At 39.0% G+C, this 121,896-nt stretch overlaps 1 protein-coding gene across 9 annotated transcripts; it reads left to right on the top strand.

Moving 5' to 3' along the window:
- Positions 1 to 1,556: 1,556 nt before the first annotated feature.
- Positions 1,557 to 91,984, top strand: KTN1 (kinectin 1). 9 transcript variants are annotated; one of them, XM_081934533.1, is made up of 43 exons: positions 1,558 to 1,838; positions 15,296 to 15,373; positions 25,931 to 26,483; positions 29,441 to 29,578; positions 33,232 to 33,408; positions 35,060 to 35,190; positions 35,826 to 35,942; positions 36,757 to 36,897; positions 38,740 to 38,846; positions 41,643 to 41,775; positions 43,912 to 43,999; positions 44,805 to 44,971; positions 45,810 to 45,878; positions 46,480 to 46,517; positions 48,115 to 48,205; positions 49,402 to 49,470; positions 51,333 to 51,370; positions 51,504 to 51,594; positions 52,733 to 52,801; positions 59,740 to 59,774; positions 60,416 to 60,506; positions 61,377 to 61,445; positions 62,854 to 62,891; positions 65,504 to 65,594; positions 65,755 to 65,823; positions 67,702 to 67,739; positions 69,586 to 69,676; positions 69,760 to 69,797; positions 70,221 to 70,311; positions 70,393 to 70,461; positions 71,842 to 71,879; positions 74,545 to 74,635; positions 77,537 to 77,623; positions 80,931 to 81,020; positions 81,326 to 81,406; positions 82,728 to 82,817; positions 82,916 to 83,008; positions 85,089 to 85,172; positions 85,415 to 85,498; positions 87,854 to 87,937; positions 89,259 to 89,351; positions 90,593 to 90,701; positions 91,582 to 91,984. In XM_081934533.1, exons 3-43 carry the CDS (start codon positions 25,961 to 25,963, stop codon positions 91,587 to 91,589), a joined length of 3,939 nt encoding a protein of 1,312 aa, XP_081790659.1. In that variant the 5' UTR covers positions 1,558 to 1,838; positions 15,296 to 15,373; positions 25,931 to 25,960; the 3' UTR covers positions 91,590 to 91,984. The 9 variants fall into 9 exon arrangements, with proteins under 9 accessions (XP_081790664.1, XP_081790659.1, XP_081790660.1 ...); XM_081934534.1 differs by having other exon boundaries at positions 15,292 to 15,373; XM_081934537.1 differs by lacking the exon at positions 15,296 to 15,373 and having other exon boundaries at positions 33,298 to 33,408.
- The last annotated feature ends 29,912 nt before the right edge of the window (positions 91,985 to 121,896 follow it).

Genomic DNA, 121,896 nt, shown 5'->3' with positions numbered 1-121,896 from the left:
CTGGAGAAATTCATAATGTTTTCCTGGCAACAATAGAAAAATGGTTTACCATTTCCTTCCTGGAAGTTTTTTAAAAATTTGGTTTAGTACATAAAACTGAATTTGTGGTGGGCTCCCATTGAAATACAGATTAAATATTTAGCATTTTTTCAAGTATAGGCAAAATATTTAAACTAATATAAGCCATAAAACATATAATTTACAAGACATTAAAACATTTAATGTAAAATATTCATAGGATTTAAGATCAGGACCATATTAGTTGGAAACATGCAGAAGAGGAATTCATTCTGCACTGGATAGACTGGCTAAAATGATGATTCATAGGATTTAAAATGAACTCAAGTCAAGTTTCATTTGAAACAAAGGCTTTTGAGTTTATTGACTACAAACTTATAACAACAATTAACAATCCTTTATGAGGAAAAAGTACAATAAATCAGTCAATTAGCAAATTAAGAATGTCAAATTAATTCTATGGAAAACAAAGGTTTAACAAATAATACAGAATGTGTGGGAAATGGATAGGGAGACATTTATCTTTTTTTGAAAAAACAGACTGAAGCTGAATCATAAGAATTCAATAGATGAAGAATTTGCACTGGGCCTTTTGTTGACAACATAATAAATCCCAAATCCTGGTTAATGTGTAGGATGTGATGATATGCATATACTTGTTAACTTTGATTGTGGGTTTGTTTTGTGAACACACCCGCTGGACATGGCTATTAGTTAACAGTAGCATTGTATTCTCCCTATGCCCAGGCATGATATTCTTGCATGCCAGCTGCATAGGAGCAGTTACAAAACACCACTGTCCTTTTGTCTTGCTTGTGCACAGCCACTCTGAAAAGCAAAATGCTTCGTTATTTGAGCCCTTAGTTTGCTTTATCTGGGCCTTCCTTATTTCTGATGGAGGAAGTGGGGATTTCATGCAACTATTTAATTATAAACCGCCCAGTGTCACAACGGTGAGATCGGGGCGGAGGGGCTGTATAAATCGAATAAATAAAAAGCTTCCACGTGTTCATATATCCGAAAAATGCACACGTTATGCGGCTACCTTATACAAAGGCGGGATTCTCGCCCTGCGATAGGTACCCTGAAAAAAAACATAAGTACTTGGCCACATGAAGAAACCGCCGCGGGCTGGTTTGACTGACAAGTCAGAGGGACGGAAAGATTGCCTGAGAAATGTCAACGTGATAGAGACACAAATGCCCGAGTTTAACTGCAAGCGCGGAGGCTGCAAGGGCAGCGATAAGCAGTTGACTACAAATCTTGGTTCCCCTTCGTTTCTATCGCGCGGAGAAGCCGAGCAATGGAAAGCGGGCACTTTGCACATTCTCAGAGGCACCCTCTCCTTCACCATCTCCACAGACGGCCAAGATCTGGGCTGGAGATCGCGGGAAGGACATGTGTGTCGTTGAGGATGTACAGAGACACCCCCCCACCCCCTCCGCAAAGAGGGCTCTTCTAGTCAGTCGCAGGCTGCGGGAATAAGAATGCCAACAGCCGCCGGTTTTGCTCCAGGGAAGGAGGGAGGGAGGGAGGGCGAGAGCCGCTCGCCCCTTTAACAGGCGGCGGGGCGGGGAGAGGAAGCGATGGATGACTGTCTGGATGTATGAAGGGCCGGGTCGGGCCGACGCCGCGGACGTGTCGGTACCGCCTCTCCCCCTCCCTCCCCGGCTCCTCTCCGCCTCGAAAGGCCCGTCGTGTGAGGAGGAGCCGTCGCCGCCTGTTCGTTGCTGGCTTCACTGCCGCCGCCACAGCTCCTTCTTCTCCTCCTCCTCCTCCGACCAGCTTTTCTTCCCTTTTCCGCCGGCTGCCCTCCTCAGGTATGTCGCTCCAGGCGGCCGGCCGCCATCTCCTCCTCTTCGGATTCCTTTTTCGGGGACTTGTGAGGGCAGCCGCCTCGTAAGCAGCAGCGTCGGCGGCGCCCGGGCGTGGAGGTGGGAGCGCTTAAGCGGAGCTGCTTCCGTGGCACTGGGCCGCTGCTCGGGATTCCTGGGCCCGCTAGGCCTGGGAGGGGGACGCGGGGAGTGGCTGACGGGGCCATCCGGCCACGGGTTTCAGAGTGGCCGCGTGGAAGGAGTCTCCTCAGGTTCTCTGCAGGCCCTGTTTGCGGGGCGGGTGAGGGCAGGGGAAGGGGCGCCGAAGCCCCCACCTCCCGACCTGGGAGGGGGTTTCTCTGGCGCTCCCCAGAAAGAGAACGGCCTTTGTGGAGGAAGGAAGTGAACCGGGAGAGTAAGTAACTCTTTACAGCCTTGCAGTAGTATCCTAAAATATACTACTTTGGGGTCTTTGGAGCGCTCTTTTCCTCCCCCCCACCCCCAGAAATAGGGAGAAACGGCCCCTTCCCTACCGCTACCTCTCTAAAAGGCCCCTTTTATTCTGTGGAAAGTGTGAAGGTGGGGTGAATAATGAGGACTTGCATTCCTTTCTCTCTAGGGACCACCTTTCTCTCCTTCCCATTTATTTTGTTAATAAATTTAGTTTGTGCGTGATTTTAATCAAAGTTAATGATTGCCCTTGTATATAGATATAGATGTAGGGGCCAAAGTAGAGTCTACCTCTGTCAAAATGTGCCCCAAGGGACTGGGTGCAGGGGACTGAGCTGGAAGGGGAAAAGGAGGGGAGGCAATCTTTGGGAAGGGGTCCGAATTGCAGTTCGGGATGTATATATCTGGGGTTGAGTCAGCCTCCTTTCCCAGTTGACGTATTTTAAGTGTGGCATGGGTGGAGAGCAAGAAGACCTCTGTATTGCATATCCAACTGGGAAAAAAATGCTAGTCCATTCAGCACAAAACCTAGGTGCATTCACTTCTCTACTTCTCCTCTTTCCAAGTCTGAGCTGCTTTTTTGGGAAATCTAACAACTGTCATTCAGCATATATATTATAAATGAGGATATTTAACCCAACACTTAGTGTTAAGTTTTTAAAAACCTATTAAGGCATTCCTTTTGGCTGGTTACAGATAAGGAAACAAAGGGCTAGTTGAAGCAACATTGAACTCTTACATAGTATTAATAGAATAAGTTAGAATGAGCCCCTGGTTAGGGTCTCTCTGATTTCTACTATGAAAGGAAAATCAGGAGCATCTAAAACTGATCATGGTTTTCTGGATTGTCCAAGTACAAACTGGTTTGTGTTCTTTGATTGTGAAGCAGGAATTTTAATTTTGTATGTGCAAGATTAGAACTTGTATGAAACTGGTTTACACAGAGTCAGATGGTTAATCCGTGTATAGTAGTTAAAACTGACTACATTACTTTAAATGAAAACTGATCTCCAAGGCTTCAGATAGGAAGATAGGGTTTTTTATAGCCTTCCTTGGAAATGCGAGGAATGGAAACCAAGGTATTCTTTGCTATTGAACTATGACCCCTTACTGAGTATTGTGTCAGCTTGATTTTAGAACCCTAAGCTGACCCACAATTATTGTGTTTGAACTGTACTAAGTCCTTTCTTTTAAAATTCATAGTTTGGAATGATTCTAGCAGTGCATTGGGCTGAGATTGATTTTCTTTAATGCTGTGGTTCATTGTTTCTTGCACTGTTACACTGAATGCCTGAACAGCTTGAGAGTTGTTCAGACAAAATCAGATAATGAAATAGATTGAATGTTACTACAATTCTAAGACATTCTTTGACAAGTCTCCCTGTGATATGGATGAAATATGTTAAGTTTGTTCAACGCATTAGGATTTAATGTCAATATAGTAAATGTGAGGGAAAAGAATAGTATTTTAGTAATTCCTTTAAAAAATGTAATTGTGTATACATACATGCACACATATATTCAATATTCTCTGGCCTTTTAAATTATAAAGTGTCAGTACAGGGACATTGTCATTGGACTTTGGAGATGACTGTAAATAGAGAAAAGTTATAGAATAATTTTGTCGTTTTAGTACATTTCCCCCATTTTTCATTATTTTAGTTTATTGACAACATTTAGGACTGCAGTATACAAAGGAAAACTGTCTTTTCATTGCACCAGCACCACTTGTCCTTTTTAAAAGTATTGCATGTGTTCTTTAAAGGCAGATGAGAAGAAAAGGACTATATTCATTTTATATTCTGAGTGTAACTGTTTTTCTAACAGTGCATCTCTTTAAGCCTGCCTATGATGAAAGTCATACAGTATTTGTCATGTTTTAATCATCATAATTCAGCATAATAAATTGGTTTTCTGTGATCTTTAATGATTGTTTGCTGAGAATGTTCTAAGCCTAGGATTTGTTTGCTTACATATCCTTAAAAGAAACTGCTTCAAATGTTACTGAATTAAGGAAAAAGTGTTATGTTAATAGAATAGCAAATGAAGCAGTCTCAAATATTTTGTTGTTGTTTATACAATAGATTTCAATGGAACCACAAATTAAGTATTTGCTTAGTTTTGTAGCTGTATGCCAGATTGTGTAGCCCTATTACCTAAATACGCAAAGTTCACAATAATGTTCTTTGTCTCCTTTCCCGTACCCCACCCCACATCTATTCAGAAAATGAAGTTTAGACAGGATCTCTGAAATGCCTATGTAAAAAATGCAAGATTTTCAAGTCACAAGGGCAACTAACCTGAGTTTGGAACTGAGATTGTGCTAATGTAAATTGATTACTGCCTATGATGGGTAATGTATACATTTAATAAATAAACTCTCCTCTCAGTATTTAAATTATTTTGTTGGTATTTGTTACTGTTATGAAATATAGCACCAATGCACATTGATTCATGATTCCTTTGTCAGGTATATGGAGTAGCAAATTAAATTAATGTAGGACTTAGCTATTCCATGCATTTGATGGTGAGCTATAATTTACAAAAGTAATATGGTTCTCCTTCCTTTGTGATTGTCCTGCAATATGGATCTTACAAATATTCTGTAATGCCCTTCTCCATTCCAAAATATAAGGCCTTTTGGTGAAGAAAGTCTGAATGAGTTTTTATTAGTTGTATTTCAGATTCGCATTTTTCAAACTGATGTTTCCATATACATTAGTTAAAACTTCTGTTATGAAGTAGTATGGTCTATAGCAGGAATCATAGTCCAATCTTTCTTTTAGAGAATACTTATTGGGGAAGGCTGAATTATTTCTATCTACCTGTTGTATCATGAGAATATTTTTCATTAAGCTGTCTATAATACAAGATGTTATGTACTGTAATAAATAACACCTCTGTATCTATTAGTAGTTTGGCAATACTTGAGGGACAGAAATGCTTAGCGGTCTCCTTGCAATGACAGTTGTACCTGAATAATGTGCAGTGCAATCCCTTGTGTTCAGAAAAATGTGCAGTGTTATACATATTGTCTATATGCTTTCTGAATAAAATTCTGTAGTGTTTATTCCTAAATATGCTGATGGATTGTGCTCTAAACTTTGCAAAGATTAATGGCAGGAAATTCCATATGAAGTATGCATGAGATTTCTGTCTTCTGAGTGGAATTTTGGATCTGCTGAAAAGTTTAGCCTGATAATAGGCTGAAAACTTGAGGATTTTGATTTTCTTCAGCAGGATCTTCATTTATTTATTTGTAAAATTTATTAGCCATGGATCTTACCTCAGAATAATTTTTAAATTAAAATATATTTAATTGAATTATAAAAATATTAAAGAACCATTTAAAGTTACTATGCAAACAACTGACATTTCAGCCTTTTTGTCTAAGTAGTTTGACTTTTTAATATCCAGAAATGTAATGTAAGGCTCAAGGGGTAAAATCTCACACGGAATAGAGGTAGACTTTAAAAAGCTGTGAAAGTATTCTTGACAGAGCTTTTATATGTAAGATGTGTCCAGACCGGTGGATTCTTAGATGTGGACTTGAAAATGTCTGATTCTTCATAGGAACAAGTTGTAAGCTTCACTTATAGCAATTTCAGCTTGGTATAATCATCTTTTTATCAAATCAAGTGCTGAGAGTAGTATTTATTTGAAGAATGCCTACAAAATAACTATTGAAGCATGTACTAGTTATTTCTAATAGGTTAGTGTTTGTCTTGATTGCAATATTTGATTAGCCAAATTGTTAAATGAGATCATTGATTAGTGTGAGTTGGTAAGAACAGTCAACAAGACTTTGGTTCTTATGAGGATTGTGTGGTCTGATTTAACCCCTGTCCCACATTTGTCATTCTACATCTCCCCACAGATATGGAAGAACCCTGATCAGCCTGTTGTTCCCGAATTGCATTTTGCAGTAGCCCTCATTATTAGCAGGCTGCTGGGATTGCTACTAGTAGTAGTTCAACTCTCTTGGGACAATTACTATTATATACACATGTGCGCCCGCACATAAAATTCTCTTATTTCTACTGCATATATTCTGGGTAGAAACACAGATACAGGTAGTTCTTGACTTAGACCACAGTTGAGCCCAAAATTTCTGTTGCGAAATGAGACAGTTGTTAAGGGGTTTTGTCCTATTTTTTTCCCCTTTCTTGCATCAGTGGTTAAGTGAGTCACTGCAGTTAAGTTAGTACCAGTAACATAATTGTTAAATGAATTTGGCTTCCCCATTGACTTTGCTTGCCGGAAGGTTGCAAAAAGGAATTACATGACCCCAGGACACTGCAACCGTCATAAATATGAGTCAGTTGCCAAGTGTCTGAATTTTGATCACGTGACCATCAAGATGTTGCAACTATTGTGTGAAAAACAGTCAGTTATAAATCACTTTTTTTCAGTGGCATTTTCAATTTTGGTCACTAAACAAAATTTAAGTCAGCTGAAGACTGCTTGTATTGAAATAGATACAGGGGGGAGTATTTGTTAATTATACTTGTTTCATTTAGGCTAGTGGTTCCCAAAGTGGGCGGTACCGCCCTCTGCGGGGCAGTGGGATGACTTAGGGGGGTGCTAAGAGGCAAGGGGGGTGACAGGGAGATGCTAAGGGGACAACCCGAAGGGGACATTCTCCCAGTGTTGTCTCAGGCACCTTTCTTGCCGCGCAAGGAAGTGAAGCCAAATTTGTTTATTTAACCTCCCGTTCCAGCCTCCCCTGCCCTACTACATTAAGATCCCCATGCTTCCCATTTCTGCTGGAAGCACGCAGTCCATGTGAGCGAGCAGGTACGCGAGGCCCCTCGATGATCTGAGGGGAGTCGGGAGGTGCCAAACTGCACCCAGCCGTCCTCACTCCCTCACGGCTAAGGGTGGGAGCGCCTGAGATGATGCTGGGAGAATGTCCCCTTCGGGTTGCTGGGACAGCAAATTTCAAGGGAAAACGCAGCTGCTGGAATCGGTGCGCCCGTAACGTAATGCTGTCCAAGAAGCCTGCATTACCGGGAGCAGCAGAAGAGCAGCAGCGGGGCCACTGCCACCCCTGGTGTCCAGCATCCTCCTCAGGAGCCTCGAGTTGTGGCTGTTTGCATGTCTCTCCCGAACTTCTCTCGGGAGGTGAAATGGCAGGCACCCTGCTAGCAGAGCCTCCGGGTGAAAGGTGAGTGAAGGGTGCAGTGACAGGAGAGGCTGGCCGTCCCCTGAAGCCAACTCTCGAGGAAGGAGGCAGAGATGAGGCCCGGGGTTCGCTTCCCTTCATCCTTCCTCCAAGAGCTGCAGGTGGCAGGGAAAATGAGGCTTCTTTGCCAGTTTCCTAGCTGGCAAAATAGAAATTCTCGCCAACTGGAAGGTATGTGTGTGTGAGAGAGAGAGTGGGGGTGAGAGAGAGAGAGAGAGAGAGAGAGAATAAAAGGAAGGAAGAGGGAGAGAGAGAGAAAAAAGAGGGACAAAAAGAGAAAGAAAGAGAAAGATGGAAAGAGAAAGTAAGTGGGGGAGACAGAGACAAGAAAGAAGGAAGGAACAAAGGAAGGGAGGAAGGAAGAGAAAGGAAGAAAAGGAAGAAAAGGAAGAAAAGGAAGAAAGAGAAACACACAAGAAAGAAAGAATGGACGGAAGGAAGAAAAAGAAAGGAAAGAAAGAAAGAGGGAAAGAGAGATATAAGAAAGAAGGAAGAAAGAAAGAAAGAAAAAGAAAGAGAACTTATGATCACAATTGAGCCCAAAATTTTGGTTGCTAAGCAAGAGCATTGTTAAATGAGTTTCACCATATTTTACAAGTTGGCCACTCCAACCCGGTCACATGACTGCCAAGCCATGCCCACAAAACAGGCCACACCTACAGAATAGGTTCTAAAAAATTTTGAAACCCACCACTGGTATATGTGTATGTTTGTGAGGGAGAGAAAGAATAATGAAGATCATTGATCTAAAGATGAAAAACTTTAGATAAAAGACAAAAGTGTTTATTATCCATTTTGGGTTTCTTACAAGAACATCTTTTTGTGTAAGTTTGTGATATCTTAGATATCTGTTGCAGTTTTGTGCTTTGTGATAATACCTTACTGAGATTACTTCTTTCAATATCTACACAGGAATTATCATCTACTAAGAACAATGAAGTTGTTACTAAATTTTACTGAGTTTACTAAGTTACTAGTTACTAAAGTTCTTGATAAATGACTATCAGACTTTGGAAACCTGGTATCACTGGATCATATTCAACACTTTTGTTGAATTAACATTAACTAAAAAGGTTTTAAATTGGATTTTGAATAAATGTGCAATTAATTGTTAGTTTTGAATTTTACTGTTACTATCTTCCTTCTGTCGTGCAAACTGCCCAGTCACATGACCCCCCCAGCCATGCCCACCAAGCCACACCCACAGAACCGGTAGTAAAAAAAATTGAATTCCACCACTGGGTGGGGGGCACTGAGGATCAGTTTGTAGCACCAAGGGGGCGGTGGACTGAAAAAGTTTGGGAACCACTGATTTAGGCCATGGTTCTGATGGTTCTGTTGTTTGCTTAAATTGAATGAGCTTTTCGTAGTTCTTACTGAAAGCATCAGAAAATACTTCCTCCAGAAGAGGTTTAATGGCTTATGACTCCATACAAACATACAATTATTAAACATCCAGAACAAAGCAGTTTGTATCCTACCCAGAAGACTACATTTTACCTTAACAGTTATTGTCCTTTCCACATTGTAATATATGAATAATAATTATTGGTCTGCTAGGAAGATGAATAAAAGTTACCATATTCACTGTGATTTGAAAGAGATGGTGGGATCCAGAAAGAATGTATATTCCTCTTAGTAAAAGTAATTTAATCAAAGTTTTGTTGGAAGGAGTCCCTTTAATTTTCTCTTCCCATTATACCCTTATATTTGGTATAATTTTGTCTTTATTTTGGACATTTCCTAGCAGAGTGCTAATGCTAAATTAAAATAAAAACCAGTGGCATTTATTCTGAAGTTTGCTTTGCAGGTACCTTTGCTGCAGTTTTACAGTTGTGTACAATTTTCATAATTAAAATATGTTTTCTACACCAAATATGTTTTCTACACCAACATGAAGATTAGTATATAAAATATAAAAGTGTGGGAATCTTATTTCTGTTCTTTTGATAAATTCTAGATTTTAATTTTGCCTTTCAAAACTTGTAATAATATACATACTGTAAAATATGTAGTATTGTCTGCCAGTAACTCAGTTCTGTGTGAAGCCCATAACACACGGGATTTTAAAGCACATTTACTCTTTCTTTCTGAGAATAATATTGAGAGTTGTATTGTGTCTCATGCCATATTTAAAAAAAACCCTAGACTTGTTCAAGCTTGTGCAGGGTGGTGTGATGATGCAACTAGCTATGAAACATTTTTCTCTTTCCTGTCCCCACAGTCATTCTGTGCTCCACCTATTTCTGCTTTGCAGAATTGAGGGTGAAGTGCATTTAGCTGCAGTTTGAACCAGATTATGAGCTTTGTCATTGTGAGAACTAATGAACTTTAGTCATTGTAGGAAGTGTTCTTCATTGTCTCCCACTGTGAAATGTAGAATGCAATTTTGGGAGGAGCTGGAAGGCAAAGAAGAATTCTGTCATTGGGGAAGTGGACATATAAAAGGATTACTGAGGCATTTCCCCCTCTGGAAATCTGAAAAAACTGCGACCTTTTAATATTGTGATTTCAGTTCAGATAAGATTAACAAGTCAAAAAAGGAGAATTGACTGAAATCTTAGCCATTAGTGCTGTTTAACAAACTGAATATTGTTCATTTTCTTTGCTTTCATTCTCTTATTCTAAAACCAGAAAATTAAGTTCCAAAAAAGGATTGTCAGAATTGAGCAATATTTATGCAGGGACATGAATGAAATTACAGTTAAATTTCTAAATACCAAAATAACATTTCAGGAACTTTCAATCACTAAAGATTTTTCCATCCTTATATAATTTAATTTATCCTGTGCACACAGGCAAGATAACAGTTAAAAATTAACCCTCAGTGATGACATGATTGAGAGTTAATTTTTAACTGATAATTTTCTTGCATATATGACCTTTAATTAACATTTCCAAGTTTGCGCATTGGTTTAATTGTTAGTTCTAGATGTCAAAATATGCACTAAAATGTAAGAATATACAGTACATGAAGCCTTTTTGAAGCAGACCACTGTGGTTTGTTCAGCAAGTTATTACATAATCTCAAAGATGATATTTGGATCTAGGCAAAATAGAGGAAGAATGAGAAGTATCCTAATGAGGAGTGTCCTATTATTTAACAAGTAGACTTTCTCCAAGGCCAGATTACATTTTGGAAGTTATTTAGAGAAAAAAATGCTACTGGATTTAGTTTGTTCAATTCTTATATTCACATTCTGAGAACAACACATTGATGCATTTATTCACAAACGTTTGTGAAACTGAAATTTTGGATGTTTAACATGCTCTGTCGTAGTTACTATTTCTGTGTACTAGGACAGAAATGTACAAATAAGTATTTGAACAGTTACAGATAAAAATTGTAGATTGTACCATCAAAAGATATTTCTACTGAAGCTTTACCACCCGAAAATTAAGATTGTGGCACCAATAAAATCAGATATTGGCATGTAAATAAATGGAATTCCAGTAAGAGTCATTGCAGTAAGTGAGTATGAAATAAGTAAGCCAAGACTAGGATTGAATAGAAAAAAAAGCAGTGAAAAAGTGGGATTCAAAAAACAGAGAACCTGTGAAGTAAGGCTGGAATTGAAGGACTTGGCATTATGCAGTGGGAAGAAAGTGATTCGAAGCTCCTTGTCTCCATCCATTTTTGTAAATACATCCATGTAACGTACACATCTAAACACAGTAATCCATAAGGAAAGACCATTTGGGAACATTCACTAGGAATATATGTTGTACATGCGTTTGTGTAAAAGCAATCAATTTTCAGCGTTTTTTTCCTTGTATCAAAGATAGAAAACCCCTCAGAAAGAGCTGAGCCATTTAGTTAGTTTTTTAATTCTAACTTCAAGATATATGTTATTTTCTGAAGTGGTTTAATATATATTTCTCCTTCAAAATGTTGTTTTTATTTCTTTCCCTTTGTTTCATACTCAAAACCTGAAGTTTATTATTATTAAGAACACTAAATTTCTTGCATTTCAGAACAATGTTAACATATTTACTGCTTATTTCTAATAATAATTTTCCCAAGCTGAACATTAAGTGTTTATGGAGCTGTAGATGATTGATTCTGGAATGACTATTTTTATTTATTTATTTATTTATTTATTTTTATTTTATTTTATTGTTTTTATTGTTTTTATTTATTTTATTATTTCTTGTTTTTTATATGTTTAAATGCATCCAGAAGTTGTATACCAATATTGGAGGTTTTTAAGAAGAGATTGGACAACTATTTGTCTGAAATACTGTAGTAGTCTCCTGGTTGAGTGGGGGGTTGACTAGATGACCTCCAAGGTTCCTTCCAATTCTATTATTCTGACTAGATGCCAGTAGTAAATTGAGTTCATCTTGGAGACCAACAAAATAATATTTTCTTCCTGAAATGTTTTTCTTCATAAATTTTACATTTATTTTATTTATTGAATATATACTTTGCTTTTTCAGAAAAGAAAAATATTCAAAATAGTAAGCAGAAGGAATATTTTAAAAGAGCAGACAAAAATGTTCCAAAATTGAGAAACCGAGAAACGTAGAAGGTTAAAAGTACTTACATCCTGGAAGCATACTTGAATAAATAATGTTTTTGCCTATCCCTTTGAAAGGATAATAAAGAGCTCTGGAGTTCTTGGTGCTCCCTGAGCTTGGTTATTTGCTTAATAAAGAGAGAAGTAGTTTGACCTAGGATGAGGGGCCATTCCCCCTTGAAGCAGATTCAGTTATCATAAATGAAAACTTTAAAGAACAAAAACAAAATTTTTCTCAAAGCTCTTTTGATTTGTTAAGTAGTATTGCAGATAATTTCTATTGATCAGGAGTGACCAAATATAATTAATTTAGAACCCATAACATGGCAGAAGTTTTTGGCATATGGCAAGGCACAACTATCGTGTTTCCCTGAAAATAAGACCTGCTCTTATTTTCTTTTGACCCCTGAAAAAACTCCTTTCAGGGGGTCTAATTACTGATTCACCTTGCAGCAGCAGCACCGAGAGCCCCGCCCAGCAGGAGCCTGGTGCTGCCCACTTCTTTTGCCACTTGCATGCATTGCCACTGGCCTCCATTTGGCCATCAGAGTTTTCCGGAAAGCCCTCTGGAGCCGATAACAGAGCTCCGGATCGATCAGGAGCTCTGTTATCGGCTGTAGAGGGCTTTCCAGAAAGCCCTGACGGTGAAACGGAGGCTAGGGGTAATGTGCGTGTCAATCTGGACTTTGTTTCTTGATTGCAGAGGGCTTTTCAGAAGGCCTCTGATGGCAAAACGGAGGCCGGGGGCAATATGCACAAGCGGCTGCAAGCAGCCATAGAATAAATTGGCCTGCAAGGCAGGGGTCGGGTGTGCAAGGCCTGATAAGTAGGGCAGCTCCACCCACCCATCCCCCCTAGCTTAATTTTAATCTGTGTGCCTTTCCCCACCCCCTGAACCTGCAATGGGTGGGATCTTAATTAGAGCTCAATTTGGGAGTAGGGCTTGTCTTGGGCACGTGTAAAAATCAAGCTAGGACTTACTTTCGGGGTAGGTCATGTTTTCGGGGAAACACAGTATCTATTCATTCTGGTTTTGCTTCTCTTTTTCATGCGCAAGCACACTATGGGCTAACTAAGACAAAGTGGGAGTGAATTTTGAGCATGTTCTCACTTTGCCTGATTGGATATTAAAAAATATGATAGTCCTATAAGGAAGTCATGCATCTCTGCACTAAGATACTAAACTTTTTTATATGCCAAATTTTATGAAACATCAAAGATAGAAAGTTAAAATGCAAAATTACAACAAAAAGGAACAAGGAACAACAGGGAAAAATTAAAAAGTGACATAAAACAATAACAGAAAAGGTACTTACAATTATCTTCAATATGGATCCAGTTATAAGATAAAACATTCTCTTATTTTACTTTAACAAAAACAGATACAAAATGAAAATTTAAAAGCTATATCAATAAAAAATAACTGTATAATACATCTTAATCTAAATAGAACAGATAAACTATAATCATAATAGCTTCACAACTACACATATCCAATGTATAAAACTATAAAATGACATAAAATAAAATGTATATCTATTGAACAATATACAGTATACAATGTTGCTATAATCAAAACATATCCAATCTTCAAATCTCAAAGTCAAAACTTCATTTTTATCTTTATTGAACAGAAAATCCAAAAAGGGGTTTCCATGCAGGGGGGAAAAAAGCAGTCAAAATGTTATCTTTAATCAAAGTAATCAGTTTTTCCATCTTCACCCGTTCCATTACCTTCAGGATCCATTTGTGAGAATTTGCATATCCTTCTGCCTTTGTTTATATAGCAGCCTTGCAGCAGTTGTCATATATAAGAACAAAGTCCGGTATTTACTTTCATTCTGTTTATCCATGAACCCATAAAAGGAAAAAAATCTGGTTTCAAATGTACATCAACTTTAAGAATCTTCTGGATCAGCAAACCTATCTAATCCCAATATTTCTTAGCACTTTTACAGGTCCACCATAAATGGTAAAAGGTACCCTCACATTGGTTACATTTCCAACATTTGTTTGACATGCCAGTATACACCTTTGACAATTATTCAGGTGTTAAATATCAATGCTACATCATTTTATTTTAAAAAAACTTTTTAGATTATAATTTAGTGTAAATTTCAGATCATTTGTCCACATTTTCCTATTGGAAAATAAGATTAAACATTAAGATACTGAATCTTTTCTGGCAGTTGGAGAAATCTGTTAACTAGTTATAACATTCTGCATTCTCATATACTTATTTTGTGCTTTTAAATTTAAATTGTTCAAACTTTCCCCCCTTATTGCTTTCCACATACTCCTCCCCTTCTCACTTTAAAACTTTACGTAGATGCTGTGGCTTATTTTGTAAAGGAAGGAATTGCCTGTCTTGAATTAAGAGAAAATGAGTTTTAAACAAAACAAGTGGGCATAGATTCCTCTGTCCTCTCTATTATGAATGCAACAGGGTCTTTTTCTAGTTTCATGTCTCACAGATATGCTGGGTTGCGGTGAACTTGCTCTCCACAAGGATAAGACTAAGTAAATATTTTATAATTGCCATTGGCCAGGTTATTATACTCTTGACATGAAAATTGCAAAAATGCAGCAATTAACTGTTTTCTCTTCCCTGCCCCATTCCAAGTCCTTGAAACTTTGCCAAGTTACATTTTTTTACCTACATGTTTGAGAGAAGAATGCTGTGCCTTCCAGTTTTCATGTTGATTATGTCCAAATCGATGCAAAAGAGACATCAACTCTGCTCTGTTTTCAGAACCTTGTAATGCCTTGATGGTTGATCCTGGATATGGGGCATAGTGAATTGGTTCCTTTTTTTTTGTTTATATCACCATCTTGCTTCATATAATATTTCCAATATAAATTATTTTCAAATTTTGCTGGCATTTCATATTTAACTACAATGATTATTTTCCTTCTTATAGCATTTAGACAACTTTGTGGAGGAGAGTTTTCTTCCTTCACTTGCTTGGAAATGTGGTTAGGAAAGAATGATAAAAGAAGAATGTGTTTTTCTTTTTAATTCCTGAGAGAAGTAAGTTGAGTCCTGTCTTTATAATTTTTTTGACAATAATGCAGAAAATATTTTCCATTACTATCTTTTGGGTTTTTTAAGCTTTTCACTATAATTTATCACTCTTGATATTTCCAGTTGGTCTCTGTGCAAGAAATTAGAAAGAGTTGCGTAGCACTTTTTCCGGCTTAAAGCTTTTATGAAAAGGCATAAGCTTTTGTGAACTGCTGCTCATTTCATCAGATGCATTTTTGCCAACATGGACTAATGTAGCTCTTCTTCTATTATACTTAGCCAGATACCAGCTCAGCTTGACTTTTTGTATCTTCCAAGCTAGCTGCTGCGACCTGCTGAAATTTCTTTTTCAAGTTGAAATGTGAGTGAGAACCTCTCTGAAGTTTTTGCTTGTCCTTTTTGTAGGGATAAATTGTACATGTCCCTAATGAACTGTTGAGCGAAATCTTCAAAATCTACATTCCACACATGCTAATATTATCTCTCTATCATTACACAGTCTGATGACCCGTGAACCAGTGGTGGGTTGCAGGTGGTATGCCCCGGCACGGGCGTACCGGAACCAGCCCGGAGCACTGGATACTGTTCCGTTCCGGTGCTCTGGAGGGCCCACCCACCCGTCTGAGCTCCTTACTTGTCTTTTAATGCTTCCATGCTTCCGTGCACGCGCATGGTGCACACAGTGCCTGCGTGACGCTCCGCTGAGCAGCTGAAGCATCGCGGAGGCTTGCGGAAGCCTTGCTGACAGGTAGGACGAATGCACGCATCACATGCATGCGTGTGTGCATGTGGGTGACGCCGGGGCCGTTCCAACCGTACCGGTTGGAACGGAATCCAGAACACACCACTGCCTTGAACCAACCATAATCATATGAAACATGATTCAGTGGGTACACCCCACTAATTTTTTTAAACTTTTTCTATACATTTCAAAAGTAGATATGTGACATTCGTTTCAACAGTATTGATCTATGGGAATATGATATAATAAATACCATGCACCATTTATCTTAATTTAAATAAACATATATGAAGTTTCACATGTATGAAAAGTATATACACCTCAACATTTTATCACTAGCTCAAAAACCTAAAATTAGAATCAGTTTCCTCACATCAGGTACAACTGATTAGAACATCATTAGACAGGATCTGGGAGGAACCAGTCTTATTGAAACCTAAGACATTAATTTGATTTGCTCTTTGTTGTTGAAGTGTGTATGGTATCACCTTGCCGAGCTCAAAAACCATTCTGAAGCCTTCAGATATAGGGCTATATACGCCTGCAAATCCAGGAAGGGATTTAAAAAGATAGCCAAATAATTACCCATCAATCATTCCACCGTAGAGGATCTTCAACAAGTGGAGAAGATTTTAGACAACTGCCAATTTGGATAGGCTGCCCCAACATTCAATCTGAGGCAGAATGCAAAATGCTGAAAGACGTCTTTAAGAACCCTAGACTTTCATCACATGGCCTACAGTAACTCTCACCACTATTGATGTCAAAGTGTATGCATCTACTATTCAAAAGAAGCTGCACCAATTGGATCTATTTGGAAGATGGCCAGACGAAAACATTTGCTGCCCAGAAATAACACCAGGACAAGACTAAAGTTTGCTCATAACACTTAGGCAATGAGCAGGAGTTCTAGAATAATGTGCTCTGGACCAATGAGCTAAGGGTAGAGTTATTTCACCACAGTACCAGAAAATCAAATATAGCATTTCACCCAAAAAATCCTGATACCAACTGTAAAGTAGAGTGGTGGAAATATTATAGCTTGGGACTGCTTGGTTGCAACAGGCTTGGGCAGCTCACCACTATGAATTCCTCATTGTACCAAGGGTGCTTGAGGATAATGTGTGAGTCCATCTGTTAATTAAAGTTCAACGTGTCAGTGAGCCAACTATTCCAACCAAACCATCAAGGAATGCCTGAAAAAGAAAAGAAAAGAAAAAAAAAGAAATGGAGGCTCTGGAGTTACCATGTCACAACCCATATCTAAATTCCATTGAGGTGCTGTGGGGTGACTTGCAATGGCCAATGCAAGCGAGAAACCCCTCAAAATTTGCATAGCTGAAAACATTCTGCATGGACAAGTGGGAAAATTCCTTCCAGTCAGTGTCAGAGACTGTTAGAAAGTTATAAGAAATATAAATCCTTCCATTCACCAGCATTCAGTCTGAACTGAGGATGCTTCTTGGATGAGAAGCAAAACACCTTCAAGAAAAATAAAGTCCAGTTGCATTTTGGAAAAGCACCTTTGGGACACATACTTGAGATTGTTTCTGGCAAAAGAAATAATACTAAGTATTAGTACCAAAGATACTTAGTTTTTCCACAGAAGGAAATATCATTATTTTAAATATTATTATTTATTTACCCAAAAATATATATTATTTGGGGGTAAATAAAGGTTAGCAAAATGGTTTTTTATAGTACGTCAGTTACATCACATTTATCTTTATGTACTAAATAATAATAATAATAATAATAATAATAATAATAATAATAATAGTAGTAGTAGTAGTAGTAGTAGTAGTAAAATAATTTAAATTGCCTGACGCCTAATGACTCTGGCCAAGTCACAAACAAAAAATGCCATCAAATCATAAAAGATAAAAGACAAAAATGGGCAAATGTGATTGAGTGAAGGGTCTTTGTTTCCCATTGAGGAAGAACTGGGTGAAGAGCCAATTCTTGCAGCTTTTATTAATATTGATTTCTCTTACAATTATTTAAAAAGGGGGACAAACTTTGCATAAGGTCTTGTTTTTCACATGGCTATACCTCCCTGGGAGAGCATTTCATAGCCCATAGGAAAAAAGTCCTCTCCTTGCCAGATAATCAACTCTGAGGAATAAGTGGAGTTTTAAAAGTTCCTCTCCTGCTGATCTAAGTAACTGGACAGGCTCAGGGTAGGAGAAAAAGTCTTCAAATAATGATGCCCTAAGCTATTTAGGGCTTTAAAATTCATCCCCAGCAGTTCAAATTGTTCCCAATAGGTGACTAACACGCCATGGAGGCCTTTCAGAATCAACATCATGTAGTTTGTTCTGATTAATAGTCTACCCACTATATTTTGTACCAATTAAAATATGCAGAAACATTTTTAAGAATAGTCAGGCACTAGACAAGGTATAGAATAGAAGAACAGACTTGGAGGTCTTCTAGTCCAACCCCCAAGGTCTGGATACCTGTTGAATCCAGCCAACTCAGGAGTAGTAATTTTTGGCACAAATATACTCCGTAATATAGCTACTACCTACAAATCCAGTAATAGCTGGAATTCAGGGAATGCTCTTTTGGGGAGAATGTAATCATGTTTAAAACTTTTGTCTAATGCTGGCATTGTTTACATATTAGCAAACTCTTGGTTTAAATCCATTAATATAGTATTAATTTTAAACTACTTAAAATATTTTTCTTGTAAAGATGTTTTGAATATGATTAAAACCAAATACTTCTGGAGGGTATATACTCCCAGGTTTTTTTTAAGCAAAATAACGTCACTTAGATCTTTTCTTTTTCAAAGGACTATACGTTTGACTTGATGTGTCTCTATTATAGATGGAATGTAAAGCATTTACCCAGAGGATATTTGGAAGTCTGAGTTTGTGCTCAACAAAAGGCTTAATTGGATCAGTTTAATCAAGAGAAGAGTTGCATGATTTAAAAGATTTTGGATTTTGATTTAAAAATAGATCAAATTGGTTTTATTATAACTTTATTAACAAAAATAATAAAGTTGGCTAAGAAAATAGAAAATGAAAATAGAAGTGAATCAGTGCTTCCTTAAATAATATAAATATGCATTTCTTTTATTTTATCAGTTTTATAATGATACCTTACAAGTAATAATTTAGTCGCTTGGCTTTTGTATTTATATTCTTCCAGAAATTCAAAGTGGCAATCCCTTCCAATTTAACCTCCCGTGTGCTAGGTTAGCTGTCCTCAATTAACCATTTCTGTATAGTTTTCTTTAAGGTCATCTCAATAGTTCTTTACATTTAGGGGAAATTTGAATCTGTGTCTCCTCCTAATCCAGGTTATGGCTGAGCAATGTATGACTTTCAGATGATGCTGAACTTCATGAGCACTCGTGTTTGACTATATTAATAAAGTCTGATGTGTTGCCTGTCTCACTGTTTAGCCTTTACTGACTGACAGAGATATATTCAGTACTTGTGGGGTTCTGTGTTTCATTATGCAGGAGATATTGTACAAAGAGGATTCACTCTCTCTTTTAATTTCTTTCAGATTTGTTATAACCTATTCTAAACCAAGGTTTTCAGTATTGCAAACATTTCAATCATACTACATATTAAAATAGTTTTAACTTTTCAAATGCTCTTGAGAGCTGGCTAGCTCTCTGCTTAACTCCCTGATTCCACTTGCTCAATGCAATATTCAGTTTGTAGCTGTACCATTCCCCAACTGTGATCTGGCATGCTTACATAGCACTTACACAGTACTTAGTCATCTGTTCAAAGGATAGGAGAAATGGGAAGACTTGACTATTATTTGACTGAAAGTTGCACCCCATTCAGTAATTTAAAAATTGTATAATGGCCTAATTATTAGATGGCACAAATAGTTGATTAGCTTTCTCTATCTGAGATTTATATAAATTGTAATCCAGCACATCTAGGAGGCATTAGATTGGAATAGGTTTGGTTTAACCCATTTAGTCTGAATTCTTTTGGCTCTCGGAAACACTTTAGCTACAGAATAATTAATGGAATGCATGTTCTGTTCTGAATATAAAAAGATTTTAAGAAGGTTCATTGCTCTAATTAACACAGACTTTTGATAGTTTTGTGAGGCTAAAGTTTTTATAGACTCAAAGTAGCAAACACTATTATTTAATGATGACTATGCTATTTATCAGATCAGAGAAAAGTAATTTAGAACAAGAATGTTGATACTTGGAATTCAGAATATAGGTCGTTCTTAGCTTACAACAGTTCATTTAGTGACTCTGCGAAATTAATATACAACAGGACTGAAAAAATTTACATGTCTGTTTTTCACACTTCTGACAGTTGCAGCATGTTGGAACCCTTGACAACTGACCCTGATTTATGGTAGTTGCAATGTCCTGGGATCATGTGATATTTTGTGACCTTCTGCCAAGGAAAGTCATGGGGAAGCCAGATTGACTTAATTACTGTGATACTAATTTAACAACTGCAGTGATGCACAAGACAACTATGGCAAGAAAGGTTGTAAAATGGGGCAAAATTCACTTAACTATTTTGCTTAGCAACAGAAATGTTGGGCTCAATTGTCATAGGTTGAGGGCTACCGGTACACATTTAGTATTTATATTTTTATTATTTAAGGTTTTTTAATCCCATTAATAACTCAGGATGGCAAACATAACTAATATTCTTTCCTCCTCCTATTTTAGCCCTTCTATTTTGCTCTCTTTTACTATATTCTACAGCAGGGGTGTCTAACTTGATTTCACTGAGGGCTGCATCAGGGTTGTGTTTGACCTTGGAGGAGCTGGGTGGGCGTGGCCAAGGTGGGTGTGGCCAGCTCATCATCACTCATGTCGGGGGTTCCTGTGGTGGCCCAAGCGCTCTGCCAGCAAAGATGGCCTCCTGAGCACCATTTTTGGCTGCAACGGCCTCCTGCAATCTTCTACCAGTGAAAATGGAGCTCCAGAGGTCTACTAGTAGCCCTCCCAAGCTCCGTTTTTGCTGGCAGAGACACCGTGGGCTGCTCCTTTGCTGTTTCCATGGCAGCCTTGCAGGCCAGATCTAAGCACCCTGCAGGCCAGATCCGGCACTCGAGCCTTGAGTTTGACACCCCTGTTCTAGAGAATGCAATCAGCAGTAGAGTCCTTCATGTTTTGGGGTTCTATAATCTGCCTGGACTTGAAATGGACACTTCTTATTAGAACTATCATTAAAAGTTAAAGCAAAAAATGTTGTTCTTGAGCAACTCAGGAAATTCAGACTGTCCCAGGAGCTGCTGATATGGTTTTACAGAGGAATTATTAAGTCTGTAATGTGTACTTCTATAACTCTGCTTTGGTACAGCAACCAAACAGGACAGATACAGAGTCCAACAGATAGTCAAGATTGCAGAAAAAAAACAATTGTAACCGTCTTGCCTTCCATAGAATACTTGTCTATTGCACAGGCCATTAGGAGGGCTAGAAAATATCAACAGACCACTCACACCCTGGACATAAACTGTTTCAACTCCTTGCGTTGGGACGGTGCAATAGGGCATTAAATGCAAAGACAACTAGAAACAGAGTTTTTTTCCTCGTGCCATCTCTATGAACACCTAATTCTTAGAATTCTGTCTAATGTGTATGCATATTAACCCATATAGTCAGGTTGTATTATTATTATTATTTATCCTTTTTATTATTACCTTTGCCCTTTTATTAGCATTATAATGATGATGATGATTTGTTGCACACAGCCAGCTGTTTTATTGTTGTTGTCGTCATCTCTGTTGCTTGCAAGTACACTGAGTGCTTTTGTACTGGAAACTGATTCCTTGGGGTCTAAGCATATTTGGCCAAATAAAGTATTCCAATTCCAATTTTTATGCACAACAACCCTGTGAGGTAGGTTGGGATGAGAGAGTGATTAAAGTCATCTAGATGGCTTTCATGATATTCAGAGTACATTATTTGGTTTTATCCATATATGTCTTTTAGACCACAGGAAAAAGATTAATGTTCGTTGAACAGATAATAGTATATTTTTTCCTGAGAGTTTAAAGTTAGAAAGTTTTGTTGTTTAATGTAATGTGAATTATTAATATCATATAATTATTCCTTGGCACACAGCCTATCCTATATTATTTAACTTTGGCTACTCACAAGCATACAGCTTTTTTTTTTTTTTTACAATTTAGCTAGAATAAATGTAGATGTATAAAAATTCTGTTGGGTTCCCCAAAGAGATCTGTTATAATTTTCTTTGGCTTGTGAATATCATATAACAGTTCTTTGAGCATTTTCAGAAAAGATCATTGTGTAGAGCACTTAGTACGCTGGAGATTTGCACTTCCTTCCTGACTCCAGTGAAATGTAATGACTGATGCACAATAGTAATATAGTGCCCTTCTCATTCTATAAGGTCAGTTAGCATGCCAGGCTAAACCATAAGCCTGGGTTAGTGATAAAAATGCTCATATTCTCCTGCAATCCGTCTGCAAAGATGATTATGTGAGCATAATATGACACATGAATGGTGGGGATCGTCTAGCTTAGAAATTAAAGAACAAGTCAGGCTGTGTATTATAGATGCACACAAAATCTACATCCAATGTTTTCATGTCATGCTTGACTAAGCAAGCCAAGTCTTATCCACTTGTTCTCACTGCTTATGCTTAACTTCAGAGGCAAACATAATTTCAGTGGTTCCACGAAGCAGTTCAGGAAGCCCATAAGCACCCAATAAAGATAGTTCTGACATTAAGGTATAATTATTTTATGTTTTGTTCTCTCTAGGACTGGAGACTGATTTTTATATTCTGGGTTCTTAGAAGGAAGTAGTGGGAATTGTGCTGCTATTAACCATTGATATTCCACAACACAGTCATAAATTGCATTGTATAGCCATGGAATAGAGTACAGTATAACTCTCCATTAAATACTTCCAGTGGAAAAGAATCTACTATCTCCTGAGACATATCAGTTTCATTGTTGAACTACTTGTGGCATTAGGAATTTTTCCAAGTTCCCCATCAAAAATTTACTTTCCTGTGATTGAGACATATTGCTTCTTGACCTCTGGAACAATGCTGAACAATTCTGCCCTGCCTTCTACATGACAGCCCTTTAGATACCCGAAGCTAGCTAAATTGCCTCCCTGCATCTTCTCTTATCTTGGTAAATATTCCAAACTCTGTCATCTTGATTGCTCCAGATATTCTCTAGTTTGTCAGAGTCTTTCTAAAACACATCCAAAACTGGATGCAGTATTCCAAGTCTAGTCTGACCAATGCAACATAAAGAGAAGTAATGTTTGTTCTTGATCTTGGCTCTAAACCTCTGGTGTTGCAGTTGCATCAGAATCTTGGCTTAGGTTTAGCTTGTGATCCACCAAGACATAGCTTCATATGTGCCATTCTTTGGAACTTTTTGTCAGCCATTTGAAGTAGGCCTATTGCCCAAGCCATCTTATACAATAGCAGAGTTGGAAAGGACCTTGGAGGTCTTCTAGTCCAACCCCCTGCCTAGTCAGGAAACCCTATACCGTTTCAGACAAATAGCTATCCAACATCTGCTTAAAGACTTCCAGTGTTGGGGCATTCACAACTTCTGGAGGCAAGCTGTTCCACTGATTAATTGTTCTAACTGTCAGGAAGTTTCTCCTCAGTTCTAAGTTGCTTCTCTCCTTGATTAGTTTCCACCCATTGCTTCTTGTTCTGCCCTCAGGTGCTTTGGAGAATAGTTTGACTCCCTCTTCTTTGTGGCAACCCCTGGGATATTGGAACACTGCTATCATGTCTCCCCTAGTCCTTATTTTAATTAAACTAGACATACCCAGTTCCTGCAACCGTTCTTCATATGTTTTAGTCTCCAGTCCCCTAATCATCTTTGTTGCTCTTCTCTGCACTCTTTCTAGAATCTCCACGTCTTTTTTACATCGTGGCAACCAAAACTGAATGCAGAATTCCAAGTGTGGCCTTACCAAGGCATTATAAAGTGGTATTAACACTTCACGTGATCTTGATTCTATCCCTCTATTTATGCAGCCTAGAACCATGTTGGCTTTTTTGGCAGCTGCTGCACACTGCTGGCTCATATTTAAGTGGTTGTCCACTAGGACTCCAGGATCCCTCTCACAGTTACTACTGTTGAGCAAGGTACCACCTATACTGTACCTGTGCATTTAGTTTTTCTTGCCTAAATGTGGAACCTTACTCTTTTCACCATTGAATTTCATTTTATTAGATAGTGCCCAATGTTCTTCCATCTCTTGGTTGTGTGATTTATTGCCCATCTAACTTCTTAGTAGCGTGTTCTTTCTTTATAATGACTATAACATCTAATATGTAGAATGTGGGAGCAGGACGGGGGGAAGACTAGCAGAGCACATTATTGGACATCAAGTAGAGTCAGTCAGAAGGAAGAAAGTAAAGTAAAGGGAGGCTGGCTAGGCTGAGCAAAATGCATCATTAATTGTCTATTACCTTAGAAGGGGCAGTAATTCATCCTTCCTCAAGAAAAACATTGGTTAACAAGCATAGATGCATAATTTTGTGGTGGTGGACAAGATAGAACAACTGCCACTTGTTTAAATATAAGCTCTGAAAATTAAGAATTGAAGAAATATATTAATTAAATTGCCTGAATGGTTTGACACATTGGTTAAATTTGAAGCCATAGATGCAGAAGTAATGTTTGCTTAGCAAACACCAATTGGTCTTACTAGAGTTCACTTCACCCTATTTTTCCCATCCATGCCCTCCCAGCACCTTCCAAATATGAGATCACGATTTCCATAGTATTGCTTGCTTAGCTTGGCATTTTGATTTCCTACCTCTCTGGTAAAGATCTAATGCTGGGAAAGGAGGAAGGAAAGAGAAGAGGAAGACAACGAGCATCAAGAAGGCTGGAATCTGTTCCAAAGGTGATGGGTTTAGCTGTTGGGCATCCTGAAAGAATAGGTTAGGGATAGATGTTTCTGGAGAAAACCTATCTATATGGGTGCTAGGACTTGTAGTGTAATCTTTCAGATGTCCCCCATCCCTTTCATTTAGGAAATTTGAAGATTGTCTATTTTGCTAAATTTTAAATGACTGGTTGAAGGACTGATTTTTAAAGCTATGTACTAGTATTGTAGTTATTACTAACTATCTCTTGTACTTTGAGTAAAATACAGAATTTAAATAGAATAGGATAGAATAACAAAGCTGGAAGGGACCTTGGAGGCATTCTAGTCCAACCCCCTGCTCAGGCAGGAAACCCTATACCATTTCAGACAAATGGTTGTCCAATTTCTTCTTTAAAACTTCCAGTGTTGGAGCATTCACAAATCAAATAAATAGCTTTGTTTTATCTTTAACTTGGGTTGTAGTCATTTCACCTTAGAGGAATTTTATTGACTAAAGTTCTCTGTAGGGGAGGTTGCAAATCTTTTTCATAAACTAAGGATTTCTTACTTTTCCTAAGGCAAATTAAAAATTCAAATTTTGTCTTGCTGCTTTCTTTTGAAGATAGTTGATCTTGCCATTAATTTTCTGGCATAAAAATTGATTTTATAGTTTTACAGAATATCTTATGTATCTTTAATAGTTTTATAGAATATCTTATGTATCATTAGACTCATCAACTTCTTTAATTTTATAGTTTAAAAGGCAGTGCCTACAAGAAGCAGGAATGGGGAGGAAAGGAAGAGGAAGAAAAAACAATCTTAGGCATCATTATTTAAAGTTATAATTCTTATCTTGGAATGGCTGCTGGTAAATTACAACTAAGAGAAGCAAATCAAAGCAGAATTCTCTCTAATCAGGCATTATGGAATCTGGAGCTGAAGTGAGGAGACTGGCTAGCCTTGAATTGCTGATAGGAAGAAGCCTCTGAAAGCAGATTCTCTCTAAACTTTGCAGTGCTTATCTAGTAGTTTCAGTAGTGAGTGCATTAGTCTGTTAAGATTCCTGGCAATAGCAATAAACTACTCTGATCAACACTTTGTGTTGTTCCTGATTCTTTGCTCCTGACGAGCACAGTGAAAAATGGTATTGCTCCTTTTCTCTCCTTTTGCTTATTCTAAACATTATAATCTCATTATTGATATTTTTATTTTATTGATTTTTTTAAATCAATGACAATCCATTTGGAAATATCATTGCTTCAGTTATATAGCTGTAAAAACACTGCATTTAAGCTTTCTTAATCCTTTTTATTCTCATTTGCCCTTATTTTCTTTGCAGATTTGTTCTTGTAGTTAAGAAAAAAGCACAATGGAATTCTACGAGTCTCCCTATTTTATCATCCTAGTACCTTCCGTTGTGATTGCTGTCATCTTCCTCTTTTTCTGGCTTTTTATGAAAGAAACGCTATACGATGAAGCCCTCGCCAAACAAAAGAGGGACCAAAAGCTTCTGCCTAGTAAGACTGATAAAAAGAAAGCCGAGAAGAAGAAGAGCAAGAAAAAAGAGGCCCAGAATGGGAACCTCCATGAGTCTGACTCGGAGAGTACTCCTCGGGACTTCCGACTGACAGATGCTTTGGGGTCAGAGGAGGAGCACATTGTCCCTCTTCCATTGAATGTGACAGAGGCCCCCAGCACTCTCCGGGAGCGCAAGAAGAAGGAGAAGAAACACAAGGGCAACTCAGAGGAACTTGTGCCAAAAGAGTTGGAGAGTTCTAAGCCTGCAGGAAAAAAAGTGGAGCCCGTCCCTGTAACAAAACAGCCCACCCCACCTTCGGATTCAGCTGGGTCCAAAAAAAAGTCTGGACAAAAAAAGCAGAAAAACGGAATAGGTATGACTGTGTTACTAGTTGGGTTTTTTGGGGGGGTGGGGGAGGGATGGCAATATATTAGTTAATTGTGTGAAAGAGCAAGTCACACCGCTACTACAGAATAAGAGTCATTAGCTGCAGGCTTACAGTTTAAATGACACGGCTCCAAAGGTAAGAGAATGGGAAAGCAACAGTGAAATTAAGCAAGTTCAAGCACCAGTTTCTAATGTTATCTATGATGATGATGATGATGATCAACTGGAATCAAAGTGAGGTGTGCCTAGTTCAAAAACAAGTCTTGACAGTCTTTCAATGCACGGCCTGGCAATTATGGATGTGGCTCTGATTTGTCTTGAAGTTGCTAGCCTTGAAAATAAGGCGCTGCTCTGCTCTGCTGGCAGCTCTCTGTTCTTGATAAGTAGATCTGGAATTGGCTGTAAGTAACATTTCATACCTGCTTGGTTTAATATATTAAGCCAATCCAGCATATTTCCTATATACCTCATAAAGTGGCCTGGATTTCAGAGGATTATAAAGAACCTTTTTTTAACCATTGCTGGATCCTTAAGTCAGATTTAGCATGATTTGTTTCATTATCTTTGTGTTTGATAAGCAATATGCATACTACCATCTAATTACAGTAAACCAAAGAAGTAGTTAGCAAAAACGATTGGATAGGATTTTTTTTGCTATTAAAGGGAAAGGGGAAAAAAAGAAATATTAAAAAACAACAAAAATTCAAAAAGAAAAAAAAGATTGTATTGTATATAAAAAAAATTACACGGCCAGTTTTATATTTTGCCAACGGGGGATAACATGACCTAGTTTTCCAAAAGAAACCCAAGAGGTATTGTAGTTTCAAGATGAGAAAGATGGTACAACCCTAGATTTACAGTATTGAAGAATAGTTTTTTTCCTGTTTCTTCATACAATGATAATATAGTATAGCCTTTATTGTCATTGTACAAAATAAATACAACAAAATTGGTTGTATTCAACCAAATATAAAATCCAGATTGTTAGCATTTAATTAAAAATACATTCAAATTGGGTACTGTGTGATCTTTGTTTTGACATACTTAAGATTACTATTAAACTAAATTATTGGGGCACGCTTAGTGTTCATAAAGTGTGCATGTCTCCTTATCCCAGGGGTGTCCAAACTTGGGAACTTTAAGACTTGTGGACTTCAACTCCCAGAATTCCCCAGCCAGCCATGCTGGCTGGGGAATTCTGGGAGTTGAAGTCCACAAATCTTAAAGTTCCCAAGTTTGGACACCCCTGCCTTATCCTCTTTTTAGACCATGGTGTAGCATAAAATATTATTCCCCCATAGACAAGATCTTATATTTTTTGTGCCAAGCATTTTAGCAAGAAAACTTTATGCCACTGTGAGAGGGACAGGCAGATGAATCCTAAGACTTAAGCACTATATAGGCCATACAAATGAGGAAGAATGCATTATTTCTTTTAATGAACTATTTCTTTTAATAAAGAAATAATTTCCAAATAGAATGTTACGCATGAATTAAAGAGTTCCTACCTAATAATAACTTTATATGTAAAGTTTAGCCTTGCCACACAAAATTTCATTCATTGTTTTCTATCAGCACTTTAAACTTTAGGTTCTTTTGATCTTGCTAGAATGGAGCTTGATCTATGGAATGAAGCTTTGAAAAGAGAAATATTTTCTGACCTACATAAACTTTCCAGCTATACAAAAAATGTCTTAGATTCAGATATTCAGATATTTTTTTAAAAAAAGTTTTCCTATAGCTAATCTACTATGCATTCTTAATGATATATTTATGGCTTTCTCAGTATTTAAAACTCTTTAGCCAAATACTTTCTGAGATATGATAATTGTTTTACATATTACCGTAGTATAATGTCTATTACTATAATGGGGGCAAGATGTATATGCAGCAAATATCATATTTTAGTGTGGGGTTATGATTGCATATTGTGTTATGCCACATTTTGTTTTAATTATAAATTTTTAAAACAAGTCCTAGTGGCCTGCTTTACACCAAAATATCAATCAAAGTTTTCAGATTATAGTGGCTAGGATTTCACAATATGCTGAGCAAAAAATGAACTGCTTCATGGCTTAATAAGATTAATAAAGGGATCTAATATTTATGGTTTGTAATTCTAACATTTATTATAGCTAATAATACTATATAGCTATAATACTATAGTTTATAGTCTAATAAACTCTAAGATTTATTATAGTTATTATAGCTAACTATTCAACTATTCAATAGTTGTTGATGTTTCATATTTAGGATCATTGCATTGTCCCGGGATTATGTAATCACATTTTGCGACCTTTTAACAAACAAAGTCAATGGGGAGGCTAGATTCATGTAACAATTGTGTTATTAATTTAACAGCTACAGCAATTCACTTAACAAATTTGGCCAGAAAAACCATAAAATGGAGCAAAACACATTTCTCAATTAGCAACATAAATTTTGGGCTCAATTGTGGTCATAAGTCAAGGACTACTTGTATCACCTATAATATGATATTATATGAATTCAAGTGTTCCATGCAACTTGTACATGACTATACTTATGTATAGCATACAGTGGTGGGTTCCGGATCCCGGTGCAACTGGGCCCGGTGTCCACCACATGAATGCATGCAGCACGCGCGCACACACACGCAGCGCGCGCATGTGTCCTTACCTCCTGCTCGGCGGAGTGTCATGCAGGCACCGTATGCCCCATGTGTGGAAGCGCCGAAGAGCTCAAATACAGGTAAGGAGAGTGGGCGAGTGGGTGGGCCCTCTGGAGCACCGTACCGGAACGGTACCCAGTGCTCCCGGCAGGCACCGGTACACCCATACTGGGGTGTACCGCCTGCAACCCACCACTGATAGGATATGTGCATACCTACAAACATGTACAACATGTATAGATTAATGTGTACAGTATAAAGCCTGATATAGCTTCTTCCCCCCCTTTTTACAGATGACCAGGATGCCAAGAGTGATTCACTTCTGTCCACCTCCAGAAAACAAGATCCTCTCATATTGCATCCTGAGATAAAGCAAGAAAGTAGCTCTGGGAAGAAGAAAGTGTCTGCAAAAAAACAAAAGACAGATAATGGTAATAAAGTGCATTTTATATCTGATGTTTTAATAGCCACCTTTAGTGGGTGATCTTTTTTGGATTAAGTAATTTCTGGGTCCAGAGCCTCAAATTCAATCACAAAATTACTCCCAAATCAGATGAGCATTTGTGCATTTGTGAAAATGAGGATGTAATTTTGGTGTTAATCCTCAGAGGCTTCCTTCCTTTTCAAATGCACGAGGGAAAATGGCTAGCAATATCCTTCTCATGAATCAGATATACTTCGAGGAGACTGAAGTTGGAACATTCTCTTCCCTCCAGTTGTCCCATAAAATGGAAGACAAAACTGGCAGATCTGGCTTGTATGCATGTAGATACTTGGCTTGGGGAATCTGTGCTTGTTAAATTACATTAATAGAATGCAATCAATTTAGTTTAGAATTTTCCTATTTTACTAATTGTGATAAATGACAATCCCTTTTCACTTAAGGAATGTAAACCAATTGCATTCTGGCATAGACTTTCATAGTCTGGAATCCACTTAATTTACACGAAAGATGAATCATTTAACTTTATGAATTGTAAATATTTAATCCATATTCTTGAACTGGGCTACAGATTATAGACATTAAGAATAACAGTATTCAGAGTTCTATGAGTCTATAGTTTTCTGTGACCATTTGTTTCTAGAACTAAGGAAGTCCTGCCTGACAACAAAAAGAATGTTAGGGCAGAAATAGCATGCTGAAAATTGGTGTCAATTCATAGGCATTCAATAATTTCTGTACTCTTAATGAAGATCTGAATTAACTAAGACATGAATGACAGTTGTTACCTTTTGGTAGAAGAAAAATAAGTGCTTGAGAACTACATGTAGTAAGATTTGTGGGCTATCCATTCCCATAAAAGTAGCACTTTATATACATTAAGTCAAACCCATGGTTGTCCACGTTTGGAGATTCATATTTCTTACAACTTTGCTCATTGTTCTTAGGGTCACTGGACTTTCTCATGTTGTTGAAAGTAAATACTGTATTTAAGATGGTTGTAGTGCCATCTACTGGAAAGATAGCTTCAACAAGAATTCTTCTGGTAGCTGACCTTAGATTTTGGCCAATATAGCACAGCTTAGTCAAATCCAGAGTATGATGATGTGTATGTACTGTTACATATGTGTTAATAGGCAGGGCATAGATTAGTATATAACTTTCTAGATTGTAGTGAGACATTTCATTCTAAACTTTCCTTATGGCAAACAAATTAGGGAAAGCCTGCAGAACATGGCTTCTGGATTTTTTTCTCAATTTCTTTACTACCAGTACACATAAGGGGGACCAGAATTTTCTACTGTATAATGAAATAGCATGTGTGTGTGTTTGTTTCATACACCTGTATTCATTTACAGGAGTACACTGGGTACCAGAGGGTATACTTTAGTTCACATAACCAGGAGGGCTTGAGATTGAACAGTTGAAAGTTTCAGAATAACTGAAAATTAATATGTCATACATTGAGTGTGACAGTTGAACACATTTGCTCATTAGAGAGTAATAAAAATACAGTTGCTGTGAAAAAGGAAAATTTCATGTTGAGAATTAATATTACGTTAAAAATATGTATCACTATACTTCAGTGCTATTTTCACGGTGTCAGCACTTAAGCAGAGTCAATATCTAATGAGCTTGAGTGCGGGCAGATTTAGGACAGGCAAGAGAACAACCTGTTTCACATAGTTACACTGTGTAATTCACTGCCACAAGTGATTGTGGCCAATTTGCACAGTTTGAAAGAGAGATAAACAGGTTGAAGAAGAATAAGGGAAACAGTGGCTACCATATATAATCTGGTCTCTTATCTAAAATAGAGATAAAGCAGATATGTTCTCTGGCTTTTTTAGATTTCCATTTCTATCTGTACCAGCCAATGTAGCCAATAGTAAAGCTTTTGGCAGTTGTAGTCCAAAGGAATTGGAAGCATCCTATTAAGTACTATATAGACTTAAAATATTATAGGGTTGTGGAATACAAATAGGGGCATGATGCAGGTAGTCCTCAACTTAAACAGTTTGCTTAGTGACTATTCAGAGTTTCAGTGACGGTGAAAAAAGTGACAGGATCATTTTTACACCGATGACTGTTATAGCATCCCCCATGGTCATGTGATCAAAATTCAGACACCTGTCAACTGACATATTTATAATGATTGCTGTGTTCCCGGGTCATGTGATCATCTTTTGTGATCTTCTGACTAGCAAAGTCAATGGGGAAGCCAGATTTATTGAACAACTCTGTTACTAATTTAACCACTGCAGTGATTCACTTAACAATTGTGGCAACAAAGGTCATAAAATGGGGCAAAACTCAGCAACTGTCTTGCTTAGCATCAAAAATTTTGACTCAATTGTGGCCATAAATTGAGGACTGCCTGTACTATATTTGGGTCCTGATTTCCCACTTTGTGTTTCCATCTGAGGAATTGCATGTTGAATAAGAAGAGATTTCTTCTGATTGAGCAACTCTTCTTACTTCTCCACCCACCTTTACCTATTAAAGCCACAAATTAAAGACACAAAACTCTATGCCACTGAAGTATGTACAATGTCATTAGGGCCCTGGGCTCTTTCTTGTTCTTCATATAAAATTAAAATCATCTGCAATCTTGCATATTAAAGAGAGTGTGCTCTGTTTAGTGTGCTCAATTTAGCAAGATGGCATTTTGAGTATTAAAAGTTTTCAAGTTAGCCTGTAATTTTTGATTTCAGCATGGCAAGTTTGAACCAGTTTTAAAGGCGCATTTGATATTTGGTTAAAAAGAGCAAACCCCTCTCCTCACCAGCATTGATGATGTTATCTAGTTTGGGTAATGAAACGTCTGCAAGAAAAAAACCAAGCTCAGACAGCACCAGGGACTCCTCATTGATTAAAAACAATTCTTCTGAATTTGATTTTAATACAGTGTATAATGAATTAAGTGCATAGTACTGGCTACCATCTGAAGAGCACCAACTTAACAAATAATCTAGTGTAGGTTTTTAGGATTTTGCTCTCAGTATCCTGCAAACTATAGCATATAAGGTAAGATTCTCAAGTGTGACTTTGTTCTCTATGACATCTAGGTTTGGCTTAAGCTGAGAATCCTGAAAATTATCATCAGTCTTGATTTGTGCATGGTGCTACTCTTAACCATCACAATAGATTACAAATACTGATATATAATCTAAGACTTAATCAGTAATGGTGAATTATTGGAGAAAGTGAGGAAAGATGAGTTTAACAACCCTAATGTAAAAGCAGTTCTGCAGCACTTTCCATGTGTTCAAAATATTTCATATGCATATTTTTAAAATTCTTATAAAAACTCTTTGTAAATAGACGGTATTATTCTTATATTATAGATGTGGAAGACTAAGACTTGGGAAAACGTTGGCTTAAAATTGTGTAGTCAGTTCATGCCAGAGGTTATATTTTATTTGAATATATTCAAATATTACATTGGCTGAAACCCCAAACCATCAAAAGTGAACAATAAACAAGTAATAGAAAAATAATTTTATCAGGTACTATGTACCTGTTTAAGAAATAACCAAAGTGCCAGTGCATATGTAGCTTGAATTGGAAGAAACCAAGTGCAGCTACTTTTTAAATGCAGGTTATCATGTATTATTGTCAGTATGTTTCCTAAATTTCCAGTTATGACTTTAGTGGATGAACCTTTGATTCGTGCAACAACATATATTCCTCTGATGGATAATGCAGACTCAGGCGTAACAGAGGGAAAGAGAGAAGCAGCTGATTTGGTGAGGCATGATGGTCTTGAAGGACTGCAGAAAACCAGTGTGAAGAAATTGAAGAATGAAACTGATAAAGGTATTGGTGCAAAAGAGAAGGCATGGCCAGGAAAACTAGTTGGTTGTGTTATGATGCATGGATATATATAGTCATTGCCAGAATATTCTTAAGAATTTGAGGGTTTTGATTTTTTAAGACTGTGGGCAGATGCAGAATGTATGATAAATGAATTGAAATCAAATGGTAAATGGAAGGGAGAGGCTGGACAAGTTGCATCAGAAATCAAAGGGAATGGAATGGAAAGGAAGGAAGAAAATTGGGAGGAGATAAGGCAAGAAGAGGCAACAGGAAAGACAAGGGGGAAGAGGTCCTGTTCAGGTGATACAAAAAGATTTAAAATTCTTTCTGTACTGCATTTTGAGAGTTTGTTGGCTTGGCCTTCTGATAAAGGCTTGATATTGGCGCTTGTGGCTGGTTTGCCTATTCCAGAAATGACTAACTTTAGTATTTTAAATAAGGTGGTACTGTATATTTCCGAGACAAGGATCAGAGAACTTGCTGATGGCCTCACCAACTAAAATGCCTGAACTCTGATGTTAATTTTCAAGTAGAGGAATACACTAAGTTCCTGAAATATGTTTTTCAGAGGATGATAGCAGAGTTCTGAGATGAATATGAGCACAAACATGAAAGTAATGACTCTACTGCATCTCGAATGCCTATGGTGTTTGAAGAGTAATCAGAACAGTATCTTTTATTTTAAGTTTCATAAAAGGAAGATAAGGAGCTTTGAAGTAACCTGCCAATAATCAGCCTTTATTTGACATATGAAAAAAACCTGTCTTTTGGTGGGAAATCCATTTTTTATTTTGGGTGGGAAATAATCTGAATATTGGATGTTCTTATTTCTGTTTATTTTTAAGCGAAAAATGTAAAATTATTATTTATGATAAGGTAAGCCTTAGATGGAATGACTCCAGTACACTTTCCAATAAAGCTACTCTCTGTGCTTAGGGAGAATCTGACTCTAGATTGCCACTAATCCATTCTTTCTTTTTAATTGTGCCTTAAACTCAAATATACTAGAGATCGTACAACTATAATTTGGAGTTTTGTCTTGCAAACATTTCCTAGGAATGGGCAAAAAAATTATTTGCCAATACAAGTAGTCCTTTCTTACTGACTGCAATTGGGACCAGCAATTCTGATGCTGATATAGTTGTTAAATGAAACATCATATGATTGTGCCAATCTTACAATGTCACTTCCGGTTGTGGTTGTGAAGCAAATCACCTACAGTCATTAAGTGCAATGTCATGTGACCACTGTGACTTCCTACCAGTTCTCCCATTGATTTTGTTTGTCGGAAGCTAGCTGTGAAGGTCACAAATGGCGATCACATGACCATAGGAAGCTGCAACTCTTGTAAATGCAATGCCAGTTGTGAAACACCTGAATCACATTCACCTGATCAGGGGGATGCTATGAAGGCCACAACTTTGAGGACCAATTGTAAATCTCCCTTTTCAGCCCTGTCAAAATTTCTAGTGGTCACTGAATAAGCAGTTGGTAAGCAAAGACTACTGCATTTATTTTATATTTATAGCTTGCTGGCTCCTATAAAAAAGCCTGCTGAAAAGTTGTCTTCCATGTATTACAGAATAATAGTTTTCCTTCTACTCTTACTGTAAAAATATGCTGCTTTCTTCTTCTGTTGACTTCATTATAGAAAATGCAGATGTGAAATTTAAGGATTTTATCTTGGTTATGAAGAACATGATATTCACAGAAGAGGAGGCCATGAATGTGGTGGAGTTATTGAAGGAGAAATCTAATGCCATGCAGGAAATTCTGCAGAAGGTAACTGGTGCTTTGAGGCTGGCATTGGTATTGCATTTGCTTACCATCCAGATAAATAACCTGCATTTTCTTTTTTTGGAAAACAAACAAACAAACAAATCTGGATTTTCTTTCTTTGGACAATAGATCAGAACATTTTTTGAGGAAACCTTTAAAATCCTCTAAATACAAATAATGTCACTTATTTTGTTCCTGTACCACATATGATACATTTCCAGGTTGCTGGTTGTTAGAGATTCTGTTCTTGAGCAGAAACATATGCCACAAATGGATTGTTCTGCTCCTTATTTATTGCAACCCTAAAATATTTCACATGCATACTAGTGAATTTAATAGTATTTACCACGTGCCTGGCTGGTTCAGAACTTCTTTGGCTATCCAAGCTGATGAGTTATTGATTATCTTAGATCAAGGGTTCTGAAACTGCTGCTGCATATAATCGTTAATATGAATGAATTGAGGACTTAAGTATAACAGCGACTTACTGTATGTCAGGAAATAAGCCAGAGGAGGAAAATGGGTGGCAGGAAAATGATTCTGATTTGCTGCGGCTTCCAATTGAGTTAAACTGATTTATTGTGACATGTGATCTGGACTGAGTTCCTTCTTAAGTTCATTTTGTGTTCTTCATGCAGGCAAGTAAAGGAGATCCAGCTGCAGTGCTCCATCAGCTGCAAGAAAAAGATAAATTGCTTATGGCAGCAAAAGAAGAAGGTGCTGTTGCAAAGGAACAATGCAAACAGCTTTCCCAGGTACAGTGAATCCCAGAATAAGTAAATGTGTCATTACTGGTATAGTCAGATGTAAAGGGAGGAACTATCATTCATGGAAAGCGCAGCTCAGTGTGTCATTTATACCACTGATAAAAACAGTTATGTTGGGAGATTTGATATTAGGCTTTAAAAAAAATCTTTTCAGTAGGAAACACTTCAGGTGTGACGACAAGAGGGGGAAAATTCATCGGAGGAAGCATACATAACAGTCTCTGTTCTCCCTACTCTTTCCAGCAACTTCTTGTTACTTTTATACACAATTCGGTGCCCCCTCCCTACACTCTGCTCAGCTATCTTTTCAACTTTTTAACTCTTTCTGTTTTCCTATTGTGAGCTGTGTACAAGTCTTTAAAATCTGCGAATCTATTAAAGCAGGGGTGTCAAACTGGTGGCGGATGCGTCATGCACAGGCCATGCTAACCCCAGCTCCGCAAAGGGGAAAAACGTCGTGATACGTCACTTGACGGCAATGTGATGTGGTGAATTTGACACCCGTGTACTAAAGCATCTAATGGCAGCATTGTGTCTTATCAGTTCCTATGTCCTATTGATTTTATTTTTTAAGATTCTTTTAATTAAAAGGAAATAAAAAAGTTGCTTGAATGCTGTAGAGCAAAATGTAATCCTTAAGTATATTTTTTGTTTCCAGGAATGCTTTTTGAGCCTCACAGATGCTCTGAGACATACCTAGAAAAATGTTAGGGAACTGCAATTCTGTGTTTTGTGTAAACTGGCCATGGGCCTCAGAATGAGGTGGACTATTGAAAAGAGATACTCTCTGATTTGGTCCTAGGAACTGATGACAGAGAAAGAAAGAAGCAATTTGGTTATGGCGAAAATGAGAGAGCGAGTTAACACTTTAGAAAAAGAGCATGGGGTTTTCCAAAACAAAATCCATGGGAGCTACCAAGAAAGCCAGCAGATGAAAATGAAGGTAAAGTCAATATCTATAATAAAAATGAAAAATGTTCATTTTGACTTGAGTATCTAGATGCTTAGGGTGGAAACATGCATTATATTTCTTAAGTGCATATTAGATTTCTCTGTATTTATTGATAACTTCTTTTCTGTCCCATGTAATGTGAATAAGCTAGGTTTTTTAAAAAAAGAATTCACCTTCACATAATTTTAAATTGCTTTTGTCCCATAGGATACTAATTTCTTTGGTATATTTGTATTGTGTTTTCTTTGGTGGCTAAGAAACAGATTTTTTTTTAAAAAAATTAAATAGTCAGCACCTATACCAAATTATAAGTAATCGTAGGTTCTTTATTTCTCTAGTAGGAGTGAATCAAATTTGTTCTTTTAAAAATGTAGACTGAACAAAATCCTTTAACATCCCCTAGCTAAATGGTTTCTCTAAACCATCTGCTCAGTCTCTACGCAAGCAGACTTTCCTTCTTCCATACCAAGATATTGCAGTCCTGTGGCTAAATAAACATTTTAAGCAAACTGGAATTATTGTGTAATTGTTCTTCTGTACAGTGTTGAACAGAGAAAATGAACTGTAAAGAACACCGAGTCTCGCATCAATTTCTTTCCCATGACTTGATTTCATTAGTCATGATTGTTAAATGTATATACCTCCTAATTATCAGAATGAGTTTTATATGGAGACCCTAAGGCTGTGATGGCGAACCTATGGCACGCATGCCACAGGTGGCACGCAGAGCCATTTCTTAGGGCATGCAAGGCGTTGCCCTGTCAGCTCCAGCGTGCATGCGCGTACTGTCCAGCTGATTTCGGCCTTCATTTGCAGCCATTTTTTGCCCTCAGGAGGCTTCCATGAAGCTTCTGGTGGGTGAAAAACAACCCAACGCACAAACCAGAATTTAAGAAACAGACTTCCGGTTTGTGCGTTGGGCCGCTTTTCTCCCTCTGGAGGCTTCAGGAGGCTCCCCTGAAGCCTCCAGACAGCAAAAAACGGCCCTACAGGCAACCTGGAAGTCCATTACCGAACTTCCAGGTTGCCTGTAGGGCCATTTTTCGCCCTCTGGAGGCTTCAGGAGGCCTGGGGGATGCACTGGGGAGGGGATGTGCATAGAATTATGGGTGTGGGCACAGGCGCGCAGGACCTCCCCGCTTTTGGCACGCATTGGGAAAAGGTTAGCCATCACTGCCCTAAGGCTAGAAGATTAGCAGTCACTGCATGTTTAAATATGACCTTTGTTCCTGAAGCATTGATAGGACTACTGTAAGGACATGAAAAAGCAAGATAGTGCTCATGTTTGGAAAACTGCTCATACAATTTCAAGTTTGACAAGATTTAGGTTACACATCTTTTTCAGTTTATACTAATATTTCAGTTATAGTTTCATTGAAGAGTTTGAAGATTTAAAATAGAATGTTTCCTAAAGTTTCCCTTCCTTTATAGTAACAGTACCAAAACCAGAATATTAATTTAAATTACAGTTAAAAACAACCAGTGGAACATAATAAGGAAACACTAATTAAATTACAATGCAAAAAAATAAATAAAGGAAGTGCATTAAAACCTAGGCAAACCTTAGTGTTTAATTACATTGCAGGAGCTAAAATTGGGGAAGTGTCAGTGTGATGCAACAATTATTAGGTTCAAAGTTCCTAGATTTGTTATTGAGAAATAATATTGGGAGCCAATCTGGTGATAGCTTTTTCTTCATTTCTTGAAGAAATAAAGCTGAAAGTAGATCACAGTTTGGATTTGTAAACAATAAGAGCCTATGTTTTGTATGAAACTACATAAATTATAAAGCGGTTATCTTAAATGAATACAGTAATGTTTTCCTGGTCACAGTTTCAACAGCTTCGTGAACAGATGGAAGCAGAAATCAATCGTCTGAAGCAGGAGAATGGTATTTTGAGAGATGCTGTCAGTACTTCCACAAATCAAATGGAAAGCAAGTACGCCATTGTGGTCATTTTGTTAGAACATCTTATTTTGTGGTCTTGAACTTCAAACTGTTTATTATCATTATCATTATCATTATCATTATCATTATCATTATCATTATCATTATCATTATCATTATCATTATCATTATCATTATCATTATCATTATCATTATCATTATCATTATTATTATTATTATTATTATTAAGCTCTTATAATCATGTTGTATTCTGGACAAACATAATGTGATTTTTTAAAGTTAGGTAAACCGGTGTGCACTGTCGCCAAGAAATTATTGTTGTTAGTTGCAAATCATGTCCAACCCATCGCGACCCCAAGGACAACGTTCCTCCAGACCTTCCTGTCCTCTACCATCCTCTGGAGTCCATTGAAGCTCACGCCTACTGCTTCAATGACTCCATCCAGCCACCTCATTCTATTTCGTCCCATTCTTCTTTTCCCCTCAATCTTTCCAAGCATTAGGCTCTTCTCCAGTGAGTCTTTTCTTCTTATTAGGTGGCCAAAGTATTTAATTTTCAACTTCAGGGTCTGGCTTTCTAAAGAGCAGTCAGGGTTGATCTTCTCTAGGATTGACTGATTTGATCGCCTTGCAGTCCAAGGGACTAGCAGAAGTCTTCTCCAGCACCATAGTTCAAAGGCCTCAATTCTTTGGCCAAGAAATTACCTGGAGCCAAGCTGGAAGGAGACTCTTATCTTTTTTATCTTAGTTGCATAGTTTTGTTAGATCCATTGCAGTGCATTTAGGGATTCAGAGGGGTCAAGAAAAAGGTAGTGTTCATATAATTTTGTATCCTGTAAAATGGATATTATTCTATTTCACTTACAGAAAGTAAATTCTTTTATTTTTTATTGGGGGGGGGGTTATTGCTTTTTATTTGCTTTTAAAAATAAGTGTTATCAATTTGAGTATTCTTCATATTACTGTCAAAATGTAGGGCAGATCAGTCTGATAAGAGGTTTGCTGATAATAAAAAGAAAGCTCAGTATTAATTGTCATTAATTTTAGTTTTTCAGCTGTAGGAGATAGCATGGAAATTTATTCCAATCTGTTCTGCCATTTAGTGTCAAACTAAATTTAGAAGAATTTCTGCCTCTGAGTAGCACAAGGGAGAATGCTTAATAAATTCATAACCTATCTTATGTTTTGCTCAACTCTTCTCATTATTTTTACCCTAATAATTATTTTCCCAGTGTCCCTGTAAAATTCAAGCATTGGATTTTCAAGGCAGTACTTACCGTATTTTTCAGAGTATAAGACGCATCGGAGTATAAGATGCATCAACGTTTTGAAGAGGCAATTTTTTTTAAAAAAGTAGGTAGGTAGATAGAGGGATAGAGAGGGAGAGAAAGAGATAGAAATATAGTAGGTAGGTAGGGAGAGAGAAGGAGAGTAGTTAGGTAGGTAGGTAGGTAGGTAGGTAGGTAGATAAAGAGAGAGAGAGAGAGCGATAGAGAAATACAGTAGGTAGGTAGGGAGAGAGTGTAGGTAGGTAGGTAGGTAGGTAGAGGGATAGAGAGAGAAATAGAGAGAGAAATACAGTAGATAGGTAGGGGGAGAGAGAGAGTGGTAGGTAGATAGATAGATAGATAGATAGATAGATAGATAGATAGATAGATAGATAGATAGATAGAGAGAAATACAGTAGGTAGGTAGGGAGAGAGAGAGAGAGAGTAGGTAGGTAGGTAGATGTTTCCAGGTATATTTATCCATATGCTGGAGAAGGAAATCGCTGACAATCTGCAGCACCTAAGACTTTGTTTCTGCTAGCACAGCACTTCATCAATGTAATTCTCATCAATCAGTTAAAGAGCTTTCCAAATGGGGGAAAAAAAGTTTTTGCATTCTGCAAACCTCCCCAAAACGGCCCGTTTTTTGCAAAAATGGGCCTGTTTTTTTTTAAAGGTATGAATAGCCTTGGGGGGCCTTGCAGAGTGCTCCTGGGGGGTTGGGGGGCCAAAAGCAAGCAAAAAACAGCCGTTTTTTTGCAAAACCGGGCCCGTTTTTTGTCAAAAAATTGCATGCATAGCCTTCTGGAGGCTTATAGAGTGCTGCTGGGGGGGGGGGCAAAAAAGGCCCGTGTTATGCTCATTACTGCCCTCCCCGGCCCCCAGGAGCTCTCTGAAAGCCTCCATAAGGCTATGCATGGCCATTTTGGTGAAGGGGCGGGGCTTCGGGAGGCAAAAAATGCTGTATTCGATGTATAAGACACACCCAGATTTTCAGCCTCTTTTTTGAGGAAAAAGGGTGCGTCTTATACTCTGAAAAATACGATATATTTGACTGAGTAGAACCAATATACCTAGTTATAGTTAACTGTACAGTTGTTGCTGTGACTGAATGATTTCTCTTGCAATTTTGCATTGAAATTATTTGTGTAGGGTCTTCTTTGTTCAAATTGTATATTCATCACCTTGGTGAATTTTGTGTGATGATTTGGAGGTTTTCTTTACAATAGACATTTGGAGGCAGAAGTAAATTTTTATTAGTTGCTTTAGCATTTCAGAATCTCAACATGTGAGAGGAGCAAAATGTAATCAAGCTTTTCTTCCTTTGATTCTTTGCTCTTTAACTTGGAAACTGACTTTCATTTTTGATAGAACATATAGTGGTACCAGTTAAATTAACTGGCCTGTCCCAGTAACATAGCCATATTTTTAATAGTTGTCATATGTGTTTAAATATTACCATACCTTCACTCGTGGTGACTGCAGCTTGATCTTCTGTCCAAATGTTCTTCATTGACATTGTCAACATGGTGAAAACAACCAATTGTTTTTGTATCTAGGCAGTCTTCAGAGCTCAGCAAATTGCGTCAAGATTGTGCTAGACTAGTGAATGAGCTGACAGAAAAGAATAACAAACTGCAGCAAGAGGAGCTTCTAAAGAAAAATGCAGAACAAGCCATCAATCAGTTAAAGGTGAGTATTAACTTGTCTTCATATTTGTGGCAAATCCGGTGTTCGCAAACATGCAAATCAAATGGTTCAGAGCCGCCAAGAGGAAATGTGACTTTGCAATCTCTCCCGTGTGAAGATTGCCAATAGAAGTGTGCAGTATTTGGATCCAAAATGAGAAAGTACTTTGGAATCATCTATCCTTTTCCGAAGCGCTTTAATGAAATTTTGTCTTTTCTTGGTTGTTGAGATCCAACGAAGGTATGGCTTCTCTATAATACTACTGCCAGATATGGTAAGCATACTCACGCCAGATCAAATGACATGCCTCCTGAAGTTGTGGGTACTCCAACACTGGAGGTTTTTAAGAAGAGATTGGACAACTATTTGTCTGAAATTGTATAGGGTTTCCTGCTTGAGCAGGGGGTTGGACTAGGAGACCTCCAGGATCCCTTCCAACTCTGTTATTCTGTTATATGTATAGTAAGAAGACGTAAACTATATGTCACAAAATTACTAATGGCTGCAGGAAGAGGAGATGCATCTGAAATCCCTCCTTTACCAGTTGGTTTGTGTGATTTTACACCAATGTGAAATTAAAATAATTACGATTGTTTTTTCCTCTTTCCTCTTTCTAATGCCCATTATATCTCTGAAAAATCCTCCTGAATGTTAGAGAAACCTTGAAATCACTTTTTAGGAAAGGTGAAAGTGGCAGTTCTATTATAGTATTGATTTGCCATGCTTACAAACTGTATTTTCTGCAAGTTTTTCATCATTGCAATGCTGTACTTCATGATCATGCAAAAATTCTGCAAAGGGCAGTTTGACCCTCTGCAAAGGAGATGCATAGGCAAGCAATATGTTACTAGTTCAAATAGAATACACAATAATTGTGAACTCTTCTTTTAATGAATTACCAGCTACAGAAACATGACCTGTATATAAATCAGTGCCAACAAGTTATAAACTCCTCTTTTATTGCCAGAGAATGTGTTAAAGCATTCTATAAAAATGCCTGATAATTTCATTTGATTGTGTATAGAGATGGCACCCAACCATAATTTTATTAGACCACATTACGTAAGTGACTTGTGTTTTCTAATTGGTACTTGTCAGGTTATAAGTATTACTTTATATGTTATTTAAAAATGTGTATTACATCTCTTCTGTACTGGTTCTTAAATTGGTTCATAATACATGTATAAAAACAATGTAAAAATACCACAATAAAGTTGCTTTTAAGCTGCTTGTAGCCTCTTCTTGTAGCAGATACAAGATAATTTAAAGATTGTATTTTAATGATCTATTTCTGATAGAGTAAGGCATTCATTACAGCAATAAGATTCCCTGGAAACAGCCGGCATGGATAAAAATCACCCTAACACCCTGTATTATGTATGAACTTGCATAGTTCCTCTTCTGAGATAATTTCATATTCATCATGTCCATATGCATACAGATATGCAGATTGATGGTAAAGGTATTCTGGATGACTGACTGGTTACACTATAAAAATGGAATAGTTATCTCAGTAAATTACTTCAACTGATTTAGGAGTATGGGCTCTATAGCTTTGTTCTTATTTTATTGTGATGATAACAGTGGATCAGTTCCTGTCCTGACTATAGGTAGTAGTGCTTGATTTGTAGGCTTGTAAAACAATTCTTAATTTGCTCCTGCCATATTTTTTTAGACTCTGAATTTTGTGGAATTGCAAGCATGGTGCCAATCTAGTTCACATTAAAATGTGTTTGTTGTATAGGGATATGTCAGTTTCTCAACCTCAGCAATTTTAAGATGTCTGGATTTCAATACCCAGAATTCCCAAGCCAGCATGCTCTGTAGGGAATTCTGGGAGTTGAAGAAACTTTAAAATTCCGAGGTTGAGAAACATTGGAATATATTCATATCTTTATTATTATAAGCATTATAATTATTCAATTTTTAGCCCACCTTTTTTTAGGATCAGACTTGAATTATTTATTCTACTCCATGTCACTTAGATATTTGACTAATCTGCTTTTTAATATGTTTGCATTAGTGCATGACTCAAAATTATTAAGAACAAGAAATATTTGACCTTTCTTTTATGTTTTGTGAGTGATGTAGCAATACAGGCAGTCATGTATATTCTTTTCCTTTCCTTTAAACATGAAGGCACAACAACAGGAAGCTGAACGAAGATGGGAGGAAATGCAAAGTTATCTCAGGAAACGGACAGCAGAACACGAGGCTGCTCAGCAAGGTGCATTCAGAGTGTCTTCCTTGCTGCCGAATATGATCCCTCCTTTTTTATCACTGGGATAAAACTGGTTTCTTTAAAGTTCTTTTTGTGTTGTTGGGAGCATGGGATTTCCGATACAATTCCTACATTGTTCAAAGCAAGGCATCTAATTTTTGCTGGTTTCCCTTCTACCTACTATAGTTTTCCTGTCTCTTCATTGAAGGGAAGGGAAGGGAAGGGAAAGGGGACTGCAAAATTCAGCTATCTTTGCATGCATAACTGCCTTCTGGCAGAATAGAACCACCATTGGTTACATCCCCTAATGTTAGAGTGAAGGTTCGTTCTCCAAGCTTGTGGGTTGATTTCTGTATATTTCCTTACCAGGCTAGGTAACATCTTGTGAAGTTTAGGGGTCCCCTAAACTCTGCTGAAGATGTTACTTAGCCTGGTAAGGAAATGTTCGGAAACCAATCCACAAGCTTGAAGAACGAAACTTCACCCTCATCCTACACATGAGCTACAGATATTCATCACTATTGCAATCCCTTAGTGTGTAATAGCTTGTTCTTAGTAGTGTGAGAGAGTGATGCACTTTCTGTCTCTATTCTCCAGAGTGGTGATCTCATGCTGAGATTCAGCTGCTTATGTTCTGAGCCAGATCATTCCTACATCAGTCTCTCTTTTTCTGTATGTCTAAAATATTTATGCCCTACACTTCCATAAAATTCAGTGTGACCACTCACACTCATATAGTTCACATATCTGATAATGGTAAGATTCTCCCACCAACTAATTAGTAGCAGTAATTTTTTGCTTCTTGTAATAGATGTGCAGAATAAACTTGTGGCCAAAGATAATGAAATCCAGAGTCTGCACAGCAAGCTAACTGATACAATGGTCTCAAAACAACAGCTGGAACAAAGGATGATGCAATTAATGGAAGCAGAACAAAAGAGGGTCACAACTGAGGATTCTATCCAGAGACAGGTGCAGGTATGACATTCTGCTGGGATCATGTTTAGCTTTTAACGTTTTGATTTTTTTTTCTTTACAACATCAGCGTTACGGGATATGTTGCATATTAAGATTGTTAATTTGATAACAACCAATTTATCCCGAGTCAGAATGCTAAAATGTGAAAAAATGAATTTTAGTTCCCTGGGGTGGTTTTTGGCAAGCTGTCACCTTGGTTTTGTTACATATAGTACAATCTGCATGGTTGGGCAAATCCTGTTTTACACTGACTTTGTGCTCCTATTGTGATTGCAGTCTATTTTGGAAATTGCTCTGGGGACCTTAGAAAATGATTCCAAAGGCACTGTAATGGAGTGTGTGGATGCTGTCGAAGTGGGGTGTGGGGTGCAAGCGATGCTGACTAGGAAACAATCAGTCAAGATAGGCAAGAGCCCCCGGTGACTTTTAACGGTCAAGGAAAGAAATTTAGGAAGTTTCCAGCCTATTGGATCAAGCAGTTAAGAGTGCAGGCAGTAATATTATGCCTTAGAGATTCTGCTAAGGTAGCCTTACTATAAAGCTGAATTAGTTCACGTAATCCTGTTTTCTCTCTGTTTTGCCTGGGAGGGCTAACAGACAGTATTGAATAACCCTGATGTGTTTGAGTTTTTCTTGAGTGAATTAAGACTTCCCATGATATCCTCAGCTTTGTTGATGTTTCTGTAATTTCCATATGATACAGCATGGGGAAACTTTTACGATTTTTCCCAGAGTGAATAATTTTAGTAGCACAGCTATATAAAAATATTATTGTATTTATGCACATTGTTGGTTTAGAATAGAGTATTTCACTGTTTGTATTTTCTTTTTTGTAAAGGAGCTGATGGAACAGAATGAGGCTTTGAAAGCTCAGCTTCAGAAGTTCCATTCACAGATGGCAGTCCAGGTATATGTGACAAGCCCTACTGTTACATGCATTGGGCATCAGACTAGAACAGGTGGCCACAATTACTTAGGAGCCAGTCTCTTCCATCTTCTCCGTGCTGCTCTTTCCTAGTGCTTCAGGTGTGCAGCTTGCTAGAGCAGGTTACTGCTCTGCCTGCATCTTTCCATGAGAATTCTGTGAAACACATATTATATCACGGCCATACTGTGCACTTGAACAGAAAGCTGCAGTAGCTATCTTCTACCTCATTTTCAGAATTCTTACAGAGAGATAACTATTACTGTAGTTATCTAACTTGACAGCTGGAGGATAAGAGGCAAAGCCATTGCTACTAGAGAAAGAGAGTGCAGATTAATTTGATGGAAGCGATAGGTTTACATTGGTATGTTTTATTGATTTATTTAGGTATTTATTAGATATCTAATATCCTTTTCTCCAGGATCTTGAACCTGAATCTCCTTTACCGTAGTGCAACACCTTAAATACTAATAAAACACAATCCTTAACACTGAGAAAGAATTAGTCTTCTTCTAATTTAGTAGCACTTTAAACCTTTCATTCGTTCATACATTCATTTCCCATTGTTGCTTCTCTTTTTCAGAATTCAGCTTCAGCCCTTGCTGAAGAATTGCACAAAGTGTAAGTATTTTCCACATGTACAGCCAGACCTTCTGTTGCTTCTGTGCTAATTACTTCCTTGTACATGTAAGGAGTATGAGGGCATATGAAAGAGGTTTTGTTGAAGGAAATATAGTAATTGTCAATATTTTTACCCTCTATTGTAACAAATTCTTCTTAGAAGTTACAGGCATCTTCCTAAGGATTTCCCTTTTAGGTTGAATGTTTTCTGGGCATTGTATGTTATGTTGTTTTAGGAGAAGAATTACCTTTGTCCCCTTCTTGTTTTTCATACATTACATTGAAATAGCATTGTGTATGATTCAGTGTGTAGCTGGGGGGCTTTGTGTATGAGATAAAGGAAGAGAAGCTTCTCCTACATTTTTAAAAATAAACATTTCTAATAGCTTTAGTTTCTGTGACTATTTTTGTATGCCTGCACCCTAACGCAGCAGGTGAGGACTTCTCAGTTCTGTGATGAGATTTGCAATTGATTCTGAAACTTTCTGTATGGAGGGAAATTTTACAAACTGTCCTGGAAACTGTCTTGGAAGGCAATGTAACAATATTTTGAATGAAATTAAAAATAAAGTATGTAAGCTATTTTCTGTCATTCCAAATCACAGTTCTTCAACAGTTTCTCTTCACCATCCCCCTATCAGTTCTCCTCTTTGGTGGTTTTTTTGGGGGGGTGGGGGAGGGCAGGTGGAATGTAATGCTACTATCTGCCTTAGTATAATAGTTAACATTACATTGATAAGGCTGTGGTTAGGCAATGTAGTGGCCCTGATTTAGCATTGCTAAAGTCAGACAGATCTAAAGAGGTTTAAGTCATATAGGACTAAATGATGCAACTGACTTGATTTTTGGCCTCTATATCAGAGCAAACCAAAGGTCAAAAGCAGAGAGAAGAATAAAACCAACATCCTGAATTCTGTAATATATATTGAACTTCAGGCTCTCTTATCCGCAACTCCGTATAAGGAAATAAAACATATACTGGTTGGAAACTGAATGAAATCCTCAATAATGGCATACTTTCTGTCTTGAACCCAATAGTGAAAGTATTCTTTTCTTTTTTTCTATCTTAAATCGTATGTTATTGCTAGATGACTAAAGAAATGATCACCAAACTTTCCAGCTTGGTGGACTGGTAGGGGGGTGGGGATGGTTGTGTGTGAGTGGCAGCCATGTGTAAGCATGTGCAACTCCATTTGCGTAAGCGGAGCTGTGCACATGTGCACGCTCACCTGCCACTTGCACAGCCCGGTTCTGAGTAGGCCGTGGCCTGGGGATTTGGGGACCCCTGCTCTAAAGCCTCTTTAAATGACTATGTCTTGAAATTAAGTGCTGATGTTACTTTATGGAAAACATACTGTTACATACATTGCTGCTAGATATTATATTACATTTTTCTGTTCACTCCAAGTTGATCTGCAGAATTATGAATAGAATAGAATAGAAACCTTAAAAACTGTGTTTCATCAAGAGAGCACAGTGTCTGCTTATATTCTAAAACACTAATAGAACAATCCACTGCAACAACTTTAAAGAATACTGTGACTACCTTTTATGAAGGCCACTATAGATCACTATTGATTTTTTTTAATGCTTACAGAATTGCAGAAAAAGACCAGCAAATAAATCAGTCTGAGGAGTCCTTAGCCAACGAACGACTCAAACTAACCAGCAAGGAAGAAGATCTAATGGTAAAGTGAAATATTATTTGTGAAAAGGTGGAATGAGTTATCTTTCAGTTGTGGAAATAATTAATAGTAGCAGCCAAGTTGTCTTAGGTGGTTGTATCTACTGCTGTTGGTGTAGTTCATCTTTTGTGTAAACAAAAAGTGGACTAATTATTTCTTCTTTCTTGTCTAATTTCAATGATAGCCGTTGCCTTGATTTTGTCTTCCCATGCTTGTATTTATCAGTGGGGCACTGCTCATCAAATCATTGATAAACACTATCTCTGCTTGCTCTAGTTCAGTTCTGTGACTTCAGTACTCTCTATTTTCTTGCCTTCAAAGGAAGGGATGTGCCTACGCAAGCATGAAGGCACCTATAATGAAAGTGGTAAAAACTTCAGCAGTTTAAGAGAGACAGTAGATCTTAGAAAGTGCCCAGTCAACTTCCAATCAATTCCCAGTTTACAAATTACTCTAAAGCTACAGGAGTTTCTCTTCCTAATCCTTTGAAAGGTAGATTATGTTGCATGGATGGGAAGGAAAATGCGTAACATTTAGATTTAAGAGAATGTTTTTATAGAGAATGGTAATTATTAAATTGTTCCTTTATATGGATTATTCCTTTATATGAGTACAAATTGGCAAGATAGACTCTGAAACAAGATTACATGAACAGAGAGTGAGAACTGATACCAGCATAATCCATCAGCCACTTTTCTTCAGAAACCTTTTGAGCCTGCAACAGGCCAGTTCAAACCTCACGAACATTTTTCTTTTCATCCCATCATGCTATAAATGCCTCACTCTTGGATCTTATCCAAATTCAGAAATGAAATACCATTCTTTGTTCTCCAAAATGCAAAGCAGTTCTCTGCAAATTCAGTAGCGCAAATAGATCCAACAAAATTCAAATGTGTTGCCTGAAAGTCTAGCTTTGTAGCTACGAAGTGTCTGAGGCATTTTTTATTTCATGGCAACTGTAGCTTGAGGTGACCGTCCATTCTTCCATTTCATCCTTCTGCATTTGTACATCTGACCTCAGAATGGATAAAGTCAGCTTTACAGTCGGTAGTGCAAACTGCCCAGGTGGTCTGTTCTGCTGATTTCCATCTTTGTTAGCCTTTTTGAAATTGCACAGGAAAGTTTTTTTAATATTAATTCAGTGTGCCAAATAGTAGATTGAATAGAAGAGCTAAGTATGTTCATTCTCTCCTCTGCAGGTTGTCCAGAATATCAACATGTCTCTGAAAGCAGAAGTACAAAAGTTGCAGGCACTCACAAATGATCAGGTAAGTAGTCTTCTTCTGGGCAGTCAGGATGATGACTAATCCATGAATAATGCTAAATATTGTTTATTCGGTAGCAGAAGGATTTTGGAAAAATCACCATCCTGTTGGCTCAACGAAATAAATTAGGATTATTCTGGCAGCTGCACAATTAGACTAATATTAAAGTACTGGCATACGCTCAGAAACAATAAGCATTTTCCAAAATTAGAATTAAGGTACTGAACTTAGTGTCCTTTAAAAGGTACTGGCGCTCAGACTCACTGTGTAGACTGTTACCCTTGTGAGGAGCAGCTGTCTGGAATACATAGGGGCAATCTGTCATCTTTTCCTTACCGAGTCTACTCAATAGTTCTTCAGTCTTTTTTCACAGTTTTCTCCACACTCCACAGAGACATGTTTACTATGCCTTCCCTAGACGTTCCACTTCTGTGGGTTTTCTAATAAATTAAAAAGGGAAACAGAGAATCTGCTTCAATACCACTAACCCATATGGATAGGGAAATCAGCGCCTTCTTCGGTGTCCCATTTGGAGAGATAGTCTTATCTCAAAAGAAATAAATGGAATCAAACTTAATTTTAAAAAGGAAAAGGGAAAATGAAACAAAAATCCCTTTTAACTTTTAAGTGTTATCATGAGAAAACATTCAGCAATGGAGGAAACAAGAATACAGAGTAACAGAAGACAAAGTAAAGTATTAGGTTCTATGCAGACAAAACAATATTGCTCTATTCCTACTCAGAGGAACTTCTGATTTAAGAAAATTCCAAGTGACTTGAAAACATACAGTACAGTATTGCATACAAATATGAACCCACCACAAAATGAAGAATACTGTATAACATTGTTTTCTGCCTAGACTTGTTTACTTATTTGGTACACAAAAAATGGATTCCTGAAGCAATAGCCGCCTGTTGCTTCTCTGGATTTTTCTCCAGTCTCTTTTTGCTTTGATTACAGGTAGTCCTCGACTTTACAACAGTTGTTCATAGTGGCGAACATATATAATACTCTTTCCTCCTCCTATTTTAGCCCTTCTATTTTATTCCCTTTAGCAAATGTCTCACTTAACAACAGAAATTTTGGGCTCAGTTGTGGTCGTAAGCCGAGGACTACCTGTACTTTTCTTGTACACAACTTTCCCCTCTAATTTGAAACAACAAAAAAAATTATATGTGAGCTAGTACATCTAGATCAGAATTCCCCAATCATTCTGGGTTGGTGGCCCAGAGTGGGGAAAGAGGAGACGATTTTGTGTGAGGGGCCATGAGTGCCCACAACAATGCTCATGCGAGTAGTTGCACAAGCGCCTACTATGACGTAGCATGAGTGGATCCGCAAGCAATAAGGCTTGTGTGAGTGGGGCCATGTGTGCACACAGAGGCCAAACGCTCAGGCAGCCCAGTGGCAATTAGCCCACGGACTGGCAGTGAGCCACAGACAAGAAGTTGGGGACCCCTGATCTAGATGCATTTGCCCTCATTAAGATCAAGAATCCACATCTTGAGTTGAGTGAACATGGATTTAAACATACCTGACTTGCCAATCTCATTCCTACCAATCTATTCATGTACAATTGTAAATAAAATTTATAAATGGCCATTTCTCCTAGAGTGTTCCCACTTGTTAAGATATTACCTAAAAGTTAATATTTTATTTTCTGTTAGATCAGGATGCTTTGAAAATATCATAGCCTTTCAAACAACATGTCCTTTCTCAGAGCCAAACGAAGGATATATGTGGTCTTTTTTCTTGTCATAGAATGAAAAGCAGATCCAAAAACTAAATGTGACCTTTAAAAAAATTGGATGTGAGTAAAATGTGATGTGACATTAAAAACTGTACTAATCTTTTTACGTTCTAGGTGGTTACCATTCGTGAGTTGGAGCGGATACAGAAAAGGTAAAACCAATGAAGGCTGCTTCTTGAGAAACCAATGCTGGAATTATTATGCATTAGTTCGGAACAAGGAGAGTTTCATGCAAGGTCTTCTGAGCAAGGAGGAAACTTATTTTAATCTTTTTCTCCCCTCCAGTGTGCATGTCAAAGATGACAAAATCAGAACACTGGAAGATCAGCTGCAAGGACATTACTCCAAAGCTTCAGATGCAAAGGAGGAACTTCAGGTATTACATTTTACGAAGCTGTTTTATAGTGGAATAAAAGACAGTGACCCCTTGACAGTAGAAATAGGAAACAATGAAACAGGAAAGCCAACATTAAATTATTTATGCATTGATTGGCTCTCAGAGTCTAAATCAGTGTTTCTCAAACTTGGCGACTTTAAGTCCTGTGGACTTCAACTCCCAGAATCCCCCAGCCAGCATAGCTGGCTGGGGAATTCTGGGAGTTGAAGTCCACAGGACTTAAAGTCGCCAAGTTTGAGAAACACTGGTCTAAATTGTGGAGAATATTACATATTTCATCAAAATACTAAAGAGTCCATTCTGAAATCTGGTCTCAGCTCGGATTATTATCTATGGCCTGAGAGTTTATGATTGTGGCAATGTTATTAAATGCTGGCTTTTCTTCAGCATTACTTTTCTTTATTTCTTCTCTGTCCCTGAACCAGGAGCAGGCATTCTGATGCCTTTACTCTATGCTTCCTGGTTACAATATTTTAAATTATTTATTTCATATTTTGTATTTTTATCTCTTGTGTTTTTTTTATCAAGATGTGATGTGAATGTGCCACACAATAAATGTTCTGTGCTTCTCAAAACCCTGTATATTAACCAAATTTGGGGTTTATGGGAATTAAAATATCTAGAAAAGTCCAGGTTGTCTGTCCTTGCCCTTTTGAAACAGTTTGGATCTTATTTTGTCCCTTTCCTGTTTTCATTATTTATTTATTCTCCTTATCTCCCCAATATTTTGGCAGTATTCCATTTTGTTCATTAAGTTCTGCTTAATTGCAGTTACTATGTTCATTGTCTTTTAAATAATCTCACTTTGAAATTATTTGCCAATGACCATTCCATCTGGAATTTTTGAAACTTTCCAAATCCTAAAACCATCATTAAGGATAAATTAAACCATGTTTAGAGATTGAAATAGGGAAGATATTGCATATAAAGAGCTGTGTCTCTGGGTTTGTCTTTCCTCCAAATTTACCTTTTCAAGGCAGTAATTGAAGCCAGTTCTAGTAGGAATCACTTAACATTTCTTCATATGTTCTTGCTATTCTTCTTCAAGAAAATGATAATAACCATCCCCAAGTTTGTAATTCTAGATTAACAGTATGATCTGACAATTACATTCTAGGATCTAGAGGATCAAAACAAAACTTTTCAGTTGGAAATTCAGAAACTGCAGGCTGTCCTCTCTGAGCAGGTATGGTACACTTTGCTGCAGATAATAGTAATTTAGGATGTTCAGTCTCTGTTTAATGAAAATAAATAGGCTATGTTTACTAAGGTTTAATTTGATGCAGAACAATATTACATGGGCTGGATAGGGCAATACAATACCAGGCTGAGCAGTTTACTTTTATTATTGGTGGCCACATAACTTTTGTATTTCTGGATTGACCTTCTTTGTTATTATTACTGGCCATGGTTCAGTCAAAATTAATTTAACTTCTGTATTTGTTGAACTGTCCCGTGGCAAGTTATATTGTGGCAAGTTGGCCATGGCGAGTTGTCCCAGTCGGTTGCCATTGAACTTACGTCCTTAGCAGACTCGCAACAGGTCTTCCAGGTATGCTATCTGCACCTTCAGTACTCCCTCCCAAAACATATGGATGCAAAAGCAAAAATGATGGTACAGTTTGGAATCCCATGATGCCAATCCTCGTTCATTCATTTACGTTTTTCTCCTTTTATTTCTTCCACCACTGGCTTGTCACTTGAGTGGAACTTGAATAAAAAAAGATGCATTGAATTTAGTACCTGGCCACAGAGACAGTAACTTGTGGATAGCCAAGGTTGATGAGACACACAACCTCTTCCTTCTCCTCCTCCTTTTCTTCGTTTGGCATGGAAGTACATACTAGGATTGAACCAGGAGACAAAAGGCTTGTTTAGTTCAGCTGTAAGAAAGGCTGCTCTGGGACTCTCATGGGGGTGACCACTTTTATTTACCTTTGCGATTGTAGCTCTGGAATGTTGAGTTTTGAGGGGCATGCAGAGCTCTTGCCTTCTGATAAAATCACTTTTGTAATTCCTTTATACAAAGAACTCCAATGTAAGATAAAGAGAGTTTAGCAGGAACTTAAAGTGTTCCCCATATAGGTTTTCCATATTGCTGTTTCTGTTACCAATTTTCTGAATGAGATGAACAGAAGTATGGACTTCTGAGGCTGCGAATATCATTGTAAGATCTTGCAGCGTTGCTGCAAAAGCAAACAGAATAGGTACCTGGGTCATTTTGATTTTGTTTTAATTTTATTTGTGGATGTGTGAGAGAGACAAGAGAGGGATGGAGAAAGTGTGTTGTTCAATGAATGTTTTAGGCTCGCTAGTGTTTATAAGGAGCTCAGGCTTGTAAAATGCTTTATTATCTTACTCATGCTTCCTTTTAAACACTTTATCCTAAATAAAAAACATAGGATTGGAAAGCATTCAGATGGCACCATTAATTCATTCCCGGAACATTATTTGTGTAATATAACTTTCCATGTCGTCAACTATTAGTTTTTATATGCATGGTTGGTAGATGGGTTGAGAGATTAAACAAAGCATGCCTACTAGAATGAACTTACTGAGTGACCTTGCTAAAACATTAGATTTTGAGTTTTTCTTCCCTATTGTTAACCAAGCCTACGCTGGCATTTTTAGATGCAGAAGAGCCTTTAGTGGTATATCTGTTGAAACCAGTCTTCAAGGAGAAATAAATGTATTTCCCTTTTTAATGAAGAATAATATTTCCTTTTTGAATAAAGGATTTGAAACAACTGTTCTTCAAAATTCAAACTTTTCTCACGTGTGCAATATACTTCTAAAGAAAATGTTAGCAAGTGATACATAGGTTAATAACAATAAGGACAAAAATGCAACATGTTAAGAAAAATTGTTTGTAAAATCTATACATTCAGCAGCTATATGGTGATATATATATATATACTGTATATGTATATGTTTTCCTATATATATGCTGGTCTTGTTGTATTCGGGTCTTTTCCCGTGTAAGATTGAGATCGTCCTGCCAACGTTTCGGTGAGGTCGAGTGAGACCTCGCCGAAACTTTGCCAAGATAATCTCAATCGTACACGGGAAAAGACCCGAATACAACAAAACCAGCATATACATACATACATACATACATACATACATACATACATACATACATACAAAACACCATATGAGGAATTCTCCAATAATGATGGTAACTAGAACCAGAATTTCCACTGCCAAGCAGTTATAATGCAAGATGTCACCTGACTGCATTGATTAGAGACAGCACCTTAGCAGTCCCCTCTGATCATTTGGTGAGAACACGCCCCAATCCAAATAACTCCTGGATAGATTTCCCCAGCCCCGAGTCTTTGTAAAACTGCCTCTTCTTGAACTCCCTCCCCAACCTACCTATGTCTCCTCCCCCCCTCAAATCTCTGCCATTTTGCCCATCCTGTACAGTGGCACTCCTTAGCAGCAATGGTGACCTTGACAGCACTGAGATTGAAGTAGTGGCCTTTAGCAGTCCCCGTTGCCTTCTGATTCTGTCCACACCCTTCTTTAAATGGTGCATGGCTTTTTCACAAGGCTGCTTTGCAAGAAGGCTGCATGTGGCCAGCAGCTCCTTCAGAAAGGCCAGGCATGCCTCATCTGCAGTGGGGGGGGGGCAAGAAGATGAAGGTCAGCTGCAGGATTGGCAGGGCTGTAGGAGCAGAGGGCAGCAAAAGTGACAGAGTGCAGAGTAGCCAAGAGGGCAGTGATGGGTGGAGATGGACAGAGAAAGGCACGTACCTTTTGCCTTTCAATGGGAAAAAGATTTAGACTTGTTTTGACACAAAGAGGCTTGGAGTAGAGGCAGATATCTTGAGCCATAATATTTCCTCATAACAGGCTATTTTATACAGGCTATCTTCTAAGAACTGATCTAAAAGCAGTGCCACTATCTAATTTGAAAGGAACTTTTATGGAAGCTTTTGACTTCTTTTGCTAATTGACTTTACTCGGATAGAGTAAAAATCAACATTATTGCATACCATAATTTTGGTTCCTATTATGGCTGAGAGTGTCCTTGGATGCTTCTTCTCTTGTTTCAATGGGAGGCCAAAGAAACTTTGTAACCCTGTAATAACCTCCCAGCCACTTCCTTGGTCCTGCCTGCTATAGTAAGCAGCTCATTACAAGAGCTTTATCCTATAGCACTTGACTTCATTGTTTTCTACTTTTTTCAATTTCTTCCTTTTTTTCCTTTATTACATTTTCTGATAGCCCAGGAAAATGTCCATCACTTTTCTTGGACATATCAGGAGAGATTTCAGTGGTTAGGGATCACCATTCTCAGGGACTGACCCTCCAAACTATGACCTCTTCAGGTGACCTGATGGCCTTTCCAGGTAGGTCTCCTTCTGTCTTGCCCAAAGTAGTTTTTAACAACTATGCAGAGATGGTAGTTTGCTCACCCCACTTAAGGGAGTGGTATATTTTCAATCTCTTAGGGGAATTGAGACCCCCCCAAACAAATTGGCTAGAAAATCAAGCACATGGCAACAACCATCTTTGAAGACATCCAGAAGAGGAAGGCATATCTTAAATCCCAGGAAAGAAGAATTCTTTCAAAACAGATCAGCAGAGCTGCCCGTGTGGGCTACTGTAATTTAGGGATTTCACTTTTTCATCCCTAAGAAGCTTTCAAAGAGACCAGAAGTCTCGCAGCCAATGGAAAAGGAAGCATTTCCAAAGAATGTGGGCACAGATTTCCTGGATGGTCTACTTTTAGTTCCAAGGTGGCTGAAGTATTTCCTGTAGCCTCAAACCCTGCAGCAAATATTTCCTCTGCAGTTGTTGTGTTGAGCAGGGTCACAAAGGCAGACTAGATCTCTGGTTATTAATCTGCCTGGTAATTAAGATCAGTAGAGAGGCCGTCTTGAAGAGACACATCTTTTTGGCACACAGTATAACAGCACTTTGATTTATTAGATGATTTTGTTATTTATTTCATTGTTTTCTGAACCAGTTTGTTAAATTTCTATATTCTGTTTTTGTTTTAACTTTTGTTAGCTGCCTTAAGTGCTTTCCACAGGACAAAGACAAGGTGTAAATCAAATAAAAAATAATAAATCCAAGTTGCTATTAACTTTGAGCATTTTTGGTGAAAACACTTTTGAAAACCATGAGATGACTTCTTGGCTGAAAACCAAAGTTACACAAGGATCCATAACTTATTGGCATGAGTCATATTACCAGCTGAAGCACCAGGAATCTAAGGGTCATTCTTCAAAAATGAGCACCATGTATCAAGATCATCAATGAGCTGGGATGGGCGGGCTTTGCTTAGTTGCCTAGTGCTAGTGTTCTAATATTCAGGCACCTGGGTGTTTCGTGCAGTGACATAGCTAATGAAGTTCTTCCCTGAAATTCCAGAAAGCAAAGCACCTACTTCAAGCCATCAACCATCTGTTTGCTATCAAAGTCATAGAATCATTCCCACTGGCAATAAGTTTCATGTGGCAATTCGAAATTCCATTCTTTTGGCTAGCCTTTCTTTATTTCCAAGAACCTTGTTTGTCTGTTCATTCCCCCATCTACTGGAGGTTTTTTGAGATTTGAACTGGGCCATCATTCTCAATACACTACTCTCCCTTTTGACATGGCAACATAAAGATCCTTGTAGCACCTGTAGTGTCCTCTTAGGACCAAATTCATACCTACTGCTATTTAGATTACCTTCTCCTCTGTTTCATTCTTTAACAGAGTGAGCAAGATAGTCTGTTGCCTATCATACCTTGGCTTCTGCATCAACTGGGAGAAGAGGCAGATGCCCCCGCTTAATTCCTGCAGCTTCTGGAAACAAAGCTGAACTATTCTGGCAGGCTTGGCCTTCCTCCCTTACAGGAATTAATCAGGTCAGTGATGCATGCCAAATGGTTGAAATTCAGCAGCCCTAGGTCATCTCTAAGGCTCAGTTCCATGGACCAGGGCTCACTCATACTCCCAACAGTAGATATCATTTCTCTTCTTGAGAGGAGAAGCAACAGGGGACCAAGTCATTTATTCCACTGAGACCACATTTGAAAGTCTTTCATATGCTGGATGTCTTAAAGCCCTTGAAAAGAGTGTATTCCTTTGGAAATTCTTTTTCACCCATCCTAGTTGCCAATGCCTGCCTTCGGGGCTTAGGAGACTTCTCCAGTGGATGTTGTTGGATTCACTAAAATCTTAAAGTAATTAGGCTAGCACTCTGCAATTCTGAGTTCAACTCGTGAGGGAGACCTCAACAATGTTAGAATAATCAGAGTCACATCTTTCATCGCTCAATAAAACATGTCAAGGCCTCCTTCAACATGTTCATTGATTAGCCGAGTACAAGGAAGCCTACAGTTATATTGCCTGGTTCATCTAATCTTCAGTACATCTTGCTAGCAGTTTGGCCACCTTCTCTACTAATGTCCCCTTAGTGTTATATGCAGGGGAGCAACATGGTCCTCAGACTAGGCTGAGCTTTGTGAGGTAAGTACGTGGTGCCTTACAAAGGAAGAATAGTACAACTCTTTTAATTCACAAATCAAAGTTGACATTTCTTTCAGGAGAAGAGCTTTGCGAGTAGGAAAATGGTACATCAACTTTATTATGAAATTCCTTTTTCTATTAGGAATGAGAGGTACCTGCTCCATTTCTTTCAATTATGGGATTTTTCCTAAGAAGGAGTGTCTTCTGTAAAACTTGTTTTTACATCTGTTTTTATTTAACCTCACGTTTACAGAACTATTTTTAATAATGTTTGTCATCTCTCAACTGCTGGAAGCTTGGCTTTTACTGCCATCTTAGGTCTACAGAAAGCTCTTTGGTCTTCCTTACTGGAATAAAAATTAGAGCCCTTCATGCTCTTCGTACATGATAGAAAAAGTGATCCATTCCATTATATGTTGAATCTTATTCCACAATTGTTCCATAAAAATAGTAGTATGCATTTTTCTTATAGTTTCTTGAACAAGTCTCAGTGGTTAAGTTACAGTGCCAAGATATAAAGTACTTTGCTATTATAGAGATGCAAACATACCTGAGGAGGGATATTGGAGTTGTAGTTCATAATATCTGGAGTGCCCACCCATGTTAAAGGATCTGTGGTGATTCAATTTTAAAAGATTGTTGACTGAAAATAACTGAGATTGAAATGGACCAAAGATCTAGGTGCTTATTGGTTGCTTCTTATGCAGAACATGTAGGCTTTTTAGTCACAATGGAATGAATGGGTGCCCTTCTGAAAGATCTCAAGGCCAGGTTGGTGATAGGTCATCCTAGAGAAAATCTGTCTACAGGCTTGTTAAAGAATTAATACTGATTTGATGGCATGCAATTAGTTATTGTTGGTTTTGTATAAATAGTATAGGGCACTTGGTACACACCAAATATGTAGCAGTAGATGTTATAAAATCCTTCGCATTTCTTTGATCAAGAAAAATGTGACGTTAAATAATTTAGTATGTTAACAATAGGATTCTATTTACTAGGGATAACATCAATTTATGAAGCAAATTGCTACTACTTGGAATAATTTTCATTATTCGTTTTATCAAAACTGGGGTTGATAAAAGATTGATAAAATTTAGCATTGCAGTCATAAAAGATGGCGAGATAATGTAGAGAGCAGTGCCAAGGAAAGATTCGCTCACAATGTTAGAAGAGTTAGAAGAACTAAGTCAGATACCACAAAGTTTGCAACTCAAGTCTTGTGTATGGGCAGGAGTATAGTTGAGGAAGACCCAAAAAAGGACAAATTTGTACAGTTACCAGTGGCATATAATTTCTGCATTATTATGTTATCTGGTTGGTAGTGAAACATAGTGCAAGCAAACAGTCAAATTCTGAGAGCACCAAGAACTTCACTTTCATCTCTCATCTCAACTAACTTGGTTCCAAACATCAGAAAACAGAAAGTGAAAGAAACAGACTATATTTGTTTTCCCCCTCTGCTCTGCCACCTCTTCTTAACAAATCAATGACATACTCCATTTGAACGCTTAGGTAATGATATTGAAATATCTGGGGTGGATTTTGTGCCATGACTTTAAGTGAATGTAAACATTTAGATTCCAAGCAGCTGAATATTTTAGGATGAAGGTTGTAGACTTAACATGTATTGCTTTGTTTCTTACTTGTTAGGCTAACAAAGAATTGCTGGAGCAACTGGAAAGAAGGTAAGGAATGGGGGAAATAATCATTTTTCAAGTTTACCTTGCTGTAAATCTGTATAGCCTAGAGTGGGATGGGCCTGCCACAGATTTCTGAAAAATATGGCTTGACATAGAGATGTTCTCAAGTTCCATCCTTGACATTTCTATGCAAAGCTGAAATTGGTAAATTGTGGCTACTGAAACTTTAGCATGCATTCTCCCAATTTTATACTGATAATGTTTCCAAAATTCCAGCGGTGCAATTTTTCCCTAAACAACCCCATGTATATCGAAAGAAGGCTTAAGATAATTGGTGAAAAAAATAAAATAAAATCCCATTCTCTCCCCCTCCCCACAATTAACAAGAAAGAAGGACATCAAAAAGAAAGGCAACATCATTAGCTTCCATCCACCTTCACAAAGTTAAGTGTGGCGTCTGAGCCACCAAAAGAATACCTTCCCTGTAGTAAAAGAAATTGAGGAAGTAGGATGGAAAGGAGCTTTCTGGATGAATTGATATTCTGAGGAATTAAGGCTGTGTTACAGCTGGTCCTGTGAAGACTATTCAGTGGTAAGCATCCCTTGAGGAAATGTGCATAAAGTTGCCATCCTGATTATTTCAACCAGTTTTGAATAGTTGTCAATGTACATGTTCTTGGCTTCAGTATTACAGATAAGGATGACAAAATAAAGACGGTTGAAGAACTCCTTGAAACTGGGCTCATAGAAATGGCAAATAAGGAGGAAGAATTAAAGGTAATGACTTTATGAATGTTACATGACTTACTTCTCAGTGGTGCAGGAGTGTGTAAGATTTCATAGTACCTCAGCTAGCCATGCCAAGTTGTACAGTATAGATGGAGGATTTTGTAGGGTTTGGGATGAGCTTCTGTGTGGACACACAGCTCACATATAAGTATCCACAGATGACTACTCAAAGAACTGCACTTACAGACAACTAATTGCTTCTTTTACTCCCACCCACCCACCCTTCTGCTGAGAGAATTAAGACGTGTTACTGTTCTTTATGCTGGAATAAGATTAGGCCTTCGGAGATTTTTGTGCTGAGGACATCAGTGTGTCATTTGATACTGTGTCATTGAATGCACTTTAGACTGTCAAGCTGGAATGCCTAAATATGAAGATGTCATTCATCATCCCTTTGATATGTGTGCCAGGTTCTGGTATATCTTGAAGTGTCCAGGGAAAAATTGTAAAGCATTCTTCTATATTAAGATATTATTCCATTGATAATAATAATAAAAGGTGGTCAAATCTGTACTGAGGAGTTACATTTAATTTAATATACAAATTGCATTTTTTTTGAGGGACTATCTATGTTGCATTGTACATGTTTGGGCAATTCAGTCTGGCAGGATTGGTGTGCTTAAATAACACTCTGTGAGGACTGAAGAAGAACCCCTTGTCTGTCACAATGCCTGTCCTTTGGAATGAGGTTCCCCCCAAGATGGCCCCCAAAATAGTTTATAAATTACATAATGTATAAATTATAGTCACTGGGATTTGGGCAGCATATAAATTTAATCAATAGCAACAGTTATTATTATTTAAAGATCAGTAGCAGTGTTGCAACTCTTCAATATTGAAACTCTTTTGTTTGTAAAGGCATTGAGAAAAGACAACTTATCCCTGAAAAGTGAAGTTGAAAGTCTTCGGAAAGTACAGACTGAGCAGGTATATCTTATCAAAACTTTTTTTAAAAAAAAAATATTCAAATGGATTGCTGGTAATTATAACTATAACATTTTCCATCTATTAGTATCCTGCTAATTATAACAGTATCCCACTGGAGAATTGCGGTGCTGTGACAATGTTTTCTTTTAAATTAGCTTTGAAGAGCTGGCTTTCCCCCCAGATGCTAGGTTAGGAAATGAGTCCCCTCTGGGAATACCAGTTTCCTTTGTTTTACATTGTTTTGATTGTTCTTATCTTGTACACTACCCAAAGTTACTATTAGTTAAGTAGCCTACATATTTGATTTATAAATATATTTTTTGTATGTCTTGAGAATTTTACTTGAAACTTTTGGATTGTAACTGTTGCTACTCTGATTTGATGTCTGTTGTCACATCTTGTTTTACTACATCCTGTAAGTTCTTTACAACCAAAATCCAGCTAGAGTCTGCACCAGTGGTGGGTTGCAGGCGGTATGCCCCGGTACGGGCGTACTGGAGCCTGCCTGGAGCACCGGATACCGTTCTGGTATCGTGCTCCGGAGGGCCCGCCCGCCCACCTGAGCTCCTTACCAGTCTTTTAAGTCTTCGGCACTTATGCGCATACAGCACCTGCACGACGCTCCGCTGAACAGCTGGAGCGTTGTGGAGGCTCATGGAGGCAGTAAGACGCATGCGTGCACTGCGTACGTATGAGCACTGCGTGCGTCCATATGGATGACGCCGGGCCCGTTCCAACCATATTGGTTGGAACGGGATCCGGAACCCACCACTGGTCTGCACTATATCTTTTATGTAGGAGATAACATGGTACAGATTTTACTGCAGTTCTAAAATATTATTGACATTTTCAGGAAGGCAAAATTCTCTGGTTGCTAGTTAATGTTACCAGGCAGAGAATTTGTATTGTAAGCTAAGCTGTGCTTAAGGGTTACTCTTGGCATGTAAGTGGATATATGCCCATCATTTCTAATATTCTGCTTCCAGGGACCCATGTTCCAAAAATCACAGAGAAGGGAAAACTGTATTCCAGTGGGAGGCCACTAGAGTGAAAATGAGACATACAGAATATTTTTCACAAAGAATCTGGAGAGCTAAACTGTGCTTGCCAACTGTGTTTAGGATTAAATTACTAGTAGTTGCCAAATACTATTGTTTAATTGATTAAATAATAGAACTAATTTGTTTTCTAATTTGTAATTATAATTACAATGCTACAAATACTGTTGTAATTCTATTACTAATTTCTCTTAGTAGATAAATATAACAATTCATTTATTAATTTAATAATTAATAAAAACTAGTATCATTTGTGCCAGGTAATCATTATTATCCTTTGAAGCATCCAATCAGAGTGATTTGAGTCTCTCCTATTAAATGCCGATATATTTTCATCTTTTTCCCCAAAGGTATCATTTGCATCCTTGGTAGAAGACCTGCAGAGGGTGTAAGTAGCAGCATGACTTCCATTTTAATATGCTCTTAATGTTTACATTTTGTTACTATTTGAAATTAAGTGGATAAATATTGTCTTAAAAATTCTGAACCACAACATATCTAAAATGAAATGGTGAATGTTGCATTTGGTATCTCAATATTTACCTCTCTCCAAAAAAGTATACCTTTTTATATTTTAAAAAATCCCCAATCACCAAAATATTTGATGTGTGAACTCTTCTGTGAGCAAAGGATTTTTGATTTTTGTCTCTGCCCCCAAGCCCACACCCTGCATTAATCCTACTGTCCATTGTAGATTGAAGGAATAATAACTGATTCAGCTCACTGTATCTGTTCATACTTGAGGGGGATCGGAAGCTTTTTAACAAATAGGTGAAGCTAGGAAAATTACATCTAGTACCTGGGCAACTACTGCAGGCGCCCTTCAGGGCTATATGCTCTTTCAGTTGCCCTTCTCTCTGTATACCAATGACTACAACCCTCTGTTAAAGTACTGAAATTTCCAGATGATACAACAGATGATTCAAGACAGTGATGAGTCTGCGTATGGATGGGACGTTAAACAACTGGCCATCAATGTTTCCTCTAAGCTGTGCGGCCGTGCACGTGACAAGAAAACGCCGCACAGCAGTTTCCAACTGCCGCGCACTGATTTTTAATGTCACAGTGTGATGTAACACCCCCCCTCGCCCGCTCCACACACCCCTCGGCTCCTTCCGGCCTCCAGCTCTGCCCCGACCCGGGAGGAAGGAGAATTTCTTTCACCGACCTACCGCTTCGGCTGCTGCAACTGCGCTAGGGCCAAGCCATACGGGTTGAAGGGTGATTGGTGGAGGGGGGTCAGAGAAACTCGTCTCCCTGTGCGTGTGAATTTGTGGACTTGTGTGAGTCACGGAGATATGATTTCAAAACCGGAGAACCGTTTTCGGCCAACTGTCTCTGCATCTCTCCCAGCCCTGTAAATGGCCCGCTTGATCCGAGCACAAGGGCCATTGCGTTGGGCATTGAGACCGGCCCAGTCACACACAGACACACAAATACCCCCCCCCCCGGTAGGACAGAAATAACATAACAACCAGCCGAGGCGGAGGGGACAAAAGGATCATTGGCGGCGGCAGTGGCATTTTGCCACGCAACATTCTGCTTGAAAGGCAGTCTGCCTAAGCTGTCGGAGCCTATAAGGGTCCCCGAGGTGGGCAAACGAGAGAGACAGAGGGAAGTGTTATCCTGATTGATGTCATCCCGAGAAATATTCCACATGAAGAGGCGCACCTGGTTGAGAACCTGAGCCTTTCCTGCTGGCGAAGTGGAGAGGCAGGAAAGATCTAAGCAAAGTGGGGGGAGGGGGAGTTTCATTTTGCCTACCTGCTTTAAAACTGTAGAGTGAATTTCAGGAGGAGCCCTTATTTTCTACCAGTACTATATTACTATACCACCTCTTGTGGTATAGTACTATATTCGACAGCCCACTATCAGCAGCGGAGTCCATCAAGTTTTTGGGTTCTGTAATCTCCCAGTATTTGAAATGCACAGTTAATATTAGAACCATCATTAGAAAGGCACAACAAATAATATTCTTCCATCAACTCAGGAGATTCAGATTGCCCCAGGGGCTGTTGATAAAGTTTTACAGAGAAATTATTGAGTCTGTTATTTATACTTCTATAACTGTCTGGTTTGGTACTGCAATCAAACAGGACAGGTACAGACTCCAATGGATAATTAAGATTGCAGAAAGAGTAATTGCAACCAGCCTGTCTTCCATAGAAGATCTATATGTTGTGCAGGTTAGAAGGAGGGCTGAGAAGATATCTACAGACTCCTCATATCCTGGACATAAAATGTTCCAACTCCTCCTCTCACGACGGCATTTCAGGCCGTTGCATGCCAAAGCGACTAGAGACAGGGACAGTTTCCCCCCTCTTATTATCACTTTGCTGAACACATAATTCTCACATTGCTGTCTAATGTCTGTGTGTGTTTACCCATGTTCTATGTCTGTAGTATTATCACTTATCCTTATTATCTACTTTACTCCCTTTACCTTTTATTGGCATGATGATGATGATTCTATTCCTTTGCATATTGACTGAGAGCTTCTGCACAGGAGACAAATTCCTTGTGTGTCTAATCATACTTGGCCAAATAAAGTATTCTGTTCTGTTCTGTTCTAATTTGAAATTTAGTATTGGAACAATTTAAAAATGCTCTAAAATTGCTATGGATGAGCTTTAAGTACTCTTTCAGTAAATATGAATAGTTCCTATATGTACATTTTGAAATTGATTTTCCATACATTGTCTGCTACTGTATACAAAAGCACACAGATACATATCAAAATAAATGTTTTTTTTAATGGAATAAACCAGATATTTCTTTACTATCAAGCATTATTAGTTCTTCCATATCTAGGTTTTGGTTTGCTATTGTATTTATTAACATCCAATTACTGGTGTAGAAATATTGCTTGCTTTCCACCATCTGGCAATCTACTTCCTGATTAAGCTCTTTCTCACCTTGTACAAGAACATATATATTTAAAGTTTATTTTCTAAAATACACTCTTTATATCTGCATTTACAATTTTATGCCTTTCCAAAGAATTAGTGAAAAAGATGGAAAGATCAAATCTGTGGAGGAACTGCTTCAAGCTGAAGTCCTTAAAGTTGCAACCAAGGAGAAAACTCTTGGGGTAAGTATTGGATCATTTGGATGTTGATGCTCCATTATTTGTGGCATTAACTTGTGAGTGTGTTTACCTCTGCACTGTATTTTAGTCAAATTTGTTTTTGTAACATTCTCATTTGGTGTCGTCTCCATTGTACGATTTTGTGTGTTTTGTCATTGAAAAGGCTTTGGAACAGGAAATAGAGGCTGTGAAAGAAGAACTAAGAAAGGCCCAGCTTGAGAAGGATACTCAGGTAAAGCCATTATGAGCTAGCAGCTGGGTGCATTTTACTTGGCATTATTCCTCCTTCCACATCTAAGAGCTTCTTTCCTAATTCTCAGTAGAGGCTTAAAAACAATGAATCATATAGGATTGCAGTATTTAATTGATAATTCAATTTGATTAGGAGTACGTTGTGAATTTTAAAAAAGAACATGGCCTCCACTAATGTTAAGCAATTTCTATATTTCAAAAAAATCTATCTTAGAAAAGGCTTATCAGTATGTATGCAATAGGAGGAAGGCATTTCTTAAGATAATATGTCTTGTCTACATCTACATTATGTAATCGTTATGAAAACATCATGTAAAGAAATGATAGTTCTAAAGAACAATCATTTTTTGCCATATACACATTTAATTCATCAACTCAAGCTCCTAATATCATTGTCATCGTTGTTGTTATTGTTGACCAACACAGTCAAGGTGACTATATAGTAGTTATAATAGTGACTATAACATTGAACTTGGACTGGGAGGTCTCAAAAATCACTGACTATAAGTCAGTCAATCTTTCTCAGCCTAGCCTCCCACACTATCTTTATTGCAGCATAAAATGGAGATTCCATGAAAGCTACCTTGAGCTCCTAGAAAAACAGAGAAATATAAGAAAGTATTTTTTTAAAATTTAAAATGATACTTCTGAAGATTCACAGAAATGCTAGAGTTGCCATCCAAGAAGAATTTTAAGAAAACAGCTACTCTCAATGGTATTTAGGGATGTAATATTATAATACATACATACATACATACACACGCACACACATACACATATATATAGAGAGATCAATTGTGCCACTGCATCAGGAATATCGTGTGCAATTTTGGTGATCACAAAAAGAATATAATAGAGCTAGAGAAAGTTTAGAAGAAGGCAGTTAAGATAATCAAGGGCTAGAATAGCTTCTCAATGACGAAAAGTTGTGATATCGCTGGCTTTCTAGTCGAACAAGAAGGCAACTAAGAGGGGACAGAATTGAGGTGTACAGGATTATGCATTTATCGATAAAGTCGGCAAGGAAAAACTATTTCCGCCTTCCCAAAATACAGGAAATGGGGATCACTCAATAAATCACTCAAGAATAAAGATTCTTTTTTATATAACATGTAGTTCAATTTTGGAATTCAGTGCCATGAGGCGTGGTGCTGGCTACCAGTTTGGCTGGTTTCAGAAAAAGCTTAAGTTTGATTTCTGGAAGTCAAGGGACATATTGTTTCAAGATTTTCATTATTGCCCATTATTTCTTTTATCTTCCAGAACACGACATTTTTAGTCCTAAAAAATGCTCTTTTTCTAAAATAGTCTGACTGCATTTAATTAAATTCCTAAGAGTAACATTTTACAGAAGTGACCAAGACAACTGCATATGTTTGATATTAGCACTGCATTATGGCCTGCTATAAAAGGGACGCGGTGGCTCAGTGGCTAAGCCTCTGAGTTTGTCGATCAGAAAGGTTGGCAGTTCGGCGGTTCAAATCTAGCGCTGTGTTACGGAGTGAGCTCCTGTTACTTGTCCCAGCTTCTGCCAACCTAGCAGTTTGAAAGTACGTAAAAAATGCAAGTAGAAAAATAGAAACCACCTTTGGTGGGAAGCTAATAGCGTTCTGTGTGCCTTCACCAATGAGTCATGCCAGCCACATGCCCACTGAGACATCTTCGGGTAGCGCTGCCTCTTCAGTTTTGAAATGGAGATGAGCACTGCCTCCTAGAGTTGGGAACGACTAGCACATATGTGTGAGGGGAACCTTTACCTTTATGGCTTGCTATCTTATCTTCCCCCCTTGGACTTATAGTTTATCATCATTCTGCACATTTCTTTGACTACCTATATGTGTATTTTTTTTTCTGTTAGGTGACATTTGTTCAGGAAATTGAAGATCTTCAAAAACAGTAAGTGTTTCTGATAACAAGAATTTAGGTGTTTTTTAGCAGTCTTTTTTGATAGAATGTTAATAGAATATAGTTCTAATTCATCATACAGTTCATCCTGTTAAATAAACAGTTGTTGCGTAATCTAGAATTGGAAAGCTATGGTAAGGTTTATCATAAGTCCCTGATTAGAGGTTAGGTAGCTAAAATTGAAGTTATTTTAACAGCAAGTAAAGATATTAAAACAACTGCAATTGGTTGTTGGTCAGGATAATTAGTCTACCCCTTGTGGAAATTACGTACGACAAGAAGGGAAAGTATGTCATGTGTGATTGGCTGGAGAGATGCCAAGAGAGACTGCAGCACCACCTCTTTTAAAGACATTGACATTCTCTTTCAAGAAAACATTACTCATCTGCCATATACAGCCACCCATACCTTTTCTGTTTGCCCCAAAAGCCAAGTGGATCTAATGGATCTAATACAGCGATGGCATAGCTCATACTACAAACCATCTTTTATAGTTCATCAGTTGTGTGAATTCACAAGAATCCCAGATTTTAACACAAAATGCTGGATTCCCCACAGTAGACTCTACCCTATTTCTGTTTCCAGACTAGAGTAGGTATGAGTGACATTTCCCATGAAGAAACCCACAAACATGCCAGCTGGTATGCAGGAGTTTTGTCCCACAATTCTATCGTTAAATGATCCAGTCACTCTAAATAAGAATAGATGCACAAGACAGCGCTTGGCAAATTGTCATGGGAACTCCTAGTGCAGTTTGAGAATTTTATGAATATGTTAGATACTAGGAGTGGATCGTCTTAATAGGTACTCTTCCCTTACAGAAGTCAGGAATGCCATAACCTGTAGCCTGTTCAGGAAGTGATTTGTACAGCAAAGGATAGTAGTTAATGTCCTTCATTCAAAGATCTCATTTGCTCTGATATGAAAACCTTGTCTAATATATATTTGTGTGTTCAAAGCAATAATTATGTGTAAGTAGCTCAAGGCTACTTGAGGAACTCATGCACTGTTCAAGATTTCTCTTCCAGAGCATTATAGGAATATAATTATAGGAATGCAAGACCTGTAATCCTTGGAACACCCAAACCATCACCCAATACAGCCAGAGTTGGTAAATGTCTTACTAAGCAGTCAGTACAACAGAAATCTCAGCATGTCCTTATAGCCAATCTGTGCACAGGCCCTCACACCCAGTCATTTCTGGGAAATCCCGTGGAGAGAGAGCAGATTTATGATAGGCAGCATCCCTGTCATTTGCTCAATCAGAGTTCAAGGTTCGGTAGGCCTACTGTGCTAATAAGAGTGGTAAAGAATACATGAGATCACTGAAATATCAGTGAAATCCAGTTCAAGGAGGGTTTAGGGTTTAGCTATTTTCTTTTTAAAAAATAATGATAAAAAAGGTTTCCTTCAAGCATGGGTTTATTCTTGTGCTTTTCCTGGCAGTAATTTGAATGTATTGCCATTGCCCTTATTTTTTAATTTTCCAGGCTAACCTGTAACTTTTTTATTTCTGGGAATCTATCATCTAAATACAAATCCAGGTTAATTCTTCTTAGTTTTTCAGCACCTAACTGGACATAATGAGGACTCTTCAAATTACTTATTTATACTGTTTACTGCTTTTTCTTTGCTTTTACCCTACTGTTCTTTGTATTCTGGTGAGATGCTAGCCCACATTGCTGGCCTTGTGATAATGCCCTGAATTCAGCATCTGGCTTTTTTGTCTATGAAGACATACAACAATTGCTGTTGCTTTTATTTATTGTCTGCTGTTTATTTATTTAAATAGCCACCCATCTCACAAATGTAACTTTTGTCTTGTTCTCTCTTACAGATTGAAGGAGAAAGAGGAACGGGTGAAGAGTCTAGAAGTATTGTTGAAAGAAAAGGAGAGTGAGATTTCGAAGAATGTAGAATGCCTTCAGGTATAGTTGATGAAACTTTAAAACTCAGGAGATGATCATAGATATTTTGTCACATTAATTTTCCCCTGTCTCTTTCCTGCTAGGTTTCTGTTGCTACTTCTATTAAAGATCATGAGGCAACGTAAGTGAACAAAGTGGAACATCTTCTACCATTATCTACTCTTCCACATTTTGACTTGGGATAAATTCTTGATGCAGTTGGGGTGTGAATGAGTAAGAGAGACATTTCATTGTACTTGGTATCGGTTGGAACAGCTTTTTGTATTGGGTGATGCCCTCTTTCGTGAAGACTTGTTCCTGTATCAAGGTAGTAAATCTTCAAATGAACAATGAGAGTTTCTGACACAGTTGGTTTCCAGAGCAGTCAAAGAAGCATGAGAACCACAATTAGTTGGGAAACTTGAAAAACAATCGTGTCATAAAAAATGTTTACATATCATTCAGCCCTGAATTTGCTTGCTGGCTAAAAGATTATGTTTTGAGTAATTTGATGAAGGGTTTATTTTGGTTTTTTATGAGTAATTTTTTTAAACCATGTTCACAGATTGAGAGAGAAACAAGAAGAAGTGCAAGAACTGGCAACATTATTAGATGAGAGGGGAAAAGAAGTTGCTCACCAAAGAAAAGAGTTGCAGGTGCCTGTAACAGTTTTAAGAGGAGTGGGAGGGGTGTTAAGAAGTGGGCACAGAGATTTAAGACATTGTCTTCTCTCACAGGCTGTACAGGAAGAGAATAGGTTATTGAGAGCACAGATTCAAGAAATCAAGCAGGAAAACGGCAAACAGGTATTTCTCCAGATTATTAAATTTACAGAGTTAAAAAATAAGACAGCACATGTGTTGCATTCTCTCTGCCTTAAGAGTCACTTTGAATAAAATCAGTTAGCTATTGAAATTACTATCTGCCTGGTCTCCTTTTTGGCTAGGTAAGGAGAAGGGATTTTCTGTCCATTTATTGGAATAACGGATCTTACTTTCTAGACATTTTACCCCTGTCAGAGCATGCACTTCAAGAATAATAATATTTTAATTGCAACAGCACTCCTTTGTCAGGTCTCCATCCTTTCTTAATTTCATCCTTTATTAATTCCATTGCAGCACCATATGTGTGAAATAGGTGTTTGTGTGTAAATTTAATCTGATCAGGAGCATACAAGATGACAGAAACCTTATACACCTATTTCACTTCTTCATATCATCCCCTCAAATCAGGTTGGTTTTAGAGACATGGTGGCTCAGTGGCTTAATGACACTGGAGATGGTCTCTGTTCCAGCGGTTCAAGTCCTAGCATGGAGTTCCCATCATTTCGCCTTAGCTTCTGTCCACCTAACAGTTTGAAAGCATTTTCTATGTGAGTAAATAAATAGATGCCACTTAGATGGAGAGTCAAGTTGGTACTCCGTGCAGGCAGCTGTGAACTTTCCTGGTTAAGGCGCCCATTTATGATATGGTTCCAGGGAAGGAAGGGGTCTTAGGATGACGCTTCAGGGAGAGCCCCTTGTCTTTCTGTGCGAAGCCAGCTCATCCTCCTGTAGCATAATTTGGGAAGCATGCAAGTTGTGTCCTACAACAGAGCGGGTAAATTGGCAGCCAAACTATTACTCTGCAATAGCATTGTGGTATGCTGGCTAATGTAACAACTCCACACAATAACAACAACACGAAGGAGGAGGCGGTTTTACCTATTGTTAGACACATTTAAAGGGGCAAAATATGTGTCTTGAGCCTCACAGAGGTTTAAGATACTTAAGAATTCATTTTTGCTCTTTGATTTTCCCAAATCCCCCCAAAGAATTAAACAACAAAAAAGATCCCTCATTCTGACACATAATAATGCTACTGGCCCAGTGGTGTTCTAGAAAACCATAAAGTTCAAAATTAAACTTATCAGAAGTAAATTAACTGGAGGAAAATTGAAATAACACCTCTGTCTTCTGTGATGTCATTAGTACGAAAAGCAGATGAATGTCTAAAGGTAATCCATATATTGCAATAAGTGTTGCTGTAATTATTTTTGGGCAATTTGTGGCTTGGCTTTCCAGGCTCCTGGGAAAAGTATAGAGAAAAATCTCGAGGTAGCAAATGGCTGCATGTCAAATACTGTTAAAGCTGGGGAGGTTTTCACTGCATTTCAGTTAAGTGATTTAAGTGCTCCTCTGTTTCAGGAATCCTTGGTTATCAGGATTGAGCAACTTTCACAACTGTAAGTTATTGTTCACTTATTTCAGCATATTTTTTACATGGGTATGAACCACAATATTCTTCTCCTGGATTCTGTTTCATTCCTGTTTCCCTTCATTAGTTCCTCTTTCCTCAGCAATTCAGCTACATTGGGTATTCATAGTCTAAATTCACTGGCACATCTTGGAAAGCTTTTTAAGCCTCAGAAGAGTTTGTATCAAGAGGTATGAAGCTGATATATGGCTCAGGGCCTTGAACACCATTGCTGGAAGAACAATATACAAGTTGTACAGAAATTACTTATGATGATAGCTGTATTTGAGTTTCCTTGGACATGGTCTGTTGCATTGAAATGAAACATTTTTAAAAGTGTTTTTAAAAAACCACATCAAGATTATGTTTGACTGTCTAGATCAGGGGTGGCGAACAAGTTCGACAAAAAGAGCCAAAATTTTAAACTCTGAGAGTCAGAGAGCCACACCACGCGCTCCCTTTCGGCGCTAAACCCGGAAGTACGGTCTTGCCCCGCCCCTGGCGACGCGACGACGCTTGCCTGCGCTCCACCATCTTGGCTGGGAACGGAGACGTTTCCTCAGCGGAGCGGAGCGCCTGAAAGGGACGCAGGCTCAGCCTGCCAGGCTGCCACCACTCCACTGAAGACATTGCTGAGCAGAGAAACGTCTCCGTTCCCAGCCGAGCTGGTGGAGCGCAGGCAAGCGTCGTCGCGTCGCCAGGGGCGGGGCATGACCGTACTTCTGGGTTTAGCGCCAAAAGGGAGCGCGCGATCCGGGTTTAGCGCCGAAAGGGACAAAATCCAAACTTGGCAAAGAGCCACAGTATACAAAATAATGATAAGAGGCAAAGAGCCGCATTCATTTTGGCCGGGAGCCGCATGCGGCTCGAGAGCCGCGTGTTCGCCACCCCTGGTCTAGATATATAATACAAAAATATTGTCCCATCTCTGCTGTTCTAACAATTTGTGTTAGGAAAAATAACCTCCTTGGCATTTAAAGATGCCCCTTTAAAAATTCTTGACTATTTGACATTCACTTGTAATACTCCTAGTTTTACCTGTGGTTTTATGTTTATTGTAAACAGTTAAGAGATTGGTTTCTTAGTGGTACAGAAAGTTTGCATTTTATAAATAAAATACTTGTGAATAATGGCACTGTTGCAGAAATGAGACCAAACCAGCTCTTAGTCGAAGGGAAAGGTTTATTGCGCAAGGTTCAGCAGCGATAGCTCAAGCAGAATCTGAACCCCAAAGGGCAGTTTGTTACAGAGTTTTATACTTTTATCAGGCAGGATATTGATCCTTCTCCTAAATGCACATTCTTCCCGTGTCACGTATGCCTTGTACACATTAACCCTAGTGACAGGATATCTTGATTGCCTTATGAGGATAGAATAATACCAATTTCCTAGCTAGACCTAGTCAGGTAGATAAGGTATTTAATCCCCTGTGGAATGGATAAGGCTCGTGGCATTCTTGTCCAGCTTAACTTTACATCTTATGTTAACCCTTTACTTTAGCACAGTTCATATCCTTTAGAAGAATGTATTCTGCACTCAAAGTGATGTTGCAGTATATCATAAACTGTTGCTGTTTTTGCTAAAATACTATTTAGTTATTGACAATTACATTGTACAAATATGTTAAATATATTTAATGATAATTGTGTGGCATGTATTATATTACTATGATATGCTTCCTACAAAATTCTCAGGAGAATGTTGTTGGGTTCTCTTCTTACTAGTTTTATCCTCACACTGACATGAGGTAAAACAGTTGAGTAATTTGTTGAAAATTACCCATAGAATAGGCACACAGATATTTGAATTTGAGTCTCCCTTGATCTTGATCCAATTTGCGCATCAACATGATGGCATGTAAAACCAATTCTGAATGCAAAACATCTCTACTTAAAGGAGACAAATCCATCCTCTGAAAGCTAAAATCAAGAGAAACTTTATCACTCAATGCACAGTTGCCATTAATTGTGGTGTGACTTTAATTTTAGTTTGGGCTTTTAGACACAAAATGACTCTTTAGAAAAAGGCAGTTAAGGAGAATAGTGGATAGGGAAAGAACATATTTCAGAAATTTCCTGCATTCTCATTAAACAGTCTTAATTTGAAAAACATCAGGTGTACTATGAGAATAAGATGTACTTATGGTTATATAATATGTTGCCTTCTACACTTAGTGGTAATGCATGGAATAGCAACCTTATGGCCTCTCCTCACTGAATACAGCTTGGAAAGGAGAGTCAGCCAGTAGGGAGAAGAAAAAGATTTATACTGGAAACCAAATTTTGCATCTGTTTGCAGCACTTCCTTTTTAAGGGAAGCTTTTAAAATTCCATATCTGACAGAATTGTTGTTGGAGGGCAGAGACATATTTTAGCAAATAACAAGGAGAGGAAAAAGTTAAGAATAATTAACTTATAAAATAATTTGCAATTGCTGCCTTCTTGCTTCCAACTGAATCCATCAGAAATGGGATTCTTCCTCTACCTACTTTTAAAAGAGTATATTGTCTAGTTCTCATGATCCATATAGACAACGGAGGGGGGGAAGGTCAATTGTCTTTTCTGTTGAAGAAACAAAAACAGGATGTACTTCACAGTCCCTGTCTTATTCCCTTCTACATGGCTGTGACTTTGCCTTTTCTTGTATGGATTTAGCATTTCTGGGAAAGAACAAGAAAACACCAGCCTTCAGAACGAGTTGGGCTCCTTGAAACTTGCCGTGGAGCAACAAAGGCAAAAGAACAATGTAAGTAACTCCTTTTAGAATAATTTTTGGACAGAGGATGTTGAAGGAAGAACTGCTTGCATCCCGAATGTTCTCGTCCTAGAAGATTCCTTGATTACAGCCCCATCTTCCTCAGGATGGCCTATGGAACTCATAGGAGCTGTAGTCCAGCATGTCTAGAGGATTCTTTTCACCGTTATATCATGTTTTAATGTACATTTTTATCAGTTGTTTTAACCTGACCATTTTTTATGTTGAATTTTACTATAAAACACTATTATTTCAATGCGAAGTGAAACACGAATGTTTTAAATGAATATGTATATCTCAGGCCTCTTCTTTAGCCCCTTTCCTCCAGCAGTAAGAGCAGGGTGGCTTTTCAGGGGATAGTCAAAGGGACATTTTACTCTCCCTTTTATATGAGAAAAAGTTTTTGGAGGTATCTGAGAGCGTCCCACTGCTTAGTAAACAAATTTCAGAAGAAGAAAATGAGGTATTTTCTAATTGGCTAAGTCAAAGGTGTCAAACTTGCGTCGTCACGTCACCTATCAGGACTTTTTTCTCCTTCGCAAAAGCAGCCGGGCCGCGAGTTTGACACCCCTGGGCTAAGTGAATTTCTTGAAAGTTGATAGGAAAATGCTTTTGAAAAGCATTACCCAATTAAGAAAAAAAACTCCTTGACCAAAGAAGCAAACGTAACACTTATTCATTTCACCTGCTGAGAGATCTTTTGACTTGATTTGAGCATCTGAGAGCAGGACAAGAAGCAACAGTAGCTCATTAAAGAGAGATCCTACTAAGAAATCTCCTGACAGTGAGAGCAATTAGTCAATGGAACAGCTTGCCTTCTGGAACTCTGGATGTTCCATTACTGTAAGTTTTCAAAAAAAAAGATTGGACATTCATTTATCCAGGATGGTCCTGCCTTGGGCAGGTGGTTGGACTAGAAGACCTCCATGGTCATTTCCAGCTCTATGATTCATCTTTGCTCTTAAGTCTTTCTGTTGTACAACAAAACTGGAAACACACAGGGCTGTCAAATCTCTTGTTCTATTGGGTGCTGCATAAGGTGCTCTGAAACTTTTCTTCTGGAACTTCCTAAATATTTCTCCTGTCCCTAAAATACATTTCATCTCCTTCCAGAGGAAGAGACAATGGATATATAGACTGTGTAGTTTATTGAGAAGGGATAATTGAATTTGCAAATTTCCTGTTCACTCTTAGAAAGCTATTTTAGCTTTTCATTCTATAAAAAAGTTGAATGAAGACAGACTAAAGAGGTTACTGTAGAAGTTTGTGATGTAGGAGAGTAAGGATGCCTCCCCTTCAAATCAATACACAACTGTCAACTTTGGGATTCCATTGAGGAAAACCATTCCTTTATAATGTGACGATCATCAAGAAAAACAGAATTCTGATTTGAATTTCCCCTTTGATTAATGTACTGCTACTTAGTATTTAACACAGTTTTGATTATTTTATCAAAATGTGATTGATCACCTTAAACACATTATGGAGTACAAATTCTAATGCCAAAAAAGTTTAATTCCTAGTTTGTCTTCTGATCCACCCAGTGAACATAAACTAAAACAGTTTTGCCCTTCCTCTGGTAGTTACCAGAAATTAGGAGAAAGTGAATCGTAATCTAATATTCACATCATCGGATCATCTAGCTCAGCACTTTTTACTCTTGCTGGATCTCCTTTAAAGTGTTTCCTAATAGCTCAAGAGAGAAGATTGGGGGCTTCTTTTACACTGTTGGATTACAACTCCCATCAGCCCCAGCCTGCTTATCCAAAATTCAGGTTTGAAGTGAGGGTAACTGGAATCCAGCAATAATTACACTGCTACAGTATTTATCTCTTGTATTATCCTTTTAGATCCATCTGTACCAAGAAGTGTGCCTGAAATTTCCAACAAATAATTTGCTTTGAGAGTGAAGGTTCGCGCTCCGAACTTGTGGGTTGGTTTCTGAATGTTTCATTACCAGATAGGTACCATCTTCAGCGGAGTTTAGGGGATATCAGGTCAATGTTCTTCTGTTTATAAGGGCTTCAGGTGTGGGTGTGTCAAGTGAGGGTCTTGTGATGGGTCACAGCCCTAACCCACACAACTCCCCCCAGAGGTTCACCTCCAAATGACCCTGACCTGATGTAACCTCCTTATCACGACCCATCACAAGACTCACTGACGACTCACACCTGACCCATCACAAGACCTTTACTTGACACACACCTGAAGCTCTTATAAACAGAAGAACACTGACATCCCCTAAACTCCGCAGAAGATGTTACCTAACCTGTTAGCGAAATGTTCAGAAACCAACCCACAAGGTCGGAGAACACCCAAGCTACAGATATTCACCACTGTTGCATAATTTCCTTTGTTCCTAAAATATACTACCTCCCAGCAGTGTTTAAAGTCGAAATTGATGCTTTGGAGGTGGAAAGCATCTCTTTGAAAAACCCTCCCGACATTCCTTCAAATGACACTAAATGTTCAGTGGTATTCTGTTTGGGTTAATTTCTAGAATATGCAGCAAACTTAGTGGGTACTTGATCTAGCGTATGTATGTTTGTCAGTATGCATGTATGTATGCTGATAACTTTTGAATATTTCTCCATTTTCTTCTTTACAAATGCAGTCAAAGTATGAAGGGGGAGATTCCTGTTCATGATGCCATTATGGCCCTAAAATTAGAAATAGATGCTTTTTTCTTTTTTTGCTTTTGAATTTTTTGCCATATCAACGCTCTGTCTTTTTAACATCACACTTGTCTTTTGCTAGTATGCCTCATCTAAACCGAGCACCGACCCATTTTGCAGTGACCCGTGCTCAAATGCAAATGCTCGCTCTTTGAGGTGAAAGCAGAAATCGTTTTATTTTGGCTGAACTGAAACCATTCTTTCTAAAAATGATTAGGACCTTCGAAAGAAAAACTGGAAAGCAATGGAAGCATTGGCCTCAACTGAAAAAATGCTGCAGGACAGAGTGAACAAGACTGCCAAGGTTGTAATGCTAATTGCTTGAAACAATGCATTTAGCTAGAAGTGATTCTGCAGCCGCCTTCTAAAATCAAATGGAAGCATTTAGCTTTTACTGCAGTTTTTAAAATACACTCTTTTGAATCCTTCCTTTCTTCCTCCCTCCCTTCCTTTCTCCATGTACTTTCACCTTTGCTTCTGCCTGTCATCTTTATACTCTTCTTTTTCTTTCTTTCTTTCAACCTTTAATTTGTGAGCATGCTGCTTATTTTGGTTTTGCTTGGGAGAGATGCTAGAGCTGTAGGGCTGTGATGTTTAGTCTGCAGAGTGATGATCTGCCACCCTCTTGGTCATTGAAAATTTCTCTTGTTTTGTGCTGAAAGGAACTCTGTCATAAAAGAACTGCCCGTAAGTTTTTTTTAAAGACAATTTTTACTTCTATTATGTAGCACCTTTGAAACTTAATACTCAGCCCAGTGTCCCAGTTGTCTGGGTAAAATTTAATACCCACATATTTTGTCTGGAGCATCGCACACACAGGCTCCCACTGATATTTCAAAGTGCTTAAGTAGGACCCAGTTATGTCCATGTTAAATTTATCACAGGGACTCCTAGTTCATTTGAATAGGGCCAGATTCAGGTTTGCCACATCCTTATTTTTTTTTTTTTTGTAGAATTTTACAGTAGAGATTTAAGATTTGTAATAATTGGAAAAAGTATAATCTTTTTTTTACCAAGCTTAAGATTTATTAGAGGTTAGAGATTTTAAAATGTGCTTTAAAACTAGGATAAGTGAAAATAACTCTGGCCCCACCAATTGTAGCTAATTGTGCTGAACTACAATCCCCATAATCCACAACCAAATGTTCCACAGTATTTGTTTAGTGAGGGTGATATGGATTATAATGGACCATCTGGTTTGTGCTAGGTTGAGGAAGGCTGCTAAAAGGAAGCAGTTTAAACTATTTCTCCTGTTACGCTTTCAGCCAAACTGGCAGTTCTTTTCTATATATTCTTATTTTTAAATACACTGATTTATATTCTTGAAAAAAAATCCTTTAATATAATCACAGTCTCCAGAAGAGTAATCATGCTGATTCTTTTGCATCAAAAATGATAATCTTGGGGTACAAACTGTACAGTATGATGAAGTGGACTGGCTGATCCACAAAAGCTTACAGAATAATAAATTTGTTAGTATATAATTGTGCAAGATTTGTCATTTTTAATCCAGTGATATAAGCCACAAGATCAAGTTGTTTTGAAGCAGCACTCACCCAGCTGAAAAATAAACTGCTAAGAAGAAACTCTCCTAAAAAAAAATTAAAGAAAAGTTTTGGCAGGCCTTTGTTGCAATGCTTATGGAGTTTGCTTATGGAGTTGAGTTACAGGATAGAGCTGGTAGGTTCTTCAACTTTGGTGAATGGTGGCAAAATAAAACTTCAATTACTCACAGAGAGCTTGAACTTCTGGCAGATCTATTGGCCAGATAAGTTTTTCTTTTTTTCTTTTGGAATCTGAATATTGCAGTCCATCTAGAGGAAACAAACAGTATTGAAGCTGTCTGAAGAACATTGCTTTGATCCATGGACTGTGCTTTAAGTCCAGCCATGGCTCCCCCACCTGCCCTTCCATTCTGCTCCGTTGCAGAGCAACAAGTGGAAGGAAGAAATGTTGGTTGCTGCCTGCTTTTTGAGCTTTGAAATCCTTGAAACTTCTTATTGTTGTTCATCCAAGAGAAAAAAAATGCCACCCAATTCTGTCAACTTCATATAGTATTCTAGGAAACCAAAAGTAGGAGAGAGAAGATGCCTCTTGAAGCATGTGGTGAAAGACATTGAACATATTTTGCCTTGACACCTAAAAGATAGTTTTGCTTTGCATTTATTTAAAGGATCAACAAGCATGCATACAAGTGGGAAAAAATAGAAGAGGAGTTGTATCGAGAAATATTGCCTGATCACCACTCCACAATCACATTCTGTAGAATCCTTGATGCTCTCTGAGCTTGGTTGTTTTCTTTTAGACATTTCATTACCAAACTATGTGACATCATCAGGATGATGATTATGATCAGCTTTAGAACTGATCATTTACCTAGTTTGGTAATGGAACATCTGCAAGAAATCAACCAAGCTCAGAGGCACCAAGGACTCTACAGTTCACCCTGGCTACAAATATTATCTTCCATCACATTCATTTTTGCACCCTGGGGTGTAAAACACACATAACACTCTGCTGACAATAGAGTTTTAGTCTTTGATTGGTTAAGTGACCATAAATTAGAAACCTGAGGTCAGAATGCTTCCTTCTTAATTTTAAGAGAGTTTAGCTGCCTTTGCTTACAAGAGGAAGCAAACGAACTACTGGCAGCCCGTTTTGCTGTTACGAGATAAACTATTTAGGGTCGAGGGTGAAATAGTGAGAGATCAAGTGGCACACGTGTGTGAGCCAACCATAACTGTTCTAGTGCTTTAACACAATAAGCAAATGAATTTGGAAGGCTCTAGTCACTTTTGAAGTGATAATTAAGTTTTCTAATAACAGCTGTATTTCCAATGCAACACTGGGCGGAATTTTCATAGAGGGATTAAAGTGGATAAGGGAGGGAGAAGCAAAAAAATGAATGTCACCTGGGAGCCGGGTTCCTACAATTTTTATAACAGGAATTGTTTCCTAATAATGGCATAACTGCTGTGGGAATAATCTGGAATATTTGCAGTTAGTTCCAGAATTGCTTGAGCCTCTCAAAATACAACCCATAAGGCTTTTTTGCCTTAATTCAGTCATGCATAAATATTACTTGATTTAAAGGATCAGCAAGCATGCAAATAAGTGAAAAAAAATAGAAAAGTTCTTGTATCCAGAAATATGCAAGATGGAATAATATTGTAATAAAATTCTTTTTGGGGGCCAGTATAGAACAACTTAATTGATATCAGACTATGATAAAGATTTTTTTTCAAATTAGTTTGGGTAATAAATTTCTTCCTGGCACCCATTTAAGATTCCCCTCTTCCATCTTTTTTAAAAATCTCTACATTAGACTCTCCAAATGTAAGTTGAAGATTATTATAGTTTTCATCTGCTTTAAACCTTATATAACCTTTATATTAAATATATATATATGCATATCTAAAACTTTTAGTTTTAAAGTGAATCATTCCATGTTCCAAATGCAAGGGCAGCAGATGAAATCATTTTTGCTCCTTAGAATCAGTAGTATTAACATGAGAACTATTTAGGCCAAGAAAAGGAGATTGATGTGACATCATGGTAGAAGATTTACACTTTCTTTATCTTTTTTCTTTCTTTCACTTTTATCAATCCAGGAGAGTCAACAACATGCAGAGGCTGTTGAAACAGAGATGAGAAACATATTGCAGAAGCTATTTCCTATAGTCTCCCTTCCTTCCAGTTTGGTAAGATTATCATTTGTTTAAATTTATCAAATGGGCAACCATGTTTAAAGCAAGACTGATTTCTAAGACAATACTGAAGAATGAAAAAAATGGATTTGCTAATATGACCTTAGATCTCTTATTAATTATAATTAGCTTTGGCTGGTTCATTTCTACTACCTGGCAAAATTGTGTCTTCAAAGACTGCTAAGTTTTAAGTTGCTATTCTGTACATACCATTCAAGACTCCAGTTAACTGGCTGTGATAGTTAATTAGCAGTGCTAATTTATTTCCAAATTCTTTTAATGTATTTTTTCATACTCAGAGTCACAGTGAGTGGATGCGTGGATTTGAAAAAGCAGTAAGAGAACATACAAAAGAGACTACTCGACCAGATGACATTAAGGTTAGTGCAGACTGGATATGAATTTAGTTTTAGCTAAGTAGTTTTTTTAATGTTTCTTTTTATTCTGGAGAGCAGAGAGAAAATTGATGTTCTGTTCTTGAGAATTAACTGGTAATATTTTGAGATTTGATTTACAATAGGTAACACCAAGATTAATCTTACAATTTGTCCCACACGTATTTCCCCAAAGTTCTTTAATGTTTTGAATGATTACATTTCTGCAGAGCCTAATTACAGAATTGATTGTCCTCTGCAGAATCCCGAGCTTTCAGATTTGACTGAATAAAACACGAAAAGCAGACCAACCATTTTTGTAAAACAACAGAAGCATGCACTTTTGCTACTGAAATTTAGCAATTTAGCCATCACACTTTGTTGCTCCAATCTAAGGAGTTCAAAAATATGATAAGAAGCATAGGTTACCACAAATATGGCTCTTTCCTCAGACCTTTGGCAAAAATGATTGACAACCCTTTTTCTTCGTGGTCTTTGTTCCCATCTGGGTTTGTTTGCTCTGCCAACTTTGTTTCTTTTGTGTTCAAGTTTTTCATTGGCATTATAATTTCAATATAGTTTGAATTGGTTGAGGAAATAAATAATTGTCCTTCTTAGTTTGTTGTCAATTCATAAACCTACGTTGAATTCATATTCTATTATCTGTGCCACTTATCCAAATTCTGTTACAAAATGTGAAAGAAGAAAGAAAGAAAGAAAGAAAGAAAGAAAGAAAGAAAGAAAGAAAGAAAGAGAAAGAGCGAGCAACATTTTGTTTTCAAAAGTGTGTATATAGGGGGATATATGATTCTCAGCACAAGAAGCATTTTGTAGATGAGAAATAATAACAAATACAAACAGCTAGTTTATTGCTATATGCTAGAATTTTGTCAAAGGGATACAACATAAACTAAAAAAGAAGAGCTGATGGCAGAGGGCCATAGTTGCCACTGGTTTTCTTATTTATCATTATTAGAAAGATTTAAAGTAAAATAATTTGTTTTTGAACATTATAAGGTTGTGTTTGAAATAGAATTGTGTACAAATGATGAACATGTAATTGCTAAATAGATGTGAGTTGCTTGAAGAAATAAATAACATTCCTCTTAATTTGTGGTCACTCCATAAACATATATTAAATTCATATTCTATTATTATCCTTGTTCTATCGTTATCAACCCTGCTAACTGTCCAGATTGCTTAGTTGTGCAGAATCCAGAGTTAATGGAACTTTCAAAATTAGTCATACAGCATTTCACTGGAATAAAGAGAGTTCTCTACCTTGCATTCTGTACATTATATACATGGAATCTTTTTATCACTATAGGTCATGGAACAGAAATTGAAAGAGGCAGATGAACTACATGTCATGTTGCAGCAAGAATGTGACAAGTACAAAGTTGTCCTTGCAGAGACGGTAGGAAGGAACTTTATAACATCTGGTTATATTTGGTAATATTTCTTCTGCCTCAATTTCTTGTAGGCATCAACATAACTGAAATTTTGTATTATTAGGAGGGAATCTTGCAAAGGCTACAGCGCAGTGTAGAAGAAGAAGAGAGCAAATGGAAAATAAAAATTGAAGAATCACAGAAGGAACTACAACAGGTATTTTTTTTAAAATCAAGGATTCATCCTGAAAATGGTTGGGAGCTAGTTAGAGCCTATATTCAGTTGTTAACTGAAAATACCCTTACAGTGTTTAATTATTTTATTAGTCTAGAAAAAATGCAGCTTTCCTCTCAGTATAATAATTCTTAATATAGCTGATAAAATGAAAAATACAAATGAAAGCTATCTGAAGGAGTCATTAGGCAGACACAGGTAAACCCAAACTGATACATAAGATTATCAGACAATTGATTATTTTATTTATGGATCAACACAACTGTTTACCCTTCCATTAATGCATTCAGATTTCTCTGTAATTGCTCCTAACTTAAAAGAAAATAAAGCTGATTTTTGCCCTAAGAGTTCATAGCTAGAGTGTTATAGGAAGAATAACAGAATTGGAAGGGACCTTGGAGGTCTGTTTAAACAGGAGATCCTATACCTTTTCAGACAAATGGTTGTCCATTCTCTTCTAAAAAAACCTCCACTGAGGTTAATTGGTTAATTGTTCTAACTGTAAGGAAATTTCTCCTTATTTCTAAATTGGTTCTCTCCTTGTTTAGTTTCCATCCAGAACATTTAACCTCTCTTATTGCCACAAAATATGTCTGAACCTGCACACATACCCACACTTAGTCAGATTCACTCTTTCCTCCTCTGCCTGTGCTCTGGGCATTACATCTACTGTTTTATCTTTCGGAGGTCCTCCGCAAATGAGAAGGGACACTTTGGGCTGAAACTCAGGGGCTGCTCAGGAGTTATTTCACGAACGACCCAGCTGACCTTCTGTTGCCAGCAGTGAACAATGCCCTCAATGAGTTCACCTATCAAGATTGTCAGAAAACTAAATATATGGATACATTATACTTTATTCATCTAGGAGTACAATATGTGACTGGATATACTATTCTTTCTCTGTCCTACCCCTTTTTTTGGAAATACGTTTTCCCCACTGTGTGCATTAGGAAATTCATTCAGGTTTTCCCAGTAAGCCAGGATATCAAAGCCTAGTGAACCAGTCTACAACCCAACGATTAAATAGTAATTGCTTTGCTATCAGTTTTTAAACATGGCTATTTAATGAAAAACATAGCTACATGGTTAGAATTATTATGAATAAATTCTTCCAATTTTATATTCAATAAAGTGCAGACAGCAATTTAAAGATAAAAATTAGTTGAATGAAAGTATAAAATTGGTGAAAAGAGTAAGGTTCTACATTTAGGCAACAAAAACGAAATGCACAGGTACAGTATAGGTGATACCTTGCTCAACAGTAGTAATTGTGAAAGGGATCTTGGAGTCCTAGTGGACAACCATTTAAATATGAGCCAGCAGTGTGCAGCAGCTGCCAAAACAGCCAACACAGTTCTAGGCTGCATCAACAGAGGGATAGAATCAAGATCACGTGAAGTGTTAATACCACTTTATAATGCTTTGGTAAGGCCACACTTGGAATACTGCACTCAGTTCTGGTCGCCACGATGTAAAAAAGATGTGGAGACTCTAGAAAGAGTGCAGAGAAGAGCAACAAAGATGATTAGGGAACTGGAGGCTAAAACATATGAAGAACGGTTGCAGGAACTGGGTATGTTTAGCTTAAGAGAAAGAAGGACTAGGGGAGACATGATAGCAGTGTTCCAATATCTCAGGGGTTGCCACAAAGAAGAGGGAGTCAAACTATTCTCCAAAGCATCTGAGGGCAGAACAAGAAGTAATGGATGGAAACTAATCAAGGAGAGAAGCAACTTAGAACTGAGGAGAAACTTCCTGACAGAACAATTAATCAGTGGAACAACTTGCCTCCAGAAGTTGTGAATGCCCCAACACTGGAAGTCTTTAAGAAGATGTTGGATAGCCATTTGTCTGAAACGGTATAGGGTTTCCTGTCTAGGCAGAGGGTTGGACTAGAAGACCTCCAAGGTCCCTTCCAACTCTGGTATTGTATTGTATTGGATAAAATTGGATATCAGTGTGTGTCTGTGTGTGTGTGTAGAGAGAGAGGGAGGGAGGTAGAAAAGACCAGATCAGACCTGAAATAAAATGAGTGATTTGTGACTGCCTGTTCTTTTTGTAGCTTAAAAAGGAACAAGAACATTTGGAACATGAATTGGAAAAAGCCGAAATAGAGCGATCAACATATGTTTCAGAAGTCCGAGAGGTAATGTATCTAATTGAACTATTGAAGCCAGATTTGCTTTCTGTCACATGTAGACATTTACCAGGAAGTTTGAATATTTAGTTCGCCCAAAGATGAAAAACCTGCTCATCCAACGATCTGGGAGATTTTTATGTTTTTAAATTCATTTATTACTTCGAAATAAATTATATTAATGGCTGAATAAAGGGTCAGTTGGAAACATATGATCATGCATCATAAAGCCTCTGAAAACTTCATTTCAGCTTAAAGATCTGTTGACTGAATTGCAGAGAAAACTTGATGACTCATATTCTGAAGCAGTAAGGCAGAATGAAGAGTTAACATTGGTAAGAGGCCAGTCACCCTGTGACTAAATCTGTTGAAAAGTATAAAAACTTTTCCAAATCCTGTCTGTCTGCTAACCATTTCGACTTAGCTTTTGTCCATTTTAGCCACTTTTATAGCCTTCCTCTTCCTCTTAATAACATGACTAGTGCTTAGTATACCTTTTCATCTGCCTGCCTCTCCCTTGCCTAAAGGATTCATATTTCTATACTTTGTGAATTTGGAACATGATGTTCACAGAACACAGAGGAACTGGGCTTGGCTGTTGGTGTAGGATTGTTTGGAGGAAAATATTTGGTTTTATTTGAACTGTGCATTTCCTTTCCTTACAGCAGTTTTAGTTGCTGATAAGAAAAAATTGAACAATTCCATCTTGTATGCAAATGTGTTGAAATACGCAAATGACACCTCAAGAGTTTTATCCTATTCTCAGCATTGAACATTATCAGGATTCACAGAAGAGCAATGAAGATGATCATAGGACTGGAAATTAAGTCTGAAAACCGTTGGAGGAGTTGGATATATTTAGCCTTCATATTTTTCAACAGGGTTACACAATGTATTCGCTGTAGTTTCAGAGTATAAGAATTGAAATAACAAAGTTACAGAGAAATAAATTTCAATGGTTGGAAAGCTTCCTGTGTAGGACCAGCGTGATGTTGGAATGAAATACCCATACGGTAGTAGCCATTCTTTATTGAGTTCAGGTAGAAGACGTGTAGCAGCTGTTTGCAGGGAGAATGTTAATTTGGGCTACCAAACAAAGAATTGGAACCAGTGGTGGGTTGCTAACCGGTTTACTACTGGTTCGCTCGTGCATGCGCTCGTGCATGCACAACACCGCTGCGCAGTTCGGTTTAGCTGAACTGGCAGCAACCCACCTCTGGTTGGAACCACTGATTGAAAAATCTACTACCAGCTCTATGATTCTGTGGGATAACATGGTTTATCAGCTTAAGGAAGGGGAGTTATTTTTTTAATTTCCTTAAAAGCTGACTGAATGTGGAGCTTGAGACCCAGAGGACCTACTCAGTGTGGAAAAGAGCATATCTATTTATTAGTCATCTAAAGGGAGTGGACTCCCAACTAAGACTGGAGTGTCTTGTGGCCAAGGAAGCCACTTCCATTTGGTGAAGAAAAACTAAGCCTAACCATAGAGAGATCAAAAGAAGCAAGCAAATGAAAGATCTCCAATGTACATTAACCTAATGTAAATAGCAAGTGAAAAAGATTGTCTCTTTGTTGAACCACATGAATTTGTCATATTTGGGAGCAGTTGGGGAATGACAGACACAAATTACATGACCAATCTTTACTAAAAGATTGGCTGAAATGATTTGTAAACCTACAATTAAGAACAGATTTTTTGAGCCAATTCTGGAGAAATTATATTTCAGTATCATTTTTAGCGGGGAACTGGTTCCACAGAAATCCCCCCCTTCTTTTTTCTGGAGATTATTTTCATCTCTATTTCCACACCTATTGATTCAGATCCTGAACACTCACAGAAAACATCTAAATGCTGTCTTGGGGAAGGATTCCTCATGTTTTTAAAAACTGATCTGCAGACAACAAAGCAAAGTTATATCCATACAAGTACTTATTCTGATCACTTCAATTTGCAGTTTATGGAGAGCTACTTATCTAATGTCCAAAATAATAATCTCTGGTCAACTTTAAATCTCAAGCCAATACAGGTAGTCCTTGACCTATGATCACAATCGAGCCAGAATTTCTGTTGCTAAGCAAGACATTTGTTAAGTGAATTTTGCCCTTTTTAAGACCTTTTGTGTCACAGTTCTTAAGTGAATCATTGCAGTTGTTAAGTTAGTAACATGGTTGTTAAGTAAACGTGGCTTCCTCATTGACTTTGTTAGTCAGAAGGTTGCAAAAGATGATCATGTAACCCAGGACACTGTTCATAAATATGAACATGTTGCCAAGCATCCAAATTTTGATCACATGACCATGAGGATGCTGCAAGGGGTTGTAAGTGTGAAAGATGGTCATAAGCCACTTTTTCCTATGCTGTTGTAACTTCAAAGTTACTAAATGAACTGTTGTAAGTTGAGGACTACCTGTAAAGTATACTTATGAAGAATCTATTCACTTTCACTGCTAATGCTGACAAGGCATTAAAATAATATTTGTTTAAGATTCCCTCTACTGATTTTAACCTCTTTCAGGCTTATTTTTTCTTCTTAACTTCTTTGCAAATGGAATTTCCTATCACTCAATGTACTTCGCAGCGATTTGTCTTCAGTATGCATATATTCTTATATGTATATTACTTTACCACAAACTGCCCCATGCTCCTCTTAAGCATTGGGATCTGACCCTGACTTAACCTCTTACAGCTCAAAACCCAGCTGAATGAGACATCATCTAAACTCTTAACTGATCTGAATGAAAGACACCAATTAGCTGCTGATTTGCCAAAGGTAAGGAATCCTATGGTTGATGTTCTACCTTTCTTCTGGATGATAGTTCATTTTTTCTTAAAGCTCTGTCTACAATCTGGGGTAGTGATAGATTCAAATTAGTCATGGAAACATCTGTTAAGGTTGCTGTGCCAATTCTAGCACCTCCAGGAAAAGTCATGGTGATTTTTCACCTCAATAACCCTCGTGTTAGTTCATAACAATGCATTTTATGTGAAGTTGTCCTTACGAAGTTTATTTGGAAATATAGTTCCAAAAAGCTACTTAAATTAACGAGAGCATCTCCTCATACTCAGATGATCTCCTAGATTCTGCAAAAGTTCCTTCTCGGTGGAGTGTTCCCTTTAAAATATTCTTCCTCAGGAAAGTTTGTTGACAACTCTTATTATTGATTTAATCAGTAATTAATAAAAGTTCCTGTCCCTGAACGCAAGTATTGCAGGGCTGCAAAACAAAAAATAACTAGTGCTATAAACAGTAAAAAAAAAATCAGTCACAACTGCAGACTTTGATGGTGTTTTTTTTAAACTGTTTATAGACTTAGTTATTTTTTATTTGTTTTGCAATCCTGCAACACTTGTGTTCTGGAGCAAGAATTTTTCTAAACAATATGTAGATGAAAGTTTACCTGTATTTGGAATTTTGTTTTGTTTTGCTTTTGGGAAACAATGGCTCCTCAGATTAATTCCCACACAGGGAAAACCAGAGAGGTTTGACTGGAAACTGTAACCATTGTTAGCTTTTTTTTTAATGTTTTATGTATTTTTGTTAGCTTTCTAAGCTGAGTGAATCTGTGCTTGTAGAACTGTTTGCAAATGTAGTAATTATGCCTACATTTCATTTTTTAAAAGATATTAACTTGAAATAATAAATGCAGTGTATATGAGCATTGCCTCTTCCTCCTTGTTGCCATTCCTAGTAGTTGCTTATGACACATTCTGATTCAGAGACTTGGGGGTAGAATAGGAAACTTCAGCTCCCATATTCATCTATCTCTCACCGAAGTATGTCAGTGTAATTTTCTTCTCAACTCCCTCCCCCCGCCCCCCATTGAAATCTGTAGTTTGGTCATTAGGAGCTTGGAGAAACATGCAACACTGGAACACTTCTTGTCATCTTTTCACTGATTACGCTTGCGATCTACAATGAAAAATAATGATCTATCGGATCCTTTCAAATACTGAAGTGTATTCCAACCAGTCTACCTTCATGTCTGGGTCTAGGGCTGTTTGTCGCCTTTACTCCCTCTTTAAAAAGTTTTTGATTATGATTGGATATTTTAAAGCAATAACTTTTTATTTTATTTTTTGCTTTCTTAAAGGCCCAGGAATCACTGGTGATTCTAGAAAGGGAAATAGGGAAAACTAGTATGGGCCCCGAAGTGATACAGAACAGTGATGTCTGTTCACAGACGGTGAGTATTTTCCCAGATATATAAATAATTTGCCTTAGGAAGTGCAGATACAAAGCAGACAGCCTAGAGCAGTGGTTCTCAACCTGTGGGTCGGGACCCCTTTGGGGGTCGAACGACCGTTTCACAGGGGTCGCCTAAGACCATCAGAAAATACATATTTTCTAAAAAATATGGAAAACATAAAATAATGTTACGGATGGGGGTCACCACCACAGGAGGAACTGTATTAAAGGGTCACGGCATTAGGAAGGTTGAGACCCACTAGAGGCTGATTTATCCTGTGCGTTTTGGTCTGTATCATTTTTGGACATTGAACACAATAGAAATTCTACATCCCACTTTTGCATGGTTTCATTTGTTTGGCATAAGGAGTCCACCGCGACCTTTATATAAAACTGGTGTTTGGGTTGTAGAAGCCATTGGAGATTTGGTTTAGAAGTCTATAGGTGTTGTATATTTTTATTTACTTATTTAGTTCAGTTTAGGCACCACCTGACTCCAAATCAACTGTAACTGTACTATGATTTTGCAGCTTCTTTGGTACATGTCTTGCCAGGTAACTATAGACCAGTATTTTTCAAACTTGGCAATTTTAAGATGTGTGGACTTCCAACTGCCAGAATTCCCCAGCCAACATGCTCTTTGTGGAATTCACATCTTAAAAATTGCCAAGTTTAAAAACACTGCTAAAGACCACTAGATGGCAGGCTAATAATATTCTGGCAAGTACTATAAACATGTTTTGGAACACTGTTTTTTTATGATGGTGGTGATCTAGCTTTTATTGTATATATATCTTTATTGTTCTGGTTTAGGGCATCACTAAAGCCTCATACAATGAAAAAAAATAAAAACATCCACATAAAAAGGTAGCACATCAAAGAGATCTGCTCTAGTATAGTTCTTCATGACATCGTCTCCTAATTGGATAATTTTTTTCAATAAAAAAGCTGGCCCCAGCGGGTGGGAGGAGTTTAAAGAGTTTTTGAAGTGACTATCCCAAATGTTTCAAAGCCAAGAAATCTGAGCAAATGCTTGTCCTGGAGAAAAGGGACTCCTTTGGTCATGATTTGAAATAGCTGAATGAAGGTTGAATGAAGATTCTTAGGAATGAAGAGACCTTATCTAAGGGGTGAGGCTCTGACTAAGTATTTAGTTCATATCCTAAAATTAATTGTTCACTTCCTTTGGCCTCCTCTGCTCCAAAGTTTCTAACACTTTCTTTCTTCCATCCCTTTCAGGCCGGTCCAGATAATGTGAATCTAATTCAAGATATTGTTCATCTTAAGCAGCTTCTTGCATCAGTTGGCCAAATGCTCACAAAGGGAAAAGAACAGTATCAGCTATTAGGTAGGAAAGTTTGAGTCTGTTTTCCTAAGATGGACTTAAGCAGGAAGGCAAAAGTAACTGGTGAAGTTTTTAGTTGATCTGTAGGCAGCAGCAATCAAATCATAGAAGCTTGCAGCCTCGCATTTTGGTTGAAATACCATTGTGGATTATTTCTCCTTACAAAATAACACATTAGGAAGAGTCAATGCAGTCCAGCCTTCCTCAACCAACAGCCTACAGAAATATTGAAATGGTCATTTTCAAAATTCCCAGTAGCATTCCCATGGATTTGCATTTATCCTTTGCAGCTGCTTTTACTGCTCTTGTACAAGGCAAATATTTTTTCACACCTGTGATTTTAATGATTATTTTCATTCTGGGATAACAAAAATCTTGTTTATAAATGTAAGCATAGATGTGGACAGATATGGAATTTGGATTTTTAATTTTCTGTCTTCTTTACAAAGTTAATTTTAATTAATTCTATTTAGTAAATTCTGAATTTGGGCTTACTTAGTATTTTTTTTAGCTTTAAGAAAACTATACATGCTGAATATTGACTTTTTTTCCTGCCTAAAAACCTCTTATTTGAAAAAATCTCCCGATTCTTAGTATATAACGGAACCGGATCCCCCAAAATATGACATATATTTCTGTTATTTTTAAAAATAAAAAAAGTTTGCCATAGTGATTACCTTATATTTAAGCTTATCTTTTTGTTTTGTTTTTGTTTTGTTTTGCTTCTCTTTTGCAGAATGAAATCATGGGGAGATCGTTTAATTTGGGGGTAGCAGAAGGCAATGTATTTTGTATTTTGCCAAATTAAAGCCTTATTTGTGTGTTCACCCTTTCTACTTCATCAAACACTGAACAGAGTTTTGTCTTTTCTACTCTTTGTTAGACTACTGATTTAAACAAGATGATGAAGAAGACGACTCTGCAGACACCTCCAGAGTTTAGTTTTATAATAAATAAATTTAAATAAACCGGTTTGGATAATTAGAGCTTTACATTCCTGGAGCTACAGTAAACGTGTAACCTTTTATCTTTACTATGCTCAGTAAAACCCGTTCACACACAGAGAGACACGCACGCACCCTTGACATAGTGGTAGCAGTAGCAGCAACAATAACATTTTAATACTGACAGCCTGTGCTGTTTTACTTAGATACAGTTTGGGAGTAGCAGCCTTGTAACTTCTACCTGAAGTCAACACTCCTCCTCCCTACTCTCTCTTTTTTGGGTTGCTAATGTAATCAGTTTTTGTAATGGTGTCAGCAAATAAAGGGATGCTTACTACTCAACCTGTACTGTTATGTTCTTGATTTGGAATTCCCTGAAGAAGACTTGTAAAATCTTCCATGTTATTATATAAAAACACTGCAATGTGACAGATAGCACAAGAACCTGGTTGGGCCAGATCACAGGTTTTCCTCTTCCTGCATCAAGTGTCACAGGCGGGACAATGACTGGGAAGCCTGGAAAAAAAGACATTGTAACTTGTAGCTACTGATTGTCTTACTCTCCATTAATTTGTCTGCTTCCTTTTTAGATCCATCTGAATTAGGGCTCTCACCACCCTTTGTTTTAAACAATTCTAAAAATGCAGTATGTAGAAAAATGTGTCATGCGAACCTAGCCATTATAACGTGTAAATCCTGATTTTAAGGCTGAGCATGTTCTGCAAACCCAACAAATTATGGTATTCAATAACCCATAGTGAAAACATGGCATAACATAATGTGTGAACCCAATCACTATTTGCCTTGAATTTCCCACTAATCAGAAGCTCTGCCTTCTGCTAATGTATGTGACAGAGAGAAACATTTATCTATACTTCATTCGTGCTATGCCCAATGTTATATGCCGTGGTTACCTCTTCTTATTGCAATTTGTGTTTTGCCCCTCAAACTGTTGTGTTGCTTCCAATCCCCCTACCATTGTGTTAGCTTTTCTCCAGCTCTACCTTACTATTTCTCAGAAGCAGGGTGCACAGCTACTCATAACATTCCAAGTGTGATAAGTTTCCAGATGTTTCAGCTGGCATATATGTAAAATATATATAAATTTTCTTGTGATGATAAAGTAGAAAGAGTTCTTTCTTAGTGATGTTCTTTAAATTTATCCCTTTCAAGTAAAGGAAAAGTAATTGAGGTGCCAATAAAAAAAATCTGAATTAAAAGCAACATTGCTTAATGTGCACTTGCTTAAGAAACACATTTTTGAAAGGAACATTTGGTATACCTAGTTCCTCCTTCAAATATGTTTTCAGCTAATTAAAGAATTCCTGAAATATATATAGTTCTTAAAACTGATAGGAAAGAACTTTTGTCATTGGTACAAAGATTAATATCTAAACATTAATAAATGTGGACCCATGCATCCATCACCTATTTAATTGACACTTTGATCTGTTTACCTGCCTACACACAGTCTATCAATCAAACTGAATCAGATGCTCTGAAGTCAACTGTTCCCCCACAATCAATACATCCAGGGATAAGATATAATTGCAATTTAGGAAGTGCTCAGATTCACTAATCCTGATTAAAATTCTCCCCTATTTATTAGACAAAAGGTCAGAATCTTTGTCATTCATCGAAAGCAACTTTCCTGACCCTTCTCCTGGATCCTTTTGAACTGTTTTAGCAGTGAAACATAACAGCGTGAGCTGGCACTTCTCAGAAATGTCACTGTATCCCACCTGAACATGATGAAATCAGCAAATACAGGCTAGGAATTAACTGAAACAATGCACAATGGAGAAGATAACAAGCACTCCTGTCTGCACATATTTACTTAGCTGTTAAATAGTGCATAGAGATAAGATTTGTCTCATGTGGTCATATATGGGCTAGTTATGGTTTTTTTGACCAATCTCAATTGAACTTAAATAATGTATTAATTAGACCCTTGGCTGGGCTTCAAAAAGTTCTGCTGATAAAATAGTCAAACTATGTAAGGTAAAGTTAAGGCTCTAAAATGTCTTCTTGGCTTTCCCCCTCGTTATTCACTCATTTTTGTGCTTCAGGTATTCAAGAATAAAGGATTTCCGTGAGGGAAAATGGATTGAGTTCAGTTGCCCAAGTAATTGAATATCAGATATAGCTGTATGGCAGATTGCAACAGTTTTTATAAGTGGGACACTGCCTGATGTAGGGGGGGGGGGGATTTTCCAGCATTTTGTATTTTTATACAGCTATGTAAATTGTTTTGAAAGGAGAACTTCACAATAATTAACAAAATGTTTCATAAACTCAGAATTCTGGGAATTGAAGTCCATACATCTGAAAGTAGCCAAGTTTGAGAAACATTACTCTAAAAGATTCAGCACTGCTATTGTGAAAGCTTTCCCCTGAATATCTCATGTATGTGCACCCAAAGCTGATTTGCTTGTAATGCCAGTAAAATAATTAGCCCACAGCAGACAGCCTGAAAAGGCCCTTTAAAGCAGCTATGTGAAGTCTTCAAGAGAACACTACTGCTTTAACACTTCAAAGAGGGGATCTGCTCACATCAGCATACTTGGTGTCATGGACTTCTGTGACATCACAGAGTTCAGTCTTTATAAACGTTTTGGACAAAAGTGCTCATTTGAACCAAAGAATGAGTGGTTCCTGGCATCTAGACGGAGTTATCCTGTCACTGTAGCCAAAATGCATTTGAATTCAGAGCAGTCAACTTGGTATCCCTTTCAGGCCCAACAATGTTCAAAAGCACTGGTAATCTTCCTCAATAGGCCCATCATTAATATGTTGATGGAATAGTAGTTATTAAGCAGGTTTGTAAGAAGTAATTGCAGCAATTTGTATTTCTGTGTTCCGTTTTTTCTGCTCCCTGGAACTATGAAATTCAAAGTATACTGGGAATACTACTACTTTTCCCCTTAGGAGGCCTACAATCAGGATCACCATGTCTATTTCTCCTTTTCCTAAGTTCATATTGCAATTATTATGAAAGACTTTGTGTTTTGAAGAATAACTGATGCCTGTGAAATGACCTCAAATATATGATCAATCAATCAATCAATCAATCAATCAAAACTTTGTTTATATCACACAGCAAGAAAGTCTGAATCACACTGATTATAGGACAACAACCCCATTATGACCCAGTGGGTCTATCTGACCATTTCATTTAATATTAATTTGCTCTTAACTGGCAACTGTCCTTCAAAAGAATTTATTTCCCTCACTGGCTTTTCTAACTTTAGATGCTGGGAATTGAATCCAAGACTTAGTGTGAAATTTCTACAATGTATGAAGAAGTACATAGTTAAATGCCTGTGTACATCCAGCTTTATTTGGTTCACAATAAACTGGTGAAAGTGGAAAGACTCATTGCTTTCTTCTTTCATTCACAAATAGTCCTGATAGTATATATTGTTGCTAAACAGAAATGTTTGCTTTTCCATTTATATGGCTGTCCATCTCACAAAACATTTAATGGTATGTGAAAATGGCTTTGGGAAACGGGAAAGACGTGCTGTCTAGGAAACGCTCAGATCAGGGGACATATACCACACAGCTGCATAATGGGCAGAGAAAGAGAGTCAGAAAGCAACCCCTCCCCTCCATTCCACAGGCTGCAAAGTAAGCCCCATAAATGAAGAAGCTGAGTAAACAGTGAGCCACCTAGTTAGCTGTTGCAAGAAGATTGCACAGACTGATTACACACAACTCATGACAAAATAGCATCAATTGACTACACATAACTCATGACAATAGCGCATTGGAATATCTGCAGGAAATATGGCAAGCAAGAACTGGTGGGATCACGAAATAGACAAAAGTAATAGAAAATGAAAAAAAAAACAAAAGTGTTCTGGGAGTTCAAAAACCAAACAGACAACATAACACGCTAGACAACAATTGTTGATTTTTTAAAAAAAAGATAACGTCGATAGTGGACATTGCAGTACCTGGAGACAGCAGAAGAGAAGCGAAAGAACTGGAGAGAAAATAACAAAATACAAAGACCTACAACTGGAAGGACTGTGGCAAAAGAAAGCAAAGATAGTATCTGTAGTGGATGCAACCCAAAAACATCTGGAGTACCACTACCAGCATTGACGAAATCCCGTCAGTCAACTATAAAAGGCAGCTTTACTTGGAACAGCTTATATTTCTTGCCATGATATATTGAGTATCATCAAGCAACATTTGCCTATCCCAGATCCTTGGGGAGGGCTAGGGCTAGGATTAGAGTTACCTTGGGAAAGATTCAATAGATGGATAAAAATGCCAACTCCAGTGTAAACACACATAAAGGGTGACCAAGTTTAATTGAATGTGCTGCCCAACTCAACAACTCTGGGCCAGCTCACAATGATGAAGCAAATAAAATTAATTGGACATTAAACATAAAAGATAACAAGTATGATGAAGTCGTCTCATTCTTTCTTGCCAAAAGCCTGGATAAAAAGCCAGGTCTTCACACTTCTTCTAAACAATGGCAGAGAGGGATCTATTGTGGTTGTTTTTGTTTTGAACTATATTATTTTGTACGTATAAATAAATTTGCTAGCCATTCTGAACCTGTAAGCTTATATCATTTATTCCAGTATTATGCAGCAGGAGTCAACAGTACAATCTCCACAGATGCCTTGTTACCCAAAGGACTCCCAAGTGTTAAGTCAAAGGTATAATTAGTTCATTAAACATCAATTTCACAACAGCAGGAAATTGAATAAGGCTTGAATGTTTCACTATCTTCAGGATTATATATATATATATATATATACGAACATTAATAGGTATCAATTTTACAATGGCAAATGCTACTCAAAGGATTGCAACCCGTGGTGTAGAGGGCAGGTGAGGCAAGGTATAATCCTGACCTCTCAGATCGGAAAGTGCAAATGCTGGCGTTTGGTGTGCAGCCTTTGCACACTGTCCCATTATTCTTTGTTAATTTGGTTTCATTAATTTATGAGAACAAGATCAATAACCTATGGCTGTTCCCAGCTCTTTCAGAAAGAATGCTTTGCCATCATATTTCTGTCCTCAGTGTGGGACAAATTATGTATTAAAATTTTATGCCGGTGACAAAGTAAATAAACCTTTTGTCCAATTGAAAAGGAGCTTTTCCACAACACCTCAGAGTGAATAAATATATGGGTGGTTTCAAGTGACGCAGTCTAGCCAGACTTCCTCCTTTTCACTGTTACATTCAAAGCCACTTGATCAATAACAAAGCTGACAATCTGGAGCTCCCACATCTATCATTCAGATGGGTACATTATTTACACCCATCCCCAAGTGCAAACAAAAGAATGGGGGCAATCCAGCCACCCCTGCTGTGCCGCAACGGCTATTAATTTTCTTAGATTGCTCCACATCAGTAAGGCAGAACATGGTTTGATTGATGTCCCTCTTCCTGAGAAGAAGAGATGCGTCCTTGCCTTTGTTCTGGCACACATGCGCCATGCGCCCAGGGGAGGCCATTGATACAGCAACAATGACTTCTACATTGCAATTATTCCTGAACTTGCCTGGTGAATGGCCAAAAGAAAGGATTTCATTAACTGAAGAGAAATTAATGTTGCATTTTACCCTATAGTAACAGGAAGCCATACCTGCCCTTGGTTGTTCATTACACAAAGCTTGGAATAGCAGCACATTTTGCATGGTTGGAGACCAGAGGAGCCTTAAAGGCACTAACTAGCCTCACTCCTATGTGAGCCCCAAGCGAGTCAGCAGAGTTAGGTCTTTATAGACCTTTCCAAAAAAACAATAGACTGGGGACAAAACTCATTTAACAACTATCTTGCTTAGTAACAGAAATGTTGGGCTCAGTTGTGGTTGTAAGGAAAGGATTAACTATACTCTTCCTGCCTGACCAGGTGGGATGAACTCATGTAATGGAGCAGAGTCAGTAGAGCAGGTAATCTGGCCCCATGCCATATATTTATTTGCTGTTCTTGCAAGGAAAGTGGGCTAACTATGAATGTATCTCTATAGTAGTGTTGTGCCTTTGTAGTCAGTACGAGTGGGTGTAACAGTGGTGGGTTGTAGGCAGTACGCCCCGATATGGGCATACTGAAGCCTGCCTGGAGCACCGGGTATTGTTCCAGTACTGTGCTCCGGAGGGCCCACCTGCCCACCCGAGCTCCTTACCTGTCCTTTAAAGCCTTCGGTGCTTCCACGCATGTGCATGGCGTGTACAGCGCTTGCACAATGCTCTGCCGAACAGCTGGAGCATTGCAGAAGCATCTCTGGCAGGTACAACGCATGCACGCTCTGGGCGCGTCCATGTGGGCGACGCCGGGCCCGTTCCATCCATATTGGTTGGAACGGGTTCCGGAACCCACCACTGGTGTAAGAACACCTTGTGTTGGTTTTTTTGGGACATTTCTAATTAGCTTCACTTACTGTTCTAAGCCACAGACGGCCTAACCATGGTTTCCTGAAAAAAAAAACCTGACTGACTTTAGATATGCTAAGTTGTAAACCATAGTTTACAAACCACAAGGCTGAATTCACAGACCATGTTAAGCCAGAAAATTAAACAAATGATATTGGCTGAGTTTCCACAAACTCATTTCCTAGGTTTGCATACAAATCACTGAATTACAAACCAACAAGATAGCTAAGGTTAAGCAACGCTCTATGCCAGGGGTGTCAAACTGGCGGCCCGTGGGCTGGATGCATTGTGTGTAGGCCACGCCCACCCCAGCTCTGCAAATGGGAAAAACATTGTGAAACATCATGTGACAGCAACGTGACGTGGCAAGTTTGACACCGGTGCCCTATGCCATAAAAAACTTAAATAAGGCTGGGTTAAAATAACCAAATTTATCTACACAACATGGTAATTGCTATGTTTAACACTGGCCTATTATTGTGTGATAGTGCCATAGGGTTAGTGCCAGACACAACAACACATCATCTCTGAGTACTGATATATTCCTTACATATTTTCATTTTTAAAGCCTCTTTTAATTAAAAAATGAGAAATTGATGGGTAATTAACATAAGATAAAGCAATATATCTCTTTTCCCAATATAACCATATTTCCATTGTTGCTTTAGGGTAGGGCTGTTAAACTCCTGACCCAGGGGCCAGATGTGTCATGTGCTGGCCACACCCACGCCCCATCTAGCGAAGAGGGGGAAAGTCCCAATATGTCATGTGACGCCGCCGTGAATTTGACATCCCTGCTTTACTGCCACGGAAACATTCTTAGAAAATAAAAAGAGCGGTGGCTCGAACCCAAAGTTTTTCATGCCTTTTTGTGAGTTGTGAATACATACATTTAATCGCTAGGGGTTTCATTTCACCCCCCCCCCCAAAAAAGGACTGCCACTTTGTTTAATGAGGATGTCTTTAAAGCAAATTAGTAGCTGAGTGGGAGAGCAAATACGAGTCCTCTTCCCATTCCCCAAAGTTAAGCTTCAGAGTCAGGTGAAAGAAGGATTCAAACCCATCTGGAACTGAGGATACTCTTGTGGATCAGTGATGTGGATGAATTGCATTAAGACTCAGATAAAAAGAGTGCAATCTTATTAGTCCAGCCGGATCACTCAGCTGCCTTCAGTTTCTTCAAACATCCTGTCTTTCTGAACCTCCCCCACTGGGTTGCCATGGGGACACTGTTTTGCTGTGTCTGTCCCAGAGGTGGGATTCTACCGGATTGGACTGGTTCGAGCGAACTGGTAGCTCCAAAGATCAGCTGGGAGAGAGAACCGGTTCGCTCCCACAAGTAAGTGGGCCAGCCCACCTGCCTCTGCACGTTACCTACCTTTAGCTTCTCAGCTGAATCGCACGGCAGAGTGGATTGCTGTGCCTCAGCTGTTTTCCTTCCAAAACAGTAATCCAGAAGGCAAGTCTTCTTTAAACTGTGCACCGCGTGTACAGCGGACAGGTTGTTAAACCGTTAGGATCCCACCCCTGGTCTGTCCCTCTTCCCTAATGCCTTGTGGGGGGAAAATGGCCAAGACTTAGGACTGCTTTATTGTGCCACAGCTAAAGATGGGAAGGCCTGGAAAAGAACCTGGAAAATTTTGGGGAAAAACAGGCTTTTCCCCATTTTTCCCCAAAGCCTTTTTCCCCTTGGAAAAATGGAAAAATAAGGAGTGTGGAACACCAGTATGTTCTTTTCCAATGATAAATAGTACATTTATGGCATGGTATTCAAACTATATGACATGGAGACCTTAATGAAAGATTTCTGAGAGTTTTTGTAAAGTCTTAAATGATTGCAAGTTCTCTCAGCTGAAGACAAGCAAATCCTGGAATACAATTCAAGTAACACTGTACTTCTCAATGCAGTTCTCAAACAAGAGAAATATGCATTTGTGCCACTAGGGGGCACTTCAGGAAAACGGCTCCCAGTTTAGTTTGCTTGTGTACCTCCGACCGCCTACAGTTGAGCAATTGTTGGCATACAGGAGTAGATGATAGTTTCTGTCCTCCTCTCAGGCCTTAACCGTCAGGTAAGAGGGTACATTTGTCTGACGAATTTAATGATTTGTCATTAAATGATTCCTATTAATGTTCTCCACCATCACAACATAATATTTACTTATATAGTCTGGTCAGTAGATTGATTTTCCTTTTCCTCTTCTCGGTAAAACGAGACCCAACATTCTAGAGTTTGGAAACATTTGCACAGTGCAATTTCTGCTGAGAGCAAAGCTGCAATTTGCAAATATTGTGAGAAGAAATATCCTTTTCCAAATGCTACAAGGATGACAAAGCACATCCTTGCATGCCAGAGGTGCCCTAAAGATATTTAAAAAATACTTTATGGCAGGGGTGTCCAAACTTGAGAACTTTAAGACTTGTGGACTTCAACTCCCAGAATTCCCCAGCCAGCATGGCTGGCTGGGGAATTCTGGGAGTTGAAGTCCACAAGTCTTAAAGTTCCCAAGTTTGGACACCCCTGCTTTATGGAATCAAATGAAGAGGACCAGAATGAAAGTGCAAGTAGCTTTTCCTTCCAGAGTTCTAATTCCAGAAACACTTTTTCTGCTGTTTCTGGATCATCACAAAGTGTTTCTTCCATCAGGAGCATCTTCCAGTAAGGAAACCACTGCATCACAACAATACACAATACCTTTGTTCATAGATAAAACGACACCTGAAAATCAGGAGAAAATTGATCATGCTCTTGCAAGAGCAACATATGCTCCTGGATCAGCATTGTCAATAACTGAAAATGCATATTGGCAGGAAGCGTCTAAATTATTACGGCCATCGTACTATTTGCCAAGCAGACATTCCTTGAGCAAGCCTCTTTTGGAGTGAGAATATGAACGTGTGATGGAATCTGTACAAGGAAAAATCAGTGAAGCAGGCATGAAATCCTCTTACCTTTGCTACCAGTTGGGAACCGGAAGTGCATGTGCTTCTACCCATGCACAGAGCATCTGTGATGATGTCTGGGCAGGTGGGTGGAGCCTCCCGCCATCGCCACTACCGGTTTGCCCGAACCCGGACAAATCGGCAGAATGCCACCTCTGCAGTGAAGCACTATGTCTTGCAGTACTTACAGATGGATGGACAAATGTTTGGGGAGAAAGAATCATCAACTTTGTTAGATATTAGCATAAACTGCTGTAGTCTCCACTCAGGTCCGCCACTAGGGCGGGAACAAGGGGTTGTTCTGATTGGACGGGAGGTCTGCCAGATCCCTATAAAAGGGGAGCTACTCGACCCCATAGCAAGCTGGATCACTACTACCACTAAATAAAGAGCTGTTGTTGTCACTATCGTCTGGAGTCTGTTCTCTCGTTGCCCGAATCTAACAAACTTTGTGATAACAACACCCTTTGTTTACTAGTACTATTTGATAGCTTATTAGTAACCTTGACTATCACTAAGTGTTGCATCTTTTGATTCTTGATAAATGTATTTTATTTTCCTTATGTACACTGAGAGCATATGCACCAAAGACAAATTCCTTGTGTGTCCAATCACACTTGGCCAAAAAAGAATTCTATTTTTTATTCTATTTGATTTCCCAGAGGGCCTTTGGGAATGATAAGATTTTTGCCCACTCCCAGAGAAAGGTCATCAGTTGTGATTATTGTTGGTTTTGTGGTTTGGTGTTATATTTTGTTTTTAATCTTGTTACTATAAACCACAGTGCAAGCAATAGGAATTGCTAATTACTGGGGCCTCAGTAAATCAATGAATACTGTCTTCCAGTTTTAAGGTTATGTATGATCAAAACCAGGCAGAGTTTTAATTGCATATCATGGCTGACCCCTTTACTTTTTTAAAATCACACCCTGGAGACACCCCCCAGGACGTGAGCGCTTCTGACAGCAGGAATCTGACCTGAGCAATTACTGCAGCAATTTTTTCTAACCAGAGCAGCCAACGGTTTTATATGAAATACATTATAGAGGCAGGCCAAGCCAGCACCTAATTACCTCGTGCCAGATTGAGAGTGAGAGAGCATCTGTTCTGGGCCTGTGTGCCTGGGAGCAATCTCAGATCATCGGTCCTTGTTTTAGGGAAACAGCAGCAGAACGACAGATGAAAGTAGGGGACACGAGAGAAACCCTCAACTTTCTCTCTGCTCCCATTGCCCCCTTACAGCCGCTAAGTCAGGAGTCATTGACACTGAATTTGCACTTTTAATAACCAGGAAGCACATACTGAGTTTCCTTGAAAGAGGGCAGATTTTTTTAAAAAAAATAATCCAATAATTTGTTTCCTAGTATAATTTGATTGCTTATTAGTAACCTATGACTATCACTAAGTGTTGTAGCTTATGATTCTTGATGAATGTATTCCATTTTATTTTTCTTTATGTACACTGAGAGCATATGCATCAAAGACAAATTTCTTGTGTGTCCAATCACACTTGGCTAATAAACCTATTCTATTCTATTCTATTCTATTCTATTCTATTCTATTCTACTCTACTCTACTCTACTCTACTCTACTCTACTCTACTCTATTCATTTCTATTTCAATTCTAACAAGGAGTTTAGCTTCTCTCTCTTGAAAATGTTAGCTAGCATAAGGCATTATAATGCAAGCTAACCTTAACTTTCAAACAGCTGGCTGGTGGATTCTGGGAGTTGAAGTCCATGCCACTGTTCCCTCTAAGGTGTGCGGCTGCGCGGCCGCGCACGAGGCAAGAAAACACCGCGCAGCAGTTTCCAACTGCCGCACAGTGATTTCTACTGTCACAGGTGCCGGAGGTCCTTTGCAGACGGCTAGAACTGGCCGCCCGCAAAGGACCTCCCTGGACTTGTTTTGATGAGCGGGGGGGCGGGGGGGGACTGAGTTCAGCAAAGCAAGCCCGGGGAGGTCCTTTGTTGGCGGCCAATCCTAGCTGCTTGCGCCTGACGCTGTGGCTAAAGTAAACCGCCAAAGCCCCTGCCGCTACCGGAATATCTGCTGCCGCCTCCTCCTCCTCTAGCAGCACCACCACATTTGCTGCCCGACGCTGCGGCCAAGATGAAAGCTGCCAAAGCTCCCGCCAGCGCCCCCGCCTGTGGCAGCGGCGCCTCCCCCTCTGTTCGGAGCACCTGAGCTGGGCCCCGCGTTACCCCTGCCCCCTCCTCCTCTGCTGTGCTTTTGAGGAGCCATGAGGCCACGGGAGCCAGTAGGAAGGCGGTGGAGGGGGGCGGGAGCAGGGGAAAAAAGGCCTCATGGCTTCTCAAAAGCACGGCGGAGAAGGAGAAGGCAGCAGGGGTAACGCGGTGCCCAGCTCAGGTGCTCCGAGTGGAGGGGGGACGCGCCGCGGCCGCTGCCACGGGTGGGGGGCGCCAGCGGGAGCTTTGCCTGCTTCACCTCAGCCGCAGCGCCGGGCAGTAAATGTGGTGGTGCTGTTGGAGGAAGAGGAGGAGGAGGAGGAGGCACCTGTTATTTTGGTGGCGGCAGGGGCTCGTTGGCATCTTCAGCAGCAGCCCTGCCCCCTGTGAAAAAAACCGAAGATGGAGCAGATCCACGCAGATGACGTCGCCGCAACATGACTGGAGATGGAATTCTGGGAGTTGAAGTCCACAAGTCTTCAAGCTGTCAGGTTTGAAGACCAGTGCGTTTTTTTTTTCTAAAGGGTTAGTAGTGCCAGGATCTTGCAACTTGACAGCTTTAAGACTTGCATGCTTCAATGCCAGAGTTCCTGAGCCAACATGACTGGAGGAGGAATTCTAGGATTTGAAGTCCACAAGTCTTCAAGCTGTCAGGTTTGAAGACCCCTTGGGTTTTTTTCCCCCCTAAAGGGTTAGGGATGCAAGGATCTTGTAACTTGACAGCTTTAAGACTTGCGTGCTTCAAATGCCAGAGTTTCTGACCCAACATTTTGGTTGCTAAGCAAGAACATTGTTAAGTGATACTATATAACACTTTTAATTAAGCGGGTACCTTGAAGAAACATAACTTTGAGTTTCAAATAATACTGATTTCGTTGTTGTCTTAGGTGACACCTGTGAAAAAAATTCAGGTGCTGCTCAGGCATGAAAATGTGCTGCTCAAACACTATACTTTTCTGCTCACACTGAAAAAAAAAAATAGAGGGAACATTGGTCCACGCATCTTCAGGTGGACCAAGGTTGAGAAACACTGCTTTAGATGGAGGAAAAAGTTGATGGAAAGAATCCTAAAAGCTACTTAATGTTAACAGTAAAATATCTAGATAAAAGCAGAGATTCTCTAAATCATAGTTAGATAGTAACATTCTTGCCTTACAATGAAGAGTAATGGGGACCATTAAAAAAAAAACCTAGCAAGGAGGGAAGTGTGTCCAAGAGGCTCAGATGGGCTTCAGGGTCCAAGGCTGCCTTGTAATTTAAGCACTCGTGTCTGACCTGCTCTTGTTTTTGCACTGGAGGGAGACCAATTTCATGCAGCTAACGCAAGTGGTACTCCTATCGGTTTCTGCAATCCCTGGGTCTGAAATCTGATTTTGCAACTTGTAGACTGCAGAATTCGCAGACTGGAGTCAGCCAGGACTCCATTAGAACAATGGTCCTAATGCAAACGTCGTTTCTGGATTAAGTGAAAAATAGGGAACTGTCCTATGTGAATTGGTGCGTGGGCATCCTTGCCATTACCTACCATGTTTCCCCGAGAATGAGATAGTATCTTATTTTTTGTGACCCTCGAAATAAGCACTTGGTCTTATTTTTGGGGAGGTCTTATTATTTTTTGAGGTGCAGGAGGTGGTGACCATGCTCACCTCATGGCTGCTGCTATGTTGCAATATTTTTGGGGAGGGCTTATTTTCAGGGGAGGGCTTATTTTAGCGCATGCACTCAAAAGCCCGATTGGGCTTATTATCCGAGAAGGTCTTATTTTCAGGGAAACAGGGTACCAAGTTGTTTTTTTAAAAAGCTGCCCTGTACTCATAACTCCATCCTTGTATTTTGCCCCAATCCCATGGGTGTTTGAAGGGGGGAATCCAAGAAGTCCAGAGGGCAGGGGGTTCAGAGTGATTAAAGTAGTGTTGTGGCATTGGTGTCACCTCTTTTCTGTATGCAGCACCATATTGCATGCCCAAAGGAGTGATTCTTGTGGCTGACCCCAGTTTTTCCTTCATGTTGGTGAAAGTAACAAGGTGCTGCAGGTGTTGCTACTCAGAAGATGCCAGGCTATGGATCTCTGGGCCAGAGGAGGCTGGGTCATCCATGGTTTTGGCAGGAAGAAAGGTAGATCTAGAACAGGTAGGATCAAAAGCAGCATGTGGTCCAAGACTGGAAGACCAATTCAAGACCAAATCACATTCTAGACTTGAGTCCATCTTTTGCTTGCTTCCTACTACAGCCAAGCAAATAAGAATGTTTGGAAACATTCAGCCCATCAAAACAAAAATGTGGGGCATTCTCTTTTAATACATTTTTGGGTTCTGAATGAAAAGCCTATCTGAACATTTCAAATTACTGGTGCTGGTTTGTTTGTTTTTTGATAGAGATCTCCATTTCTGGTGCTTAGGGCAACAACCTTCATTATATCATGACTTTTGGGGGGGTTGGGTGTTTACTCCTTGTATGCTGCCCAGAGCCACTTGTCTAAGGTAGGTGACCATATAAATCATATAAATGATTATATTTTACTGCTTCCTCAAAAAAGGCTCAATTCGTAGTGAGCTATAGGCAGGGGCAGGAGGGACTAGTGGTCAGATAATCAGTTGCTCAGCCTAAAAGGCCAACTCCCAGCAACCTGGAGCCTTCTAGGCTCTAGTGCAGAGGGATTTCTTATTGGGGGGGGGGAGAGGGAGGGTTCATTAAATGCTGCAAAGTGGATGCCTGTCTACTGCTTTTATCTATTGGGAGTGCTGATTCCCCTGTTGTTGAAAACCTACTCTGCTTGAGTGAGAACGTGCTCTCCCACAAAAAGGAATAATTTGCTGCTTTTTGTAACAATACAATACAATACAATAGTAGAGTTGGAAGGGACCTTGGAGGTCTTCTAGTCCAACCCCCTGCCTAGGCAGGAAACCCTATACTGTTTCAGACATTCATAAAGACTTCCAGTATTGGGGCATTCACAACTTCTGGAGGCAAGCTGTTCCACTGATTAATTGTTCTAACTGTCAGGAAGTTTCTCCTCAGTTCTAAGTTGCTTCTCTCCTTGATTAGTTTCCACCCATTGCTTCTTGTCCTGCCCTCAGGTGCCTTGGAGAATAGTTTGACTCCCTCTTCTTTGTGGCAACCCCTGAGATATTGGAACACTGCTATCATGTCTCCCCTAGTCCTTCTTTCTCTTAAGCTAAACATACCCAGTTCCTGCAACCGTTCTTCATATGTTTTAGTCTCCAGTCCCCTAATAATCTTTGTTGCTCTTCTCTGCACTCTTTCTAGAGTCTCCACATCTTTTTTACATCGTGGCGACCAGAACTGAATGCAGTATTCCAAGTGTGGCCTTACCAAGGCATTATAAACACTTCACGTGATCTTGATTCTATCCCTCTGTTGATGCAGCCTAGAACTGTGTTGGCTTTTTTGGCAGCTGCTGCACACTGCTGGCTCATATTTAAATGGTTGTCCACCAGAACTCCAAGATCCCTTTCACAGTTACTACTATTGAGCAAGGTACCACCTATACTGTACCTGTGCATTCCGTTTTTGTTGCCTAAATGTAGAACCTTACTCTTTTCACCATTGAATTTCATTTTATTAGATAGTGCCCAATGTTCAAGAGTTATCCTTTTTGCCAGTTGTCTGGTTTTGCTGTTAGTTGCAAACAGGTCTCCCTGGGAATCAGGTTCTTCATCCAACCATCGCTCCTCTGAATTGTGAAAGAGGAAGACCAGAAGCTGCTCCAAAATTCTTCCGAACAGCAAAAGAGCAAAACCTCCCCTCCCCACGTACATCCATTTTAGTTACCCACACACACTTCTCTCCCCATGCACATCCATTTTACAGGTAACAGCGGTTGGTTGCTCATCAGAGGGTTTGACCTTAAGGTCAAGTCAAGATTATTGCTGTTATCAGTTAAATATTCCCAGATAGGACCAAAATAATGGTGAATGTACATCCAGAGGTGCATTCTCAGCCTAGGACTGATCTCACAGTCTTTTCAGTTTAAAAATACATTTCTAGTGACTTACTCATCTGTCCAATTTTATTTACGTCATCTGTTAGAAAGTGAGGAAAAATGTTATTAATATTGTTAAACAAGTGCAAATCAAAACCTCTTGCCCATTCTTTGCAGCTCATTCAGAGACACACAAGTAAAGCCCAATTCTTTGTGGATTTATTCAGTGTATAAGAACTAACATATAAAAACGTAATTGTTAGTAGCAACAAGGTGGATCTGTGCAAAGTACTCCTGTTCAGAATTTTAGCTATTCACACTCCGCAATTCATTTTTCAGTTCATTTAAAACAATTTATTTTTCATAGTTCTGTCCATATTTTCCATGTGTAGCATCAGGTTCCCCAAAAGGCTATATTTCCAATTCAAGTTAATCATTTAAACCCTTATGAAACAGGCACTGGTTTTCCAATAGCTGCTATGGCTGCTGATAGAAAGAGGCTGAGAAAATCCTGATACAATAAAACAGCATTGTTGTCTTTGGAAATTTAGTGGAGGATTATGGATAAGCAGATTTAATTGTTGGCTTCATAAGGTCAGAGAAGTTGAAGAGTAAATTTCCAACTTTTGGGGTAATTATGAGGCAAGGAATGTTCCCTTTTCTGTAAGGGACTATGAGGCAATATTGCTCTAACAAGCCTTTGGAGAGGGCCAGAATGTGGTTAAAACAGAAGTATGAATTGGTGTTAGAACGGGGTCAAAGAATATGAAGGAAGGGAAAGAACAGAAGAGTGTGGAATACAGAGCACATTCCCAATATTTCTTTCTTTCTTAGCTTTATGTCCTGCCTCCTATTTTTCCTACAACAATCCTGTGGGGTAGGCTGAGCAGGGAGGAAATGACTTGTCCAAAGGACTGTGTGTCGCTAATCCTACTCAGTGACATAACTACAATATTGTGTCACCTATTTACTGTGGGCCATCTGATCGATTTTGTGAGTTCTGCTGCCAGAATCAAAGGAGGATATTTTTAAAAACTGTTAATTCATGTTCCTATTGCATCCCCCTCCCCTCTTCTCTCTCCTTACATTTGTTCTCCCTGAAAATGTTTTATATTTCTGCAAATGTTTTCTCAACTTTGCTAATAATGCCCTCCTATGAAGAATAAATGGTGCTGCTTTGGCTGGGCAGGGACTCTGCTTGTAGAAAACAGTGTTTACCATTGGGCTATGAAACATGGAAACACTAAGCAATCAATCGTATGTTAAGTCTACTTACACTGTCCAAACTAAATCTACGTGTTAATTTATGACTTGCTCTGTAATGTTATGAACTAGAAACTGAAGTGTGTTGAAATATGATTGGACAATATTTGCCCATGGGCAATCCCTAGATTGCAGAGCTGAAATTAAGTGACAACAACCTGACCAATTTGGGGGGAGGGAGGGAGAATTTAAAGATGTAGATGAGAATCATTTACAGCAATAAGCCTCCCCAAGTCAGACACTCCTCTTGGTTATATGTTGTAGTATTACTGGACAACTTGCAATGCAACAGAAAATGCAAATGGCCAGGTCGCAGCCTCACCCTCTGAAATACATATCAGGGATAAAGCATGATTAGGTTAACCATGAATATGTTTGTTATATAAATAGTCTATAAAATCATTCCTTATGTACACAAGGCAAAGACAGTTTCTAGGAAGTTCAATGGTCATATTATTTCTATCTCCCAAGTCATATTTCAGGTGTTGTTTTAGATCTAATTGAGGTTGCCTTGTCCAATCAAATCCATATATTCTTTTCCACTCATCCTTTCTTGCCATCCTTATGTAGAGAATAGCCTGTTAGGATCATGGAGAGCAGTTACATATTTTTTAAAAGTTGGCATAGAGACACAAAGGTTAATATGACTCCTGGGTGGGATAACTAGCAGGTGAAGAGTTGTCTTAGCATGATATAGAATAGATCAATGATTCTCAAACCTGGCAACTTTAAGATGTGTGGATTTCAACTCCAAGAATTCCATGCTGTCTGGGAAATTTTGGAAGTTGAAAACCACACCTCTCAAAGCTGCCAAGTTTGAAAAACACTGAGATAAATTAAGAATTTCATTGCCATATGGAAGATTCTGTCAATAAAGAATTGGGCTCATTTAATTGGAAATGTCTGGCAAAGGTAGCTTCATAAAGCTTTCAGGCTTTATGTCAGTTGTAAAACTCCAGATCACCAGCAGATGGCAGCAAGTATTGAAGGTTTCATATCAATTTGCTGCCCTCTAGTGATCCTCTGAATCTTCTCTCCTTTAGGGATATTTCTCTCTGCTTCATAAAGCTTTCAAGCTTTATGTTAGATACTTGCTCTAACTTCAGTGGTTTACACCAAGGTCCTCTGTTCCGGCGGGAACAGAGGTTTAATCTTATTGGTCGAAGGGTCTGACAGCTCCCTATAAAAGGGCTGCTGTCAGATTCAACCTTCGCTGGATTGTTTTCACTTGTTGTACTTAATAAAGAGCTGTTGTTACCACTAAGCCTGTGTGTGCCTATCCATTACCCAATCTAACATTTTATGTCAGTTGTAAAACTCCAGATCGCCAGCAGATGGCAACAAGTAGTGAAGATTTCATATCAATTTGCTGCCCTCTAGGGATCCTCTGAATCTTCTCCCCTTTAGGGATATTTCTCTCTGCACAGAGAGGGAGAGCATGCTTCCATTTGAAGAAAATCCAATCTGATCAGGGGTAGATGAACAAAGTAATTTGTTTTCTTGTCAGTTTATTAACACAATTAAAAAGTACTGTGTTATCAAACAGAAATGCACAGAACAAGACCTGGTTGCTTTAACAAATAGAGAAGTATCTTTTGATAGTCAATGCGTTGTTGTTTACTATCTCTAACATGGAGGAAGAGGAGGAGGGAGAGGGGAGGAGAAGGAGGGGACCTGGGTGAGTGGGAGACTGCCCTCTCAACTGAACTCCATCAGCTACATTAGCAACACAGGTTCTTCATGTGGTCTGAAGTTGGTCCTGCCAGGGACTACTCAGATCAGTGTACCAGGGTAAAGGAAAACAAGGAGCAGCCTCTCTCCAATTATGGATAAATCAACAAATGTATTTGTTTTAGCCTAAAGGGATTTAGTGAGACCCCTGGCCCCATGAAAATTGCTTTGAAGATAGATGCAGTCCACCACTGCAGCAGGTAAAAATACACCAAGAATATACTTGGTTAAAAAGGAAAGAAGAAAAACCTATCTACTCACTCTAAATAAAACATGCTTTTTTTCCCCAGAGGCCCTGTGCTTCGGTCAGGTTTGTAACTTTTCAGAAAGAAACACTCTCAAGGGTCATATGAAGCATTTGAGAAAGCACTTCCAGTAGCTTAATACTGCTCTTTCCTCATTTGCTGCTTTATTTATTGGTTCAATTTGATGCAATAAAAACATATAAATAAAGGATCAGTAAAGCTTGCAGTGAAGGCTGGGCTTTAAACAGCAGCCCAGACAGACAGAGTCTATTAGGTGAGATGGGACCTGTGCCCTGCTTCAAGCAGCCCCCTCTGGAAAGATTTGTGGACCACTTCTCTCTCCTCCAGCTAATTTAACTGTTGTGGGGGGTAACGTGAAGTTTTGTCTTTCAGGCTTCCTGGAAGTGTCTCTGTCAGAGTTTGTTGCAAAAAAATCAAATCCAGAAAGCACATACACACTGATTCATAACTGATTGAGCTGGATCCATTAACTGCTTTATAAACACAATAACAGATGAATAAATGTACAATTCCAATAGAAGATTCTTTCAATGTGGTAGAAGTTAGAAGCAGAACACAAGCAGGAGAGAACAGTTTCATCTCAGAGTTCAGAGCAGACAGAGACTTAAATTTCTGTTTCAATTCTTTGTGTAGACTCAGAAGGTTGCAAGCTAAACCACGCCCTAGCTCCTAGCTGTTTCAGCTCCCATTGGCTGACCTTGCTGCTTTGCCTATTCATTGGTTGACCTTATCATGTCTCTCCCAGTCATGAATATTCTAACAGTCTCTCAGGAAGAGAGAACTACTAGATGAGTATGTCCCGAATTCCTATCGGATGGAGAACCATTGTCACAACTGATGATATCAAACTCCTAGTCCCTAAGGCAGTGCTTCCCACATTTGGCAATTTCCAAATGAGTAAACTTTAAAATCCTAGAATTCCACATCCAGCGTAGCCATTGATGCAAATAATTGAAATCCAGACATCTGGAAGTTGGCCAGGTTGAGAAGCACTTATCTAAAGTCAAGGAAAAGAACTGGAGTCCTATCACATCCTTTATCTGGAGGATCATAATGTTGACGATGAACCCAGATCAAAATCAGCTTGAAATAATTCTAGAAAACCTGTTTTACATAAAATCATTTGAAGTTCATTGGCTGCTCCAGTTCTTCCACTCTGCCTTCAGAAAGTTATTCACTCACCAGGTAGTTGTCATTCTTGGCATTTGTCCCGTTTAGTTACAGGGTCTACTTGTTTTGGCATTGCTTTTGTCTAGCTCTTGGAGCAAATGTAGGGTGTGATGAGAGGGGTTGTGATGATGAGCCGTGGAGGAGTGTCAGTCCTGGAGGCCATTTATTTCTTTGGATCTTCAGGGCTACCACACTTGGAGGATGGGTATGCTGTGGGAACTGGGAGGGGGGTTGGATGGGGACGGGGTGAGATGTACAGCCATAACAACAACAACATTCTTTCCTTGGGAGTCAAGGATGTTCTCCAGCCTGCACCTGGAGAAGTGCGACTGGGAAACTACTCCAGTTAGGATGGTGACCTGATTGGACCATGTGATGGACATGTGGGTGCAGGGGAAGGGGCTTTGACTTTCCTTTGGGTGGGAAAAACCTGGGAGACTTCACATTCGGGTTCCCCTAGATGTGCCAATATGACATCTCTAATAAAATGGAACTTTGAGGAAATGCCTGCCTTGGAGTCTTCTTTAGTTGGGGGTATTACTTGGGACCCTGACATTGTGCTTGGCTCAAGATCACTCCATGCCTAATAAAGTGATTTAGTGACTTCCATGCCTAAGGCAGAACTACAGCCTGGGCTTCTCCACTCCTAGTCCAGCAGATTAACCACTACACCAGAAACTTTTAAGGAGATTATTTTCTGACAGTGAGAGCAATCAACCAATAAAACAGCTTGCCTTCAGAAGTTGTGGGAGCTTCATCACTGGAAGCTTTCAAGAAAAGACTGGACTGCCTTCTGTCAGAAGTGGTGTAGGGTCTACTTGGGTGGGGAGGGGGGTTGGACTAGATGACCTGCAAGGTCCCTTCCAACTCTGTTAATCTGTATCTGCATCTTCCAGTGTTTGTCAACCTTGGCAGCTTTAAGATATGTGGCGTTCAATTCCCAGAAATGACCAGCTAGCAAGTTGAAACTCACATATTTGAAAGTGGTCAAGGTTGTCACTGCACTATGCCATGCTGGTTCTCACCAACCTGCTGCTGCTGTTGCATCCTTTTTGAAATCCTGCTTGCTGCAACGGAGAAAATTTGCAGGTTAAAGAAGTGGAGACCAAAAGAATCAAGAAGTCGAGAACAGATTTAAAGGCAGTTATGAAACTCTTTAGGGACGCGGTGGCTCGGTGGCTAAGATACAGAGCTTGTTGATCAGAAAGGTCGGCAGTTCTGCGGTTCGAATCCCTATCACCGTGTAACAGAGTGAGTTCCCGTTACTTGTCCCTACTTCTGCCAACCTAGCAGTTCAAAAGCACGTAAAAATGCAGGTAGAAAAATAGGAACCGCCTTTGGTGGGAAGGTAACAGCATTCCATGAGTCTTCGGCGTTTAGTCACACTGGCCATATGACAACGGAGATGTCTTTGTTACAGCACTGGTTCTTTGGCTTTGAAACGGGGATGAGCACCACCCCCTAGAGTTGGGAACTTTGGTGGGGATGTTGCCTTTGCATATAATCTGGCTTTTACTTTACTTGCAAGTACATTTAGGTTCCTTCTGATAAAGACCCTTTTAACATTCTGAATTTGCAAAAGATGCCGATTGTCTCTTGCAGGAGCACGAGTCATGCAAGAGCTAAACAATCTTAGCATTAGTCTTGGTTTTCATCCGTCCCACTAAACCACAATAGGGTTGATTGGGTTGCGGTTGAGTAAACCCCAATTTGGGATACCGGAAACACGATTTGCAATGTATGGATTGACCCCAGGATCCCAAGTCCAGTAGCCCCCAAAGTTTCTTTTTTAATTATTTACCTATTTGAATTTATTAGCCGGCCAACTCCAATGGACTTCCCTGTCCAGTATCCTTCCCTCTCACTCCTTTCGCCCACTGCGTGTACACTACAGGCCCCGACCAAGGCAAGAAGCGAACCACCGAACCCATCCAGATACAGAATGTGGGAACATGGTGGGGAAACTCCCCGTTTTGTAACCCCCCCCATTCCGCGAGACTTTCCGCCAAACCTGGTGGACGACGCCCCTCACCGTCACTACCACGATGGTATATTTCACTCACATGGACCTTATATGACTGTATGGTGGTCAACGATCGATTCCCACCACGAGAGCTGCCGTCGACCGCCCTGTGGGGAAAATCCTCCCAAGCTGCTTCCCCCTCCGCGTTAGCTCCAAGAGCCATGGCCACCGACACACGTGGAAACCGGTCAACTCCGCAGCCTCAAAAAGAGAAGGGGGCAGGTTTATTGTGAAAACGGAGCCTGGCGAAAGCCTAACGGGCGGGAAACGGTGTAAGCACTGTAGCCAAACTGACCTGGAAGAAGGAGCGATTCCTTCCTCCGCCTGCTTCTTCGAGCTGCAGATCTCAGTGGCGGTTAAGGCTCCTACCTTTAAATGCGGATCTTTCCTCGCTGCTTTATGAGACTTGCTTTCTGAGCACGGGGCAACGGGCGGTAGTTTGCATGGTGCAGCCGGCGCAAACTACTGTCCATCTCCCTATGCTCAGAAAAGCAATTCCGGGTAAGTCTTTTGCTGCTGGGCAGGTTCTAGGATGCCTGCCCACCAGCAAAGGACCTTCCCAGACCTGCTTTTCTGAGCAAGGGGAGATGGACAGTAGTTTGTGTGGCATGGCCGGTGCCTAGGAGGTCCTAGAAGACCGGCCATGCCGCATAAGTCCTGCCGCTGTCCCCACCCCTGCGCCTGTGCTTGCTGGCGGCCCTGTGCTATAAGCGAGCCCGGGATCCTTGCAAGGCTGCAAAAGATCACCAGACTTGCTTATAGTGTAGGGCTGCGGCAGGCTGCTCCAGCTGGCCTTCCGCCGCCCCCACTGGCACCGCGCTTAGTTGCACTTACTTACCTCCTTGGAATCGGCAGGCAGTAATAGAGAGCCAAGCAGGAAAAAGAGTAAGTGGGTTTAGATAGGGCTCTTAGAGGCGGGTGGGGCAATTGGTGAGCCAGCCAATCAGTGGGCGGGGCTAACAGTGCAGATGGGTGGGGGAGCAAGCGATCGAGCGGCTTCTGGATGGGCAGGGGTTAGTGAGCAAACGAGTGGCCTCCGGATGGGCGGGGGTGAGCAAGTGAGGGGGCGGCGGCGGTTCCACCGGTGGAACCGGTTCTAAATGGCATGCTAGATTTGTGGAACCTCTTCTAGCGAACCGGTTAGAACCGGTAGGAACCCACCCCTGTGCGAGGGGAACCTTTACCTTTACCTTTTTAAATGAAACTCTTTGAAAGATGATTTCTTAACATATAGACAGATTTTGCTCTTGAAAACAAATATTTTTTTCTGAATTGGCCATAGTTCCACACACAATTTGTGAAGGATAGTTGAACCACTGTTTCTGATTGAGCAAGTGCCATCTGGGCTTTTAGTATCAGATTTTTATTAATGTCCCCTGTCCCCATAAATCAGTCTTTCATGACAAGCCAGAATAATAGGCTGGTAAAGGGAAGTTACCTGGAAATAATCTGTCTTAAGTTTGACAGGGTGGCCTTATTTATATTGATTTCATTCAGTCCCATGTCAGATTTCTTGCTAGGAGAGTTTTAAATTGAAGAAGCCAGTTCTAGGTGTACCCTTTTAAAATGTTTTTACATGAAAATGCTTTGAAAAGGTTGATTCTCCTTTTATTGTTTCATATTTATGATATTAATACTGCATTTGCACTGCACACTATAAATGACTTTATAGTAATTATATACTGTCAATTGCCAGAGACGATCAAATAGCCTTAAAAGGCATTGCATACTCTCTCTGCTAAGAAGTGAATATTATTTGGATTTGAGAAAAAGAAACTAGAAGATAGGGACATTTGAGAAGTGAAGTTGTATCAAGATAGTTTCTTTTAAATATGGTTGAATTTCTAAGTTTGTGTATTTGTTAGGGACAGAATGAAACAGGAATTCCAAAATTAAAACAGCACAGAAGCAAATTTCTGCAGAAATAATTCTTCAACTGAACTGAACGTAGTTTTGGTTGGTAGACTTGAAAAGCTTTTTTCAGTTTTTCCAAAAAACTGAATGTGGCAAAACTTCAACATTGGAAAGAACTGACAGACGTCAAGGAAGAAAACCCCAAAAGCAGCAACTATAAATGTAAAGAGTTATACATACGAAGAAAGAAAAATGTGATTTCTGATGCTTTATTCAGGACAGGATATAGAAATACATTTTTTTCATTCCTGCTTTTAAACACGTGTCCTGTAGGAATTAGAAGAAACTCTTATTTATTTAAACAATTTGCAGTAAAGAATTGACAGGGCAGCTTTTTACAAGGAAGGAGAATAGAAATCTGAGAGTTAAAAGAGAATCAGAGAAGAGAGAAGCTTTTGACAGAGCAAAAGAGAGAAAGGAGAAAGAGGTGAATAATTACAAAAGAAAGGAACAAAGAGATAGTAGGGGATTTATGCCCCATGTTATTTAACTGAACTTAACTTAACTTTATTGGATTTCTAGACCGCCCCTCTCTCAAAAGAGACTCGGGGCGGTGTACAGTCATATTAAAATGGTTAGACAGTAAATATACATGTTTTAAGTATACAATAAATAAATTAAACATAGGACTGGAGGAGATAGTAGAAATTCCCTGTACAATTTAGTTAAGTTAAATTAAAATTTTTAGAAAATTTAAAAAGTTAAAAACATTAACCTTAAAAGCTATCCCAAATAAAATATCCGCCAGGAGGAAGAGTAGAACTATAAGTGGGCCAGGCCGGCTAGTCGGAACAGGTGAGTCTTAAGTTTTTGTCGGAAGGAGCGGAAGTCGGTAGTAGTTCTAATATCGGGGGGGAGGTCATTCCAGAGGGTTGGGCCCATCACAGAGAAGGCTCTACTCCTAGGTGCCGCCCGTTGGCATTGCTTGGTGGACGGCACCCGGAGGAGTCCCTCCCTGTGTGAGCGAATTGGTCGCAGGGATGTATGTGGCAGAATGCGATCCCGCAGGTAACTAGGCCCTGTGCCATGGAGCGCTTTGAAGATGGTTGTTATTAACAAATAACATGATATTTGTTAATAACATGTCATTACTAAATAAAATGTTAATTGTCTACACAGTTATAGGCAACTGGTCACTTGAATAAAGGAGACACAGTATAACATTCTCTCATCTTGCTGAGATATTTTATTATCAGGAAAGGAGCTGATGAGAAAAAGCACTATATCAAGATAAGAACTCCTACCCTTTGTATTAGTGGCAGCCACATTATATTTATTGCATCCCATAATAAACTTAGAAGTATGCCAATTTTGATCAAATTTAACCTAGTTTTGTCACATGCTTATTAGGGGCAGAATGAGATAGAAAGTAGGAAATTCTTTTAAAAAAATCTAGACAGAAATGTTAGACATCAGTAAGTCTTCAGGTCTGAATAATCTTATGACTTTAATTGTATATGCACATTATAAATGGAAAACTAAGACAAGTGCACGTACCCCGCCCCAAACCTATGTGGAATTATGTCAGAAGTCTATTTAGTTCAATTTCCTATCCCAATAAACCTGTAGAATAGGGGCATCTAACTCAAGACCTGTGGGGCAGATCCGGCCCACCAAGTGCTTAGATCTGGCCATGGGGCCACCCTAGAAACAGTGAAGATCCAGTCCGTGGTGCCTCTGCCAGCAAAAACGGAGCTCGGGAGGGTCATTCACAGCTGTCCCAGGCTCCATTTTTGGTCATGTATCATCTCCCCCCCCCCCCCCAGCTCCATTTTTGCTGACAGAGGGAGGCAGAAGGCCTTCGTGGCCGAAAACGGGGCCCTGGAGCCCATAGCACTCGGGCCACCACAGACACCCTTGACATGAGTGATGTCATGCTGGACAAGCCCTCCCCCAGGTCAAACAGAACCCTCATGCCACAATGAAAATGAGCTTGACATCTCTGCTCTAGAAGATAGCTGCGCAACCAACAAAAGCTCCCTAAATCTTTAAAAAGAATTTAAACTTTTCGTCTCTTAATGCTGAGGTGTCTGTGCTCCTTTGCTAATAGCTTGTAGCACTCCATTTCTGCACTTTGCATATGACAGGGTCATGCTGGGATGCTTGTCTAAGCTGCTAATCAATCAACACTCAATCTTCGGTCTCCAAGGTGACCAATCAGTGGCATCCATCCATCTGCTGATTTGGTTCTAAATTGCATCTGAGACATAAACCAAAATCCCTTTACAAAGACCTCACACAAAAACAGTCGCTGATCAGCCCTTTCCTCTCCCATTTCCACGGAGATCAAAATGTGTGCAGTGGATCTTGTGTGGATCTTGATCCCCCACTCTTGATCATCCCAACACTCTTGGATCTGGGGTTGTTTTTCTTGTCAACCAGCAGACAATTAAAAAGGGAGAAAAGTAAGCATTTCAAAAATCTTATTATGCTGTGCCTCAAAAAATGCCATCAATTGAGTAAAGTAATAATCAACTCTGGATTTATATTAACATTAAACTATTAAGAGCTTTCTGATACAAGTTGCAAGTTTGGGGCCAAAATTGTTTTCAGACAGATGCAGAATAAAACCTGATAGTTTTTTTAATTGCAAAAACAATGCAAGGATATCTTTAGTTTGCTCCTTGGTCAGAGAGCAGGTGCCTCAATCTAATTAAAGCTAATCTGCCTTTTTATTTGCTGTCTTGCTGGGAATGGCAAAAGCTGATAAGGGGAAAGTCAATTTATTAACAATACAGCATTAAAATTAAAAAAAAAAACCCAATCATCTTTGGGATGAAGATAGAGAACTACCCCTGAATTGGATAAAAACCTGATGATCCATTTAGTGGCATAAAAAAGAAATCAAAGCGTGAAACTTTATGCTGCCAAAGCACAATTCGCCACCCGGAGGAGAAGGGAAGGGTTCAATCAGCTTGAAGGAAAACCCCCAAGGGAATTCTTAAAGGAAAAAAGAAACCCTAAGAAAGCACAGGATCACTTGAAAGTAATTCACTGAGACACAGCTGAGTATTGAGTGGGCAAGAAGCAATTAATGGAAACTAATCAAAGAGAGAAGCAACCTAGAACTAAGGAGAAACTTCCTGAGAGTGAGAACAATAAACCAGTGGAATGGCTTGCCTTCAAAAGTTATTAAGGGCTCACTGGAGGCTTTTAAGAAGAGACTGGACAACTACGTGTTTGAAATGGTATCAGGTTCCCTGCATGGGATTAAATTAGAAGACCTCCGAGATCTCATCTCATCTCTTCTCTTCTCTTCTCTTCTCTTCTCTTCTCTCCTCTCCTCTCCTCTCCTCTCCTCTCCTCTCCTCTCCTCCCCTCCCCTCCCCTCCTCTTCTCCTGTCCTCTCCTGTCCTGTCCTCTCCCCTCCCTTTCCCTTCCAAGTACTGTAAGCCAGGAACTGGAACTGGAGTAAAATATCTTGGGGGGAAAATCACACCTAGAACCCTGAACAGAAGCAACATACACTGCAACATAATGTCTACCCAGTTAATCTGGCAGGGTTGGTATCCTTGTGTTCCTTCCATTAATCAATGCCATGTGGTGGAACCTCAGAAACATGGCCTTCTCTGTCACAGTCTCAGCCTCCCCTGGAGATTTGAATGACTCGTACCCAACTGGTGATTCAAAGCAGCGGTGGGTTCTGGATCCCGTCGCAACTGGTATGCTGCGACGGGACCGGGCATCCTCGTCGGACACGCACAATGTGCACACATGTGCACGCCACTGCTCTGCGACACCCAGATGCTCGGCAGAGGTTGCACAGGCACCGCACGCTGTGCGTGCGTGTGCAATTGGCCCGTTTGCATTAAAAAGTGGTAAGGAACGCAGGCAGGCAGGTGGGCCAAATGAGCCACCGTTCTGGTACAGTGGCCACTGTTCCCAGCTACTACTGGTCCGTCCGGCAGCTACACAGAACATACTCAGAAAATCTCTGAAGATTGTGGTGAAAATAAGTAACCTAGTTTCCCGAGATCTGTCTCCCTCTCTCTTACTATTGATATCAAATCCCAGAGCAGATCACTGCTGGACAGCTCCCCATGTTTGCGCATTCTCCTATCTATATTCTGGCTTGGGGTAACCCAGTTTTTGAAAGAAAAAATAAATTACTACACATGGTTTCACATATGCATTAAAACGTAATATGGTTCGGTTTTGGCTAATGGGTTATGTGCTGTGTGAACTGAGCCATTGTGATTTGGTATCTAATTGATCATGTTTAAACAAACCTTGCCTGGCAGAAAGTGTCGTCAGAAAGGAGCAATGAGGCTAGAAGCTTAGACAACTCAAAGACATATAAACAAGAAAGCCACCCAAATGACAACGTGTACATCATGGTATTGTGATGTCCAACTTACACCTCAGATTGTACGTATGCTTTATTTCTATTCATTCAATTCTTTCTAGGTCCCATATTGGGGTTTGTCAAACTAGTTTCCAGTATCACATTAAAAACAACAACAACCCACCGTTATTTTTTTTGTAAATAATTCAAGGGCGGCTGTCTATTTGCCCAATAACAACAATCCTGTGAGGAGAGCTGAGATGAGAGAAAGTGACTGGCTCAAAGTCTTCCAACCGGCTTTCATGTCTGAGTAGGACTACAACTCAGAGTCTCCCACTTTCTTGCTTGGTGCTTTAACCACTTGACCAGACTGGCATCCTGACTCTTAAGTTGGCTCCAACTTCCCAGAGATCTCTCTCTCTCTTGAAATCAACTCAAGATCATAAAGAGCTCTTTACCAATTTTGGCCAGCAAATGTCACAGGAATTCCTCCGGGCAGATTGACCTTCAAACACCATGTCTTTGCTCTGGGTGTCTCCAGGGTTGGGCTGCTGAGGATTCGCAGAGTTTTGGGAGAACCCCAGCTAAGATTTTGTGCAGTTCAGAGAACTCCCAAATCCCACTCCTGGCTCGCCCCACCTCGCCCTTCCCAGGAGTCCCCACGCGGCCCGTTTTGGATGCAGGTAAGTGCAGGGCAAAAAATGGGCCTAGCGGAAGTTCAGGAAGGCTGGAAACAGGCCTGTTCCTGGCCTCCAGAGGGCCTCCGGAGCCCGGGGAGGGTGAAAAAGCTCCCCCACTGCCATGGTGCAGGAAGCCGACTAGGCCATGCCCACCCAGCAACCAGGCAAAGAACCCGTTGCTAAAATATTTGAAGCCCACCCCTGGGTGTCTCTACCAAGTTTGGCCTTAGACTATCCCAGCAATGCTTCTATCAGTTTGTTTCTTACCTTCTAGATTTAATTTAGTGGACCTTTCCATTCCCTCTCAGGCATGGCCACCAACATTGAAAGTACACCTCTTTTAAGTTCTTAAACTAAGCTGTCTGCATCAGGCTTAAGAATCAGACCAGGTTTACCTCAGTTGTCTCTGTAGTTATCTGAATAAGGGATTACAAAATTGAGCACGGCATTTGAAGTTTGACAAGTGACATGAAAGCTCGGCTTCTTAATCTTAGGGACAGAAGGGAAGGATAGAAAATGAAAAATATCTAAAGATGGAGTGTCCATCTTTCTGCATGCAGATGTTGTTCTTACCATCTGCTATAAAGTCATTTCAATTTTTCCTAAGTGGGATCCGATGGAAGAGAGGTGTTGGGGAAAACAGGAATGTGGAGTAATTTATTCTTGGGGCAAAGCGCAGACTCATTTTCTTTCTTGTTTTGCGTGAGTCTCTACATTTTAAAATTTAGGATGCGACTGACTGCATGTGGTCAGCTACTTGCTTCCTGCCTTGGCTGTTTTTAGCTTCCTATGGTTAGCTGTTCTTGTTATAAAATGTATAATCTAAAGAAGGCATACTGGATGGGCAAGATAGGTTAGGGCCCTTTGTAGTTTTGCAGAATTATGAAAAAAAAGCAAGAACAATACCTGTTTCGACTAGCTGACCTGGCATAATACTACAATCTCTCCAGCCCAGGGCATTTTTAATTGGTAATTTTAGTTTTTAAGGGTTAATTTCACTGGGGTTTTAACTTTTTTAGGTATTGTAACTTATTTATTTATTCTTACCTCCTCTGTACGCTATATAATACTTTTGTATGTCGCCCCGAGTCCCTGTGGGGAGAGGGGGCGACTAATAAGTTCAAGTAATAAATAAATAAATAAATAAAATTGCTTCCAATATGGCTCCTTTCATGATGTTTATCATCGCATCAATAACTGAATTGTGCTTCATGTCCTCTGATGTAAAAATGTTGTGTCATGTACATGATGATGTCAGTGGTGTTATTGTTTAGATCAGGGGTGATCAGGGGTCAGCTATGCTGGCTGGGGAATTCTGGGAGTTGAAGTCCACAAGTCTTAAAGTTCCCAAGTTTGGACACCCCTGGTTTAGATGTTATTATTTGTCCTTCTCTTCTCTCTCTTGTAGACATAACTTCTGGGTACGCATTGGGGCCCCTTAAAT

The sequence above is a fragment of the Natrix helvetica genome (assembly GCF_964273705.1).
Source record: "Natrix helvetica genome assembly, chromosome: 1".
NCBI lineage: Eukaryota > Metazoa > Chordata > Lepidosauria > Squamata > Natricidae > Natrix > Natrix helvetica.
This window is presented reverse-complemented; position numbering and strand designations above follow the sequence as displayed.

Coding starts and splice junctions, on each gene's coding strand:
- KTN1 (XM_081934533.1), top strand. CDS start 25,961: ATGGAATTCTACGAGTCTCCCTATTTTATCATCCTAGTACCTTCCGTT. Junction 35,943..36,756: donor AATGCAAACAGCTTTCCCAG/GTACAGTGAATC, acceptor ATTTGGTCCTAG/GAACTGATGACAGAGAAAGA. Junction 38,847..41,642: donor ACAAATCAAATGGAAAGCAA/GTACGCCATTGT, acceptor TTTTGTATCTAG/GCAGTCTTCAGAGCTCAGCA.